At 37.2% G+C, this 144,179-nt stretch overlaps 2 long non-coding RNA genes across 2 annotated transcripts; one reads left to right on the forward strand and one right to left on the reverse strand.

Annotated features, from left to right (window-relative positions):
* Positions 1-29,065: 29,065 nt before the first annotated feature.
* On the reverse strand, positions 29,066-75,721 carry LOC115281253. The gene is made up of 3 exons (XR_003904193.1): positions 75,626-75,721; positions 51,584-51,665; positions 29,066-29,185 (listed from the first exon to the last, which is right to left on the reverse strand). It is a non-coding gene; the product is annotated as an uncharacterized LOC115281253 (long non-coding RNA).
* Positions 75,722-75,864: 143 nt separating this feature from the next.
* On the forward strand, positions 75,865-85,049 carry LOC115280999. The gene is made up of 4 exons (XR_003904027.1): positions 75,865-75,901; positions 80,794-81,028; positions 82,620-82,883; positions 84,955-85,049. It is a non-coding gene; the product is annotated as an uncharacterized LOC115280999 (long non-coding RNA).
* Positions 85,050-144,179: the final 59,130 nt, after the last annotated feature.

Raw genomic sequence — 144,179 nt, forward strand, 5'->3', positions numbered from 1 at the left:
TTCATGTTATTTTTTTTTCTTTAATATTTTTTAATGTTTATTTATGTTTGAGAGACAGAGAGACAGAGAGAGAAAGAAACAGTGTGAGCCAGGGAGGGGCAGAGAGAGGAGGAGACACAGAATCCGAGGCAGGCTTCAGGCTCTGAGCTGTCAGCACAGTGCTTGGCGCGGGGTCCCAACTCAGGAGCTCAGGAGTGGTGAGATCATGACCGGAGGGAAACTGAGCTTAATCAGCTGAGCCACCCAGGCGCCCTCAGGATTCATGTTCTTAATCACTCTGCTTCATAGCTATCAGTAGCTGTCAGTTAAGTAATACTAATAGTAACAATAGTTAAAATGTATTGAGTACTTATATGCAAATTTACTCTCAATTGTCACATTTTAATCCTCATTACAATTTTATGATGTGGGCATCACTTTAAATTTTCTTCTATAAACAACAAAAGATATGAAGAAAGATTAAATAATTTGCCCAAGGGTCACAGAACTAGAAGTAGCAGATCCAGGATCCCAGCCCCGTTCTGATTAACACTAGGAACTATGCTTTTAATCACAAGTTATATTATGCTGCTGGCATGTCACATAAGCCATTTCCCCTCAGTCTATGCCTCCTTCCCTCACACTGAGCATATGTTTGGTGGATATTTCAAATTCTGATTTCCAAATGAGCCAACATCTTTTTATGAAAATATTAGTTCACTTTAGAGTATGCAACATTATCTGTTATAAATTAATTATGCTATTTTATTTTTAAAACATTTTTTATGTGTTTATTTTATTTTGAGAGACAGAGACAGAGAGTAAGAGGGGGAGGGGTGGAGAGAGAGGGAAACAGAATGTGAAGCAGGCTCCAGGCTCTGACATGTCGGCACAGAGCCGGACGCAGGGCTTAAACCCACAGACTGTGAGATCATGACCTGAGCCAAAGTCAGACGCTTAACTGACTGAGCCACCTAGAAGCCCCAATTTGCTATTTTAATAAAAATACATTTTGTTTTGACTTGTTTTTTCAATAAGGCATTCTGTGAATGAGAACTTTACAAACTTAATGTATACACATGATTCCTTTTGGGTTGAGTCTAGACCATGAGAGGGATGACACAGGTCGCTATAAAGGGGTCAGGAGCAGGTAGGCTCCTATTCGTAAGCTGTAGTTGCCATTTATAAACCAGAAGACTGCCCCACACCCCCTTCTCCAGCCATCACTACTTTCCATCCCCAGAGAAGCCTAACATGCACCTTGGATCCTGCGGAACATCTCTCAAAGAAGACTGTCCTTATACTCATGGTTGCTCCCCAGTTTCCATCTGTCCGACCTAAGAATTCTATTAGTTCTATCTGCCTTGTTCCCAGCTGCATCTATAGCATTTAACGTACAATGTGGTATCTTAAAAAATACATTAAGTCCAACCTCGTCTTAACCTCTTTCACATGATTATTTCTCATCCAGTATCTAATTCTACTCTTACTCTTTAACAATCCCTATTCTACAGAGCATCCTGAGTAAATGTTTTTTTAAGTAGGCTCCACGCCCAACATGGGCCTTGAACTCATGACCCTGAGATCAAGAGTTGCATGCTCTACTGACTAAGCCAGCCAGGTGCCCCCAAAGTGGGTTTGTAAAAGCACAAAGCAGATCACAAAAATGCATTAAAAGCCTCTAGTGACTTCCATTTGCACTTGGCATAAATCCAAGCTCCACATAGTGGCATTAGGAGCATCTTCATTCCTCTTCAACTCCACGCCCTACATGGAAACCTTCCTTTATAAGGTCCCACCCATTTTGATTCCTCAAACAGACCAAAGGTATATCCTAATATCGAAACATTTGGCCCTGCTGTTTGCCTTGAAATAGTCTTCTCTCGGATTTCCACATGACTGGGTCCCACAAGTCATATGGGACATAGAGTGTATTTCACTTTTCCAGAGAGGCCTTCCCTGATAACCTTTTCTAGATTCTCTCTCTACTCAGTTGACCTCATTTCTATCATACATGTTTTATTAACTAAGCAAACAAGATGATTTTTGATAGGGGTATTTCATTTCACTAGAATAGATTCTCTGGACACAGAAAATGTGACTGTCATCTGTGCACTTGGAGTTAAGGATTAATAATGATTAGCAAATAGCAAATATTCAAATATTGTTTGAATTACTGATGAATTATGAATGTTAGTATATCCTAGAAGGCATGCCCACATGAAGTATCATCAGTAAAGAGGCCCAGGTGGGTAGGTGGTAATGGATATCAATAGTTTGTGGCTTCACCTGCCTAATGTCTTTTGGGGGAATGTGGGGTGTATTGTCCAGTTCATGTGGCTCTGTGTGGACCTCTAATTCCCGTTACTTTGGTCATATTTTATCCCCTAGAAATGTAGATTTGATGGAGACACACAATTCTAGAAAGCCTTTAAAAGCAATCATTTAATGGATGTGAAAGCAAATCATGGGCAGATTTCTTCAGGTAGCTAGTATCTTCCTTCAGAGGCTCTCTTTTTCAGTGCATGTCTTCTATTTCTAGAGGCTTATCAGAGTTATTTTGTGTTGCTCAGAACCAAAAGTCTGCCATATATATGGGGGCGGGTGGGTGAGAGGACATCAAGAGCTAGGGGTAAAGCAGAGGAATTGAAGTAGTAGGAAAGCTGATTTGGTGTAAGAGGTAGACTGTTGCAATTTTGTGGGTGGTGTTCCAATAACTCTAGCACAGGTTTAGATAGTTTAAGTAGGATCTGTGCTTTTATGAACCAATCAGATTTATTTTAAGGGGAGTAAAATGATGGGCAGTGAGAGGTATGGTAGTGGCCTGCCGTCAGTGTGTCAGAAATGCTATATTTTTTAAAGGAAAAGAAGATAAAAAATATGAAGAAATCACTTTGAAGTTTCTTGCAATCTCATATTGGTTTTTCTATCACTCTGGCACTTTAAGTGTTGCTTCTGAGTATTTTTCTCCTAAGGTATTCTATTTACTTTTATTTCTTTAAATTTTTTAATGTTTATTTACTTTTGAGCGAGAAAGAGAGACAGTGTGAGCAAGGAAGGGGCACAGAGAGAGAGGGAGACACAGAATCTAAAACAGGGTTCAGGCTCGGTGCTGTCAGCACAGACCCTGACATGGGGCTAGAACTCACAAGTCTTGAGATCATGACCTGAGCTGAAGTCGGATGCTTAACTGACTAAGCCCCCCAGTCACCCTTAATGTTTATTTATTTTTGAGAGAGAAAGAGAGAGTGTGAGTGGGGAGGGACAGAGAAAAGGAGACACAGAATCTGAGCTGTGAGCACAGAGTCTGAGTCAGGGCTCAAACTCACAAACCATGAGATCATGATCTGAGCTGAAGTCAGATGCTTAACTGACTGAGCTACTGAGTGACTAAGCCACTCAGGTGCCCCTTTATTTACATTTCAAATAGCCAAAGCATGCAAATATCTCCATTTTGCATGTCTAAGAATATATGCTACAAAATAAAAATTAAGTTCCTTGGGAAACATGTCAAACTTCTCTTCTCCTTGATGTGTGTATATTTCCCAAAAGTCTCCATGATTTGGGTTGATTGATTATTGACACTTAATATCTTCACTCTTGAGATGGGGATTTAATATAAGCAAAGCCCAGTTAGAACAAAGGCAGTTTCACTACAATGGATATTTATATTTTTGGATATAATCATCTCCATTGGGATCCCATGAAAACTTAAAGCAACAGAAATTTTAAAAGCCTATGGATACCCTTCCATTAATTGAGAATATGATTTTTAATAGAGAACATTTCTATAATAAAATAAAATGTTCCCTCATATTGTACAAGGAGCAGTTTTCCTATTTCTTTTATTTATTGCCTTACATTCTTATTCAGTATTTAATAATGGTCCAATTTAACCCATTAAAATTATTAATATTGTATGGACTTAAAATTCACTTAACAAAAACATTTTTAATAGATATATTTTCTTTTATACAAATGCTTCTCTCTGTAATTGCAATACTGGAGATTACTGACCTTCAACATCAATAATAATGAAAATTTGTATAGCGTTTTTTGGTTAACAAGGAGCACTCACTCCTATTCACTTTATTCCCTCCTATAATCTATGTTCAATATCAATGTGTTTATTTTACAGGTAATGAAATAGGGCTCAGGAATCAAAAGACCAACCCAGGATCACATGGGTAGCAAATGAAAAAGTAAGAATTTGAGGCTAAGCCTGCCCAATCTCAGCCTACATTCTTTTCCTAAAAATCATAGGAAAGCTATGGTCATGTGAAGCTAAAGAGTATTTCCTCCACTCTGGAAAAAACACATTGTTATTTTCCATTAAAACAGTTTACTCACTGTCCTTGTAGAATTCTGCTCTATCAGTTAAATACTCATCTACAAATAGATTCAAGATCTCCAATTTTTATCTCATCTTATTCTTGTTACTATTACTGTTATTTTTTTATGATAAGCAGGCACAATATTAAAAGGTGGTGTTTTCTAACAATAACCAAACACAATGATAAGTGTTTTATACCTCCATGACTGACAGGCGGATGAAACCCAGGAAGTGAGTTACTACATTGTACTCAATCATACTATTTCAAATCTCCAACTGACTTTCAGCACCCAGTAGCTTCTAGTGGTTCTCCCGAACAGAACAGTAATCCTGAATGTTATAAATAGGTTGTTTGGTCAAAATATTGACAACCTAACTGAAAAATATATATCCTACTGTTTCACTATTTGCTAGCCGGTGAAATGAGACAGAAACCCCAAGGAATCACAGAAGGCTTCATATGACCTGCCACTTTGACTTATGTAACTGCATTACCCGGCGAATGAAAGACCTTGTTTATTTTTAGTTTCTTATTTTTTCTCATCAATTTGGTCTATGAGGCAACTGTAAACAACAAATGTTGAGAAGACAACATTTTTAGTTGTTAGAACTTTTTAGTTCTAACTACAACTTTTGTTCTAACAATAACTTTTTAGTTGATAGAAGTTTCACAGCTTAAACCTTCATCTGGGTCCTTTTTAAAGAGACAGAAAATGAAATTCTTGATGTCTCTTTACCTCACCCCAAGTCTACACAACAGACCAGTGGCATTCCTATAGTTGGCAATTAAATAGTGAACAAAATCCAGGCTGTTTAATAGGATGGGGGTTTGGGGAGTGACCTTCATATCTGCCGTCCTGACTGATTAATGACTGATTATCTACACTTTACATATATTACAAGTGGAAATTGTTGACTACTTGGTTTTGTCATCATAAAACATAAAAGGAGCACTCTTTTGGACAAAGTAGTGCAAAAGATTCAAAGATGAATGAAAATGAAAGACAGGATACTCACCAAGTGCCTACAAAACCTTGCATCTCAAAGGCAGCACAGGCACATTATTCAGTTTATCTAAGCTTTGGCTTCCTCCTGTTAACTAGGGACAAATTGTTTTACTCTGAATCTTGTCTTGAGAAAAACACAAATACAACACGTCTAATATAGCATCTAGCTCAGTATTTCTCAGTCATTAATTCATAGCTAACTGACCCTAAGCCTCATATTTTTCACCATACCACATGGTATCTTAAATTAATAACCTAAGTTCCTTTTGGGTATGGCTTGCAATTCTCCCCCCAAAACTTCTTGCACATTTTATCTTGTAAGAGAGATTACTAAACTATCCATTCTTCATTTAATTAACATTATCTGAGTTTGCAGAGGCAAGTAATGTGTATAATTAAAACAAAACAAAATAAAGTCAAACGAAAAAATACATTTAAGATTTCCTGCAAGTCTCTTCCGGTCACTCTTGTTTGCATCACACTGTCCACAAATTAGTCACATGCTCCTGCCTAACTGAAAAACGGGAAATATGTGACAGCAGACAGAATATCTGGTGGTCACCACCATTTTTTTCCCACAGGGATAAAAATGGTTTCTATTTTTTCTTGAATACATAAAAAAACGCTACGGGCATTTTACTACAGTAAAAAAAAATGAGTAAAATATTGAAACTTCAGATCCTCTAAAGAGACACTGTATTCTCTTAAGAGAAAGAGAAGGCAAGGCTTTCTGAAAGACATCATTCGCTCTTTCTCTTTCATTGTGTAAGAATGTGTATACGATGCCTGGAAACACATCATCTTTTGATTTTTACCATGAGTCAAATAAAAGGAGGAAATTTTCAATTATGTTGCAGATATGTTGATCCTGACCTCAGTGGTCACTGAACCACTGATGTCAGCCACCCCTTCAGAATTCATGTTGTAAAAGCAATAAGCTTCTATTTATTGAAGCTACCACTTTTTGAAGTTGAAACTGTTCCTAATGAATACACTTAGTCATTAGTGCTGTACTGGATCTCAAACAAACTTCCAGTTCCAGACACAAGTTCAGGTCTCTATGATACTTCTTTTGTCATTTACTCTTTTCTACTTCTTCTTCTTCTTCTTTTTTTTTTTTGGAAGTCTCCCAGTCAAGAGGCCTATCTCCTTTCCCTGTTATTAAATTTTAAAAACCCAAATAAGAACACTGATATGATTCTTTGTCCCTTGGAAGCAAACGAATCATAAATGTCTTTAACAGAAGATATCTTCAAAATTGGCCCAGTGTCATAGGAGAGTGTTGAATAGGCTGCCAGATCTCAGAGCCTGATCTAAAGAAGCTCTATGTGGTTATTTAATTTGGTGTTTCTCAAACCTGGTAACTTACATACAAAGCATGCTAAAGAGGAAGAGGGAGAAAGAGACACCCACACAGACATTTCCTAGCTTCTTTCCAAAGCAACAGAATTTGTGGTAGGAGGAGACAGTTGATGGTAGGCGGCCTGAAAGTATAAGATATACATTTATTTTTTACATAAATGTCTCCAGCTGGATCAGTGATTTCCAAGGTCAGTTTCAGAGCTGAAGGAATTTAGGCATAATTAAGGGAATGGACTCCTTAGGGGTCAGAGTGACTGACCCAACTGATGGCAGAATCAACATTACAAGCCTATCTCCAGGCTGCCTATTCCAAATTCATTCCATGGAGCACCTGCCTAGGGAGGTCCTTGGAGATATTTCTCTTTCTGGTTCTGTGCCTATGAGGCAAATGAAAACTGGATAATGGGAAACCTCTTTGCACATCCCTATGTGTTTCTCATATGCACAAACTGAGACTCTTTTTTCTACCTACCTATAAATAGAAAGCAAAGGGAGGAGGAAAATATAGGGAAAAATATTAAGATATACTATGTGAGCTATAGATCTTATTCATTCATTTGTAGGTGAAGATGTAAGGCTTCATAAGTTTAAGAAAATTATTTACATTCACAAAGCTCAAGCATAACAGACATAGGATTACAAGTATTCTGAACACCTTCAACCTCCATGTTACTTTGTCAATATCATGCAGCTACTAATGATGGACATGGGTTGGTGCATGTTTGCTTAAAGAAATAAAAGTCCATAAAAGCAGAAGTTCCATACTGATGTTGTTTTCAAGGTCTCTAATTAAACTTTTACCTCAAATTATACCCTCCACTGTGGCCTATAGTCCTCCCAACTGCAGAGAATTTATATACAAGCAAGAAGATGAAAAAAGACACTATACCTTCAGTACTGATTCCAGATTCTTCCCAAATGAAAATGGTCAGATATGAATTTCTATACAGAACAAGTATGCCAGGGGCAGGAATAAGACGGGACAATCAATTAAGAGAAATATCTTCTTAAGCCTCATTCTGCCAGTGTTACACAGTTGTCAATCCCCTCTAAATCCTGCACAGAATCATGGAATTATTTGATGAATGAGTCTCAATTTTCCAATTCCCAGAGAGTCAACTTCTGTGATCTTAGAGGCTCTGTGCGGGGGGTGATATGACTTTCCCAACTCATATGAGGACCGCTTTCTCTAGCTTTCGATGATAAAACAGAACCAAACTAGAGTCTCTGGCTTTGCTCTTGGTGTCCTGAAACTCTTTCCACAGCAGCAAGAGTTTAGGAAAGTAAGTCAGACCAGATTCTTCTTCTCATTTGGCCGTTGAAACTTCCCCCGGCCTTGCATCTGTTGTCCCACAAGCTTCCCTGTGCCCCGGCTCACGGATCTCTGTTATTCAACACACCAGGGTGGCCCTATCTCAGAATGCTTCACCTGCTACTCTCCCTTCCAGGAAAGTTCTTCCCGGATCTCTCAGTGGTTGATTCCTCATGCTCAGGTCTCTGCTCCCAAGTTCCTGCCTCAGGGGGATCATTCCTGTCCACTTCATATCTCCCCTTTAAAAAAATGCTGATCAAAAATACATGAAGCCTAAAAGTGTTATCTGATCCATATTAAGAATATAGTTTATTAGTAAGTATATTGACATTACTGTGGAACTAATCTCCAGAATATTCTCATCTTGCAAAACGAACCTCTATACTCATTAAACAACACTTCCCCATACCCCTCTCTCCTTAGCCCCTGGTAACCACCAGTCTACTTTTTGTTTCTGTGCATTTGACTATTCTAGATACCTCATATAAGTAGAATCATGTAGTTATTTGCCTTTTTGTGACTGGCTTATTTCACTTAGTGTTAGTCCTCAAGGTTCATCCTTTGTGTAGCATATGTGAGAATTTCCTTCCTTTTTAAGGCTGAATAAAATTCAATTGTCTGTATATGTCAGATTTTGCTCAACCATTTCATCTGTCAATAGATATTTGGGCTATTTCCACCTTCTGCATGTTACGAACAGTGCTGATAAAAACATGGGTACTGGGTGGCTTAGTCGGTTAAGTGTCCGGCTTCAGCTCAGGTCATGATCTCATGGTTCGTGGGTTCAAGTCAAGCCCCGTGTTGGGCTCTGTGCTGACAGCTAGCTCAGAGCCTGGAGCCTGCTTCTGTATCTCCCTCTCTCTCTGACTCCCCCCTGCTCACATTATCTCTCTCTCTCTCAAAAATAAATAAAAAAACATTAACTCCCCCCCAAAAAACCAACATGGGTATACAAATATTTATTGGAAAACTTGCTTTCAATTCCTTATGCCCAGAAGTGAGTTGCTCAATGGTACCATCATCCCAATTTTTTGAGGAACTATCATACCATTTTACATTCCCACCAACAGCACACAAGGTTTCCATTTATCCATATCCTTCCCAACACTTGTTATTTTCTGCTTTTGTGAGAGTAGTCATTTTAGTGGATGTGAGGTGATATCTCTTTATGATTTTGGTTTTCACTTTATTAGTGATTAGTGATGTTGAGCATCTTTCCTAAACTTGTTCATCATGCATATACCTTCTTTGGAAAAATGTCTAACCAAGTTTTTTTAAAAATAATTTCTTAATATTCTATATCTAAACTACATTTGGTGAATGGTAAATGTTTACAATGTTCTTTTATTATAATTATTGAGGTAAAAATACCATTGTGTATAAATATTGATTGGCAATTCTGATTTTCCTTTCAGGAAAAATTTTAGGAACAGAACTACAATTACTACATTAAGATACATGAACATTTTATAGGTTTTTGATTCATATTTCTGCAGCTTCCAAAAATGATGCACCAATTTACACTCCTACTAACAGGGCATAAAAGAAATACCTCCACTTTAAGGACACAATAGTAAGGGTGTTATGTAGAAAACTGTAAAAATAAAAATAAAGTTACTAATTTGAGGACTACATGTCCTCCTACTTTGCGTTGACTCACTAGAATGTTTGCCTTTTACTCTATTAACTCTGATAATGGAGAAAATGTAGAGCTAAAATTCACACATCAGTCTGTACTGTGCTTATTTGTCATAATTATTTAGACACGGTTTCTAAGAAAATACTGGGATTCAATTATATCATCACTTGGGAGATAGTAATGATTGATACCTTCTTAAATGAACCTGAGATCTCTCTGGTCTTAGGGCAGGACAAAGCCAAAGAGTAACTGATTATGAGACAATTCAGAGAATTTACAGAGCATCGGAATATTACTGATTAATATTCTTCAGCAATTTAGTATTTGACTTTTGTGTTTGTAGCACCCTTTCAAATATTGTTCTAGAATTTCCCATGGCATTAAGGGAGTGATTAAAAACCAACCATAGACAAGTTAGTGATATTATAAGTTATCTCATAATGTCTATAAAAATAATTCATGGCTACTTCACTACTCTCTTGGTTGTCATAATGCCTTATGCAGCAGTTAGTTTTTAGCCAAGGCAATAAAGAGCTCTACTATTCTATTTCTCTATCTGTAAAATATGATATTGAACTTCACTCATGATTTTCCAACTGAGTTCCCTGAAATCAAAGGGGTGCTGTAGTTACAATAGTGCATAATATTTTGGGGTGGGGTGGGGGTTATCTATATAAGATTCCATAAACCATATAATTTTTTAAAAACAGCAAGAATTTTGGACTAGACTAGGTATCTTTCTAATTCTGAGACCATGGCTCTACATTTTCCTTTCAACACCTCATTACACTTTCCAGCTAATGTTCATGATAGTTACAGGCAATAGAGAAAAGATTAATTTCTGGTTAGTTACTGTTTTTTATTCCATTTGAACTCTAATAGGCATTTTCATGATACTGTTATTTGTATAATTCATGTGTCACGTGCAGTTTTCTGGCCCCTTTCAGAATGATATATAGTCTAAAGACCCTCTTTTAATCCCTAGAGAATACAAAGTTCTCTAGTAGGTAGATTTCAGTAAATAAATGTTGGGTAGAGAATGGGAAAGGGTAGAGAGATGCCCTCCCTATATCACTCTCTTTTTGTACCAGCATCTGGTGTGTGCTCTCTGTTCCAAAAAGTTTCAAATGAAACTGTTCCTCACATCCCTTAAAAATCCTTTTTCACAGAAGACATTGTATAGTGTAATATACTTATGGAATGTAGAAGAATGGGCTTCTGCTGGGATTGTGGGAGTTAAGACAAAATAGGAAATTGGCTTACATCACAACCATAACAATTTCAAAATTCACATTAAGTATATGGCCTTTAAAATAGACTTTGGTTATCCCACCATGAAAAACTTAAACTATTTTCCAGTCATAATTGCCCACTTCATAACCTCTCAAGATGTCATTCTTTTACACTGGTTTCCTATTTCTCTTTTTCCTCACTCCCACATGGACTGCCAAGGAGTGGGTGAAATCTTGTTACTGAATAAGGAGGGATCATTTGTTTCTCTGGCACTCTTTCTGCTGCAATCTGCTCCAGAACTACCTTCATACACCCGAACACAAAGAGACGCTGCATGTAACAGGATCCATGCTCCTACAAAACATTTTGGTTGAAAATAGTTATGTTGTCTTTGTTTTTTGTTTTTTTCCTGTAAGAAGTTCTTTGAGGAAGATCCATCTATGATGATGCCCATAATCACCTGGGCTACAGCTACATGGGTATTATTTCATATGTGCCATGTTTTCAGTATGTAGAATTTTGTGCTACTCATGATTTAAATGTTTTGTTTCAAATAGTTTTCCAAAGGTATTTTGCCCTTCAGTGACCCAATGTTTCTTTTAATAACCCTCTTCCCTGATTTCAAATGATTCAATGACTTAAATGGGCATTCAAACGCTATGTCAAATCCATTTGTAAAACCTTTATTAAGTTTAACAGCAAAGTCTCCTAAGTTTGGCTTGGCTAATCTATCAATTTGAAGCTCATTAAGATAAGGAATGACAAAGCTGGAAGAGAATGCCTCTCTTTTCTTTGAAAATACTTATAATAAAATCAAGCACTCAGCTGTTTCTTCATTGTATTCTGCTTTGGAAATGTCAGGCGAGTTTGAACTGTCAAAGCCATCAAAAATACTGCTGAATTGCAAAGGAAACAATGACTACCTAGGGAAAACAGTAAACTGTAGGACCCAGGAGTCTGCTTTCCCCCTAAGAAGGAAAGAAAATTTTGAAAGGGCAAAGTTGGAGCCAACTTATTCCATCTGATGTCTACAGAAGATTTCTCAGTTATGGGGCCATGTGGTGAGAAACAAGGCATTGCTGGAGCACAACTGTCTTCAAATGACTTCCCTTGCTTCTAGCAGATTTGTTTTTTCCATGTTATTCTGTCCAGCTTTGCCAGTTGTATTTTTCCTAATGAATCAGAAAACATCTCCTTGCCTTTTCCCCAAACTTACAATTGCCTTTGGATGGAGAGTTTCTCTGATACAGTGATCTGGTACAAAGAAGATGGGCACCTGAGTGAAATAATATTAAGTGCTAAAGTATGGATGCAATTCTATACAGTTATCCTTAGAAAAACTACCCAGATGCTCTGGGTATCTAGAGTTTTTCTGAAAGCAGAGCCTGATATAAGAACTTAGTTCTCATTGTAGGCAACTGGCTGCTTTTGAGGTATCAAGTGGAGTGTGTCACTGTGAAGGATGAGATATAAAAGTATTCATGATTCCCATTCTCCATTGTTAGAGGCTGACCACTAGGCACACCAATTTCCTTATACGTTTGGACTGTCCAATGCATCAGTTGAGCTGGTTGCCAAGAACTGGGAAAAAGCTTCAAAGTAGAAAAACAAGAGATATAAATCAGAAGCTTTAGATGTAGCACTCTTGTAATATATAGAATCTGTCTGCAATGGCTACAGCTTGAAATCAGAGGTTGGTCTGAAACAGGTGATATAGATGATCAAATATGACTGCTAGAGTAAATCTTAATATTATATCTATTGTAAAGATGATGAGAAGCCATCTATTACCATGAGATTTAGAAGTGGTTTGTGTCAAATATTCACACAGTGAATTATACTTGAAGGTTGATCAGTAAAAACTTGTTAACATGATAAAGTTGAAGTTTTGAACATAACATTCAAATTCCTCTGCTAACAGCAGTTGCATTTCCTTTCTCATCTCTTTCTAGTCTCCATAATGTCATTTTTGCTCTAGCCACATTAATCAATTAAAAGCCCAGGGTCTTTCTCTTTGACCAAATCTGTGGGTCAAGTCTCTTTCTAATGAAAAAAACTCTCCATACCATTGGACCTAATGGAGAAAGGAGAGTAGAAAGTTCATAAAGTGAGGTTCATAATTTCCATTTATTTTATAATCTTATTTATGGCATAATTTCAGTTTGTTAATATAAAACTCCTAATACAAATACCATAATGACTGATAGACTCAATGGTTATATTTTATTTGCTTTCATGAATAGTTGGTTGAATATGATGCAATGGGTTACATCTTTTTCTTAAAATGTTCTCATCGCCACTCTGCGAGTCTCTTTGTTTTCACCTTACTACTATCTTTGTTTTCTTCCAGACTTCTCTCTTTTGCCTACTTCTTAACACTAGTGTTGGCCAATTTTCCATCCTTGGCGCTCTACTTCTCGGAAAGTCCTTTCTTAGATAACATGGAGAAAGATGAGTCTTCTGGGGCTGCAGATTATTTATACATTTCACTGTATACTGAACCAGACTAACAGTAATGCACTAAGGGCTTGAACTAGTCACTTATAAGCTGAATCCACCAAGAAAAAATGTTTTATTTGACTCATGTATGTTTCTAGGGAAAGTAGAATATATCACAAAACAATCCAGATTTTTTGCTTCTTAGGAAAAATTAGATAACTTGGCAAAATTAGGCCAACATCTCTGTACACAACAACTGGCTGAAACTGAGCAACATATTTCTACCTTTAGCGAGCTCCTAAAACACCTACATATATCCAGTTCCAGTTTTGCCCCCACATATGCACTTATCCTGCTCTACACTACCTACCCCAACTTTAAAGAAGATGGGAAAGAGTAGAAAATAAGAGAAACTTCTACATAACACATCTTCAGTTTATCAGCTTCTCTTCATTTCTTTCACTCTCAAAGTCAATACTGTTAATTAGCACTTAAGTTCTTCTTACCCTTAGATTCCTTCTCTTCATTGTTTTCCTTCCCAAGTTTCCATATAACACTGAAATTCTTTCTTCATGGTCTACTTCCCTTGCTTCCATCCTGATAGTATATCCTTAAAGGCTGGCATTCCCTGAAGTTTCAATTTTGGAAAATCTATCATCTATAGGTCTATCTATCTATCTGTCTGTCTATCCCATTTGTGACTAACATTTGCATACTCTATGGCTTAGTGAAAAGAGTACTGGATTTGGAGTGATATACTGGGTGTCCTAATCTCTCCTGAGCCAGTAAATAAGACCTTTGGAAATCACTTCACTTCATTGGCTCTTTACAAATGTAGAACTTAATGATAAACTGGATTATTATTAAGGAATGTTTTGGCTAAACTGTTCTAATTTGTCTGCCTTTCTAACCTAGAGAAGCTAAATTCTCAGGTCAGAAGATCTCCTAAGTAAATTCTGACCAGATTTATAGTGCAATTTATTGTGCTTTTGACAACCATATATAATTTTACATTTTAATTCTTAAAAGCCCTCTTTTAGTATGTACTGATAGTTCAATTACTTTTGACAAATACTTACACTCCAGTAAATATAACTGTATGATATGCTTTTTCAAAAACTCCTTTCACCTTGCGTATGTCTAAGGAAAATTTTCCTACAAGTGAAATAGTGGGTCTCCCAGGAATTGGAGCTAAATCCTAAATGTTGAACTGTAACAAACATTTTTTTTTTAAACAGAGTTATAGTAAGCAACAACTGCTTGTTTCTTCCTGGTTTCCCCAGAAGCCAATTCCAGCCTCTGAACCTGGATCCAATGTCACTTGCCCTGTTGACTTTCAATTCTCATTTTAGAATACATTGATTATTCTGGAAAAAAGGTAATAAAAATGGCCCTCCAATGGTTAAAAAAAAAAACAGATGGAATATGCCTATTGCAATGCTAGGCACAAACTAAGAACTGGGTACATGTATATTTTATCACTGAATCTTCACCAATCTTGCCACTACTCTTGAGGTTCAGATCTTTAGTCCTATTTTACTCAAAGACTACTGAGCTGCAATGCCAAGGTATATAACTTACGTTCCCAGAGTCTTATAATGTTCATCTCCATGTTTTGTGAAGATTCAATCCTAGGCATGGCATGGGTTGAATAACATAAGACAACTGTGGACTTCGTAGCTTAGTTAATTTATTTGGGGCTCAGTTTCTCCAGAAGACACAATAAGACATTTGGGAAAGAAGATCTTTCATTCTCTTCCTGTTTCTCTTTAGTGTCCTATGATTTTAGCAAATTATTTCAGGGGGTTCTCTCCTGCCAAGTAAGGAAGATTCACGCCTTTATTTCCTATTAATCCTGAAGTTCTGTGATTTATTCCCTCAAGTTTTATGAAGTAATTACTTGCAAGAGCTCTTCCTTGTATGAACTGTAATAAAAATGACTTAAGAAAAACGGTTAGTCCTTGCATAAAATTATGCAGAAATTAAATTAAAAGGCAGGACATCTGTTCATTTCACATCAAGCCTTTGAGGATCTTTCCAAAGTGCTGTAGATACTGTGATAATAAGGTAAACTGGGGCACATTCTGATTTCTATAATCGACCTTTTCCTGCTCCCATGCTACGGTCTCTCCATTCCCAATTTTCTGCCTAATCTGGGCCAAAAGTTCTAATTGTGACACAGAAGTTTCTATCATCTGATGAATCAACTGGCTCAAGAGGAATCTTTGGCTCTATGAACAGATTTATCCAGGAGAACAGACAGAAATGTGTGACTATGTAATGTAAAGATAATAATAAAAAAATAATAACTTTCATTTATTGAGACCTTAATGTATGACAGGGGCTATATATATATTCACATTTATTATTTCAGGAAGTCCTCAAAACAAACTGGAACATAATAATATAATTCCTAAGTGTTGGTTTAAGTCATAGGGACATCCTTTACAGAAACATTTCTAAAGACTACAAATATGGGCAATCAGATCTAAAGCTTACTGAGTACCTATTTTAGGTTAAATAGTGTATGGAGTGTCTTTTTTGACCTAATTTACCTTTCTAAATTTCAGGCATCCACTGTTTTCTAGACTAGAAATATAAGACTCAGAAGGTAGGTCATTAGCTTAAGGTTACATGATAATTAAGCTCCACTGGGATTAAAGTGTGGTAAATAATTATAGCTCTTGCCTCTTCAACTTCAGAAACAGATACAGGTTCCCAGCGCTTTCCATCTAGGGGATGAATACCCTTCTGGAGACATAGGGACATAGGGAGAGTTTTCTCTAATAAGCTGAACCTAGAAACACTTGCTCCTCTGATCATATTATATAACAAAAAAGGAAGAAGAATAATCAGAAGCTAGCTGTGGAAATGATATAATTCAGAAGGAAGGAATATAAATTCCATACTGCTATTGTATCTTAATATAATTAAACTGACATGATAGAGCTATATAAAGCAGTTGAGTTTCCTTATAGGTTTCTTTGTTTTCTCCCAGAATGGAAGGGAAAATCGGGCTTATATGTTTTTGTCAAATAATTTCCCTCCATGTCAGAAAACCAATCACCAAGGAAAAGCCAGTATTTCTTGGGGACATATAAACCAATTTAAAAAGGATTTTAGAATCATTTCCCATCCATGAATGTAGTCTGCAGAAGGAAACATGGATATACCAAGATAACTAAAATGGCAGAGGAGATAGAGAAAAGGAGGGAGGGAGGGAAAGAAAGAAGTTCACCTGCTAGGAACCCTGAGAGTTCAGGGAATGATCTGGCAATGGTCACTGTCAAAGGATTAATAAAGAAGGCATCTGCTGGGGACAGGTGGCAGCTCAGCAGAAAGGGAAACAGAGGCTTTTGGTGTCAGAAAAAGAAAACACAAATAAAAATCTCTTAATTCCACTCTTCCATTAAAAAAAACCCTCTTTGATGTCTATTATTATTAATACACATCAATATTAATATTAAGTGACAATATCCTCATGTTTGGTGAGGATAGGGATTGTTTAAGGCTGTAGCCTTCATGGGATATCTTCATATGAAATTTTGTTAAAGAAAAAGATGTCATCCAAAGTGTAGATTCATAATCTGATGCTATATATAGGATCCATTCCCAGAAGTGTCAGGAAAAGAAATGTCACATTAGGTAGAGATTTTTAGAAATTGGGACTAGAAGCTGAACAAAGTATTCTGGAAGAGGTTTCCCCTCATCACTGAACCATGAGAGAGAAAAGGGCTTTCCTTTCCAGAAGCACGCGTCCCTTGAGACTTTTAAGGCCAAGAGTATCCCTGCTCTTTACCAGCATAGAGAGGAACACTACTCATTCTTTCACTAGCAGGAGAAACGTAAAAAGGGACCATGGGAAAGGGAAGTGGGCAAAAAAAAAAGTCAGGGAAAAGGAGGGAGGCAAATCATGAGAGACCCTTGAATACTGAAAACAAACTGAGGGCTGGAGAGGGAGGAGGAAAGGGGATGGGGCTGATGGTCATGGAGGAGGGCACTTGTGGGGAAGAGCACTGGGTGTTATATGGAAACCGACTTGTCCCTTAGGCTTCACCATTGCTGAAAGGAAGTTCTTCAGGATTCTCTCAGTCTCTTTTTCCTGATGATACCCTCTTGAAGTAAAATTTTGATGATGAGTATATCTATCACTTTAGTTACTTTATACAGGAAGTGTAACACATAAATAATTTTAAAAAATAGATATGTAAACAAATAGAAATCAATGAAATATAATGATGGGGGAAGGGGCACAGACAACACAAATTCCATTTTTACTTGGCACTGAGTGTATGACAGTGTTACAAAGGGTCGAATGAGATCTCCTTTAAAGTGAGTATCTATAGTTTCATAAATTTTCTTTCACTAATACTTGCCTCTATTTTAAGGCTGGGACAACGTAAGCATGTCCTAGCTCTAAATATTGCTGGGAAATCTCAGGAGTCCTTCTTTTCCTTCCTTCCTTCCTGTCTCCTCTTTCCTTTCCTTTTCCTTTCTTTCCTTTTCCTTTCCTTCTTTCTTTCTTAGTTTCCTTTTCTTTTTCTTTTCTTTTCCTTCCTTCTTCTCTCTCTTTCTTTCTTTCTCTCACTTTCCCTCTTTCCTTCCATTTTCTCTTTTCTATTATCTGCTTGAACCTAGATTTCACAGACTAACAGTAGACACCAAATGGAAGCCAAACAGACACATTCACAGTGTCTACTGAGACATCTGTGCTTCCGATACTGTTGCTGCTTCCACAGGAAAATTTCTCACATGCACTGGGGATCTTGCACATGGTCATGATACCCTTAGACTCAAGTGTGGGTTTTTACAGTTGAATTCCTCTCTAGATAAATATAAAATACCTCTCTGTGGAAGGAGGATGTCTGGCAGGGGCCAGAAACTGCATTCCGGCTACTGAAACCTGTATGGAGGCACTGGAGTGGGGGCTGGGCACATGGGAGGGAATAGGAGCTTCTGGCTTCAGAGGATGGTGTCCTGGGGCTCTCATGCTCTGTTTGAGTGCTACTTCTGCTTGTGAGCAGAGAGTTCATTCCTCTTTGAAATGGATATATACATATATAGCCCAAAGGAACTTTACAAGTTTGTAGGAACCAATGTGAGAGGAGTTCTAACCCCCAATGAGGTATAATTAAAATCTTTGACCGTTCTTGAGCCTCTGCTGGCCCAGCTTCTCTAAACACTGAATGAAAGAGGGGCCTATTTGTCTGGGTCAGGGAGGGCACTTTTACCTTCAGAGAGTCTGATTTAAGCTATTGTGTCCAAGAGGTTATTATCTTAGCAGATAATTAATGGATTATAATAAAAAAAAGGTGTCCCCAACTTTGTCACAGAGCATCTTAAAGCTTTGGTATACAGAATGATATGAATACTTTCTTCTTCTGAGAATCCTCTGGCATCTGAAAGCCAAGATGTTGTTCTTAGGTTAACCTTGACTTATTTCTTTGCTTGGGATGATAGTTTTTATCTCGAAAAGTAGTGTGGTTCCATATGCAAGTAAAGAACACAGGTCCATAACTCTGTCCCATTCAGGTTCTTTTTGGGATTTGAAAATATCTAGGCACTGTGACAGTACACATTATCACATTTTTTCTAGATTCTAGCTAAAGATGTAAGACTCAAATAAATAGGGATAGAAATGTGTAGGGGTTAGAACCAGAGTTTCCAGATTATACACATGTATCACTGCTTCCAGCATTACCTATGGAAGATGCATGCATATGGACTCAAAGATACATTACCGCTTGACAGATGTAACTCCACAGAGGAGATGGAAAGTCAAGGTTCACGAGCCATGATAATTCCAAAGAGTGATGTCCTGAACTAATGCCCTTTTTTCAGATTTCATCATTGCCAAACGTCTCCCTTATTACTGTTTACTATCCCACCCCAATCCTTCCCCCTGCCAATCATACATTAAACAGGATACAGCAGTGAATGAAACAACCCATAAAGATTCTGCCTCCATAGAATTCCCATTCTTGTGAATAGAACAACCAACAAATAACTCTATGACACATTGTATTGTGACCCACATAATGGAGAACAAGGAAATAGTGATGGAGGATAAAAGATGCTGAAGGACAGGGGGTTGAAATCCTGTGTGAGGTCATCAAGGACGTTCTCATGAACAGGGAAGGCATTGTAACAGTCATCCGAAGAGGCGAGGAAGAAATCTTCCTTGCTATTTGGAGGAAGAATATCTCAAGTAGAGGGAACAGCAAATACAGAGACCCTGACATGGAAAAAAGGCAGACCATTTCTCACAACTGAAGAAAAAGAAACACAGTTGGCAGTGAGAAGTGAACACGAGAGTGGAAGAAAGGGTGGAAGGTAAGGTCAGAAAGCAGCTGGAGGCCAAGTCCTGTGGGGCATTTGACCCACTGTAAAAAGGCTGCTTTTCCCCCAAATGAGATGAGATTTTGGGGAGTCCTAAACAATGAAGTTACTTGATCTAATTTACATTTTACCAAGATCATTATTTCCAGGATTTGACACAAAGGCCACAAATAAATGAAGTAGGAGATACGAATGGAGAGAGCAATAGAAGTTTTTGTTGTGGGGAAATTAAAAGCATTTTTATGTGAGCTTGAAGAAAACCCACTAGAGAAGGGTACTGGGTTTTAGAAAGCACCAAAGAAAAATAGAACAATCGCTCCAATGATGAAAATTGAGAAGGGACAGGATATAGTACATTGGTAGGAGGATTGGCTTACATGAGAAGCAGGACAATTAATCCAAATTAACAGGGGAGAATACAAACTTACATAGGGAACCACACATCAGAGGTGGATACACATGGGCATTCTCCTATTTTCTTGGTAAAATAAGAAGCAAGGTTATTAGCTGGAAATGAGGACAAGGGAGATAATTTTTTTTTTTGATCAATGACTTTTTTTCTTCCAAACACCTTCTTTGTCTATTTCACCTTCATGGGATGCACAACAGACTCCACCTGTTCTATTCCTGTTGCAACTCTGGGGCATCTGTATTGTCCACAGCCTTGCAAGTATTGCACAAGTTTGCTCAGGAAAAGTCAGTGGGACTTATATTGCAGTCATGCTATAAAACTTTACCACACACAAAGTGGTGTTTTTTTTTTTCGAGTCAGAGATGCCTAACCCTCTTTAAATGTTCTTCACAGAGGCAATCGGATCCAGAATTCATGTCTTTAGAAAAGCAGCCATCTTCTTTCTCAAAGCAAACCAGGCACGTAAGAGGCATTCTTGGGATAGCTGGCCCGCTAAGCCACATAGAACTGGGCCATTATTACTTGTGTCCTTGTAGGTATTTAGGCCTTCGAATAGTGATACTATCATTTTAATTAAAGCTGGGGTTTCTTCGGCATTCAATTCAAAGGGAGACCACAAGGTGCGATTCTACAATAGAAAGTAAATCCCCAGTCCACAAGTAAAACAAAGTATATGAATGAAGTTAGGCAGAGATGGGAAGGTCTCAAAAAATGATGGTGGGAGATCATGTTACACAGACATAACACTGAGGAGAGCACAGAACTATAAAAGTCATACTCATGAAATCCCTTTTAAGAGGTGTAAGATGAAATAAAATAAAAGCTAAAACCTGAGGGCTGTGCGGGGAGTAAAACAGACCATGGAGAAAAATCTTAGCTTACCTTTTTAAAATCTCTGATATGGGTAATTTAATTAAAATGCCAATTTTACACATGGAATATGGAGACACTTAGATCTTCAATCTACACTGTACTAGAAAACAATATAGACTAGTGTTTTGCAAGATCATCACTGGTAATATTCTGAGCTGGGAAATGTATTGTTGCTGGCTATTGTGTTCATTGTAATATGTCTAGTGGTATCACTGGCCTGGCATCACACGGATGACACAACCGTGTCCTCATAATTAACAAAACGAAATGTCACCAGACATTGACAAATGTCCCTTGGAGGACATCAACATCCTTCCTTGTTGGAAACCACTGCAATGGCCAAAGAACCCAGCATAGTGCCTGGCTCATACATCTTACCCTTACACACAAAAATAGTTTTACAAAAATAATAAGTCAGACCTTTGCCTTTTCCCATTTGCAGCACAATATAGGAAGGACTTCTTTCTCACCAAAGTTTCTGTTTCAATACGTTTTGTTTTTGTTTTGTGAGACAGAGATAGAGCCAGCGCAAACAGGGGAGGGACAGAGAGGGGGATAGAGGATCCAAAGCGAGTTCTACACTGACAGCAGAGAGCTCAATGCGGGGCTGGAACTGGCAAACTGTGAGATCATGACCTGAGCTGAACTCAGATCCCTAACTGACTGAGCCATCCAGGAGCCCCTCAATAAGTTTTTAAACTCTATTGAGAAATAATTGATAGATATAATTGTATATATTTAAAGTATACAGGGGCGCCTGGGTGGCTCAGTCGGTTAAGCCTCCGGCTTCGGCTCAGGTCATGATCTCACAGTTCATGGGTTCAAGCCCCACGTCGGGCTCTGTGCTGACAGCTAGCTCAGAGCCTGGAGCCTGCTTCACATTCTGTGTCTCCCTCTCTCTCTGACCCTCCCCTATTCCCACTGTCTCTCCCTGTCTCTCAAAAATAAATAAAAGAACATAAAAAAAATAAAGTATATAATGTAATAATATGATATACATATATTGTGGAATGATTACCAAAAATCAAGATAATTTACACATCCATTATCTCACATAGCTAACTAACTCTTTTCTATGTGTGGTAAGAATGCTTAAGGTCTGCTCTCAGCAACTTCCATGTATATAGTCCTGTATTATTAACCAAAATCACCACAGTGTGCATTAGAACATCAGAACTTATTCATTTTATAACTGATAATTTATACACTTTGACTTACATCACATCATGTCCCCATCCTCAGAGCCCCTGGCAAACCCCAATCTAGTTTCAGTTTCTATGAAATTGAAGTTCTATACAATATGTTAATATTTACATAGATTATTTAGTATAAATTCTTTTAGAGACTCATCAATTCTTGGATACAGTATATCCTTGGAACTGCCAGGTGAGGTCCATATTTGGGGCTTTCTGCCACAGGGGCCTCCATGCTGGAGAGTACCTTTTGAAATTTTCTAAATCCCATCCAGTGTCTAGGGGCCACAAGGCTAGCAATGACAAACGGCGCCATGAGCCTGGACCAGAACACACATTGAGCCTAGTGCTCAAGGTCTTGTACGTATCAGGGAAGGCCTTGTTTGGGCACATAAAAAAAAATTTAGTATAGGATCCTTCAACTTGCTTGTCCCCACTTCTCTCGTGAATCCTCTTAGGGGTTGTGGTGGTGCAGATATACTGTAGACAGGCCAATTACTGATAGAAACTTTGTTAACAGATGAACACAAGTACTAAACTTATCAGATACTTTAAAAACCAGAGGTTATTTATCTAAGTGACATTGTGACCTTCAAGGTATCTCTGATGCCCCTGAATAAATTTGTGTATGTGTTCAAATACACATCATATAAATTATTCTTAGGAAAGTATCTATGGATTTCCTCTCATTCTGAATTTGTCAGTAATGCAATTTCCATTATAGTCTTGAAAAAATAATTTAAATTTGGAAAATGTGAGTCCACTTTGAGCATCCAGAGATGCTACCTTTAGAAAGGTGCTTATCTCTCAGGATTTTTAGTGATTTCCGAAGTTCTCTGCAAAGGCTTTTAAATTTTATGGGTAATTTATGAAACACACAAAGACTTTGACATGTTTAAAGATAAGTTAGTGAGTTTAAAGCTGCAATAATCTATTTTTCATCTTGTTTAGATCTCAGGAAAAGCATTAGTCTGATATCTTTTTCAAAAACATCTTTACTTTCCTATCCCTTTATGAAAAAGTCTCTCTTTGATATAGGTGGTTTATAGAGAGAGACTTGGTGGCATATTTTCCTGTAACTTGCAGTTTGCATATCAGATCTACTCTGCAGAGTTACTAAAGGTCTTCACTGGGCCAGAATATCTTTGCTTTCTTGAATGTTAAATGTTAATACTTCATTAAAGGAGGTTTAATTAAAGTTCTCATGCTAAACACTTTATGACAGTTGGACATTTGTAGTATTTAATCCATGACATTCTCTTTCAGTATATGTACTCATTGCATGAACAATGTGTCATATAGCTTTTATATGATACCTTTCAGATTCTACTATCATTCCATTACTAAATCTAAGTTTTTATTAACCCATTTTCAATAGATCGCTTTTTTTTTTAGTCTTATGGTGCCTACAGGTCCTGCAAGACTCCTGACATACTACAGTCAACAAAGAAATGATATGACGAAAAAGTTTGAAGCTAGAAGGAAAAGATAACACTTAATAAAACATCATCAACAGGCCCAACAAAAATATCATTTATACTCTACAACAATCCTATTCAGTAGTATCGGCAATCCCATTTTAAAGGTGGTGAAACTAAGGTTCAAAAGAACACCCAAATGGTAATCTCTAAGCATAGAAGCAAAACTGCAATCTGCAGGTCACCAAGCACATGCTTTTCCTCAGGTTATTTAAAATACTTCAAAAAGAGGGAAGAAAATAATAAAAGAGTCCTTGTTGGGGAAATAAAGGTCAGGAACCACAGGACTATCAGGGTGTGATCTTCCAAACCCACGGAGTTTATTAAATAATAATTGCTACTTATTTATTATTAATCAAAAACATACACAACACAAAAATCGTAACCTTTTTTGTTTACATGAGAAGGCCAAAGTTACCAGGCGTAGTGCAAATAAGAGCACTCATATTAAGAAAACATGAGGAAGCTTTTGCTCAAGCAGGGATTTCCCCAGTTTTATCTATGATTCATACTAGATTTCTTAAACCTTTTTTTAAAAATAGGGTAAAGAACCTCACAGTGACCTCCAAAGACTTAAAAAAAATTTTTTTAGAAATTTAGGAACTTAATTTGGAACCAGTGGTTGGTTGACCTTCTACTTATTTGAGCAAATGAACCTTATTTTCACTAAATATCACAGACAAATTATATACAGAGCCAAAATTAAAACCCATATACTCTGTCCTCCTGACCATTATTCTCACGATTGCTTTCTCCCTTTGCCATATCTTTTATGACCTAAACACTATCTAACATTGCATCTATTTTATTCCTTTAATCTCACTTCCATATATACTTTTCCCCCCATAAAAGTTTTAGTATAAAATCGAAGAGATCAGAGTACAAGAGAAAGGGTATAAATAGCAAAGGGAATTCTAGATATTTATTTTTAGACACACTGCTTAAGACAGTCTGAATAAGATATCCTTCTCTAATGAACTAAAAAGTCTACTAATTTAATAAAATCATTATAAAAATAAAATAGAAGAGGGGGTGAGAGACATATTGGCTTATATAACTCAACAGGTACAGGGTAGTTGTTTCTGGGTCAGCTGGATTCAGGGGCTCTACACATGTTTCTAGAGCCGTGCATCTCCTACATTCCTTGGTGCTGCTTTCCTCCATGCAGACTTCATTCTTGAAAAGACCTTACTGATGCAGTTTGAAAGATGATTGAGAGTGGGACCAGGTTTTTGGAACTCACTTTCCCAGATTGACACAATTGTATACTTCGAAATGAATCTGAAGAGTAGTGTTGTGGTCACGTTTACCATGTTCAGACCAGTATTTATGGACACAGGGGATACCATGTTTACCCAAGCCAAGTCCCTCCATGATACCTACAACCACTGTGATTGGGAGTCTCAAAAAAATATGTGAGGCAGGCAAGCGGTCATTCCTTAAGCTAAGGGAACACGGGCAGACGTCTTCCATTACAGCTTTCTGTAGAAGGGACCACGGTAGTATAAAACTTTCTTTGACAAAAGTCATTTCCATAGCAGAGTATCTCTATTCAGTCAGTAACCAACATTTTGCTTAAGGTTAAACTGTTCCTAAAAATAAAGGAACCATATTTTACATCATTGATCAGGGGGAACTTACAGCATATGTCCTTTTCTAATGCAGTGAATCGGAAATTCCTTGGCCTGTTCTTTCATGTAGTGATAATCATACCAATGATAGCTATAATATCAGTATCAATGCACCTGTCTCAAGAGCAGCATCAGAAAGTCTTGTTTCTGCTCTCAGATATTTTATATATTTCTTATTGTAATATGTAGTTTAAGGCATGGAAAGGCCAATTATCTGGATGAAAATCAGCCTCTACATGTGATTTCTGAACTACTTGCTCCAGATTCTCTTGGAGTGATAAGTAACAAGGAGATTATAACCTTCTGTCCATAAATTCCTGGAGGCAAAGGGGGAAATGATTTGCATTTTAACAAGTACCACTGTGTACTAAGCATCTGGGATAAGAAATAGCAAAACTCAGATGAATAAGGTACAGGTTAGCTGTCTTCCTCAACTTTTAATCTTTTCCATATGTTCATTTATCTGTATTTATTCATCCCCAAATCACTAAGCATCTAAAATAGCTCCAGGCATTTGATAGGAGTTCAATAAGATGTACTCACTTTTCTAAAGGAAGGAGAGATTGACAAGAAAATCAATGATTATAATGCAAAATATCAAGTGCTTTGATGGAAGAAGTAGAACAGAGAAGGAGAACCTAATCAAGCCTCAAGAGGTACCATGGAGAATTTACATAAGAAGATATGGGAGACAATTTACACTGGCCTTCTTATACTCCTGCCCATCTTTCTGGGTATGATAAAATTGCAAGGCCCAATTCTGATGTTTTTTTTTCACTCAGACCACTTCTCAGTATTGATTATATAGTTGTAAATTCTGAAAATGAGAAAACCAAGTACAACAATGCTCTGTGAAGCCTACACTACATCTGGTCTTCCTCTGGTAACATGCTTGCTTACACTTGCTATAAAAGAAGAAATTTACCCTAAAATGATACTCAACCATACATATATGCACAAAGTAATTAATTGTAGGATTGTTTATAATTGTTTATAATCTCCTATCTATCCTTATGCTGAGGAGTTGATAACATTATGTTACATCCACACAAGGGATGACTATATATCTATAAATAAAAATATGAAATTCCATGAATCAGTAAAAGAGATTTCTAGGATATATTGTTAAGCACAAAAGCATAGCATATTAATATCTTTATAATGCTGTGTGTAAGAACAAGAGGAAATAGGACAATATGAAACTATCTACCTCTTTTTTTTAAAAATGAAGAAAAAAATCCAGACTATTGAGACTGCTGATCTACAGGGAGTGGATGAGAACAAAGTGAAAACAACAAAAGCAATGTGGGGAGGGGTGAAGACATTTCTTAATATGTTCTGGCTTCTGCAACCGTGTAAATGTGCAGCATACTTTTGAATAATAAGTCTTTTACAAATTAAAAAGACCCTAAAATCACAAAAACAAATGGATCAAGTCATATTTCAAATGAATAACATAATCTCACCAAAAGGGGAAAACAGAAAATAGCTTTTGAACATAATATTTATAGGTCTGTAAATAAATACTGAGTTCTAATTAAGAAGTTTTTATTTCACACTACATACTGTATACTTTAGGAGTAACCAAATTAGTAAATATACGATAGATAAGTATCTGCCATTCACTTTAAAATGACTCAGAATTAAATTTACATTTATATATGTGTGTGTGTGTGTGTGTGTGTGTGTGTGTGTGTGTACATGCATGCATACATTTGTATATGCATGAGGGTGTGTGCCTTGTAAGGGCATATGCAAATTAAAAATAAGAGGCTTAATTCTCCTACTTGAAAATAAGGGAGGGACCCTCTCCCTTTATCTTAGAGCATTTACTTAAAAAAACTTGTCATTGTAAGTTGTTTCTCTGTCTTTTTGAAATGCATATAGATCTTTCAAAAAGCTAAATATGTCTCCTGCTAGCTTTATAACTCAGGAATGCCTTTCTTAAGAACCTGAGAACAATTTCTTTGAAATGTAATCATGAGGGAGGATAGATGGCATCCTTTTCTCCCAGTTTCTGTGGTAAGGTAGGAGCCTAATTTTGGTGGTCTCCTTCATCCCAGCTGCAAAACTACCTCTTCTTAAACATGGGAGGAATTTATCTTTCCTCTGGTTAAAGCCAATTAGCCAATAAAGATGGTCATCCCAATTACCAAACAAATTTAGTAAGAACTATGTGTGATTAATGGTGCTGTCAAGACTTCTGTGGACAAGGTATTGCGTATGAGAACATGTATACAATGGGTTGTATCGCCTTGGCTACATGAGAGGGTGAGATTTCTATCTGCTGAAACAATCTTTTTGCATATTGCCTGCAATGCACATCACAGTCTGGTTGAACGCTTATTTAATAATACAATTGTTTTCTTCCTGAGGACCGAAATCAGCAAGATGGCCAAAACAGACATCCCTCACCTGTAATCTCCACTCAACAACAACAATTTGGCATTCATCCATGGACAAAAGTGTCTTTGGGGGAGCAATGGAATCCAGCACATATGTCAAGGGCCCAGGAGGAGTTTCACCTACGTGTACAATAGGTAACAGACAAATGGAGTTCGATCCTGGCTGTGGACCCTGCAGTGGCCTGTACATTAACTCTAGCCTGTCTGTAGCAGTCTGGGAGTCCCTGAAACATGCTGTCTTAGACGATTTCACATAGACGAGAGAGACTTTGTGGAAGTCCAGGTGTACAGTGGAGAAGTTCTAGCAAACTGTTAGAGAAGCAAAACAAAACAGCCCCCTCAAACAAAAACAAAGTGAGGAAAAAATCCAAGAATTATGCCCATGTCACCTCTTCTCTAAGGAGGCACAAGTCAGTGCCAAGGACGATCTTCTCCAGCTCACGATTTTTCTCCCAAAGAGAAGTGAGAGCATGAGAGCAGGAGCATATGCACACGCTTCTGTACCCACATGGGATGCGGCCAAAGAGGCCCATTTCTCCCTAGCTGCAACCAGAGTACTGGGTCTGGAGGTGACTGTAGGGACCACAGAGGCAGGGAGAGTAGCGATAGGAATTTCAGAGGGCACTGAAGGGATGTATTTAATTCTACACTGGAGACACCTCATCTGTGGATCCTTCCAACTGGCCCTCAGGTACTAGCAAATAGGAGACGAGTACTGGTGAGAATGTAAACAAAAGGGAACCCCCATGCACTGTTGTTAGGAATGTAAATTGGTGCATGATGGAAAACAGGGTTGAGGTTCCTCAAAAAACCAAAACTAGAATTACCATATGACTCAGCAAGGCTACTTCTGGGTATATATCCAAAGGAAATAAAGTCAGGATACCAAAGAGATAACGTCATCCCCATCCTCATCGCAGCTTTCTTCACAATAGCCACGATATAGAAACAACCTATCTGTAGGCGAGTGAATGGATAAATAAGATGTATTATATCTATATAAATATCTATATCTCCAATATTATACTATACATTTGAAAGTGCCTAAGAGAGTTGATCTTACATGCCCTCACTATGAAAAAGAAATAGTGATTATGTGAATCGAAAAGATGTTCACTAACCCTATTGCGGTAATCATTTTGCTCTATGTAAGCATATCAAATCATAACATCACACACCTTAAGTGTTATATGTCAGTTATACCTCAGTAAAGCCAAAAAAGTTGTTTCCTTTCTCTTTAAAAAAAAAAAAAAAAGGATTTCTTATGCTACCTGTACTACAGGTTCCTCTCCATCGCTCACCCCTCTGCGTGTGTAGGATTCACCTGGCCCTTCAGATCAACCTCTAAGGTGTGGGTTTGGGGTAATCAGCATGAATGGATAGCCATTAGGAAGATTATTTTACTAATAAAGTGTGACAAAGTAGGTACAGTGAGTGAGAGAATGCTATCTTGGTAAAGTACATTGATGAGGGAGCATGAAGCAAGCTGGCAGGACACAGTCTCCAAACCCCCAGGCGGGATATGTGTGATATTCCTCAGGTACTCCAGGCTGCCGGGGAACAAAGGAAAGGGGAAAAACAGAGGTTAACTGATAGAGATCCTAGTCCCACAGAACTTCAGTTTCCATCACCCTCCATAATGATGTGGGAAACAAAGGCAGAAGGAAATGACAGATAGAACTAAATATCCTTATAACCTGCAGTCAGTCCATTGACAAATACTTGAGGCAGGCAGAGTAAAATGTTTCTCTTAGAACTCCTTACAGGCTTAATGCCAATGATTTGCTAGGGAGGAAAACAACCTTAGTTTGAAGATAGCTAGGCTTCCAATGTCCTGTGAGTCTTCTTTAGCATATCAAAACCTCACTGCAAACTTTGTGCCCTCAACGCCATAGTATAAAACCAGTCTTTCCTCAAGGTCCCAGACAGCTCTTCCTGCCCTTGGAACCTGTCCTCATGCTTCAATAAAATCACCTTTTTTGCACCAAAGGCATCTTCAAGAATTCTTTCTTGGTCATCAGCTCCAGACTCCAAAAAATCCTCATCAGAAATGATCAGAAAGAAAATGAGAAAGTAGGATTCTTGTAATTCTAAGTAAGCTTAGAAGACTGTAAATGTTAGTTATTAGAATGCAGGCAACGTGAGTGCCTGGGTGGCTCCGGTGGTTTTGGCCTTGGACTCTTGGTTTTGGCTCAGGTCATGCATGACCTCACAGTTTGTGAGTTTGAGCCCCACATCAGGCACTGCACAGAGCACAGATCCTGCTTGGGATTCTCTCTCTGCCCTCTCTTTCTGAGCTTCCCCTTCACTCACACACACATTGTCTCTCTCAAAAAAAAGTTTAAAAAAAATTGCAGGAAACCATATTCTTCTAGTAGGGACTGGTATCTGTGATTGCTTCATCAAGAAGATGAATCAAGCACACTTTGTCAGGTGGCACAATAGTTACTGAATAGCCAAGTGGTTACTAAAATCGTAAGTCACTCAGACCTTATTTTGAATTTTAGCTTTAGCCACATACAATATCTCATACCATCCTCACATGAAAGCATATTACAGAAAAGAAAACTATGTGAAGGTTAAGTATTTGAATGAAGTCCAAAATATTTAGTACTCAGCTTGGTGTGTAACAAATATTAATTTCAATATATAGCTAATTGTTACAATGGAGAGGAAGAGAATGATTCTATGATTACCTATGTAAAAGCAAAATATCCCTAATCCTCTCAAAGTTCCCACACAATGGTAAGAAAAAACACATATGCTATAGATTCGGAATCTGACTCAGAAATGTTAATTGACTTGCCCGTGGTTATACACTAATGGTCAATGGACCTAGAATGGAAGTTCATATCTGTCTCAATACAAAGGCAATATTTGAATGACATACCACATGTCTATACTGAGCGCCATCATTATTCAAGTGTTTTATGCAGTCTGTGCAAAAGCCCCTCCTCCCTCCCAAATAGCTAACCAAAAGAGCCTCAGAATATTTGATTTCCACACATTAGTGCCCTTTCCTTAAAGCAGAATTGTTGCCTTTGTATATGAAATGAGCATACTTTCTGGTCTCACAAGTGTATCTGTGAGAGACATAGTATAGTTCTGAGATCTGTTACTAATTTGTGACTTTAGGGCTCAAAATGCTTTAAAATAAATGAAGCTCAATCAGATGTGTTTAGATGAGGAAGCTGAGGAAAAATAGTTCCTTTTCTTCTTCGCATTAAGAGCCTAATATTTGATAAAAAGCCATTATATCTCAGACACTGACAAAGGCTTTAAACATCGTATCTCAGTTAATGTTTTAAAAATAACTTCTGGCTCAGTTACTGTAACATAATGTTAACTACTTTTTTAATGTTTATTTATTTTTGAGAGAGACAGAGAGAGATAGAGGAAGTGAGGGATGGGCAGAGAGAAAGGGAGAGAGAGAATCCCAAGCAGGTTACACACTGTCAGTGCAGAGGTCAGACTTGGGGCTCAAACCCACAAACCATGAGATCATGACCTGAGCAGAAACCAAGAGTCAGATGCCTAACCACGCAGGTGCCCCTGATGTCAACTATTTTAAGTGCAACATCAGCATTACACTTTACACTTTTACTCGTGGGAGTCAGAATCTTACTTTCAGTATTTGAGTATGTGAGGGAAGAAGAACAAAAGTTGCCATTGTAATTTTCAACTGATCCTCATGTTCTCAAAAGACACGTGTCCTTTTGCAGAGATATCAGGTCACTCAGACCAGTCTTTATTATTAGTGGATTGAGACAAAATAACATTTCCTTGAACCAAAGGAAACTAATCCCTCTAGTCTTCTAATTCTACTTTTTCTCCTTTCTCTATTGAGCTTCGTTCCATTGGGCATCCCTCTGGTTGAATGGGTGCAATATGTCAATAGAAAGTTGATTAGGTATTTGTTAATATTTTAACCAAACAAAGATGGACGTTTCTAATTAGGGATCACAACAACAGTCATGTTAAAAAATCACTAATAATGAAACTAGAAGATGAAATGACACTTTTTTTTTTTTTTACCTTTATTAGTCTGGCTTGTTATATGCACCCATGAAGTTTGGGTGGAGATATTAGGGGAGGGAGGAAATGCTATCTGCCTGCACACAGGGAGGAACATTAACTTCTTGGTATTTTTCCCTTAGAGTGTGGGCTATCTCCATTTTCTCTTCATCCAAACCTTGTTCTGTGCCTCAAAAGGCTGTCTTTCTGCAGTGTCTCAGTGGATTCTCCCTGTTCTAGAACGTGGTTGAGTTAGACCAGTGGGAGACACGGGAAGGAAATCTGAGTACAGTAGGAGAGTGGGTTGAGACTGCTGCATAGTCCATAGTGGTCTGCCTGCTCTGTTTCCTTGGTCTGGTGACTTCATGGCTCTAACTCCCTAGGGAGCCCCCTCTCTCTCTAGTGTTCTCAGCATTCTGGTATTGACTCCCTATCCTGACTCCTTCAAGCTTAGAGACTGTACTATCTTCCCAATGTTATGAGCCCTGTAGTATTATAGCTTCCATTATTTCTTTTTCTGAATGCCACTGGTAGTCTTCCCAAGAAGCATGTTTTAGCATTCTCCTCAAATTACTCTATTGAAGGGTGCCAGTTTTCATGTCAAGAGCATGGCTAGTGGACTCAAAGTCCTTCAAACAAATCCAAAAGCCAGAAGTCCTTCTTGGGGAAATCACAGTCCAATGATATAAGTGTTAATAAGTCTGTTTGATTTCTTATCTTTTCTTTTTTTTTTTTTTGAAGCAATTAGCACAGTGCCAGGTACCACAGGGGATATTAAATAACTATTTAAGGAATAAATTAATCATGAATGAATGAATGAATGAATGAGTAGATGAGTGAATGAAGACATAGATGAATGAATAATAAATGAGAGCCTTTATTCAACTTCTAAAGGCAAAGACATAGCTCTTCTGATATTTCTCATAATTTATAAACTTAACTGGCTGTGAAAGGTATAGATCTTATACAATTAGTGTCTGTATCTATTCAGTTTTGGGGCACACGGGGACCTCGGATGAGCATCTAACTTTAGATTTCAGTTCAGGTGATAATCCTAGGGTCATGATATTGAGTCCCATATTGGGTGCTGTGCTGAGCATGAAGCCTGCTTGGGATTTTCTATCTGTCTCCCTCTGTCCCTCTCCCCTGCTCATGCATGCTCTCTCTAGAAAAAAAAGTTAAAATTAATAAAAATATGTATCTCTGCAGATTTTACCCTTCTGTCTCCATTGGTGAAGTGGCATTTTTCTCCTTCAGGCTTCTGACATCACTTGCTTTGTCATCTTCAGTTACTTATTGTTACACATTAAAACCTTTCAATATAATTAAAATTAGGTTGGTTTTGATTAATGTTGAAAACTTCCAAGGGGATGAGAGCTATTTTTCCTTTGTTTTTATTTATTTCTGATATTTATGTATTATTTTAAGTTTGTTTATTCTGAAAGACAGAGACAGAGAGAGAAAGAGAGAGAGAGAGAGAGAGAGAGAGAGAGAGAGAGACAGAGAGAGAGAGAGAGAGAGAGAGAGAGAGAGAAAGTGCTAGTGGGAAGGGGCAGAGAGAAAGAGGGAGAGAGACAACCACCATGCTGCCCAACGGAGTGCTCCATATCATGAACCGTGAGAATATAACCTGAGCTGAAATCAAGAGTTGGGTGTGTAACCAACTGAGCCACCAAGGTGCCTCAACATTTATGTATTCTAAGAATTGAAGTTTGGGGTTGATGTTTGATCAATTATTTATTGTCATTAATATTGTTATGATTGGTTACATAAATATGAGTTTATTCTTGGTCTGTAGGTCACACTGAAATAAAAAGTTATAATTCTTACTTATGAAAGATGTCCTAGCATATGGATTTATACATACAATAACTTTCTGTACTAATATTCAGAGTCATCAAACTGGAATAAATCACTAAGGTAAGAAAATTGTTGGCAAAATAAGTAAAGTTCTGTACCATGAAATGGCCGACAGGGCTAAAACAACTTCTAGTTCCTAGCTGAGAGATTCCTCTTCTGGGTTCTTCCTGCCTTGTTTGCCGCAGGCGCAAAACCCCCCATGAATGCAGAAGATGATGCTAAAATTACCCTTCCCATTTGAATTCAGGGCTCAGACCTCTGGAGAATGATCTTCTTTGAGCCCACCAGCTAAAATAAGCCTCCTGCCTTCCAAGATCTCCAAGTGCCGCTTGGTTCTTCTGCTGGATGATCCAGACCAGATTCCATAACAAAACCACTGGAAATCTCTACAGATTTACAACTAAAGTAAACAAAACCTTGGGGTGTCTGGCTGATTCAGTCAGTAGAATGTGTGACTCTTGACCTTGAGGTGGTAAGTTCAAGCTCTACCTTGGGTGTAAAGATTACTTTAAAAAAATAAAATATTTAAAACATATGAAGCTTAGATTACTTCTGCATGTATATACTTATAGTTGCATGACTTAGTAGTGTCTCAGCCTGTATTTCTCATAAATAAAATATAGGGATTGAATGAAGATACTTCAGTTAATACGTGTTGAGAAGTTTCCTAGTTACAAGTGCCATGTCATTATTATTATTGATATTGTTTGTCATTTTGTTAAATTCAAAATGTCTAGCGTTCTTTGTAAAGTTTCAGTTTTGTTTACCTAGATGCCTTCAGAATCTGTAATTTTAACTTATTTTTTGAAAGCCATGAACAATTTTCATTTTGGCTTCATGCACTGAATAGGTAGAGGGACCCAATATATTTACCAAAAAAGTAAGACGTTCTTTATCTCAAAGGAAAAGATCTGGTCTGAGCCTTAAACTTAGGATCCTCAGAACTAAAGGCAAACCTTGAAACATGGAATTTATGTAATGTTTCAGACTTTAAAATATGTTTCAGGAGTCACCTGTGTAGCTCAGTCAGTTGAGCATCTGACTTTGGCTCAGGTCAGGATCTCACAGTTCATGAGTTCAAGCCCCGCATCAGGCTCTGTGTTGAGGGCTCAGAGCCTGGGGTCTGCTTCAGTTTCTGTGTCTCCCTCTCAGCCCCTCCTCCCCTGCTTATACTCTCACTAACTCTTTTCTTTCTCTCAAAATTCAATAAACATTAAAAAATTTTGAAAAATGAAATATGGTTCAGAATTCAATCATTAACTCATCAAATTTCACTTTATAATAACTGATGCCTGCTGCAGAAATTTCCTTTTACAAGTTTTGTTTTAAATATTAAACATAGTCTTAAAATCTGTAAAAATTAATTTTAACATTTTAATGACCATATAATTAAAAAGTAAATTTCCTTTCATCAACCCATCCCATTCCCCAAAATTCATTCTTTTAATTTATGAGAAATTTCCTTAATGTGACCATTATGAGAGTTATATTAACAAAGGAAAATCTGATGGTCAAAGATACTGGGTAACTTGTATGTAATTACTCACTTACTACAGGGAATCAGACATTAAACTCAAAGAATTTAATTCATTGGACTGCTCTCGTAGACATCACTCTATACTAATTCTTTTCTCATGAGTTTTATGCAAATGCAATTGTCTTTACCTGTCAGTGCATATAGATACATTTAATTTTTGTAGTCCATATATTAACTATTTTAATGTACTATATTTTATTTAGATGATGAAAAACTTACAAATAACCTAAATTTTCATCAATAGATGACAATTACATACAATTTCACAAGGAATGTCCTTATATGTTGCCATTGGAAAGGGGCAAAGATGTCTGTAGAATAAAATTACATTTGTAGATTTACTAACACAAACGCCGTGTGTATTTCAAGTTTGGCAAACAGTCCAAAACTGCCCTCTGGAAAACTTGAATAAATATATATTATCAGCAATGATGTATAAAAATTTATATTTCAGCACATCTGCTTCAATACTAGATATTAAACATCAACCACTTTCCACCTATCATATTAGTTGGCTTAATCTTAAATATAGGGTACTGTAGTTTCTAGGAAAAAAAAATCCCATTGAAATACTGATTTAACAGTATCATCAATAAGTAACTCTTCTCAGCAGGAAAAAATAAATGCCTTACAATTTTTTTTTTTTTTACCATCACACTTGAAACTCTTTCAAAATCTTTGAGACCTTCTGCTGACATGTTTGTCTCCAGAATGTGATTTTTCTCGCCAGCAGAGCAAGAAGCAAGCAAATATCACTTAAACACCCCTTTTCAAATAAAATAGCATAAAGTGGAAACAAATGAAGTTGCCTTTTAGACAGATGCTAGCTGTCCGCCCAGAATACAACCTTTTCTCTGAACTTTCTTCTCAAGCTACCCCAGAGGGTGGCATATAAAATAGTAAGGATTCTGCAGAAACTTAGTGAGAATTGGGGGTCGTGTTCACATCTAAGCCAGAAAGACATCAGACAGCCTCTTGACAACTAGAAAATACCAGCCTCTAGCCATACATTTAAAGTGCAAGCAGGAAAAATCAGGGCCTGGAGGCCACTCTGATATCAAGCCATATCACATAGCTCTCTCTGTCTTATGCCATATATATACACACACATACACACACATATAGACACAATGATATATATATATATATATACACACATACACACACATATAGACACAATGATATATATACACACACACATATGTACACAATGATATATACACACATATATACACAATGATATATATATACACACATACACACATTGATATATTTACATGTGTGTGTATATATAATCATACATATGGGGATACATAAGATTGGAGAAGTCAACTATCACATATTAAATTTGCTTAGGAGATGCCTTGATTATACTGATGCCTTGAATTATCTCAGACTACCTGCTGAATCCTATTATGTATATATTTTTGAAGAAGAGGAAAAACATATCAAATAAAGTAGAATATCACTATCAGCCATAATTAATAATGTTGTTTCTAATGTACTTTAAACTTCTCCAAATTTGGGGAAAAATATAGATTTGTTTTAGGCTTCCGAGTGAGTGTGTGTGTGTGTGTGTGTGTGTGTGTGTGTGTGTTGTAAGATAAACAATTCCTGGTTGAGTGTAAAACTATGAGACATTTATCAAACCAAGTTACAAATAAAAATAAAGACAGAATTTTGAATTCTGTACACTGGCTCTGGGGTAGGACCTAGAAAAATCAAAACCCGTCACCTGCTATGGGCTGATACTATAGAAGCAGTAGCTGAAATGCTCTTTTATCTTGGAGTGACTCTGTCAGGTCTTGAATTTCCCTTTGCCCCTCAACACACTTAGCTATCAGAATGGAATAATTTCAAGAGCTGAAGTGCGATAAGCAGCAGGGGTCAGAGTCAAGAACAAGAGCTAAAATTTAGCACAAAGGAAAAGTCTTACATTTCTCCACGATGAAACCAAACCACCAGTGAGACAAATGATCATAAGCCAGATTTAAAGCAAGAGAATCACCTCACAGATCTGTTGTCTAGCATGGCTTCTTCAGCTTTAACATCCCTGATAGCATTGAAATGAGAGTTCCAAATATTACCACATCCCAGCCACTAGGTATAAATACTCTGTCTGTAGAAGTGCCGGCTCCATTGATATCTTTACTTGACTAGTCTTATTGGTGACCTCATATATAGTCTGACACAACCACTTCAAAAGGGAAGAGTCATAAGAGCAAAAGACACATGTTGAAGAAATCAAAATATTGATGCTTTTTTTATTGTTGTTGAAGTTGCTGTGTGTTTATTCTGTCAGGGACTCTGTGGAGCACCTACTAGAATATGACAACTTCACGTGTTGATTCTCTTTGAAATCCAACCTCACTTATTGCCTGTATATATACATGGGCCAAATTCAGTTCACTTGTCCCACAAAATGGAGATAATTTTACCCCACTGGAGATTACTGTGAGTAATCTTTACTTTAAGACATAATAATACTATAAAAATTGATATTTATTAAGAACTTCCAATATTCCAAGAAATGTGCTAAGCCTTAAAATGGGGTTTATAATTCTCAGAGTTATTCTATGAGGTACATGATATCATCTGGATTTTATAAGAAATGAAATTAACTGTGTTTCATGTGGCTTAACCTGGGTCACAATGAAAATAAATTATTAAGATGGTATACAGACCCAACTCAAATGTGGATCTCCAGATATAACCCTAATCTTGGATAAGATGGTTTATCAGCTCAACTTCCAGGGTATTTCCTTGATTGTGCAGACAACCAGTATAATGTATCTGTATGGTGGTAGTTCTTTGTTAATACTTTTTATTGTCATTGGGCAGGAAAAATAAGAAAAAAAATACTGTGTCAATTCTCAGAGATATTCCTTTTAAATTTTTATTTTTTAAGTCTTCAAAAATATTGAATGCTTTCCATATTATCACTAATTATATTAATAGAAATGTGAAAACAGGGTATTAATAGATATGTTGAAACAATATAATGGCTTCATGTAGTATTAATGCACTAATGGATATACCACGCTATTATTGTCATTCAAATTGATAGCGCATTTTGTCTTTAATGGCTTTGAGTGTTCATCTCCTTGAGAAGTTTTGGAGTCCATGTTAGTGTTTTAATATAAACCCTTCCAACTGATTTGATACTTCACAATTAAAAAGAAAATGTTCTGAGACTAATGTGTTTAAAAAGTAGTGATCAGTATTTTATTGAAAATAAGTTACAATTTTGAAGCCTCTGTGTTTGCTAACTTTCAGTTGTCAAAGTAAATTAGTACTTAATTAGGGGGTGCATCTTGATCTGTGATGTGGAAACACCAAGAGGAGACTTAATTTCAGGAGGAATGAAGAAACTACAATAATTGTTGAAGTTAATTATCAAGTTTTTGCTTTTTAGGTGAACCAATTACTTCAGAAGTGTTGGAAGAAGAGACAGAAACAGAAAACAAAAGCAGAGAGACACAGAGTTATTACTAAATTGTTTTGATTTGTTCTCATTTCCTATTATTTAATGGCTAATCCTAGATGTATGAGAATGTTGTCATGAAAAAGCAACTCTTTATCAAAATATGTCAGTGGATTTGTTTTTATTATTTTGAGTCTATCAGTCATATCATATACTGACAATTAAAGACACATTGGTTAGGTACAATATAAGCCATAACAATTAGATACCTATAGGATCTTCCTCCCATCCTGCTCTCTCTCTTTCATTCTCTTTCTTATTTGAAGTTTATATTCCAGAAAGAATCATATCTATTTTTGAAGGAAAGATCTTCATCTGGGCTTGTTTTATAAAACCAAAATTCCTTTTAAAAATTTATACAACCACCAACTATGGTACTGTTTTATAATTCAAATATAGAATAGTTATAGAGCTTGAAATAATGTTTGGCTAAAATAAATCTAAGTTTAATATGTACATGATTTTCAAAAATGAGAATTGAATCTGTTGGAAATAAGTCTCTCTAAACTATCTATAACTTACATACAAAGTAATTCCCTATTTTAGTTGACTTTCAAAATTTTTCTCATGGGATGGAAAAGGTTATAAAATATTGTGGTTTGCAGCACCTGGGTGGCCCAGTTGGTGGAGTGTCTGACTGTTGATTTTGGCTCAGGTTCTGATTCCAGAGTTGTGGGATCCAGCCCCACGACAAACTCCACACTGAGTGTGAAGCCTACTGAGGATCCTCTCTCTTTCTCCCTTTGCCCTTCTCCCCCGCTCATGCTGTTTTTCTCTGTCTCTAAACATAAAAAGTAAGTTATATTGTGGTTTGAAAAGTCAATAAGCACATGAGTATTAAGATTCCCTTTAGTGCATAATACTTTTTTTTAAAAAAGTCAATAAATATGAAATCTTTTTTCTCCAGCATGTGGCCAATGTTTAAATTAATGTTATCATGATCAAAGATGCTTAAAACACTCTCCGTGCACATAAAAGCACTGTCTTGCTCTGTCCGTTCAGATCTATCATCATGGTTGACCATTTTGGTATTAACAATTTAACCTTAATGAAAGATTTCAAAATATGACAATGTGTCCAAACTAAATTTTAGGGTACCATTCAATATTATCTTGGATTCAATAGATATGTGAATTCCAACAACAAGAGAATGAAGAGGTTTAATATGTTGAAGATATAGCATACAGGCAATGGGTCCCTAGAAAGTCTGTAGCAAGAAAGTCTAAAGTAGCAGGACACCAGCTACGGAGTTGAGGATGAGGAAGAGGGCTTCTGTGTCTGAGTCTGATGTAAGCAAACACTTGCAAAGGGCTGTCTTACCAGGACTAATTTAGAAATTAGGTTACTAGATCAGACAGGTGGTCCTATAACCAGGAATTCTTATGTATCACAAAGTGAAAAGTAGTTTATTGATGTCTATTAAGTGACAGTTAGGTGTCAAGAACGTACAGATAAATATCTAAAGCTGGGCTCTTAGAAATCTTAACATTTGGTTGAGGAAAATATCAAGGAAATCAACAATCTATAAACACCATGGTCACAAAACTAATAGTACATTAAAAGCAAGGGATCCAGAAGTATGCTCCAGACTCTTCCTGACTCTGCCACATGCTAAGCTGCCTTGATCTTGAACAATGAACCAGTTAGGAAAGAAACTTCATGCTAGATCAACAGTGGAAATTTATTACACATGATTCATTACAAAAGTGTTAGAAAAGATGATAGGACAAAAGTGACCAATGAGACAACCGAGAGATTAAGATCAATGGGAAGTCATTATTACCTTTCTAACTTGGGAGATAAAAAAAAAATTAGAGTTACAAGAGCTGAGTAGTTGAGGCCATTTGGCTTCAATGGAACTATGGGGGTGGAGGGGTTCAGCAGGTACTAAAACCATTGAAGGATTGCAGTCATTTCTGAAGATTCTGTGCCATATCGAGAGGAGAGTGGGGATATGTTTTTACCATGCCCCACTCTCCCAACTCCTGCGCAGTGCCTTTTACTGTACAGAACAAATTGGAAGCAGTTCATAAGGGAGACTAGGAAATACATATTTCAAGATACTCTCCTATCTCCTAAACAAAGAAAGTATAATGAGAGTATATATTAAAAAAAAAAAGAATTACTCTGACTAGTGCAGACAAACTCAAGATCTTTGAGTTCTGAAAAAGTCATCCAGTGGCTTCCCATGGAAGTTAGAACAAATATGGAACCCTTACTTTGACCAAAACAAAGCAACCCCCTAGCCCTCAGCCTCAAAACTCTATGTATTGCATTTTGCAAAGATTTTTCCAATATCTCTGTATTCTCCCCACACCTGCTAGACTCCAGAATTCATTCTTATGTCAGCTTCCTCATGTTCAAGGACTGCTCTTCCCTCTACCTGGACTGGAATTCTAAGCCCTGTTTCGTTGGTTTCATCTTGTCATGATCTGTTCCCTTTCCACTCAACCACAATCACCTCAGCAAATTTCCATTCTTCACAAAGCTCTTTTACTATCTGATAGCAAGTACCAAATTATGAAGCTATATTTAAAATTTATACCACCTCCTGAAAAAAAACCACATCTGCTTATTCCTATCTAATATAAATCCTATGTGAACAGGATTTATTCAGTATCTAAAGAATGCCTCTCACATAGTTGCTCTTCAAAATATATATTTTTAGTAATTTGGATGAACAAATGGTGCTATGAGCATATCAGCCCCACTTCACATATGGAGAAATTGATGTTTAGAAGATTTGAATACAATGAGATATGTGAACTTACATAGTGGATGCTTTTTAAGTACCTAATCTGAAGTAAATAGTTAAGAAATCAGAATAATTTCTTTCCTTTTCATGCTAAAAATAAGAGAAAGATAGACTCATACGTATAAATCTGTCTTGCTTTCCAGAAGGGAAGTGGAAAAACACATCACAAAGACTTTGACAAATTCTTCAATAAATGATATTTTATAACAATACTTTGAGGAGAATTCCACTGTTTAATTATAACTTTATTAATGAGAGAAATTTATTTGATTCATTGTATTATTAATACTTATTATGATCATGGTGATCATTATGATTTATTAATAATAGAGATTTATTTATGTTGGGTGATTTTATTATAAACTGATGTAGAGCATGATGCATGAATTCTCTAATACCTTCTACCAGCTACCAGGTTGAAAAAAGGTCTTGTGGTAACCTGGAGATGAAGTCCCATTTTTCTTTTATGTCTTCACTTTTTATCTTTGGCATTCCTTCTTCACTGGTCTCCTCAGGTTTTCTCATAGACCAGGTTTATTTTGGTTTGATTTTGGATGACAGTATATATTCATTTCACTTCAAAAGTAATATACTGTATATGTAATAGAAATTATGAATAACAATAGAATACTGTTATAAAGAATTTGGGGAGATGAATTTGGTTGTAATCCCATCTCTAACATTTTTGGGTTAGGACCTAAAAAGAATACATAACCTTTCTAAGATTAATTTTTTCATCTCACTTTTTAGTGCTGACATGAGGATTAACTGAGAAAAAGGGCAGTTAAAACTCTGAAAAGAACCTACCACATGACAACGCCACCAGCAGATAGTAATTACTATCTTGATTTCTAAAAAATTTTGGTAAAAAACACATAATAGGAGATTGACTCTCAACAAAAGTTTAAACGTACAGTACAGTGTTATTAACTATAAACACAATGTTATACAACAGCCCCCTACAACTTTTTAAAACCTGAAACACTACACACATTGAATAGCAACTCCCTATTTTTCTCTCCTTCTAGCTCCTGGGAATCACCATTTTATTTTCTGTTTCCACAAGCTTGACTACTTTAGAAGTAGAACCATGCAGTATTTGTATTACTCTGACTGCCTTATTTCATTTAGCATAATGTTCTCATGGTTCGTCTGTGTTGTAGTATATGACAAGATTTCCTTACTTTCTATGTCTAAATAACATTCCATTGTATGTATATGCCATATCTTCTTTATCCATTCATCCATGAATAAGAATTTAGGTTGTTTTCACCACTTAGCTACTGTGAATAAAGCTGCAATAAACATGGTAGTGCAAATACCGTTTTGAGATTCTGATTTCAATTCCTTTGGATAAATACCCAGAAGTAGGATTGCTGAATCATATGGAAATTCTATTTTTAATTTTTTGAAGAACTGTCATACTGTTTTCCATAGCATTTACACCATTTCACATTTTTACCAATTATAAAGAGGTTCTAATTTCTGCACATCCTAACCAACACTTGTTATTTTCTATTCATTGTTTGTTTTTTGATTTAACAGACCTGAGGTGATCCTTCCAAAGATTAACACCAACGATCGTACAATCTTCCCACCCATATATGAGTACATCATTCCTCTCTTCAATGAGTGGAGTCTATTTCTGCCCTTATAACTTGTTTGACCAATAGAGGGTGGCCAAAGTGACACTGTGCCAGTTCTAGGTTTTGCCCATATGGGTTGGGGAGCTTCTGATTTTGCTCTATTGGAAACTAGCCACCATTTAAAAAAATACAAAACTCAGGCTAGTCTACTGAATGAGAAGAGGCCATCTGGAGAGAGAGTGAGAGAGGTCACATGGACAAAAGCCACAGCTCCTCACCTGGTTGCTAGCACCAGGGTCTCAGACCTGTGAGTAAGGCCATCTTGGATATCACTGCCCTGGCCAAGTTCACAGTTGAATGAAACCACATGAGTGACTCCAGGTGGAGTACAAGAGAAACAGGAAGTGCTTAGCTAAAATCAGCCAACCTACAGAATTATGAGAAACGATAAAGCATTATTATGATAGGTTACCAGTGTAATTTGTTGTTAATATTATGAATTACTATTAATCAATAATTGTGATGCTGGGACTGTTCCCATTCTCAGGGTGCAGCTGTGTCAGACACAACGAGAATGGGGGTGTTGGGGTGAGGATGGAGTAGAGGCATTGCACACACGGTAGCTGAAAACCTGTCTGCCAATCGTCTCCTTAGAACTCCCTCTTTTCACGGGGAATAATCCTCAGACGTGGTGTAATATAGAGAATATTCACCAAATTCATCGTGGAAGTTCAACTAATATAATTCATGGTGTCATCTTTTTTTTTCAAAATGTACATGTTATTAAGTAGGCTTTATTTGACATCTGCATTATGAAAATTAATTGATAAAATCTGAGTGACCTTTATTACTTTGCATGGGGCTGCTCTCATCTGCTTATCTCAGTTTTCGAAAAGGTCACCACCAGTTGTACTATGGGATCAGTTAATAGCGTATTAATATTTGCTTTGTAGGCCAAGGATTATCCACAAATCAAAACACACAAACATTATGAAAATAGAGCTTACAAATAATTGTTGAAGTAAGTCATGTGGAATGGGTGTGTTATTTTTATTTAAATTTGTTGCCAGGCAGTAATTACAAGAGATTAATGATACAGGTATAAAACACTATCTCTTTCAATACACAAGCCATACTGAATAGTGCATTGGCGGGAAAGGGAGATAGTGGTGCTGGATTAAAGTTTCGATTGAGCAGAACAAGTTCTAACAATGATTGTATGAGTGAAAACAAACTCCTCTTCAACTGCCTCATCTACAACTGGGGATAAAGCTCTTTTTCAGGCCGAACAACAGTACGGCTGTGAAAAACCAACTGCAATGCTGTTCAAAGTGTCTGTGAATCACAAAGTGGTTTATTTCAAAACTTACCCTAAACTAATCAATGTTTCTGATTCAAGAGAAATTATTCCAATCTTTTCTTCCTTTTTTTTTTTTTAAACAGAAACTGTGGGAGCAGTTGGTAGTGGTAGTGGTGGGCAGAGCTGGGTTCAGACCCAAGTTGAACATGGGTTGACCATCTACCCCTCTGGCTCCTGATTTCCTTAACTAAAAGATGGGCTATTTTTAGGGGCGTGCTGGGATTTAACTGAGGTAGACCATCATGCAGGTCTTTCTCCACTTCCCTTGAATTCTCATAGATCCTTCGCCACACTTTTTCTTCACTGATCCATGGTCCCACAGACTGATCTTTGTAGACTGCATAGTCTGGTATCCCATGCTCTTGGCTTGTTTTTGGGTACAGCTAATGGGGACCACTTACAAGAGATTGTAGAGCAGGAAGAAGAAGAGAGCAGATTTTCTACGACTGGCTACGGCTGAGTTCCTCCAAGGCTAAGGACCCTGCTGAGAGCTTCTGTTCTACTTCTTTAGCTCTCTTTGGCCTCTAATAACTGCCTCCTTTTGCTTCTTCAGGCTTTGGGGTGTCAAGGACTTCTCCCCGTGTCTTCTCTTAGTGCCTCACCATCCCTTCTTGGTTCTTTCAACTCTTTGCATTGCCTTAATTTGGAAATGGTTTCTCTACAAACTCTTTTTTACTATTCCATCTGTTTTCCTGACAAGACCTTACAGCTGTGAAATGCCAGTCACATAATAATCTCTAGAAGCTGTAAGCATACATTATCCTAATTGTTATACATGAGGTAGGGAAAAAAAGTCAGATCATCACAAAGCTTCACTTCTATTTCATTCTTTCTTTTATATTGTGTGCTGGAGTGGGGGGGTGTGTACATCATATACCTGAAATCATTAGAGAGAGAAACACTGCCCAAATTTGTGGGACACAACTGGGTTAGGGAGAAGTCAGGGGAGAGTATTAGTCAAGGAACCAGACAGAGATGTTGACCCAGACATCTTGGCAGGTTGTTGTGAATGATTTGTGAATATTTATGACTTTATTAAAAATGCACTTTTATAATAGTTTGACCCCAAATCAAAGTTGCCGTTTTATCCATATCAACACTAGATTGGAGATCAGAGCAGAGGCATATCAGGAGCCAAACTCTGTCTACTCACACACAGACACAGTGCACATGGTGGCAAGGGTGAACTACTCTGTTGCTCTTTAGTTCTACAGCTATATCAAAATGGCTTGTATTTCTTTGAGTCTTTTAAAAATCCCCAAAGCCACTCCAAAGATTTATTAAAAATAGTAACTGTCTTCATAATGTGCCCTTTCATCAAAGAGAAATAGCAATTTATATAACAGATATACAAACAAATAAATACAATTATATTTAGCTAACAAGCTTATTAGATAGTAAGATAGGTAGGTAGGTAGGTAGGTAGGTAGGTAGGTAGATAGATAGATAGATAGATAGATAGATAGATAGATACATATAGATATTAGACAGCTAACTAGGTAAGATTATAGTTTTAACATGTCTTCTCTATGAATATTTAAAACTTTATTTTGATTCAAATGGCTTTCTATTACAATCCTATTGAGTAAGAAACAAACCTCCTATCACTGTTCAAAAATTTTCTAGGCCACTATGCTGTTATCTCTGTGGGTTATTCAGTCAATATTTCCTTGAGGGAATATAATTTTCTGTCTCTCTGCCCCCACCCTTCTCCAAAGTACCCATTAAATATTATCCAAAACATTTTATTTTGATCTACCCCTATCTTGGTTCCTTTCTTTTTGTTTGCATCTGAAATGAAGCAGACATCTTGTTTACCAGAGACCATAGGAAAGTGAATTCACTTATTGATTGACATTATCAAGCAGTCAGACAGACACTATAGCAGGTAAAATTGCTTTTTTTGTGTGTTGTTGTCTGCCAAACTTTAACAGAGAAAGTGATGTGTTTTTGCCAGGCAGGGCTACTATACAAGCAGGTAATGGGTCTTAAAAATGCTGCAAACGTTAATGGTGTTAGATCAATAATATTACTACCACAGGTAAAATACCACATGTATTATTAAGACACTGTTCAAAATGGAGTGACTCAAAGGACTTTGAGAATGTATGAGTAATTGCTGTACCATTGGTACCATAAAATGCTAATGGAAGTTTTGTCATACAACATGATGTGTGTATTTTTTCACAGATTTCATAAAGAGTGGTTTTGCATTAATACATTACAAACTAATTGCTCATATGCAAACTCAATCGCTCCATCATAGCTTCATCTTCCTCCTAAATATGAGCCAACTGAGAAGACAGAGAGGTTATACATTTTCTACTCATTCATTAATTTTTCCAAAATCTCTCATAAAGTGCAAGGCAAACAATGGTATGAGCACTCCTTATTATTCTTAATTTTTCTAAATATTTAATATGTTGATTAAACAAAATGGACCTTAATACCTTCATCTGAGCAGAGTATAATATCAAAGGTTAGCTCCAGAAAACATTGTTGACTGCCACAAAATATTTCTATTGACTAAATGATTCCAAAGATAAGTGAACATTTTCCTTCAGTGAAGTTAGCAAATCATGAGGTTGACTACTTTACCATTTTAAAAAGAATTCCTTCAGTTAACTTAGTCTTTATATGTTTTATTTAGAGAATGTATATACATAAAATATGAAAAGCTGGGCAGATGAATGGAGGACTCAATAGATAGGAGAAGATCCCAAATTCAAATAGTGTAGCCCTCTTTCCCAAATCTTTATATTCCTTGTGTACTTATTTTTATTGTCTTAAATATGTACCAATGGACTTTTTCCACTGAAATTCTTTCTTGTTGAATAAAAGATAAAGAAAGGAAAGAAGGATGGAGGTTGGGAAGGAAGAAAGAGAGGAAGAAAGAGAGAAAAGAAGGAAGGAAGGAAGAAAGAAAAGAAAGAGAAAGACAGAAAAAGAGAAGGTCAGATAAGCAGTTCAGATAAGAAGAAAAAAAAATCACTTAGCCAGGAAATATTGGAAACATGGGCCACATAAGGGTGAATAGGCTTATGGGCCTTTCAGGCAGAATTTATTCCCCATAACTTATATTCAGTTCTATTTCTAGCTCAAGAAACTTGAGCACTGTATTCCTGGCATCAATTTTAGCTTGTGCAAAATACAGCTGTCTAATTGCTAACCGAGAAGGGGAAAATATATTTTTCCTCAAATTTCTGATGATCTCTATTGGTTTCTAATCTTGTCACATCTTTATTTAAAAAGTGCATCCCTTTTGTCTTTCTTAATAACTGGATGAATTTGTTATTGGAATAGATTTCCTATTATTTGTGTACTCTAAATTATGGAGCTTATAATACAAAAAGTACACTGCTAGTTGGTAGAAATGGGAAATGATTTTTCAACTTGTCAGAACTCTCATTCTATAAAATATTAACGTAGATGTGTGTTTGTCCTGACTATGAGTCAGGAAAGAGGAAGAAGAGACAAATTGTTCTATGGGGCAGGTGGTAGCCAGCCCCTGAGGTTGAGTAGGATCTTTGTCAGGATTCAATTTTTAGAGCTAACTGATGCTCCACCCAACCTATGTAAGGTAACCATATACCCCAGCAGTAAGCCCAGGTTAACTAGAGAGATGTCCAACCTGAAAAGGTGGAAACAAGTAGTTTCAGGTACAAACAGATGCGACAAATCAAAATCAAAGTGACCAAGGGACAGTGATTATAGGTGTGTAAATGCAGAGAGAAAGAGATGGAGAGATGATCAATTAAACTACAAGTAAAAGTAGGCCAGCTGACCACCTGAAATGAAGGGGACCACCAAGGTATCACAAATATTGAGAGATTCATCGTCGCTGATGTTGTAGGTCATCCCTGGGGCCTTTAAAGATGAGGCCATCTGTCCAGTCTGTGGGTATTTATACTTGCAGCCATATTTATGTTTCCATATGATTTTGGGGGGGTATAGAAAAAATATATAACCTAAATGAGAATCATCTGTAGACTGTAGGCATTATCAAAGCTGGGAAAAGGAGGATTAATCAACTAGAAGGGAAATGACTAGAAATGGTGCTTGGCTTTGACAGACATTAACTTGACACCACTGGCCAGCAAGACCCAAAGGGAGACATGATGATACCCAGGGAAACATAGGGAATAGATGAGGATGGATTTTAAAATTTGAATTATGTTATAAAATTGATTCAAGGGTGAAAAATACTCTATCAAACAATATACTATCAAAACTGTTTAAAAACCTTTCTTGAGCATTGGGAAGTAAGTGAATAATTAATGATAATGATTTTTATGGTCTAGGCTCTCTGTGTGAATTATTCCATTTAATTCTCAAATAAGGTCTATGATACAAATGTGAATGATAGTCCCATTTCTAATGGTGAGGTAAAGCATTTTACCTAAGATCACCTTGTACCTGAGTCTGCAGAGCTGAAATTGGAATCTAAGCAAGGCTAATAGCAAAGCACATGGGATTTACACTTCATTTCATATGTTCAGTTAAAAAATATATATATCCATCTTTGCTAATATGGAAAATGATGGCTGGAAATGCTGGGGATTTTTAAACCAATCCAATGGAGAGATGCAGAATAGTTTATGAATCAGTTCAAAGGTCACGAAAAAAACTGTCTTTGTTTTAAAACCACAACAGTGGTTTTATGTTTAAAAATAATAATAATTTTGTTTGCTGGGCACTTGGGTGGCTCAATCGGTTTAAGCATCTGACTTTGGCTCAGGTCATGATCTCACAGCTTGTGGGTTCAAGCCCTGCATCAGGCTCTGTGCTGATGGCTCAGGGCCTGGAACCAGCTTGGGATTCTGTATCTCCCTCTTTCTCTGCCCCCCACCCCCCCATTCATGCACTGTTTTTCTCTCTCTCTCTCTCTCCCTCCCTCAAAAATAAACATTAAAAAATAATTTTATTTTCATGATCCAACCTTAATATATATTTATAAATTAATACATTAGCTTCTAGAGAGAAATTCAGGATAGTATGTGGAGAATGAATCTTTACACCACACGGGGCCATTTTGGGACCAATAATGCATTTAAGTGTTTGTAATTATTAAGTGTGTCCAGGGACAATTGCCATTTCACACAATTGCTCTCTTTATACTATCTTCTAAATGTTGCTAGTCTCATTACTTTAATTATTTCTGTAATTGATTCCTAAATTTTACCATTAGGTAATTTAATTAATGATTCCACTGATAACTCCATGTTGTTAAAGTATTTTTAATGCAACCTTTGAGTTTGGGTAAACTAACTCTGGGTCTGAACTTTTTTGTTGTTAATAATTATGAAATTTGTACCCAGAGTACAAGAGTGACCCTTGGGGGATTTTCTGTTATTGTAAAGTAGATAGCATTAAAAGAACACTGAGCATTGATCAAGTGGAACAGTTCTCCAGTGATTAAAACATCAATGAAGATAATTCTCTATTCTTCCTCTGATGGGTAAAAAGAAGAGCAAAGATAATTACAGTCCAAGAGTTATCCTAACCATTAATTAGCTTCCTTTTCTAAGTAGGTTTATATCTGGGAGGAGGGGACTGACAGCCCTTGTTTTCTTTTTAAAGCATGTATCTGATAGCGTCACCCTTTTGATTAAACCATTTGAATGAAGTGCCATTACACCAAAGAAGAGGCTCACAGTGCTTAGTTACTTTCTAAGGCTCTGCTTAATCTAGCCCCGGCTGACCTCTCTACCCTGACGCCCTCTTGTACTTCTTGCCATGAGGCATTTGTATCAATGTTACCTCCACCTGGAAATCCCTGTCTTCCTCTTCTGAGTGACTTTATTCTTTCAAAGTGAAGTCATCCTTGACCACTCATATAATGCCAGATTTTCTTTTTATTAACCTTCGAGCACTATGCATCCTTCACTCATAACAATCAGAATTTTAACTTTAAATTTATGTCTGTAAATTGAATAGGATATGTCTCCCTCATTAGACGGTGAGCTTCATGGGAACAAAGACCATGTCTGCTTCTCTTCACCAATGATTCCATTTATGTATCATAAAACACGGCCCACTGTGACCATTCAACAGATTCACACAAATGAGTGAATTAATACTAAAGCTTGGGATAGTCCAAAAAAGAGTAAGGTATAAGGAATATAATCTGGTTGAATCAAAGATTAACATAACATGCTTTACAGACAAATTTCATGTTCAAATGATGCCTCTTCAATTTGACAACTGTCTCATTTGTATAGTGAGAATACTAAATGGATAGTTTCAAGGATTAAATGAGTTAATTTTCTCCTTGTGCTTTACCCAAATTTAGCTAATTAATGAAGGGCTGTGAAGCGAGCAACTTAATGATTGATTGATTCAATAAATATTGAACATATACACATATAGGACTCTTTAAAGCACAACTCTTGGGGACTTTCCCCTGCCTTCACAAAGCTTTCCTGATCCTATAGTAACTGTTGTATCACCATAGCCACAAAAAGACTAAAAAAGGAAATCACAAGAGCCACCTTGAAATCATATAAAACTGTAATACTTTAGATTCATATGCATTATGTAATTAATATTGCCTAGTATGCACTTATTTCTATGATGAAATAATGGTCACATTTTAACTTGAAATCCTAGGACACTTTAACTGAGATCCACAAACTCTAGTATGTCATTATGATCCCACAATTTTAATGTCTGTGTGACTTAATTAGAAATTGACCCAGCAAATTTTAGTGTTTTGTTTTCCCAAATTTCTCTTGACTGAATGACTACCCCTTGATTCACTGACCACTCACTAAATAGAATAGGAAAGTGATCAGTAATGTGAATCATCTCTATAGTTACTAAAAAATGAGTGACCCATATTGAAAGGACAACACTAGCAAACTGCACATTACTGGCAAAAGTTCAGCACTGAGTATGGGGTAGTTGATCTGCTTATAAAATGGTCTGAGGAATAGAAGAGAGAAAGTTTATATGGTGAGAGAGTCATGGAATTTGCAGCCCATTTTACAAGGAGAACTTGAGAACTCTAGAAAGGGAATCTTTACATAGCTGATTTTTATTTTAGTCCTTGAATCATAAAATAATTTTGCACATGAATCCTGAGCTATATTTTTGGGATTCTGCACTATTATTCATACAAATATTCAGGCAAAGTACAAAGCAATATCTGAAAATAACATTTAAAATGAGACCAAGAAAGTGAAATACTAGCTACTCAATTAATTGTACCAGACATTTAGTAGGTGCAGAACTCCCAATTTTATCCCAACAGCTACTTTCCTCCATTTTATGGATAGGAAAACTAAGGCTTACTGATCATAAGTAAATTGTACAAATAACATAACTAATTGATCATATAATTAATTACTTACTCTTAGTTTCTCTGAACCAGAATGTCACCTCCATGAGAGCAGAAGCACTTTCAAGTTCACATTTCTGACAAATTCTCAGAACCTAAAACATGTCAAAATCAAAATACATATTTAATACTATTTTCTTGGATTAATGAGATATTTTATATATTGTAAATAGTCATGGAAGATTATGATTATAAAATAAGATTAAAATAAAATGGTTGCATAGCTTTACCAACTCAATAGTTTTATTTTTATTAATTTTACTCTTTTAAAACTGTTAGCTCAATAAACTGATTTCTAATGTAATTATTTTTTCAATTTTTAAACATTGCTTAAACTTGATGATTTAAAAAAATTAAATGCTCTATCAAAACCTTTTTCTCCCCTAACTTGAAAACAGGTTAATCACCATAATACCTCCTCATGTTTTCATTTCCTTCCATCCATGGGCCTCACTATATTTGTGTTACATCACATTAAGATATTATCTAGAAAATGGACCAACTCTGAGCCTTCAGCAGTGTTTAGATCATTTAATGTGGGGCAGGTTACTTCCTACCTCCTAAATAGGTCTTTTCAGGATCAGAAATTACAGTAATCCGTTCTGCAGCATGTTGTGTGGTCAGCCCAATGTCTCATCTCTAGACATACATCCGTTGTGGATTTTTATAGGCGAACAGTTCAATAACAGAAGGGAGTTAATCTGGATCAGGAAAGCAGTCCAAAGGAAACACCATTAGGACCAAATCAACCTAAAGGGCCTGGGGTAGCTGGAGAGAATTCCAAGGCAACTGGGTTCTATCTACTTAAAATAGGTCATCGTAACCGTTAAAAAGCAACATAGTTCACAAAGTGAAAGTCACTTCATACTAATTTTCTTAAGCAGTTTTGTATAGTCCTTTCCTAATTAGTTGCACTAAGGGCATCACTAGATATTTTAAGTAAATCAGCCTATTAGTCATGGAAACAAAGGTAACATGAAAGCTGGATATATGTTATAACTGACAGAGCTTGACTGATATTCTGAGGGGTGGAGAGCATTCAGTCTGTCAATAGGGAAGAAGGTCTTCTTTGAAAGGCTGTTGGGGTTTATTGTTTAATTGCCCATTTTAATCCTGTGAATAGCTGCTTTTATCTAGATCCTTTCACGTTTCAGGCACTGTACTAGGCAGAGAAAGAATGCAGGAGTTCAAAATAATGGAAGTAATAGATCCACCTAACTAGTGATATTTTCATGGTGTGCTTCCAGATCTTTATGGCTTCCTGGGCAATGTCTTAGCTCTCGTGGTGGTCAAAAGTGAGGCCTAGCAGCAGGCCCCCCAATCTGACACTGTACTCCTTCCCAGGGATTTAGTTTTTATTGATTTCATATATCAAATGGCATACATTTGCAGTTATTTAAGTTCAGTGCCTCCAAAATGTGAGAAAGCCACTGTCAGAATCATGAGATAAGAATCAAGAATCAATGAAAGTTGTAACATGTGAATAAAGTGAAACCAAGAAGTATATCTCATAATGTGGCAACTTGGATAAAGAAAGCCGTGTCCTCACAGGTGCTTATGAAGGTACATATTTTCAGCTTTTCAGATGGGAAATGGAAGACCAGAGGCAGATGGTGACCTGTCCAAGGGAAAAGGTTGTGTAATGACACCGGAGGTCCCAGCCCTCTTCATATCTGTCAAGGTTATTTGGGAAACATTAAACAATCTTTCCACCTGGTGATCTGAGAGGACAATGATTCCAGGACGATGTGAAGAATGATGTATCACTAAAGCAAATAAAGCTACTTTAGTTTTGGCAGAACACTTGGAACCAACCTCTGAATATTTAGTAGCACAAGATTTGAATCAAAGGAAGAGATCTGAATCTTGATCTTACTGTTTATTAATTGCAAGAATGTAAAGTTCCCTCCTTTAAGCCTCCATTTCCTCATCTATAATGTACAAACGCTGACCTTACAGGACCACTGCTTGTGCTAACAGTTAGTAGTCTAGAACGGTCACTAAAAAACCAGATGCCAGTTGCAGGGTACCCGCTTCAATGTTCACTACTCCATCTATAGATTTAAATCCCAGTATGTAAGTTCAAAAACATATTTCATGGGCGCCTGGGTGGCTCAGTCGGTTAAGCATCTGACTTTGGCTCTCAGATCATGATTTCGCTGTTTGTGAGTTCAAGCCTCACGTGGGACTCGGTGCTGACAGCTCAAAGCCTGCGGCCTGCTTTGGATTCTGTGTCTCCACCTCTCTCTGCCCCTAACCTATTCACGCTATGTCTCTCTCTATCTCTCAAAAACAAACATAAAAAAAATTTTTAATGTATTTCCTAATCCATAAGCATGCTCAAAATGTTCTTTGACCATTTACAATACTGTTAAGGTGGGAGTAGTTTAGGTTCGAACAATACAGAAAAACATTTATATACGCCATTATTTATATTGCATATCCTCAGTATATATCCTGTTATTAAATTAGATATTTTCCATATCAAGAGAAATATTTCAAAACCCATAGTTTTATATTTATTATATTGAAAATATAGTAAAATCAACCTCAAAATTTACCTATGACTTACAGATTCCAGTGGTATCATTCTGAGGTGGCTCAGACTTAAAAATCTACCCAGACAATGACTCACTGGCCAAAACAAGTACAGGACGAAGGCCGGAATCTGCATAGGAAAGGACTATACAAGACTATAGGTGCACCGAAGAATTAGGGAAGGGACTTATTGTAATCATATTTGCAAGCAATGTACCACTCAGAGGGTTAACAATAATAACACCTACTTTATATATTGTTGATGATTAAGCAAAATAAAGCATAAAAAGATGCTGAGCACATTGGGGCTAATGTGTATTAAACCCTTTTATTTGAACTAATATCGAAAATGAGACATTGGAAATATTTAAGCTAGAAAAGAAAAGACAAATAGAAAGTAAGAACTGCCTCGTTATGTTTAAATAATCACTGTTAAATGTGCTAACCCTCCAGATTTCTGATTTTGGCATCTGGAAGCATACAAAGGAATAAGAAAATTAAATCACTATCATAGATACCTAAAATACTGCAACTAATATCAATAAAACAACACACATGCTGGCTTTAACATGAATTACTTTATTTTTAATACAATGACCAAGATCCCATGCTGGAGACTGAGCTTGTACTTACATGGCTGCTCTACCTATCTCCCCTCTTTAGATGAAATTATAATACAAATTAGAAGTTTAGCACTATAATTATTTTGAATACAAGAAAACCAGGTCCATTCAGGAGGATAGGAAAAGAACTCATGAAAGGAAAAACATTTAGGATAAGCTGAATCTGGCTCCTACAAATCTCTTGTCTATTTTATTTTTACTATCTATGACTAACCTCGTGAGCAGACGTTTGGAAGCACAAAGTTGGAGGTATATTGAGGACTAATTCCTTGCAATTACCACCCAAGTGAGTTGGGAAAACAAGGGGAATTTCCTGTGGAAATGGTAGGAAACAGGATTATGGTGTTGAAACCAATGCGCCTTTCTTTTGAAATTTGGATAAAGAACAATGGAAGGAGACATTTGCTGGGTACTAAACTATTTATGAATAAAGCCAATACCTTTCAATTTTCTCATGTAGAAACTTGACAGATGTGGTCAAAAGCCAATACGCAGTGCTCCTTTCTGAAGGTGAAGCATCAAAATAAATGGAAGCCTCTGGCTTGCAATAATAGAATATTAACATCTGACTCGGACCTACAAAGGTTGATCTGGTACCCAACCTCACTGAGTACTGCGGCACATGTGCTATGGGTGAATAGATCAGATTCTGAAGTTCTGGGGTGTATTTTTTAAAGAACCTTATGTGACCCATGCTATGTGTGGTCTTCTTTCTCCTGTCACTCCTACAAACACATCCTCCCTTAACTTATATTTACTGAAGATGAGCTGGGAATGTTTCTTACCTTTTTGAAAAAAAAAAATCAATAATCCCCTTCAATGTAACCTGAATGGGTTTTCCTTCATACCACAAACTGACTAATCATAAAGAACTCATTTGTAATCTCCTAAATAATGAATTCTTTTCATTATGCCCTTGGTCTTAAAAGTATTTTTTTTTAAAGACAAAAACAGCACATGGTTTCTATACTATGACAATTACATTGGAGCTGATAGCAAATCCCTTGATTAGGCGGAGAGGTTAATGTCAAATTACTAGCTAAAATCATAAATCAGAATTCTTTTTTAACACCTATATGAGGAATAATATTAGCAGTATTATTTAGGATTCATAGGCCTTACTCTACATTATACAATACCTGGAAAATATTTCCTTATGCAAAGCTCCATTAAAATTAATGACGCAAGGCAGCAGCCTCATAAAATTATGCACTCGTGTTCTCATAAAGAGCAATGGCAATTGTGATCATGTTTACCAGGTAGCTCTGGGGTATAACTTAAGATGCTGTATCTGTGGGGGATTTGCTCAGCGTAGGACTCTGTACCAGACCTGATGCTAAAACTCTCCTTCTATGTATTAATTTTGCTCCTGATAACATTAAGTCCCCTCCCTCTAACCACATGATCTTATAACAATCTGTAAATTCATTAAGTAATGACTCTAAATAGAATTTCAAACTGTTAATGAGTATTAGACCTTTAGTTAATGAATTAGTATAGTTGTAATCTTTCAGTGGGTAACAGCCATGGATAAGACACCTAAAGTTATACCCCAGCATGAGATACTTTACCTCTATATACAAAAATATGAAACAGTGGTGAATGTGTCTCTGACTAGTACTATAAGAATTCAAATCTAGACTCCCACTACTTATGAAATTTGTGATCATGGAGGTTGGAAGGATTAATTAATTGCTTTCCGTACAAAGAGTTTAGAGTTCCTAATTTTGGGCTTAGTGATTTGTAAATACTTGATGGAAAGTGGTCCTCTGGAAAAATCTGTAAGCCCAGCCCCAGGATAAAGTCAAAGTATTGGGGAGGAAGACCAATTAATGAAATGATCTCTCTTGATCATGTTACTTAAAAAAGAAAACGAAAAACAATACAGCAACAACAAAAAAGAGTACCTCACATACCTAAAAAGAAATGGTTTATTTGATTTCACCCATTTCCATCAGGTGCTCATAATTGGTTTTGATTAGAAAACTTCAAACCAGGATGCTACAGTTCTATTTACAACCCGGTATGTGCCAGGCCATGTGTTAGACAATGGCATGCCAACAAGTAGTTTTTGCATGTGTGTCATCACATAGCTCACATTCTCACTGTGAACCATGCACAGAGCAGTGTTCTCAAAAGCTTGTTCCACTATTTTTCTAGAAACCACATCTTGTATCTGGTGTCATCTGTCATAACTGTAACTCATGAGGGCTCTCAGATATTCCGCTTGCTCTTTATGAATTTTAAGTCTGGATGGTAGCTAAGAAAAACATTCAGATCAACAACTACTCATCAATTTATAGTTATGCCAAAAACAAGTTCTAAATCTTTCTGGTCTACATTTGACTTATAACTAGCAATCATATAATATTGGTCATTTTGTTTTAATATATTAATATTTTGTACCTCCACCACAAAATGGAAATGATTGCTAACTTACAGTGTTGTTTATGTGAGATGTTATTAACACCTACTATGAGTTCAGGCACCATAGTCATTTCTAGTATGCATTGGTAATATAAAATTGATATTCCCTTCACTTGTGAAGTATAAACTCTAAACTATTTAAAAGCACAGCTCTTATATTTTGCTCCCTAACACAAACTTCTAGGAAGAAGAAAATGAGATAGATTATCTTCATAGGAGACTGACGTTTCCCATCGTACTTTAAGAATCCAGTCTTATGGTAGACACCACACGTCTGAAAATACATTCTTCAGATCCAAAAATCCTTGCTGCCTAGGCTCAGAAATCTTTTATTTAAAGTGACCTAAGGAATTCTAAGTATCAGTGGAGATTTCTTATTTCATTTTTAATTAAAGAAACTCAAGGGAATTATGCTGAGTGAAAAAAATGAATCTCTTGAAGTTATGTAGGATTCTATTTATACAGCTTTCTTGAAATAACAAAATTATAGATGGGGAAAAATTAGTAGCTGTCAAGTGTTAAGGATAGGGAAGGGGAGGGTGTGCCTACAAAAGGGGAGCACAAAGGGAATCTGGTAGTGATGAAATAGTTTTCTATCTGGATTGTCTTGAATCATGAATCAACATAATCAACACATGAAATAAAGTTGTATAGAAATACATACACATACATACACATGCCAGTAAAACTGCTGAAATCTGAATAAGCTCCCTGGACTGTAGTAATATTAATTTCCTGGTTTGGATAATGTACTTCAGTATTAAAATATGTTTCTATTGGGTTTACTCAGGTGGATTTACCTAGGTTTATTCAGGTATCCAATGTACCTGAGACCTCTTGTATATCTTCTCAAAAGTTCCCAGGAATCAATAATTATTTTATTTTTATTTTTTATTTTTTTAAATTTTTTTCTGTTTTTTATTTATTTTTGAGAGACAGAGACAGCACAAGCAGGGGAGGGTCAGAGAGAGAGGGAGACACAGAATCTGGCTCCAAGCCATCTGCCAGCACAGAGCCCGATGAGGGGCTTGAACCCACAAACCATGAGATCATGACCTGAGCCGAAGCTGGACGCTTAACCAACTGAGCCACCCAGGCACCCCAATAATTATTTTAAGAAAACACATTAAAATAAAAATATATACTTATTTCAAAAAGAACAATGGATAATAAAGCAAACATATTAAAAATAAAACCTTCTTGTTCTTCGTAATTCCTTTGCCTAGGCAACCAACTTAAATGATGACTACAGACAATGTCCAGATTGGACATAAATTAAACTATTAAATGTATACCTATTCATGCTATAATTTTGAAAGCCTGCAGTGCTGTTGACATCTCGCACAATTCATTTATTCAAGTCACAGTCTGCTAATAACTATTCAACACATACTAATGCTACAGATTAAAATTCTATGGAAAAAATATGCAATTTCTGACTCAGTCTCAGACAGATGGTCTGAATGATTATTCCCAAAAGGTTCAACTTTGTGACAAGATCAATTGCTCTAGCAAATATATATGGTGTTTCACATCTCACTCTGCTTGACGACGCAGAAATGAATATGGGAAAACCATCCAATACTGAATATATATCTCATGCTTGCCCCTGTTAAAAATGGATCTCAACATACAATGATGTAGGTCTCTTCCCTGAATTTGGGAGGATAAAGAGAGCTTAATTAATGGCACAAGTGGTGTGAAAATATTGCTGTATGACAGAAAGCACATGGAGTTTTTAACTGTGCAACCAAAGAATTGGCAGGGATGTCCCATGCCCATTGCCAGCAGTTCCTTTCCTCTGTTCCTCCAGATTTGCCAGCTGGAAAGCACAGGCTGTGCTGCCTTTCCGCTTCCCCCAAGCAGTGAAACTGGCTTTGCTATTAGAAACCCGTATAGATTCACACGAATGGACCTTGCCCGGGTTTCAAGAAATCAGTAATTCACTGCATTGAAAACGGTTTAAAGCAACATATAGAAATGAAGGAATAGGAATTTGTTACTAATTTATTTAAGCATCTTTCACTTGGTGGTTTGCTCATCAGGAAAGCAAATACACCTGAAGAATTCATGGTAATGAGTTTTACTACTTAATGTAAATTTTTATCAATAATTTCCCCACGGTATATGCATCTTTCTTTAGTATTTGACACATTTGCTTATTTTCTTCTTTAAATATTTTCTCTTCTGTACTTAGTGACAGAAAACTTCCTAGGAAACTTTTTTATCTAATTGTCTGTACTTTCCTACTCAGTATGCCCACCCCCTCTCTTTTGTTTTAAATTTTATAATAGTTTTAAATTTAGAGAAAAATAGAGAAGAGTAAGAGTTCCCATATGCCTGACATTCAGTTTATCCTGTGATCAGTATCTTGTATTAGTATGCTAATTTGTCATAATAAATCATCATTGATACATTATCATTAAATACAGTTCATTTTTTTTCAGATTCTTTTAGTTTGTACCTAATATTCTAGAGTCTTTTGACCTCCTAAGTGATCTTTTTTAAATTTGCAAACACGAAGTATCACTCTTTGTGCTGTAAAGCTTTACGCATTTTGGTTAAAATAAACAAACAAAAAACCCACACAGTGTGTCATGTTTTGACCGTTACAAAATCATAAAAATTTCCACATGCTAGCAATCCCCTGGGCATCACAAAATCAACTGCTTCCCTAAATCCCCTGCAACCAGTTGTTTGTTCGCTATCTCTAAAGTTCTAATTTTTTCTTTAAAAAGTTGTTTTACTGTTTATTTATCTTTGAGAGAGAGAGAGACACATAGAGAGAGTGTGTGAGTAGGGGAGGGACAAAGAGAGAAGGAGACACAAAATCCAAAGCAGGCTCCAGTCTCTGAGCTGCCAGCACAGAGCTCAACGCAGGACTTGAACTCACAGACCACGAGATCATGACCTGAACCAAAGTTGGACTCTCAATCAACTGAGCCACCCAGGCACACCCTGATTTTTCTTGAACATCACAAAAAAAATCTAATTATATAGTATGTAGCCTTTTGGACTGGCTTCTTTCACAACGGCAATATGCAATTGAGATTATCTATATCTTGGGGTGGCTTAATGGTTCCTTCCTTCTCATCAGTGAATAGTGTTCCATTATATGGATGTACCAAAAGCTGTTTATTAACTCACCTATTGAAATATATTGTATTGCTTACAGTTTTTGGTGTTAAAGGGGGAAAGCTGTCATAACTATTCACATGCAGATGTTGTGTGATCATAACTTTCCAAATAAGATGATCAAATACCTATGAGTGTGATTGCTGGGTTGTATTGAAAACCACATTTAGTTTTCAAGAGAACAGTCACATTGTGTCTTAAAGTTCCTGTCCCACTTTGCATGTCTACCACTGATGACAGAGAGTTGCTCTTTTTCACATCCTCAGCAATTGGTACTGCCATTTAAAAAATCTTTAGTCATTCCAGTAAGTTCAAACTGATATCTCATTTTTTTTAATTTTTAAAAAATTTTTACTTTTGAGAGAGAGAGAGACAATGTGTGAACAAGGGAGGGGCAGTGAGAGAGGGAGACACAATTTGAAGCAGGTTCTAGGTTCTGAGCCATCAGCCAGATGTGGGGCTTGAACCTATGAACCACAAGATCATGATCTGAGCTGAATTTGGAGGCTTAACTGACTGAGCCACCAAGGTGCCCCCTTTTTTTTAAAGTTTATTTATTTTTGAGAGAGAGAGAGAGAGAGCATGAGTAAGGTACAGGGACAGAGAGAGACAGAGAGACAGAGAATCCCAAGCAGGCTCTGCACTAACAGTACAGAGCCCAATGTGGAGCTCAAACTCATGAACTATGAGATCATGACTTGAGCCGAAATCAAGAGTAGGACACTTCACTAACTGAGCCACCCAGGTGCCCTGATATCCCATAGTTCCTTTACTTCGCATATCCCTGGAGAAATACGATGCTAAGCATCTTTTCATATGCTATTGTATGCCACTTTTATATTTGCTTTGGTAAGGTATATCTTCAGATTGTTCCAATATTTTAAATCGAAAGTTTTTCTTTTTTTAAAATTCTTTTAAAGTTTATTTATTTTTTAGAGAGAGATGAACACAAGCATGGGAAGGGCAGAGAGAGAGAGAGAGAGAGAGACAGACAGAGAGAGACAGAGAGAGAGAGAGAGAGAGAGAGAGAGAGAGAGACACAGAATCCAAAGCAGGCTCCAGGCTCTGAACTGTCAGCACAGAGCCTGACATGTGGATCAAACTCATGAACTGTGAGATCATGACCTGAGCCAAAGACGGACGCCCAACTTACTGAGCCATCCAGGTGCCCCATCAAATGTTTTTTTCTTAATGTGGCACTTTTAGAGTTCACTGCATTCATTGAAGCCCTTAATATTTAAGTAATTAATTAATCTATTATTTATTTATTTTTGAGAAAGAAAGAGAGAAAGAGAGAAGAGAGAAAGCATGCATGAGTAGGGGAAGGGTTCAGGGGGGAGAGGGAGAGAGAGAATAAGCAGACTCCATGCCCATCTGAGAACCTGATGCAGGGCTCAATCCCACATCTCTGAGATCATGACCTGAGCTGGAATCAAGAGGTGGACACTCAGCTGACTGAGCCACCCAGGCTCCCCATGAGCCCTTAATATTTCAAACAGATATTTTAAATGGTTTCTCTGATAACTTCAACAACTATGTTATATCTGAGCCTCATTCTGATGACTGCTTTGTCTCTTCACACTTCATTTTTTCTTGTCCTTGGACTGTCTCTGAATATTTTTTTTTGAAAACTGACATGTATGAGTAACTGGAGTTTTTATTTTTATGTCCACCTGGCTATAGAGGAGGTGAGTATAATGGTTTTTATAACTATAGCTTCCAGAACCCTTAAATTCCTCTAATAACTTGTTTTTCCATTTCTTCTGTTTCTTCTGGGCTTCCCTATGTGCTCCTCCTCACAGAAATTTTGTTGACTTTCTTATCCCTATTGATCATGTTTTCCTTTCCCTCTCACTCCATACAGGAGGAGTAACTATGGATGGAGAAAGGGAAAAACTCTTTCTAGTTTGGCTAAGGCTGCAGTGAAGGTTTGCTTGCTTGTTTTGTTTGTTTTCCCTGGGACAGTAGGTCTTTGATAGGAAGAAGGTTCTGGACATATTTCATAATAACTTCCTTTCCCATGCCCTCCTCCTTCCCAGTATCAGAGTCACCAGGGAATCTTTTTCAGGTCTTCACCAGTTGAACCTGGTAGGATTCCTGGAGAGAACGGCTATAGAGATGTGGAATCTCTAAGACAGTGGACCCAGGAGTCTCCTACTCTCAAGCTAGTCCACAGCCGCCTACAGAATTTCATCAAAAATTATCACTTAATTTTTACCTAGAGCTTATGGCTCCAATGGTTTCTGCCCACAGTAGGCAGATCTCCACTGTATTTCTTTGGATCTAAATGCCTTTCTGGGTTTGGGTTTGACAATTTGCCTCAAAACCTCAGTTCTCTGATGGGTGCTAGGAAAGATGTTGATTTTCGTCTTGTTCCTGCTATAAGAACAGGATGACAATTTCTAAATTCTTTACAGGTTGAAAATGAAACTAGGAACACTGTTTTTTTTTTTTAAATTTTTTCTGGCCTTTTTTACTTCTCATTTGATACATGGAAAATCAGATACACAATATGACTAGTCTCTTTATGATATATCCTATACAGTCCAATAGGTTTAACTTTATTACCTCATAAAGTGTCTCTTCTAGCTATCTATTTATTACTTTCCCATCAAGTCCTCTAGCTTCTGCTCTTAGTTACTTGATAAAAGGATGTACATGAATGAGCTCCTGAAGATATCTTTAAATCTAATGTTAAAAACCAGATTCATCTCTGCTACTTCTACTCTAAACCCAAAATTAGCACTTGTATTAAACAGAATATATTTATTCCTGTAATCCATGTTCTAATCCTCAACATCATTTTTGGATGTGTGTTACAAAAGGGAAAAGGTAGTTTTTACTGGTTTTACAAACCAGTCTTGTTGTGGCTTCCATACTTCTCTTTGTAATTTTCTATTTCAATCTCCTGTTATCTTTAGTTTTAACTCTTAGCCCTTTGTCACCTTCAGTTTCTCTGGTTTTCATGGTCTCTTTCTTTCATGCTGTTTTCAGACTGAGTGCATGGCAATAGAGACCACTGAGAGTTTAGAGTAGTAACGGGAGGAGTCAGAGCTTTGGAAACAAATGTATTGTTACATTCACTGCTCAGAATCTCAGTCTTTTATTTTTTAATCTCTCTTCCCTCTGCTATCCCTCAAGGATCACATGCTTCAAGACATTTAATTCACATAATATAAAAGGCTACCTTTTCCATATTTTTCATCCTCCTTACCTGTATTAGTACTATCCTATCACTTGAGACATATAACACTCCCTTCACACGTGCAAACTTTATCATTCTTAAGTATTTCCCTAAGTAGTAGCTCTCCTGAAGATCCATTCAAGAAAGAAGTTCTCTATGTGAAGATTTATGTATTTCCTAAAGCACATATGATTTTGTAACACATTTGTTACTAAGTTTTCTTTCTTCCACTCAGGGGAGCTCCTTGAAAGTAAGGATTGTGGTGTCACATCTGTATTATACATACATCTGTTTCAGACCTCTGTAGCATCTTCACTGCACATTGTACTCCTCAAAATAATTTCAAAGGCTAAATAAGTTATAGAAGAAAATTACACTTTTATTAATTGAAAACTAAATTTGAAATTATATCTGATGCCAAATATTAAGTGTGGCAGCTAGCATAAAGTGACAATGATGGTAACAAAAACAGAATAAAACAGAACCCAGATTTCCAGGCTATGAATGCCTCAGCCAAAATGTCTGTACTCAAGTTATATTTACAACTCAACTTTTAAAATATTTAGTCATTTTTAATCCTTTGATATGTGAGCAAAATAAGATGTCAAAATTCTGAAGGTGTTTATAGTGACCATTTGTCCTGAAACTGAATTAAGTGATTAGGGGTATAAAGAAGCAACTGTATTTTTAGGAATGATATTGCAGAGGAGAAAGAATATATATCTATAAACTGTGATGAAGTGTTTAAAAGTCTTCAAAGAATACCTCTCAATATTAAGAATAAATGCAACTCTAGGGAATTCTTGGAAAACAGCAGCAAGCTTATAAAAAAACCTACTGTGAATAAGATTATGGTCTGTGCTTTTCTCATTAACTATTCTAAATAACATAACTCTGGGAAGATATGTCAGTAGGTAAGGAGTCTTCCTTGCCCAGTCTTCAAAACAGAAGTAAGGAAACACTTTGGTAATAGTCTGAAAAAATTTTTTAAGATGTTCACCCTTGATTTGGAGTCAGTTTGAATTCTATTTCTTCAAGTCGTACTAATGAAACATGGAAGTATATGTTAGTTTATCAAATGTACACCTATAAATAGTGGCAACTGGTTAACACTAGTGAATCAGTCCATTGTTCTGATGTTAGCGCATGTCTGAAAACTTTTTATCATGGTTAAATAAAATGAAATAATTAAATATTCTTATGAAAAACTGAAATGGTGTCATCTGTAGAAACCATTCTCATGGCAATAGCATTCTGCACATATATCCTGGTCCTAAATTTGAATTTTATTGTTAACTTATCTTGAAAGACAAGGATTGTGAGCGGGGCAGGACAGAGAGAGAGAGAGAGAGAGAGAGAGAGAGGGAGGGAGTAAAAGAGAGTAAGGGTGGGGGAGAGGGAAGGAGGGAGGGAGGGAGGCAGAAAGAGAGAGAGAGAGAACCCCAGACAGGTTCTGTGCTGTCAGAGTGTCAGTGTCGAACCCCATGTAGGGCTCCATCTCACCATGAGTGAGACTGTGATCTGTTCCCAAATTAAGGGTCAGATGCTCAACCAAATGAGCCCCTCAGGTGCCCCAGCCCTAAATTTTAATTAAACGTAATTACTCTGTCTAAATAATTAATCTTTCAAGAGAACTACTTGTATATCAAAAATATTATATTTTTATAGTATTTCCAAATTATTACCTTAGAATTAAAAATTCAGGCAAAACTTTGTAGAACAGAGCCTTACACAAATGAAATATATGAAGTTTCTACAAATTATAATAAGTATAGTAGGGGCTCTCAAAGCACATCTGAAACCTCTGAGGTAGAAGGTTATGGGCAATGTGGTATAAACGCGTAGAAGAATAACAAACAAAGTTGAATATTCTTGTTCTCATGACTTAGGTATAAAAGATGACTTCTGCTCGATGCAGGGAGTGCTGAAGCCTGCCAAGGCGAATGCAGATATATGAGGCATTGTGAAATTGCACTCATATATTTTTCCATGCCTGTGATTATTTGCTGATTTACTGTTGTCAAACTCTGGTGCTCATTCATTTAATCACAAGTCCCTTCATGACATAATTTAAGGTGATCACTCATGAGAATCTGGGGTGTGCCAGGAGCATGAGGAACCACAGTGAGTTAGTGCTCTTGTGGATTCCTTGAGGAGCAATGAATTTCATGACTCAAATGGGCCCAACAAGAAAATGAGATTAGTAGCCATGCGTGCTTGCAGATTTTCAAGCACTGACATACATTTTGGCAGACGGGAAAAATTTTCTTCTGAAGAGACTTCTGGAACTAAAGTCAGCAGGCTGGTGAAGCCCAAGACTACAGAGTGTCTAAAGGCCTGTGGCCAGAGCCTTGGCCAAGGCTAATCCTCTGCCCCTATTTGTGGCTTCATGTTTTCCAGAAGGGTTTAAAATACATTCTTACTTCCAATTCTGAGCCCCCAAATACTTGTGAGAGTAAATAGATAAGTGACTTGTCTAACAAGTTAAACAAACAAACAAAAATGTATCAGGCAGATACCAGAGTTTTGTTTAAGACGTCTAAATTTCATGTTTATGGTTAGAAAATGATGGCATGCTTCTGAAATCTTGGAGAGCACTGAAAACATTTTAGTTGTACATTCAAGGGTCCATGGTGCTTATACTACTGTATTTTTTTTTACTAGTTTCAAAGATTTTCATCCAATATCCAATGTCTCACCATTGCCAGTCTTTTTATGAACCATGGATGATGCAGTTATATTCTACCCAACATTTCTGATAAGACATTTCTAGGAAATTTTACAAATTCCATAGCTCACCACTTAAGAAAAAGTATTTCACAGAATTTAAAACCCGTGGGATACTTGGGACACACTGGATTAGTAAAGTTAAAGCTTCACATAAACTTCTCAGAATTCTTAATATAGGAATATACCTTGTGAATATTCAAGAGGAAAAGAACGAAATATGCTTAGAAGACACCACACATTATTCAGTTTTGTAGGATTAAGTGTTCAAGTCTTATACCTCAAAGATACTAAGTCACAATTTCTTCTCTCCAGCCAATGAGTCATCAATCTATTAAATGGGATCATATATGCAAAATCACTTAATAGGTATTCAATAACTATCAGCCATTATTATATGGTAAAGCTCCATGTTTTTTTCCCAAAAACATCTCTAATCTTTCTGATTTCATTGTACACAACATAAAATATATAATCCCTTTCCAACCCCTTATGCCTCTCCTCCCTGTCTTCTTTCTATTCACATGTATTTCTTTTAGTCCTTACAATCCACCCAATCCTTCCTCAGTTAAGGTCTTCACACTCCTGCTTTTTCAACCTAGAGCATTGTATAACCTCACCTCCTCTCTCCCTTCTGAGTCCTTATTGCTGCCTCCAATCTCAACTCACTGGCTACCTTTATGAAGAAGCCTTTCAACCTCAGCACTTGACCACATGCCTCAGTCACGTCTTCATATGATCACACCAGTAATAGCTGAATAAGTAGTTATAGTAGTCATACATAGGTATGTATGTACATATGTATATATGTAGATGTATATTCACATATATAAATAAATACATATATTTTTTCTTACAAGCAATGGAAGACAAATTATGTTTTATCCATACTATATAATATGTATGACATATATCATATTTATATATATACATATATATGTTTATCTTATGAGAGAGAGAGAGAGGAAGAGAAAGAGAGAGACTGAGTAGAGGAAGGGCAGAGAGAGAAAGAGAGACATAAAACCTTAAGCAGCCTCCAGGCTCTGAGCTGTCAGCAGAGACCCCAACGCTGGGTCTGAACCCACAAATCGTGAGATCATGACCTGCGCTGAGCTCAGACACTCACCTGACAGAGCCACCCAGACGCTTCCCACCATATATTTTTAAACCAGCATAATAATTGATACAGAGTACCTGCTTTCAATACACTTGTTGAATTAATAAATTACTAGAAACAGAGGTACAATAACTGGTTACCAAGAATTACCTAAATTAATTCTGACCCCAGATTAGAGAGAGATAAATTCACAGATTCTCAAGTCTTAAGGGCTATGAAACCAGTATTCCAAACAAACTCTTATTGATAAAACAATTTTCTACTGTGACAATATTTAAGAGACATTTTTACACTGTGAATGCAATGCAAAGTTTTCATTTTAAATTCATTGAAAATCATCTTGGTTCCCTGATAGGTACTTTTCCCAGTGCATTCAATATTTGGCACCTTAACGGGCATCTGCCTATATGTTTTCAGCTCTGCTTGTCATTTGCAGGCCAATTTCTGATATATTCCATATATTTTACTTTTATTAACATTTTTCAAGTGAAATGTCTCCTTCTTATTTGTGATGACTTTGACTCCTCATTTACTCTTTCAATTTTCTTGCACAAATGCTCAGGGAAATCAATATTTTCTATTTGAAAATGTATTTTATCCATTTCGATAAAAATTCCTTTCCACATCTCCTACAGAAAGCACTACATATCCTTTTATTCTGCTTTTGAAGACTTTTTTGGGGGGGGTCTTGAATCCTTTTGCCAAAAGAAGTATAAAGATTCATTTTATCTTGCTTAGGGAGTGACAAAAGGCATTCTTCACTCTTCTGAGGTCGGTTTTTGCAAAAATTTACCAGGACACATTTTGCATCACAAATTAAAGGTATTATGCTTGTCCTATTATGGGCAAAATATCCTAAAGCATCTCAATACAATTCACAAAGTTTCAGATTCCATTTCCCCAGGGGGAGCTGACAGCCAAGATCTGCATATGGTATTTATAGCCATGAAAGGGGAAATGGCTGAAAATTTACCTGGGAGCCAGATTGTATGGACACAGCCTCAGGCTCATATAGCCTGTGTCTATTGTATAGACTAGATTATGCATGTAATTCTAGAAAAAAATTAACTGTGTTTCACATTAGCCATGTTCACTGGGAAACTTTAGTCCTTTGATGATTTTTGGTTCTTAGAATGAAGTATGTACAAGTTCTACTGACTGCTGGCTAGTATTTAAAAGCTTTATAGATAATTATTAAAATAAATACTTTGTATTTTAATAAAGAAATACCATCAGATAAAGTCTGTGTCTTGACTGTGGATAATGTAAAAAACCTACATTTACTTATACGTATAAATCATGAGGGGAGAATAGAAGCCACTTATAATCATCAATCTACCCTCATTGATTACATCAAAAAAGGACTCTTGAAAATTAAAAAAAAATTTTTTTTATTAATGAGAGAGAAAGAAACACAGAGCACAGGAAGAGGAGGGGCAGAGAGAAAGGGGGATACAGAATCCGGAGCAGCCTGTAAACTCCAAGCTCCAGGCCCCAAGCCCCACACGGGACTTCAAATCATGGAAAGAGCCTAACTGTCCATCACCTGATGAGTGGATCAAGAAGATCTGGTCTATATATACAATGGAGTACTACATGGCAATGAGAGGGAATGACATATGGCCATTTGTAGGAAAGTGGATGGACCCCGAGGGTGTCATGCTAAGCGAAATAAGTCAGGCGGAGAAGGACAGATACCATATGTTTGCACTCATAGCTCTAACAGGAGAAACCTAACAGAAGACCATAGGGAGGGGAAGGGGGAAAGAGAGTTGGGGAGAGTGAGGGACACAAATCATGAGAGACTATTGAATACTGAAAACGCACAGAGGGCTGAAGGGGGAGGGAGAGGCGGGGAAGGAGGTGATGGTCATGGTGGAGGGTACTTGTGGGGAGAAGCACTGGGTGTTATATGAAAACCAATTTGACAATAAACTATTATATTAAAAAAAAAGAAAGAAATTACAAGCCACGAGATCATGCCCTGAACCGGTCTTGAGACTTAACTGACTGAGCCACCCAGGTGCCTCATGACTTTTTCAAACACAAAAGCGCATCTCCCTACACTCTAGTCTTCTATATTCCCTCCAAAGGCCATCTTGTGTATATGGTTTTGCATTTTTTTTTGGAGAATTTTATCTTGTGAACCTTCCCTTATATCAAATGTCTCACAGAATTATGAAACAAAAACGTCAGCGGGCTTCCAAACATCTTAAAGTACAATGTCCCTATTCTTCAACTACTTCTGGCCCACTTTTAACCTAATTACTTATGAAACTGAGCAGACTTTTCTCATTCTCTTTGGTCTCTACTAAGATTCTATGAAAAAGAGAAAAATGGTACTTAAAAATTTTTTTAATGTTTATTTATTTTAGAGAGAGAGAGAGAGAGAGGCAGAGCATGAGCCAGGGAAGGGCAGAGAGAGAGAGACACACACAGAAGAAGAAGCAGGCTCCAGGCTCTGAGCTGTCAGCACAGAGCCTGATGCGGGGCTCGAACCCACAGACCGTGGGATCATGACCTGAGCTGAAGTTGGGTGCCTAGCTGACTGAGCGACCCAGAGAAAAATGGTACATTTTATGAGCATTTTTTCTCTAAAAACTGTTGAAATAAATGACATCTCAAAGATAAATTACACATATCACAGGATAAGTATTCCCAAGTGCAAAGTGGAGCTCAGCATTTAACATGTGTCAGGTGAAGAGGATTTTGGAACATGCAGTTACACCTTTGCAATTTCCAAATTCACTTCTAAAATATTTAAGCCAGCAATGTCATATGAGCCACCCAGGAATTTCTAAATCTCTTAGGGTCCATGTATAAAATGTAAAAAGTAACAAGTTAAATGACTATTAATAATATTTAACTCAATACACTAAAAAATCCAATATTTCAACATGGCATCAATAATAAAAAATATTGATGAGGTTGTTTTGCATTAAGTTTTTGAAAACCACTGTACGTTTTATTCTTCTAACATACAGCATTTTGAAGTAGCCACAATTCAATTGCTTAATAGCCACATGTGACTAGTAGCTCTCATATTGAACAGTGCACATACAAATATTTTTCTTTTATGTGGAAAAACACTTCATGGGGGAAATTAGCTTCTAATTCAGAAATAAAATTCAACATACAAGAGGGGTGCCTGGGTGGTTCAATCAGTTCAGTGTCCAACTTCACCTCAGGTCATGAACCTACAGCTTGTGGGTTCAAGCCCCACATTGAACTCTGTACCGACAGCTCAGAGCCTGGGGCCTGCTTCAGATTCTGCGTCTCCCTCTCCCTCTGCCCTTCCATAGCTCATGCTGTGACTTTCTCTCTCTCCTTCAAAAGTAAATAAACATTAAAAAAATTTTAATAATAAAAAATTTAAGATATGAGAAATAAAAGCTGATGCTTCCACAGTCTCCTTCTAAAGACCAGTCCTTTCTAATCTTTAAGTGTCTTGGGTGCCAAATGATAGTGGCTTCCAAGTCCAGTCTGATATTTGACGAACATAATCTGTCTTTAACACACACAAACCTGCCCTAGCTTTTTCTTTATAATATTGCTCTTTGGATACTTAAAGAGTTTATGATTATTAACCATACAGATCACTACTCAATCTGACAAATATTTGGTGTTATTAAAACTCTACAAGGACACCTGAGTGGCTCAGTAAGTTAATCACCTGACTCTTGATTTTGGCTCAGAACTTGATGCACAGTTCCTGAGATCCAGCCCTAGGGGCTCTACACTGACAGCCTGGAGCCTGCTGGGGATTCCCAGCTCTTCTCTCTCTGCTCCTCCCCCATTTGTGCTCTCCTTCTCTCTCAAAATAAATAAACTTAAAAAAAAAACATATTAAAAACTCTACAGCTCTGTGGGGGAAAAAAAGCCAAAATGTTAATTTCAAAGACAATCTAGAATTACCATGGAGTTATGGAAGGTACGTTTAGATCTTTACCAAAAAGTAACCTGTGAAAAATAAGCAAACTACACAAAATATCGTCAGCTGCCTGTGATTATTTTACTTCAATTTACAGGAACAAAGATTGAAAATGGAGGATGAAGAAAGGTTGTGCTTTCCTCCTGCCATTCCTCCATTAAGTGGGGGAAGAAAGAGAATATGAAAACAATGAAGATAACACTAAACCATTATTTAACTGATGTCTTAGTTGTTACATAAATAACTAATAACTGAAGCCTTATTTTTATCTGATTTTTAAGTTCAACAACTAACCATACCCTATCTAATCCTTAAAATTTCTGTGATCCTATTTTTTTTTCACTTACAAATTGTGTTTGCATTTGCCTGGCTGGCACGGTAGCTGGGGAACAGTGTGTATAATAAGATAATAGACTTAGGTAAGTATCTAATTTCTCTGGCTTTAGTTGTCTTCTCTGTAAAGGAGCATGATCATACTCTTGACTTACTCATTTACTTGATGCACGAAGCTTGAATCTTTATGTCAATGAACATCCTAAAGATTAACACTAAATTCAAAATGTCTTACACTGCTCCATTTTTTAACTTTTTATTCCCCTAAAATTCAGGATATTTTCCCCATTACCTTTATCCCTACTTGAAATTAATTAAAGGAAGAAGAAATGACACTTCATCTCCATACAGGGCTCAATGCTCTGTGCTATGAGGATTGAGGGAGAAGACACAATGGAAAACTCTGTTAGACATGCACAGTATTGAGCTCATGTGAGAATTATTTTTGTGGGAAATGTGTTCTGCCATTTGGAGATCAAGAAAATGTGTCTGCCCTTCTGTCTTTATCCTAAGTTTGCCTTCCATTGGGCATCATGAACTAGGATGCAATGTGTGTATTTCAGGCAAAGAGAACAGTGAGCAAGTGATTCCATCTTTCCTGTGTGAGTTTTACATTTCGCAGTAGCTGACACTACACAACTTGGCTGTACCACACGTCTGCTCAAGCTGATCAACACCAAGGTCTGATTATTCTAAAAATTTCTTGCTGCTGAAATATCATGTCAATTTCTGTCTTCCTGGGGATAAGATGTATGCAGGGAATTATAACATCACCTTTTAAAGCAAGTGTGAGATTCCTTTCTGGAAAGGAAAATCAGTCTGCTTAGAAGGGAGGGCTCAACAATGTTCTATATGGAAGTTGTGTCTCGGTACAAAGCTAGTTGTTAACACTGCCTCAGTGCGAGGAGATAGCAAGGGGAAGCCAGTATGCTCGTCTGTATATGTTTACTGTATTAAGTCAATTTGCATTAATAGAGATTTAAAACTAGCAAATTAATTTGTGAGGTGGTTTGTTTGAGTGAAGGCCTTTAAACACCCTCGGGAGAGCTATTTTGAAATCACTGAACACTTGGCACTATATTTAGAATGTGTGTTGTGTTTCTGAAATCTCAATAGCTTTATTGCGCCAGTTTCTGAAGTGAGGACTGCCTCCTTGTGGGATTCCTTTGTGAAGAGAAGCGAGAAGGTTCCCTGAGTGCTAATGACATATCCTTAGTAGACTGATTCTAACAGGGTCTACATATTCAGAACCAAAGACTCCTTCATTTATTCCTTCAATAAATATTTAACATGCATCAGATCTGTGCTGATCCATATGCTAGACTCTGGGAAGACAGCAGAACCAAAATATATCATTCCTTGCCCCACAGAATTTATATTCTAGCAGATATTTAAATGAATGAAATAATTTTTGATAGCAAGAATTTAAAGAAGGAATTCAACAGGTGATATGATAGAGTAATAAGGGACGTTTTACAGTTTATTATTGAATAATAACACTTAACATGAAACATCTTAAATATTTATAAGTATAGTGGCACAGTTGGTTGAGCATATGACTTTGGCTCAGGTTATGATCTCATGGTCTTTGAGTTCGAGCCCTGCATAGGGCTCTAGACTGACAGCTCGGAGTTTGGAGCCAGCTTCAGCTGGCAGCCCTTTCTCTCTGCCCCTCCCCTGCTCATTCATTCATTCATTCATTCTCTCTCTCTCTCTCTCTCTCTCTCTCTCTCTGTCTCAAAAATAAACAAATGTTAGAAATATTATAAGTATTAGAAATATTATAAGTATATAATATAGTATCCTTAATTGTAGGCACAATGTCGTACATCGAATCCCTAGAATACATTCATCTTGAGTAAGTGAAAATGCATGTCTTTTGAACAGTGACTCTTGATTTCCACCTCCCCCTAACTCCTGGAAATCACCATTCTACTCTCTGTTTCTATAAGTTTGACTTTTTGGATACCTCAGATAAGTGGAATAGTAAAATATTAGTTCCTTTGTGAGTGGCTTGTTTCACTAGTCTTTATATTTCTGATACGTTTATAGTCAAGGTTTTGCTGAAGAGATGTGAGTGTAATAAGAAACCAGGGAATCACATGAGAAGCCTGGGAAGAGATTTGCCGGTAGGGGAGCCACAAATGCACTGAAGTCGGAAAGACCGTTGTGTGTTGTGTACAGGCATACCTTGGAGGTATTGTGGATTTGGTTCCAGAGCACCCACAATAAAGCAAATATTGCAATAAAGTGAGTCAAGTGAGTTTTTTGGTTTCCCAGGGCATATAAAAATTATGTTTACACTATAATGTACTCTATTAAGTGTGTAATAGTGTTAAAACTGTGCAATATACTATAGTGTAGTCTATTAAGTGCAGTATTTTTCTTTCTCATAAAAATGATTCTCACATGTGCTCAATAACGTGCATGTCTAAAAGAGTTTTCTAGGGGTGCCTGGGTGGCTCAGTCGATTGAGCGCCTGGCTTCAGCTCAGGTCATGATCACACGGTTCGTGGGTTCAAGCCCCGTGTCGAGCTCTGTACTGACAGCTGGCTCAGAGACTGGAGCCTGTCTTCAGATTCTGTGTCTCCCTCTCTCTCTGACCCTCCCTGCTCACGCTGTCTCTCTCTGTCTCTCAACAATAAATAAAAAACATAAAAAATTAAAATAATAATAAAAGAATTTTCTATTTCATCTTCTCAGTAAATCCTCATATCGGTTAGCATCTAATCCTGCATCAGGACAGTGTAATTTTTTTTTAAGTATGATATCGATAGAACTCTCTTATGACCCAGCAATAGCACTGCTGGGGATTTACCCAAGAGAGATAGAAATGCTGATGCATAGGAGCACATGTACCCCAAGGTTCATAGCAGCAATGTCAACAATAGCCAAAACATGGAAGGAGCCTAAATGTCCATCACCTGACAAATGGATCAAGAAGATGTGGTATATATTCACGATGGAGTACTACATGGCAAGGAGAGGGAATGACATATGGCCCTTCGTAGGAAAGTGGATGGACCTTGAGGGTGTCATGCTGAGTGAAGTAAGCCAGGCAGAGAAGGACAGAAACCATATGTTTGCACGCATAGGTCTAGCAGGAAAACAAGAGAGACCTAATGGAGAACCAGGGGGAGCGGAGGAAGGAGAGAGAGTTGTGGAGAGAGAGGGATGCAAAACTTGAGAGACTATTAAATGCTGAGAATGAACTGAGGGTTGAGGGGGAAGGGGGAGGGGGGAAAAGAGGTGGTGGTGATGGTGGAGGGCACTTAAGGGGAAGAGCACTGGGTGTTGTATGGAAAACAATTTGACAATAAAATATTATGAAGGAAAAAAAAAAGAAGAAAAAAATAAAGTATGTACCTTAATTACAAAATATTGCATTGCTAAAAAGATGTTCAACTGTCATTTGAGCTTTCTATGACTGATAATTGATGAACACAGGTCACCATAACAAATATAAGAATAATGAAAAAGTCTGATATATTGTGAGAATTACTGACATGTGACAGAGAGGCGTGAAGTGAGCAAATGCTGTTAGGAAAAATGGTAACATTAGACTTGTTTGATGTAAGGTTACTACAAAACTTCAATTTGTAAAACAAAACAAAGAAAAACAAAAAACAGTATCTGTAAAGCACAATAAAATGAGGTATTCTTCTATTTGCTAATCAAATGAGAGATTGTTTTAGGCCATGTGTGAAGTTTAAAATTTAGGTATCCAATAAATAGTGATCAAATGAGTTTTTTTCAGAATGATTTGCTTTTGGTAGCATTTTCCATCTGTTATTGTTGAATGATATGTGGCCAAATAAGAGTGGGAGAGAAAAGATCAACAAGTTACGTATCATTGTGGTCCAGATGGGTGAGTGCAGTTTGGACTAGGGTGGTAGCAATGAAGGTAGACCAAAGCGGATGTTTTCAAAATGTGGTGAGAACACACAGATAAAGAACTCGATGTGGAGGTTCAGAAAGCAAGGGATTAGGATAACACTGGGGTCTTGTGATGAGCAACTGAGTAAGTGGTGAGGACATACCTTGGATGAAGACCATAGGAAAAAGATGCTTGGCGACTAGAAGAAACATGATTTTTGGACATATTAATTTTGAGACAACTATATTACATTCATCTTCCTACTGCATATCTAAGTCCTGAGTTCAGCAAAGACCATAGTCATCAGAGTTCTAGGACTTGGAGACAATTCATCTTCAATGGAGAAGAACAAGTGCCTTGGTAACTTGGTAGTCAGTGTCACCTGACCATTGTTACCCGTGTGGGTAGAATCCAGCACAATATGAGTCTTCTGTGCTTGGTAAGTACTGAACTATTTATGAGTAATGAGTTTTCTTAGTGTGGAATAAGTCTCACACTTTGCAAGGGACAGTGTTGGCAATGGACTGGCATCTCATTACTAGCAGTATATTTACTGTAATAATTATGTAGGAAAGAAACACATCTCTCCCAGGTCTGGCTCAGGAGTTAGAACATCATAATTGCTCAGCAGGTTTTCATGCAATCAACTACACGAAGGCAGACCAATCCCAGAGAGTAATATTTGAACTATCAACTTTCTCTTTTCCTGCCGAATAATTTAGGATTCAGGACTTTTGAAACTAACTTAGGTGTTTGTCATTCTCCTTTTCCTTCACTATCAAAGGTTATTTGAAGCAACACAAAAGGGTCTGTAAAAGAGACAAATAAGATGAATATGGCTGAGTGAAAATATCACCAAAGCCCTTCTACTGAGAAGTTTCCTGAACATCTGTAGGAAGAGAACAGTTAATTGGGTCTCTTTCTAGAAGGACACCTCTCAGATATTGTTGGTTGCTGCTGAGATTCTCGAGGAAGCTTTGGATTTCTCAATTTTATTAGTCTTTTCCCTCTTTTAGAGTAGATCCAGCAAATATCCAATGGAATCACTTAGACTCAGAGAATACTTGGGAATCTCTTGCTGTCATTCCAGTTTATGAGCTAGTTTTATGTATTTATAATCACATTGCATCTTTGAACAAAGACAAACCTCTTCAAATGGAATCATCTACACTATTCACCCACATGGTGGGTCTGGGTTTTGGTTATTTCTAAAGGTTAGTTTGGATCCTCTGTGAGGGTGTTTATTAAAACAGTGCAAGGGACTCAGAAGGCACTCTCACTGATCTCTATCGCACTCACTGTGCCCAGTGGACAGGTTTACAGTACAGAGATAGTCAGAAGTCTTTCAGTCCTTATGTTCTGAGTTTCCAGAGCTCCTTCAGACCATCCCCCACCAACCCACGTACCCATCAGGCCAGCAATCATCTGCCCTTAACAACTAATCTCATAGACGATACTAAATATTTTCCCAAAGGAACTTAAACATATTTTGAGAGAAATACTGGAGTAAATATACAACAACCAATGCGGTTACTTGAGAAAAAGTGCACACTCAGATATATTCATTCTGGAGTTTTATTTTTAAAGGCCCTTTTGTTACATTATTCATGTAATTTTTATTTAAAATATTTATTGGGCTCTTACTAAAGTCAGCAATAAGCAAGGAGAATCTTGAGGACCCCAATATTTACTGCAACTTCACTGCTGCAGTTCCTACTCTGAATGTAAGAATGTGCTTATAATTACTTCCCAACCCCTAAAAAGAAAACAGCAAGTCCTGTTTCCATTATTATTAGCATTAGAGGCTTATATAAGGGATGCATTAAAAAAAAATCACACCCAAATACAACAACTGACAGTCTGTGACAATCTAATTGCATTTGTGCCATCCCAGAGAAGCTATTTGTTGTCACTAATAATGATGCCATAAATTAACAATCAACAGGAAAGAGACAGTTTCAAATGCAGCCTCTTTATAATTTAAAGCAGGTCTCTGGTACTAAATACGTTACCAGCACAGCTAAGTGTTCTGAGAAAGTAAATGTGTCTCTCCTCCCCACTTTATACTACATGCTATGATCAAAAATGGGAATTGCAAGGCTGCAATCCTCTGGAGAGGCACTAAGTGTGGGGAAGTGTTGGGTGGCATTAACTCTATTCTTTCTGTGTGTCAGGGAGCCCAGAAGGAGTCAGAAACGCAAAAGCTCAAGAATGGCTCTTAGCATGTTTTAAATGAGGTACTGTAGGGCAGTAGTTAAGAACATGGACTTTTGAAGTTACATCAGTTGGATTCCAGTTGTTCACTTGCTAAGGCTATATAGCTCAATGGAGACAACAGTAGTGGTGTGTGTGTCTACTTAAATGTACATCACTTAAAATTAAATACAATTTAAGGAGTGAAACCCAATCATACTAGTCACATACCAAGGGCTCAGATGTAGACTATCATCACAGAAAGTTATACTGACCAGTGCTATTCTGTAGCAATCCGTTTTCACTTCCACTAACATTCAAACTCAACCCATCTCCATCAGCCACCGTGCTGGAGGAGTAGTCTCTCTTCTTTCACTTTTGCTCCTCTATAATTTCTTTTGCACTCAGAAGCCATTGATGTCATTTTATTTATTTATTTATTTATTTATTTTTCTTATAAATGTCTCTGCAATTCTAATTTACTCTTTTTTTAATTTTAGAATATAACACTATTTTTTAACATATGCAATTATTTTCCATCATTTACAATGTAGTAGTTACAATGACACTCCAAATAGATAAGCAAAGTAAAAAATCAGAACCCCAACTTCTATTTCATGTAATTAGACTTATAGAGAAATTAGAAGGTTATGTAACAACTAGTTAATCACCTAATTTCACAGCTATCTGAAGTGGCAATCATTATATAGCAGCGTATCTATGATACATTCAAGATAAATGATATAATTTATTACTTGCCCATAAGCTACAACACAGCCTGCTTAATACCTTTCCTTAAATTCCACCTCTATATTACAATATACTTGAGGTCCATGCAAAAAATTAGCTACCTTTTATATAGGAAATGGATGATTAAGTCTTTGGTGTTGTAAAAGCAACGTCATTTTAAAACTTAAGTCAGGCCATGCTCTCCTCTTCCAGAGCTTCTCTTTACATGAGAATAAAATCCAAGCTCATTACGATGGCCTACCCAAGTTTACCTAATGTGGCTCATATAGATCTTTCTTATCTTATTTCCTACCACTCCATAGTTTACATCTATAGCCCTTACTTTTTTCAAGCTACTGTGGCTTCCTTTTGGTCGTTGATTACTCTAACCTTTAAGGGTTTTTACTGGGGGCACCTGGGTGGCTCAGTAGGTTGAGCCTCCAACTTTGGCCCAGGTAATGATCTCATGTTAATGAGTTCGAGCACCGTGTTAGGCTCTGTGCTGACAGCTCAGAGCCTGGAACCTGTTTCCGACTCTGTGTCTCCCTTTCTCTGTGCCCCTGCCCACTCATGCTCGCTCTCTCTCTCTCTCTCTCTCTCTCTCTCTCTCTCTCTTTCTCTCTCAAAAATAAATAAAACATTAAAAAAATTTTTTTAAATGGGGGTTTTACTGAGAAGTTCCCATCATGAGAAATGCTCTTCCTCTTTACTGTCATAGGGTTTACTTTTCCTGTTTAACTAATCTCAAATTAAGATTGATATCTCCCAGAAGACCTTGCATGGATACTTCCTTATGTTTTATAACTTTAATTCCTTTATGTAGCCCTTGTCATTACTTATTAATTTATTTACATATTTTGTTTATTACTTGTTTTTATCCACTATAATACTATCTTCACGAAATAAGTATTCTTGTATCTTTTGTTCTCGTGCTAAACCCTCAGTGTCTAGCAAATTGCCTGGCATAGATGGGAGCTCAAAAAATAATTTCAGTGACAGAATTTTAAATGCAGAATACCTCTCTGAGCCACCAAAAATTTCAGTCGCATTAGATTATTTAATTCCCACAGTTTCCTCATAAAGGAGGTAATAATAATAATCCCTTTTCTTAGATGAGGAAAGTTCTTAGGCAATATTTAGCACCCTTCACATCTTTAATCAATGGCGGTGTATAGCAATTTTTTCAGACACCCTATCCAATGCAGCTTTTGAGCTGTGAAACAAAAAAATCTGGCAATGGCTAAGGAAGCAGAGGTAGAGTGGGGCACCTGGGTGGCTTAGTCAGTTAAGTGCCTGACTCTTGGTTTCTGCTCAGGTCATAATCTCCTCTTATAGTCATACGTATGTGTTTTCAATATCAAAAGTATCTTCCAAGTTTGACTATTGGCACATGTGAGACAGTGAGAGGACCCAAAATGTTTTTCTAAGGATAAAATGTAAATATGTTGAGGATTTGATTTATGGATCTAATTTTCATGTGCACAATACAAAGCTCCACCCATTCAAGCCCCTGAAAGCTCAGTTTTTTACTTTCTGCTGCTTTTATGCATGGAGGGAATTGATTTTGACACCCTTCGCTTGACTTACCAAATAAGCTATCCTTCCTCAAGGAGTGTACATCTTAAAGAGGAAATGACAAATCCATTGGTCCATCCAACTCTAACAAGAAATAGGATGGAATTGACCATATTCGGGAGAAGCTAAAGATGGTCTGGACTGCTCATTAGAAAAGAGATCAATTCTCTTATATTTTCTCTAAAAAGAGTATTAGCTTCATAAGATCACCAAGGCAATGCCTCAGACTTTGTCAAATATGTAAGGAGCAGGGTAGGACAGACACAGCAGAGGTGAGAAAACACACACAGGAGAAGAAATTAAGGGGTTGGTGGCTGGGTTGTTGCTGCTGTTATTGTTTTTAGGGGTCGTGCTATTTGTCACAAATTGCCCTCCCCACACTGTGTTTATCTTATGGTTCTATATTTAACCTAACTCCACCTGATATTCCCCACATCGCTAATCCCACAATCTGCTCATCATTTCTCAAATATATTATGCATTTTTCCACCTCCCTATTTCACTCAGGCAAAACCTTCTGCTTCAAGTTTTCATTTCGACATTTACGGTTAAGGACAGTCTGGAAGGTGCATCAGATTTTAATATCTAGAGAAGGGGAAGAAAGGTATTCTCTGTCTCACAATATGAAAATCAACAACCCTTCCTCTAGTTTCCTCAGTAGTATGCGGACAACTCTGTTCTAGTACCTCCTTAATTTACCAATAGTTACTGAGTGACTACTATGATATTAAACTCTCACAGTTACCAGTGGAACGAATCTGTTTTACCCATAGAAATTTATAAGCTTCCTAAGGTCATGGAGCACATCTAACCAATTTTTTTAATTGTCCACAGGTTCTAGAGTTATTCCATAAACATATTAGAAGGTCAATGTTTATTAAATAAACAGAAATATGATCCATCAGCTTCAAAGTCAATCCTAGCCAGAAGGAACCGAAGAAACCTCTTGACAGAAAATGAACAGCTCAAATACACTGCAAACTGTGGCCAAAACACATGCCTTAGTTTCAGAAATATTGAATCTGTGTCATACATTTGGACAAATCTCAGGCATCAAGAAAGACTCACGGTATGACATCTCCCTTGGAGGTTCAAGCAAAGGCAAATTGATTTGAGTACCTGGCCAAATAGGGGCATTCCTGTGGGGTAGGAGGGGCTGAGGACTTTGAGAAGATTTTGATCAGCACGAAATTCTCCTCAGGAAGGGAAACAGGGAGGAGACAGTGTTTGTTAGGGAGCTTACGGACGGATGGGCAGCCAAATGGCTTGATGGGATAAGAAGAAAGTTCTAAAGCCACTTCTCTCGCCCCCATCAAAAAAATTTCCCTTCCTTATGACAGGTCTGGGCTACTTTCCAGGGGTTCAGTTTACCAGACCGTATGTCTCTTTATTCTCAAATAGGAAAGGTATAAAAGCGAAGACTGGAATTATATGTATTAAGTTGATGTGGTTATAAATACAGTTGGAGATCGACAGAGCTATATCTGTTGGTATTATTGTCTGATTATCTGTAGACCAGTGATCAGTACAGACTGGAGTGCACCAGAATCATCTGTGGAGTTTTCAGTATAGGTAGCAACTGAGAACTGATACCTGGAATCCATAAATCAGAGCTCTGAAGAAGCATCTCATATAACTACCATGTAAATTCTTGGAAGTCCCTGTAACATGCATCTATTGAGATTGCTAAAGTTCTCTTTTTCCATTTCTCTCCTAAAATGATGTTTGCAACCAAATACGTCCCTTAAAAAGAATACCTCATTTTAAAATGTTCTATACCTTTTTAGAGAAAAAACACTGTACTGTAGGTTTAATATCACTATTTTGCATGAATAAAAGGAATTGTGCAGTGAGGTGAGGATTTATAGATTAAAACAAGAAACAGAGTCCAAAATCATCATTGTTAGGATAATCCTCATTCTCTAGGATCTTAAACCTTTCCATTAGGATATCAATGATTTTTTGCTTATAATCATTTAACATTAAAATAATATTTATTTTTTAATTTGGATGCAGAAAGTGAATGAGTTAATTCAGGCTGTTGGAAGAATCGCTGAATAGTCTAAAGGATATGATGGAGCAATATTTCAATACCTAGGAATACTTAGATTTAAGGGAGAAAGACAGAAAGACAGAAAAGAACTAATATTCATTAGTCACTGCAAAACAAGTTAACATAGAAAAACTTACAGAAACTAAAACAAAACTAAAAAAAATTACTACACCCATTTTACCTATCAGGACAAACCTTTAGAAAACCATTTTTAAAGGGTGTTTAGATTTATTGAATTAAAAAATTCAACTGAGTAAATATTAACCCATTCATGAATCAGATAGCATCCCATCTAGAAAATAAAGAGATGATCCACAAAGGTAAACAAACAAAACCACAACAACAATAAAAAGGTTTTTAACTGCAGAGAGAGGGCTTAAAAATAAAGACATTTATTAGCAAGGAATGTATTGTTTGGCAAGATGGCTGTCATCCTGAGGGAAGCAGGATTCTATTGGTAAATTTCCTAGTATTGACCAAGATATCTCCTACTGACCGGTTAAAGGTTACATTCTCAGAGAGTTGAAACTGCTGTTAGGTTAGGTATTCATTCCTGATTTGCCAGACTTGGCCTACCATTTTGGGCTTCTGGTTTTCTTTTTAACAGATTTCAACTGATATTTATTGAGTATGTCTTATGTGTTAAGTGGATTACATGCTCTGGCAAGCAGCCTCTAAAATGGACCTACAATCTCATCTCCAGGGAATTCATGCCACTGCATGATGTCCTCCCTTCAGGTGGGACCTGGACTTACTGACACTCACTTCCAATGAATAGAATTAATTGTGGTCATTCTGATGTTCACGCAACATCTACTTCCTTGCTTTTATTCCTGAGCATTTTCGGATCACTCTTCCACAGACAATTCAGGTAAGACTAGGTGCTAATATATTGTACAGCTGCTTCAAGCATCCTGCTGCTTTGGCTGCAGCTGGGAACAACTGACTTTCCCAGCAAGCTCTGATTAGCATTTTGATCTTGACAAGTACTTTTCTCTCTGAATGCCAATACAGAAGTGATTGTTGTCACTGCCACACTTTAGGCTTCTACTGTATGCATACACTGTGGTTTGCCCCTGCTTATTGAAAACACAGGATCTGCTACTGACGTGCTCCAGATGTGAGCCATTTCTCCTGATTTCCAGGCATCTGTGCCTTTTGAGGGGACATAATCTCACGCACTCTGTGCTCCCTATGAACTTGGAAAGTATCTGGGGCTGGAATGGGCATTTCTGAGTCGCTTAAATTTTTTTAAGTTTATTTATTTGGAGAAAATAAGAGAGTACAAGGCGGGGAGAGTCAAAGAGAAGTAGAGACAGAATCCCAAGCAGGCTCTGCAGCAACAGTGCAGGCCCCAATAAGGGGCTTGAATTCATGAACCATGAGATCATGACCTGAGTAGACACCAAGCGTCAGATGCTTAACTGAATGTGCCACCCAGGTGCCCCTCTGAGTCCCATTTTAAGTGCTTGATGCCTATGATATATTAACCATTTAAAACTTACCTAATAAAATTTGTGAGGACTGTTTTACTTTTTTGTCCCTCAGATTTTTATATGAAATGGACAGAATAGTTTGTATGTATAGAGTACTGATCTAAGTTTATTTGACTCCTTGTGGTATATATATATACACACACACACACACAATGGAGTATTACATGGCAATGAGAAAGAATGAAATCTGGCCATTTGTAGCAAAGTGGATGGACCTTGCGGGTGTCACCCTAAGCGAAATAAGTTAGGCAGAGAAGGATAGACACCATATGTTTGCACTCATAGGTCTAACAGGAGACCAGGAGAAACCTAAGGGAGGACCAGGGGGAGGGGAAGAGGGAAAGAGAGATGGGGAGAGAGAGAGACGCAAAACTTGAAAGACTATTGAATACTGAAAATGAACTGAGGGTTGAAGGGGAAGGAGGAAGGGGGAAAAGAGGTGGTGGTGATGGAGGAGGGCACTTGTGGGGAAGAGCACTGGGTGTGGTAGGGAAACCAATTTGACATAAACTATTTAAAAAAAAAGTTTATCTGACTCCTTTCTATGATGGGAAGAAATAACCTCATTAATTATTTTTCCCCTGACCTGTGAAATGTAGCAATGCATAGCACTGAGCCAACAATTTATGAGTACTCACTACGTATTTTATTTTCCTCTTTTCTATTAAGAAATGGTAAGAAGTGGTCAATGTATTTGTCCCAGGAATATGAAGATCTTTTATAATTTTCCTTCTTTGAAGAAGGATTTAAATCAAAATGCAGGTTTAAGGTAATTGTTTCTCTCTAGATTTCAATACCTTTTCATCAAATTCCATACCAATTTAGTCATCTGTATTGGTTAATGGCAATGGAGTGCAAATAGCATAAAGCCAGGATGGCAAAAGAAGAAAACAATGTAATGTGATCATGGCTTAGAGAGATCACATGGAGAGAAGGCCTGGTCTGAATCTTTATGATTGTCCTTTATTTGACACAGGTAGTATTGGTTAGGTAACTTGATCAATGGTGTGTACCTTGATGCTTATCTAAGTTATGGATATTGGGTTACGGCATAACCTGTGGCTGAGAACGGTGATGGCTTAGAGTCACCATTTGAAGCTGGCATGATATCGTAGAGAGTACGCTGGAGTTGAACTTAAGATAAGCTTTTGAATCTCATTAACTCTGCTTCAACTACGCATATGGTTGTCAGATACAATGAAGGATCCCAGTTAAATCTGAACCTCAAGTAAATATTATTTTTTGTTTACTTTAGTATAAGAATATCACAAATATGGGTAAAAAAACTTGTTAACACTAGAAATTACTCTTTATTTATCAGAAATTTAAATTTAAATGGGCATCCTCTGTTTTTAATTGCCAACTGTGAGTTTGAGAAAGTTCCTGGACTAAAATTTCTCTACTTACTATTGTGGATTAAATAATTATTTCTTGCCTACCTCACAGGCTTGCTGAGAGAATTAAGTAGTGAATCAACTTCCACCATTCATATCAGTGACCGTGTCAACAACTTTTAAACTTGTTTAAATAAAACTAATATTGCATTAAACAATCCTTGGGGTGCCTAAGTGGCTCAGTCAGTTGAGCGTCCAACTTTGGCTCAGGTCATGATCTCACATTGGTGGGTTCGAGCCTCACATCGGGCTCTGTGCTAAACACTTGCCCAATTCTGTGTCTCCTTCTCTCTCTGACCCTCTCTGCTCATGCTCTGTATCACTCTATCTCTCAAAAAATAAATAAATGTAAAAAAAATTTAAACAATCCTTGACCTTGAGTATGACATTCTTGTCCCAAAGATACAATGTAACCTTCCATTTAATATTTCTATATTGTTCCCTTGCATATTACTCTTAGATGCATGTAAGCGTACAAAAGGATAAAAATTGGAGTGGATGGATACTCCTACTTTATGAATAGCAAATGCCAAGAGATCTAAGCTGTGATGGTAGATCAAAGTATCTCTACCTTTGAACAACATTCCTTGCACAGAGAAAATGCTTCATAAGGCTTGTTTTGTGATATACACTTATATCAGTAAAAAATAAATATATCAGCTAAGAGAGATCTCAGGAGATCTCTGTTCAATGATGTGGATATTAGTTGTTACCTAGTTAATTCAGGCCTATAGACAGAGTGAAAAATAGTGGTTCCCAAACCAGAAATGCTGAATTAGCTTACTATTTCTATTAAAATATGGGCAAAAAAGAGTAAGTAGGAAGAAAAATCAGTCAACTGAGGTCTTGAATTATCTAAACGCAGAAGTGTTAGTAAACCCTAGCATATTGCTTATACATTTAGAGGAGAGGAAAAAGACAGATTCATTCAAGTTTGTGTTATGATCCAATTGGTCCATACTGATATAAATAGACCCAAAAGATGATGCAGATGTCAGCAAAATATTAAATGCTCTCTGACATGAATTTTATTTCCGTTATCATTGGAATCCTGGGTCTCTTTCCAATTCCTGTTTCTAGTGGTCACAATTATATCCTTTAAAATTCTATCAGTCTGAACTATTTTGCATGAAGTTTATATTTAATTTTAAAGATTTTTTGTGGAAAAATGCTGAAGTCAATAACATTTTGACTATCTCAGAACAGCAAGAGCCAGATTGATAATAAGAGTTTAAGTTAGTTTTCCAGTGGACCTTGCAAAAATTTAAATAATTGAATTTTATTGTTCTTTTGATGAGTGGCTTCTGTGTTTCAAACTTGCTTGTCAGCTGAAATTTATTTTCTGAGTAAGGCAAAAGACCAAAAAAGTGTTATTCATTGCTGTAACCATTTGAACATTTTTCAAGCATATTTGTAAAACTACAGAGCTAATTCAATAATTTATTGAAATTATCATAAAAGTTTAGCAAATCATGCATTGCATTCTGATCCTGATATATGCTAGATTTCCTGTTTTTACGAGTCAGCAGCTTTATAACTATAACCATTTGAATTTCAAATGACAAATTTATGTCTACCATAGCCCTAGAATGCATAAAAAATGATAAGAGGGCACCCTTTAAAGAAATTTAAAAAGAATTGTGCACTTCATAATTTGATATATGTAACATAATCCATTATACACCAGAGTTTACATTGTGCCAGCAAATGTAAAAGGGAATGCAGACTCTTCTCTGTGTCCAGCACAAGTCAACACAACAGAGACGTGTTTTCTGGAGTTATGAGCAACTAGCTCCCTCATACGCAATGTTCTCTATCCTCTGTCGAAAGGGGTGCATATGTAACACACCAAAGGGCTCTGTGGGCTTAATTACTACGTTAGACTTTGGCAGAATGAGAAAGAAGAGATGCCAAGCAAAGTGAGAAAAAGAACTCTGTAGTCAACTCCACAGAGCTAGAGCATCCATAGAAACATTATTCCCCAACCAGAAGTCTATACTTTCAGTACTTTGGATGCCTTCTTTTCAATACATCTTTCTTACCAAGTCCATTACTTTCATATATTCATCTTACCCAAAGTAATTACTATCTTATTTGAATTTTCATTGAACTTTCCCTGGCAAGGTCCAATAACAAAGGCATGTATAAACAGATACTGTGAACAGAATGATTTTTTTTAGCTCTGCTAAATATTAAAATTCTCAAGGGCAGGGATTCTTATTAGCATAGCACTCTAAATATTTTTCCAATGGCTAGAATAATGACAGGGGTCAATAATCACATGATAGCAGCTTATGGGGCCACAGATATGGGTCTTTGAATCCTAGGTACCTACAAACTTTGTGTGTGGTCAGGTTAACTTAAATTCCCTGAGTTTTACTAGGATTGTGTGTAACAAAAATATGAAATGGTAGACATTGTGAAGCTTAGAAATGATGAGAGCACATGGCACATTAATTGAATGTTAGTGCTGATAGGGTTTGCCCATCTCCTGCATCCCTACTTCCATAAATGGTATTGCTGTGATTGTTTACTTGGACTCTACCTACATAACACAACAAAGCAAAAATTCGTGCCTTGAGATTGTGGGGCTTTCGATTTTAGACTACTAATTTGTGAAGGGATCTTGAATTAAATTATATAAATCCTATTTTTTTTTTTCATGAACATGCAGCCCAGCTAGATTAAGAGCTCTATTCAAGGTCACACAGTTAAGTTAGGGACTAAGTAGAGTCTAGAGGTCTACGTGCAATGCAACATTTATGTTTTCTATATAGGTAAATGCTAAGGGAAAAGTCTCTAAAATCTATTCCAACCCTCAGACCAAATGACCATGAGGCCAAATGCCTGGCATCATGAGTAACAAATCTGTTCCACATAAATTTGTAAAATTATTTGTAAATAGGAAAATTAAAAATGCAAATATTTAATGAGGTTTACGCAAGCTTGTATATCTCCCATATTGTATTTTATAACCAACTCATCATATGAAACATTCTATATAACTCATCTGTAGAGTAGCAAAAACTAAAGTCAAACAAATTAGGTACCATGTACAAGCACCAAGCATATTGCTTAAAAGTTAGCAGCAGTTCAATAGTTTATTGTCAGATCGAGTGTTTACTTTCCATCCAGCCTTGGTTAAAAAAAAAGTAAATAAACAGCATAAACAAACAAAATGTACATTCCAAGAAAATTGAGACCATCAAGACAAAAATCTTCAGAAATGGCTGTGACTGTAATGAAACTGCATTGGACAGGAAGGGCAGAGGCTGACCTTTGTTTTGATTTTATCTGTGCATGCACCAGTCATTTCAAATCTGTGTGTGGCTGATGCATCACACAGCCCATTTCAGGATAAAGGCATTCTGTGTGAGGACGCATCCTCCTCTCTACTTCCGTTTTGTTCCGGTAGTTTCTTTATTTTTCTCACTTTGGAAATCCTGCCCTGACTCAGCCACAAAAGAAGCCTATTAATCATTAACACAGAAGGGACTATTTCCCTCAATTCTGGAGCATTCAAGTGAGGTGAATGAAAGGAATCGCAGTAGCTATGCTGGAGAAAAGGAAGAAAACGTTCTACATGGGTGCAAGCCCAAAGCTGATGGAGACAAACTGTCGAAGAGTAGACAAATGGAGACAGTTTGTCCTGATAGCATTCAAACAACAGTCACCATTTGCTGTCCCCAGAATGTGCCAAAAATTCCATGTCCTCCTCCACCAACATTTTTTTCTTTTTTCCCCTTTATAAATACCTTATGTTGTGGAAAGCTAGATGATCAGTATTTGAAACGACCAACGACCAACGAGGTTTTAAAATGCAGCTGAAAGACACTAGGTTTTCCTGTGAGGAGACTGGCTTCACAGTTTAGAAGTGTAAATAGGTCCAGCTAATTAGAGCACCCTACATCCCTCCTCCTACTTCTTAAAAACAAAAAAACAAAAAAACAAAAAAACCCCAAGCCTCTGACTTGACTGTGCTTATGCCCTCAGAGAGCGCACTGAGCTTACCTGGGAGTCGCAGCCAGGGACTCCCCATCTGCTGTAGCAGAGCCCGAAGCCTCCAGGCCTCTCGGGGGCTGTCCGCCGGAACTTTCGCTCTGGAACTGTCAGCTAGTGAGACACTCTGTGGCTACCTTTGACCTCCGTCCCTAATCTACTCTGACACATTCCAGGCTGTCGCACTGGATCATTCTATCTGGTTCATTGCACACCATCCGAGCCAAGTATCGGCATGTCCTTTTCCCCATCTGTGTGTTCTGGTTTAGCCTGGGTCAGGAGAGATGTCACTGTTTTTCTACCTCACTCCTGACAGCTCTCTGATCTTCAGCATTTAACTTTATAAACACTAACTTGCAAAGACCCGAAGCCAAGTGACAGATATATTGGTAAATTCAGCACTGTGAGTATTTTTGTTTATCAGCTTAGAAGGGCCCTGGAATGTCCGTTTACACATAGCCCATCTTCCTCTCATTTAACCACCTTTTCCATCTTCCTAAGCATTACAAATAATTGATGTTATTATGATTATCCATTCTTTAAGGCTCATTTCCAACGCTACCTGCTTTGAAAAGCTGTTCCCAGTTGCCCCACAGCAAATGAAAATCAATCATCTCTGTGTCAATTCTAAGTATTTTAACTCTATGTATATCTTATATAGAAGCCTTCCAAATAAATACAAGAACGGACCTGCTTAGTATATTCTCTATTCTAGGCATCTCATTAGTACCAGATTATTTGGTGGTGAAAAGTGCTCTGATTGAACTCTTAGGATGCGAGGGGACCCACATGATAACACATAGGTAAGACAGATGAGTATAAAGGATATAAAACAGGTATAAGGGGAGAATTATTAATTATTCCATAGAGAAACAGGAAAAAAAGCCACATAGAAGGAAGGCAGTTATAAGAAGAACAGACTTGAGTTTGAATTCTCATTTTAACAGCTACTAGATGCTCAGTCTCAAGAAAGGTGTTCGATATATTTGGCCTGATGTGTACCCCAAATGGTGACGATAACTATTCTTCATGCACATTTGAGGATAAAATGGCATAATTAAATAAAATAATGTGTGTCAAGCATTTAGCACCACAACTAAAACTTAAATACTAAGTTTAAGTTTCACTCATACTGAGAAGAAAAGGCTTCACCAAAGTACAAAATGAAGGCACTCTCAATAATTCTGGTGTAGCATGACAGCCCATAAAATATGTTGACAAAGTCAATGGCATTGGAATCAAAAGGTCCAAAATGGATGACATTAAGTGGCTATGGAACTTAATAATGATAGAAGACCTTTCCTGTCTAACTTCAGTATCTCTACTTCCATTCATTACTCTGAATGTTCCATACAACAAGGAATCCTTTGTGTGTGTGTGTGTGTGTGTGATAAAGAGTTAACACAATGAAGACAGTGGCCAAAATCCAAAGATGCTCCCTTGAGGGATATGTGTGTGCATGGTGGAGTAGTGATAGTGGTGGTGAGGGTGGTAGGGTAGAGTCCAGATGATGTTATTCTGATATCTAGCATGAGATATTTCTCCCCATTTTATTAGAGCTTTTTTTCCATATTCTGATATAGTTTTCCTGCTAAAGAGGTATATTTTTGTTTTAATTCTGTCTTCAGTTAAAGAAGGAGCTAAAGAAACTATTTCGCTGGTAAGAAAGACACTGTGTTGGGACGCCTGGGTGGCTCAGTTGGTTGAGTGTCAAACTTTGGCTCAGGTCATGATACCCTGTTCATGAGTTGAGCCCTGAATTGGATTCTATTCTGACATTTAAATAAAATGTTATAAAGATTAAAAAAAAGAAAGATGCAGTGTGGGAGGCCCCCATTTTCCCATGCCAGCTGGATTCACAACTGTGGGGTTGGGAGAAGTCAAAACAATTTTGACTTCATTGTGATCCAGGTTTTTGGTCAGATCATGGTGGCCAAAGAAAGGTGAATAAATATCTCGTTTACTTTTTAAATTAATTCTGACATAGGGACTCATCCCTTCTTCCAGATGATGGTTTGGGAAGGAGCAAAGATGGAATTCTCTTATTTGCAAAAATTTATTATTACTATTTTTGGAATTCTCTTCCTTTTTTATTCCATTCTGTAAAGCAAGGATTTAATCCTCTTTGTTTTCAGTCTAACTTGTGTAGTAGTACCTAATAGTATAAGGATTAACGAATATTTGAAAGATGCATTTTATATATCTAAAGATGAGATAACTAACTTTTCCTAGAAAGGAAGCAGTGGAGTCTTGTAACAATGTTCTGGCATCTGACCTTTGAAACCTTCAAAAGAGAGGTCAATCTCTCCTTCCCAGTGGACACTAACTTTTGGAACTAGTTATAGTACCCTTTGACAAGAGCTACGAGGAATATTTTTAGTATAAAATTTTGGCAGTAAGATGATGCCACCTCCCTTCCTCTGTTCTAGGGTATCTGAGTCTGTGAACTGGTGAAGATATTGAAACTATTTGAGAAGTTGTGATTCTTTATTGTAACTATTCATTTCAGACTTCTGCCACTCATCAGGCTCCCTACGTCTATCTACCTTGTATCAGGCAGGTCCGAGTCATCACTTGGTTCCTGCCATTCTGGAGTCTCATCACCTTCATTGGATTCACAAAGCAGTTAAGTGGCAGTATTACCCAATGTTTTTACTGACCTACAGAAATTCTGATCATATTTTTTACAGAATTTCTAAAGAATGTCATTGTTCTCTTTACTAATATATTCCTCAAAGACATAGTACTAGGAATATTCTCTGGAATCTCTCAAGGGACATGGTTGAAAAGTAGCTAAGCATGTAAATTCTCACCAGAACTTTTATTTCCCTAAGCCTTTTGATAATTTTCAGTAATATATTAAGAAAGTCTAAGAATCCCAGCTGAATTCAATATAAGCCATCTGGGGAGTCAGCTTTCAATCAATCAACCAAGCAAACTGTAAACCCAGAGCCATAAGAGATACAAACAAACAAACAAACGCAGTATCATTTGAAAAGAATTTCTCACTCTTTTTCCTAACATATACTATTAGATTCAAATGGGAAAATGGAAATGGTGCTGGCTCTGGAATCCGATGGACAGGAGTTCAATACTGGCTTCAGTATTTATTGGTTTTGTGACTTAACAGTGGGCTTCCTTTAGGTACAGTTGTAAGGGTTAACCACCTCCATTTTTTTTTTTCACAAGAGCAAACATATTAATGAGACAATGGATATAAAAATATGATCAGACAGTACTCTAGGAATATCCACGGAGCTAAAATGATGCCTCATCAGATGCCATTCCATGCCCCAGAAGTGACCTTAGTGGTCACACATTCCAATTCCCTATTTTAACAACAAAAAAAAGTTTATCCTAAAAAAGATGGTGCCAATTTCTAGAGCTGAAAACTTGGTATTGTATAGAAAAAAATGATTCCTTGACTCACAGAATTCCTTGTATTTCCTTGTGTTTCAAGCAACTGGTTAAATTGGAACTCTCCTAAATTAGAGAAACGATATGATGAAAAGTTTAAAAAAAACAGCAAGGTGATAGGGCTGTACCTTGTAATACTGGGGGAGACTGTGAACTTGACACAAAGATGATATATTTTAACCTGAATATGCATGAAGGGATATGTTAAAAATCCAAGAAAAAATATTAAAGGAAGAGCAATAGTCATTTCTAACAATGTAAAATGTTATATTGAAAAACACAAGCTTTGAAAAGTATACAAATTGGGATTGTTATAGCCAAATGGAACCTTCTAGTATGGTATAGATGCTGTTGTCAACAGAGCATTTGTCGAGCATTTGCACTGTGGCAGGCACCATGAGATACTGAAGAGAACGCACATGAATCCTTGGTCTTGTGGACTTTCTACTAGAGTGGGGTAAGGGGTGACAGATATGTGACAAGTATGTGAAATTTGTAGTATGTCTTATGGTAGGAGTGAAACAGGTAAGTTAAGGTGATAGGGAGTGGTAGGAAGGAAATCACTCTTTCATGAAGAGTGATTAGGGAAGAAGCCCTCACTGATAAGGTAACACTTGTGCAGAGATATGAAGGAAGGAGTGAGATAAAACAGTAAGTACAAAATCCCATGATGTTGCACATGGGCAGAATGATCCGTAAGCAACAAAAATGTCAGTGCCAGGGCCAGAGCGAAGAGAGAGGGGAGTTGTAGGAGGTGAGGTCAAATTGGTCATGGACGTGAGGTCAGGGGAAAGGTGAACAGAGGACAGAGGACACACCATGCAGAGCCTTGAAGATTAGAGCATATACTCTTCATGGTATGGCAAGTCACTGGGGAGTTTTGACTAGAGAGTGATGAAAATGGAATTTACATCAAGATCATTACGGTTGCTTTGTAAAAGACAGAGGATATTTAGCAATAATACAATAATAAAGCATGTACCATTTCCTTGCTGAGTGATGGGCAAATTAACATGGTCACAATGGCTGTACCTATAAATGGGGATATTGATAACTCAACAAAACTGACCACACTGTTGTGATGATTTGTTTGGATACAGTATGTGATCTCCCAGTCCAAACTCTAACATAACTTTGGTGGGAGAGGTGAGAGCAAAGTCCAATTGGGAAAAAAGACAACTGTCATATGGATGTAGCATATAGACCCCACTGGAAGTCTCTGTGTATTTTTATTTCTTGGAATTAACTACAATGGCTTGAAAGTTAAAGAGAAAGAGAGAAAAAGAAAGAGGAAAAAAAAAAAACCTCAAGAGAAAACAGATGTCTAGTTAGGGCCATATTCTCAGCCTGGTCTCAAGTGTTTATACATTTAATATTTATTTAACAGGCAATCTATAGCTAGTTAATTAGATAGCATGCTTAATATCTCATTTTCTTTAGTTGTATGGGTAAATGCTAATTAAATTCCTCAGCATTCCTCACAAGTGTAATGTAATAATAGGAACATCGTCACACACTTATTGGTTCTGCAGTTTTGAATTAATTACATTCCAAGTAGATTTATCTTTCATATATTTATACCTCAATAGGTGCTCTTCCTCGACAATCATGGGGGATTTAATTTCCATACCACCACCTTATTAATTCTAAATTAAATATGTTTAGTAGGAGTTTAATACTTGCTGAAGCTCTAGTTAGTGATACTTCATCCACACATCTGGATTTTGAAATTCATTTTGCGTGATGCTGCTAAACAGGAATAGAGACAATTGTAGGCAATAAAAGAGGCTACAAAATGTAATTTGGAAACAAGTCAAGTAATTTGCTCTTGGACTGTGCTTTACCAGTATCTTGGGGGACATTTCTTGGTTTGGTCAAACTCTTCTCTACATCTAGGCATAGGATAATACCTTTATGAAAAACAAAATATATATTTTTTTGTGTCTTCCACTCTTGCATTTTCTCCCTATTCTCACTGATGCTGCTGCCTTAATTCCGAGCTCTGTCATCTTTCACATAAGCCGACTTAATGGTCACCTCCTGGTGTTCTACCAGTCACGTCTAGCCTTCTTCCATTCATTCTGCCATACAGCTAGCTACCAGAGCGATCTTTCACTCATCAAAATGATGAGTCTGCTGTTCCTCTCTTGGAATGCTTTATCTCCAGAATATAGTCCAGATTTTTTAACAATGACATGGAACATCTTCCCATTCACCTCTGCAATCTCATTCTTTACCTTTGGTCCCATCAGTTCCCAAAATGGAATGTCACATGACATTCTCAAAGCATGAATGCTTCCAAGTGTCTGCTTGGAATGTCTCCTCTCTTTCCTAGTTTCCTCCTACCCCATTGCTGAAAACTCAGATGTATGCTATTGAGTGAAGAATCAGATATTTGTGTTGGATCTGAAGTATCTAATGCCAAATCTGTTTTATTTTTCTGAGGTCATGACTGCAGGGGAATGTGGACTTATTCTTCCTCTCAAAACTAGTTTTCTCTTTAATGTGTTCCTAGATTACTTCCCTCTTTCACAGGAATGATGACCTATTTCCTGTTTCCTAGTCTGTCACTCACCTGGAACTTAAGAACTGTCTTACAAGTGTTTAATAGATTTATCCAAAATTAATTTAGTGAGTCCCTTCTGAATACCAGGAACTATGCATGTAAAATGCTGCAGAAAACATGTATCACACTATAGAAAGGAAACAATGAGCAGATTGATAAAACAGTCTTGATAAGATTAATTCCATATAGAGCATGAGGTAGTGGTTAGAGTAAAGGCTCTGGAACCTTTTGCAGAGTGAGTTCCTTACCAGTACAAAGTCTAAACTCATCATCAAAGGGGGTGCCTGGGTGGCTCAGTTGATTAAACACCTGACTTTTGCTTGGGTCATGATCTCACAATTTGTGGGTTCAAGCCCCACGTCAGGCTTTGTGCTGACAGCTCAGAACCTGGAGCCTGCTTTGGATTTTGTGTATCCCTCTCTCTCTGCCTATCTTTGCTCCCTATCCTCTGTCAAAAATAAACAACCATTAAAATATTTTTTTAAATAAATGTAAGAGTTTAGTGATGCTATGAGGAATAAATAAAACGTAATTCAGATAAGGCACCTGGATGATTTACTCACCCAATTTATTCGGAAAAGGTCTATATCAGCCATCTGATAACTTTGGGAACTACTGTATTTTAATAAATGTAAATAAGTACATATAGTAGGCATTCATATATATTACTTCTCATAACGATAAACAATGTCCTTACACTGTAAATGAGGAAACAAAGGTTCAGTTTCTTGTTATAAGGACAATGATATATAACAAAGATAATAATGACTGTCCTTTTATTTGCTTATCACTAAATAATAAATGCACAGAACATGTAAACAATAAAAAATAAATAATATATAGTCTGCAGTTTCATCAATAAATTATACATTTCTCCTGGTTGACAGAGAATTTGCATTTTATTTGATGGTATTGATGATTGTGATGGCCTGACAATTTTGAAGAAAATTACAGTTGGATATTTCAAAGAGAGTAACTGCAAAGAGTTGATAATAATTTATAAGTATATATATCTGTATGGCTAAATTATGAATTGTTAGCAAAAATTCAGAGGATCAGAAAGCTGAGGAGCCAGGAGAGGAGGAAGAATGGTAAGATTGGCTTCAGACTAGTGTTCTCAATCAAACTGTAACTAGCCCTTTGCAGTCTTAAAATAACTTTCTCAAGGGTTTTTGTATTTAACATGGAGACTTGGCAGAAAGATAAGAGAGTGTATGGTAACAAATAAGGAAATGGAAGCTTAAAGAGAGAAAAGAAACTCACTAAAATCACAGACATGGTTAGTAGCAGAACTGGGGCTGCAACTTTACACTTCCTCCCTCTTTCCTTGCAAGCTCTGTTGGAAGTGTCCATTTTAGGGGGCGCCCTGGTGGCTCAGTTGGTTAAGTGTCCAGCTTCGGCTCAGGTCATGATCTCATGGTTGGTGGGTTCGAGCCTCACGTCGGGCTCTGTGCTGGTGGCTAGCTCAGAGCCTGGAGCCTGTTTCAGACTCTGTGTCTCCCTCTCTCTCTGACCCTCCCATGCTTGCACTGTCTCTCTGTGTCTCTCAAAAATAAATAAAAGCATTAAAAAATTAAAAAAAAAGGAAGTGTCCATCTTAGCTCTCTGGTAACTGTGGGAATCATTTTATTTATATGAATTAAAATAATTTAAATAATAAGATTCTCTTATCTTAGCTTTTATTAAAGACATTATTCATAATTTAACAACAAAAAGCCCCTGTGTATATTTAATAAGAAGATAACAGCACTTTAGTGGCCATTAATAAAGGATGGATTCTTCGTGTTCTTTGCTGACTGATTTGTCATCCAGAAAATCTTGGAATTTGAGCATGGAATTCTGGCGCTTACTATGCCAAAATTTAAGGTGTCTCTAAGATCCGCTATTTCATATTACTGGTTGTCCTCAGCCCTTCCCTGATTTTTCTTCTATGTTGCAGTAGTTGGTTAATTCAGCCTTTGCCCACCTCTAAATCATGACGACTTCACAGTATTTCACCTGAACCTGTCCTTGCCTCTACTTAGCTTCCCTTTCTGTTCTCCTTGGTCTTCATTAGGTGTCTTTATTCCTGTGAATCAGTGATGAGGTAAAAGTGATCTGTGTAGGAGCCATTCATAGCTTCAAGGATTGAGAATGAAGGGAGGGGAGATATCAAATCTTTTGTTCTGTCGGCCTATGATTAGAACTAACAGAATACAGGAGATATCAATCATGTCCTTGTCATTGTAATTCCATTTAGACCTTTCATTTACTTTTTTATATACTCTAAAATGTAGATAATCTGAACTGGTATCCGTTTTGGAAGCTAGTAATTCTCAGACTTTAACAAGCATCAGAATCAACTGGAGGGCTTGTAAAAACAGATTCCTAAGCTCTACCCTCAGGGATTCTCATTCAGTAGGTTTTCATTGGACCAAAAATATTGTATATCTAACATGTTTTCATATGATGCAATGTTGCTCATCTAGTGAATTATGTTTTGGGAACTACTTCTAAACATGTGTTGACCTCTTTCACATCTATGATGTACGGTCCTCATCTGAAACATCTTTGAATTCCATTGCTACAATCCCAAACCATCCTATCCACTAAAACTCACTTACATGCTGTCTTCACTCACCTCTTTATTCACTGAACATATATTAAGGCTTTACTATATTCCAGGCACTAAATGTGGTCTGTGGCTGCAGAAGATTTGATTTCAAAGCCAATCTTATTTTCTCTGCCTAGAAAGAAATGATAGCTTCTTCCTCATAGCATGACTTCTGCCCTCTACCAAACAGCTGACCTTAAACCACCATCATTAGCATCATCTGGAACTTGATAGAAATGCAACTTCAGATCCTACTGCAGATCTACAAACTCAGAATCTGCATTCTACTAGGATCCTGGTTGATTCATATGCAAAATTTGGTTAGAGAAGTACTGTTTTACCAAACCCTGAACTCTGCAAGATAAAAATCTAGGTTTTATTCAGCTGTGAATCCCCTAAAACACCTAGTAAAATGTCTTGTCCTGTGATGGAAGGGTAAGGAGAGAAGGAGGTGAAAGACCACTGCCATTTTGTTAAGATTTACTTACTGTAGGTTAAGCTTTAGCACAGTGACTGACACAAGCTCATTTAATCTTTACAACACAAAGTAACTTGTATACTGGATTAAATTGACTTTGCTTGAGTTTATTCTGGAATGAAGGCAACTTGCAAGATCCTATCAAAACTGTAGAAGACGTAGAAGATATCTAAAATCCTTCTACAAAAGACAATTGCTTTCGAAATTATATTTTGTTCTCTCCAGAAGCCTAGTGATTATTATTGACAATAGTCTTACTTCTGAAAGCAGAGGGTTTATCAGAGAGTTGTTTTATTTGATAGGGTTTTATGATGATTAATTGAGAAAGTGTTATTTTCCTTCTGGTTTACTAAAGCAAGTGAAATGACAGACTAAAGATCATGCAGCTTTAGGTGGGGAAACTAAAAAAACAAAATGGTCAAGATTTGAATGAATCAAAGAAAAGTTCATTTTCTTGGCTAATCTATATTTAGTGTAAGAAACATCTGGAGAGCCATTTAACTTTTACTATTTTATGAGATTAAATTTTATCCAAAACTGGTTGTAGACCACTTTCAAAAAAGAATAAACAAAGACTATACCCATTTTCTTGAGAACAAGCTTCATGAGACAAATATAAGTTATAGCTGTGTCTTGAGTATCACCCAGATCAATGATTAGCAGTTCTTAATAAGGAAGAGAGAATGGCGTTTGCCCGCTAGTGACATAAGGCAATGTCTAGAGATGCTTATGTTTGTTACAACGGAAGCTGAGGGTTTGGCTGACATCTAGTAGAGACCAGAGATGTTGTTCAACCTTTGACAATGCACAAGACAGCTCCACCCACACAATCATCTGGCCCAAAATGTCAGTAGGTCTGAGATGGAAAACCATGATCTAATTAATATGTTATATACAACAAAGACAGTATTTATCAAATCAAACAATCTGAGAGACGGAAAGGCTTACAAATGAACAGAATCTAAGAAACCTCCTGTATTCTGGCTCTTGAGCTGACAGTTCTGAGGCATATTCTCAGTTCCACAGAGGTTACCCTTCAGAATTGAGCCCTAGCTGCAAACAGTGTGGTCCAACTTAAAAACATCTTTGAATTAGATTTCTCTTCTTCACTATCTGCTCATTCTTTATGGAAAAAGAAAAACAGACTAAGAAAGCAAGACTCCACCTTCTTCTTTTAGCATATTAGAATTCATATCTGATGAATTAAGCTTATTGAATATCTTACAAAGCCAACTAACAGAAAAATGCTAGAATGAGGCTGATGACAATGGTACTGGTCCTTATAGTATGAAGTCTGTTTTGCTTTCCTAAAGGAAGAAAACTTGGAGAAATTCTGAGTGTGGATATTGGTGAAGGCCCCTATATTAAGTGTCACACAAAACTATGAAAATACACACACACACATATAGAAACATGTTGTTTCTCCACCTGTTTAGCAAAAAGGAAATAAAAAATATTCATTCCTAAGAATAGAAGAAGGAATTGTATGAAAACAATATCATTTATATACAATCAACAAGCAAGTGTTAAAACCCAAATTTCCCATGTTTACATCATGTTGGTGTGACTGTGAACATATATTTTTCTATTTTCCTTTTTTATTTTAAAAATTTTTAATGTTTATTTGTTTTTGAGAGAGAGAGAGATAGAGAGAGAGAGAGACAGAGCACAAGCAAGGGAGGGGCAAAGAGAGAGAGAGACACACACAGAATCTGAAGCAGGCTCCAAGCTTTGAGCTGTCAACACAAAGCCCGATGCGGGGCTCAAACTCATAAACTGTGGGATTATGACCTGAGCCGAAGTCGCAAGTTTAACCGACTGAGTCACTCCGGCAGCCTTCTATTTTCCTTCTTAAAAGCACGATTGGGGAGCCATATCTGTCCATATGCTGAGACTTTGAAACTAACAATACAAGTTGCTGTTTAGGTAATTAAAAAGAAGCCTCAATAAATGATGAAGGAACTCAGCTTTATGTTCACTAATTTTCTAGAAGTTCTCATGTCACTGGGGACAAACATCTGTTTATACTCAGTCATACATTCAGAAAACAATGTGGCGAAGACCATGCACCCCACTTTTTAGAAAACTGCTGACTTTTGCAGAAATGAAGAAGACTTACAAGATAAAGTCAGTTCCTAAGTGCCTGAATTTGAAGAAATCTTAGAATTATCTTGACTGTCTCCTGTCATTTTACAGGTAAGAAAACTACAGCAAACAAACAAGAGCATCACTTTCTTCAAATTGGTAACAATTAGATTGGGACTAGAACTCAGGTCTTCAGAGTCTCATTTTACGGTCCTTTTAGTTTCACCAAATAGTTTGGATTAACCAAGGACACTACGTAGGCACCTGTCCATCACCTCCTGCTTCTCCACTCACCACCCACTTCATCTACACTCTTCCAGATTTCCATCCAGGTCTTCTTTATTACTCCTATTGCCCTCCACTGCTCTGTGGAGCACTTGCTTAAAGCCCAAGCACAAACCTGCTTACAGGAAACTGCAGGACTGAATGTTTCAGAGATGCCTGGGGGATATATTTGGTTATTGATGCTCTGAGAAGGATGAGCTATATTCTTCTGAAATGGACTCATAATGACAACAAGCTTTTACTAAAGTGGCATTTTCTTCCCGGAGGGCTTAGGTGCAGAAGGTATGTGAAATACGAAAAGGATTACTTCATTTTGTTTCTTTATTCGGTGTTTATTTTATTATTATTTTTTTATTTTACAATCTGTGGTCTTGCCTCCTCTCATCAAACTCTGACCCACAGATTCAATTAGAGAGCTTTCCTGGAAGTTTGCTCTTTCTTGAGGTTCACCTGCAGGGTAGGAAAGAATATATTTTGGCCAGGAATCAAAGACACTGCAAACATCCTCTGCTCAAATTACTCTGAGTCCATATTTCTATTAAATTTCCAGTAAAGTATGCTCAATAAATCATTGCATTTGAAATTAATTGTTTCAATGAGGCATTTAATTTTGCACAATCCATTGCTCTGGGTGTATATTAGCTAAATATTTATGAGTTGATTATTTCCAAAGCAGTCAGATTTGTTAAGGACAGAAGATAACTATCTTCCCGTATGATTTGCCTAAGATTTTTTTTCTAAGTGATTACTGAAATGTCAAAGTGGTAAAAAACATTTGTACATTTTACACAAAATGAAGTATAATGTGTTAGATTTTCAGTTAATGTCCCAGACTGTTCTACAAAGCGTGACAGTGTAAAGCTATCTCACACATCTCTATCCATCAAGTTCCTAGAACTGAATACTAAAGGTGTCTTCCTGAAACCAAACTTGATCATTAGGACACAAGCAAACCAACTTAAACCTAAAGCAGAAAGTACACTCAAGATTTAGAACAGGCAACCAGGTGTACTTCCTACAGAGTATTTTAAAAAATAAAAGAAGCAAAAGAAATTATTACATTCAAGCGTATTATTTCCAGCCATTGATTACTGGTAGATATATAATTTAAAAACACAGGGAAAATTACATAGTTTCTGATAAATATTCTGGTATAAACTCCTATTGTTAGTTACTTCATGAAATTTTGGAGGTCATAACCCTTTCCCCATCCTTTCTCCTTTATTGCAAATTCTTCAGAGGTGATCAAAGTGCTATCTAATTTATGTTGACCAATATTTATTTAATATCTGGACTTGAATATGTTTTTAGGAACTGGTAAAAGGTGGGGGTGTTTTAAAAGTTTGGATGGGCTAATTCATGGAGAAAAAAAAGTAAAGATGGCCAGTGGATTACAAGTTGATGGCACAGTCACCAGAGCAATCTCAGAAGGAAAAAGAAAAGCATCTCTTGTGTGCATAGTTCAGATGATCAATTCATAAAGTTGGAACATACAAACTGGCTTAGAGAAACAAAATTCAAAGGCCTACAATGTTACGTTTTGGAATAAAAAATTTGAGAAGAGCCAGAAAGATTTCTAATTTCTTCTCTCTCTTCTGTAGAGTCAGAGATATCTGATCACCATTGACAAAATGGTTTGAAATATCTCATACATCTTTAAAACTAAAAGATGAATGTGCACTTGTAAGCACGAACAGGATACTAGGACATTTTATCTTTTGACATACGTATGTCTTTCTGATAGTGAGGGTTCCTACTATCACCCAAGTGGAAACTCCGAGGACATCCTAAATTTCTCCTTCCTTTTCTCAACCACATAAAAGAGATGATAAATTCACATCTAATTTGCCTCCTAAAGCTGCTTCCTATGTGACCTCTCTTTATCCCACAAGTACTGCTGGAGTTCAGATCTTCATTGTTTTCTCCTGCCAGTGTTTTCAGCTGGCCTTGTAGTGTCCCCTCCCTACGAATCACTCAACACCCAATTCACCACCATTCACCCACCTAGGATACCAGACGAGCTTCCTAAAACACCAATATGATTTGCTCAAACCTTTCACTGATATCTCACAGAGTACAATGTGACAATTTTAGCATGGTATAAAAGACCCCCTGAGACCCAGCCCTACCTCTCCAGCCCCAACGTCCATCTTTTATTGGCCTACTCTATGTTAAGGTAACAACGCTTACAAAGTTTCTTAGCTCTCTTTTATTCCTGTGCATAGATAATATTGCACTGGGTAATTCCTCTGCTTTGAATTCCTTCTCATTCTTGTTTTTCTAGGAAATCCTTCTTACCTTTTTGGATTCATCCCATGGATACTGTTTGTCTACAATGAAGTATTTCCTGATCCTGAACATAGTCATAATCTTCTCTCCCCCCCACCCCCATCTCTCCTTTGCCTCTGTTGGTACCCATTTTTATTGTCATTATTATATCTACATGGGCCTTTATCTAACTTACTGAGTCACAAGCAAGATGCTAAATTTGTCTGAAATTGTTTGTTCCTCCAACTGTGTTACAGAGCATGATGTAAGTTGGTTACCTTATTTAAGGACCAAAATTCACATTTTCAAGTACCTAGTCAGTGATCACTATGAGACAGTTAACTTGGTGAATGAAAGATCAACCATTATTATTAAATTCCTCTTAGTCTCCCTTAAAACTCATTTTTTCTGTAAAGTGATACAAACATTTAACTATTCACATTTCCTAAAAAATTTTCCAATTAAGGAAAAATTTGGTTTTACTATTTTGCATACCAGAAAAGAAATATGGCAATATCCTTATTATAAATAGTAATGCATATGTTAAATAGTATTTAATGTAGGAGGTCCTGGGTGGCTCACTTGGTTAAAAGTCTGACTCTTGATTTCAGCTCAGGTCACGATCTCACAGTTCATGGATTCAAGCCCCACGTTGGGCTCTGTGCTGACAGCTTGGAGCCTGCTTCGGATCTTCTGTCCCTCTCTCTTTCTGCCCTATATCCTCTTGCTCTCTCTCTCTCTCTCAAAAAAAAGTATTTAATCTATCTTGACCTTTATATATTATTCTATTTTTAAAGGAAAAACTGATGTCTCTTGTGTAATAAGTGTGATATTTGCAGTGATTAGAGCTAAGCTATATACCTCATTCTTGATAATAAATCAACTCATTTATTAATTCATTCATCTCTCCATACCATGACTTATATATTCATCAAAATGGATTCATATATTTGTGTAGGACACATATTTTGACTTCTGGATATGTTAGAAAACACCTAAAATGTCCCTTTTCCTAAGCTACAAAATGGGCACTATGAATGAAGGACTAACGCACTTGAGCTTATTGCCTACAACAATTTACAAATTGACATTTCTTTTTGATTATGAATGTATTGTCTTCCTTACCTAGCTAAATATATTGATATATAAATATATTTATATCAGAGATGTAACAGATACTATAACATTATAAATTTAGTGTATATCCATTGATCAATTAATTAATTAAGAAAAGATTAAAGTAATGACTGTGTGCCAGGCATCTAACTGTGTGCTGGGTACTGAAGATTCAAAGTTCAGTAATATATGGTTACTTCCCTGGAGTATTTTCCAGGAGGCTGGGGAAGACAAGTAGATTGTCATACAATTATTTACATTAATGTATGTTACAAAAGGGATGTATATGTGTGGTGAGTGTGGAGTGAGGCAGCATTCAGTTCTTCCTGTAGGAGTTAGGCAGTTCAGTTCAGAAGGGATATGTTTGGTCTGGGTCTTGACATCTGGGTCTTGAATGCAGGATACATTTCCATAAAAGCCAAATATTCTTGAAAAAGAGATTATACATATATGTTTGTGGGCTTCGCAATTTTGCAGGGCATGTGTGGTACCATGAATAAAACATTATTATTTTTTTAAATTGTTAAAACTTATTTTAAAAATCACTTAAAAATCCATTGAAATCTTTATGCATCATCTAGTTTGACATAATAGAAAAAACATGAGCTAGGGATCAGATGTTATCTACTTCTAATAATGGCAACATTTATAAGATCTTGGGAAATTTTCATGACTTACGTGAGTCACATTTTCCCCATCTGAGTCTCATTTTTAAAAATCTGATAAAAAGCTTTATAGTGACACCTAATTTGCTTGGCTTTCATCAGAATTAAATGAGGCACTCCATTGAAACTAGTCATAAAGTGCAATGTCAAAATGAGCATTAAATAAATGTCAACCTCCTTCTCCATTTGCTTACAAGAAATACTCAGTGGAATTCATCTCTATACAACCATTGAAAAATATCCCCAAGAATGTTATGTGAAAACATCTATTTTTCTTATTTCAATATATTTCATATCTTTTATATCCCAGATTAAGACTGCATTCAAAATTTCACATTTTTGCAAGTTAAAGAATCTGGGTGGCTCAGTCGGTTGAGCATCAGACTCTTGATTTCAGCTCAGGTCATGATCTCATGATTCATGGGATTGAGCCCCATGTTGGACTCTGAGTAACATCATGGAGTCTGCTTAGGATTCTCTCTCTCCCTCTCTCTCTGCCCCTTTGTTGCTCACTCCCACTCTCCTTGAAAAGAAATATGTAAACTTAAAAAGATTTCACATTTGGTTAAGGTCAGATTTTAATGGACAAATGCATCACCAAGGATTTTGTTATATGTTTATTTATTCTTTGAGAGAGAAGGAGAGAGCTTGTAAGTAGGGGAGGGGCAGAGAGAGAGAGAGAGAGAGAGTGAGCGAGCAAGCGAGAGAGAGAGAGAGAGAGAGAGAGAGAGAGAGAGAGAGAGAGAGGGGGGGGGGGGGGGGGGGGGGGGGGGGGGGGGGGGAGAGAGAGAGAGAGAGGGAGAGAGGGGGGGGGAGAGGGAGAGGGAGAGGGAGAGGGAGAGGGAGGGAGAGGGAGGGAGAGGATTTGAAGCAGGCTCCGGACTGACAGCAGAGAGTCCGAGATGGGGCTTAAACCCACAAACCGTGAAATCATAACCTGAGCCCATGTCAGATGCTCAAGTGACTGAGCACCCAGGTGCCACCACCACCAATGATTTTAAGGAAGAGAGTAACTGTACAAGTGATTTCAGATGCAAATTTCATCAGTGTTTAACAATATGAAGTATGAATTCATAGGCACTTAATAAAGTTAGATTTCTGGACACAAATTATAGGGTAGATATCCCCAGTGAAATTTTTTGAATCCTCAGTCAGAGAAAAATTAGTTTTATTGTCATCGTTATGTAAAAAGTCAACTTTGGCCTCCCACGATCACAGCAGTCTCAGGAGCAGCTGACAGTTGTTTATCTCACAAACACACAGAGCTCACCCTGCCTTTCACCTTTCCACACTTTTTCTGTCAACAGCAGACATTTATTACCTGCAGGAAGAAAGAGATTACCTTGCACATTGCTTTTACTATGATTAATGTGAAGAATAATCATTGAAGGGTATGGTTTCACAAAGGAAACAAATGTCTGTCTTTATGGATTATTGAAAATCATAATGTTTCATCTTCCGTAGGAAAATGAAATGATCAAATACCAGTTTTCAGTATTCAAAGGAAATGTAGATACCACTTAGATATAGTCAGTGTTCATCCATAAAGCAGGCAAAGCATTATATGGTATTCATGTAGGCATTAAGGCTACTGAACAAGATGCAATTGTGCTATAGAGGACAGAGTTGAAACACAGTCAAGCAAAACTGCTTTGAGCTCTTGATATGTCACTAGACATGAAATGGCATGATAATTTAAAAGAAGCTTTATATTTATAGGGCACTTACACAACAATTATTTCATTTGACCTTCTTAAGATTCACTCAGATAAAAATGGGAACTTTTCTATGCCAGCCATCCATTTCACCATCAAGTCCTGGCTGCTGTCATGACCTCCAAAGAACATCCTGAGTCATTCATTCTCTATTTCCATTAATACCACCTTAGTCAAAGGCTCCATCTCGGCTCACATAGACTATCTCAGTAGTCTCCTAGCTGGTCTATGTCAGTTTAAATCAATGGCGTCTATTCTCTGTTGAAAGCCAGAGTGACCCTTCTGGAGTATATATTATGCCATATGCCACTTCAATGTTTAAACCAGTTAGTGGCTTTGCATTCCTAATTAAGTCTTATCTATTTATCTATCAGCTCTGGAGTCAATGGGCACAGGCCTTGGCACCTCATTTGCAGCTTTGATCTAATTGAGGCCCCAGTCTCCATTGCTAGGACTTCTAAGGGACCTTCAGTATTCCACTGATAGTCATTTTTAAGCCTTTTACATATTGAAGAGTTCCTTAAGATCCTTCTAGCTTACACTTGCCATCAGCCCCCAATCCACATGTTTTAGGCCTTCTTAAGGTGACATTCTACCTCCAGGCATCAAAATGTATTCCTGTTGTCTGATGTTACATACTATGTCACCACAAGATGCGGTGGCTTGGAACAGAAACAGGGTTTAGTTTGTTAAAGGATCTCTAATCTGGACTGAAGCTGGGAGGGACAGTTAATCTCTGTCCACAAGATACCAGCTGGGGCAGCTCAGACTGGGGCGAGAGTCATCAGAATCTCACTTCTGTATGTTGCTGGTCCAGGAAGACTCAAATGACTGATACTTGAACAGATGGGATTCCCTGGGCACATCCCTCTATCTCTAAGACAAATCTTCTGATTTCTCCAACATTATAGCTTCAATACAGCTGGATTTCTTTCATGATACTTCAGGACTCCCAAGGTGTATGATTCTAGCCTTAGTCTTTGAGCTGAGAAGATACATCTTGTTATTTTCAGCACCTAATTTTAGGGTAATTTTCTAGGTAGTAATAGATAGCTAAAACAAGTTGTAATAAAATATAGATCATAACATGCAAAATGCCTTTGTTGAGACAGCAATAAGAGCTCAAAAATAGCTTGAAAATATCATAACTCGAATGGGTACATAGCTTATTTTAATGGGTCTTTGCCTATATTTTTGTCTTTTAGTATTTTATGCATGTTTCTGAGGTAAAAGTGAAATACCATAAGCTCCACATATTTGAGATGTAAAATCTGATCAGTTGCGGCATTTGATTATATCCATGAAATAATCACCATAATTGATAATGAATAAATCTCTCATCTTTCCAGCTTCCTCACTGTAATCCCTCTGCTTCCCTTCTTGCCGTACTCAATACATAGGAAACCAGCACTGTGCTGATCCTTCATATTAACTTGCATTTTCTGGAGTTTTATGTAAGGGGAAGGATACAGTATGTACTGTCAGTGGTCTTTCACTCAGCATTATTTTGAAGTTCATGGATAATGTGGTATGCACCAAAATGGTTTACTTTTGTTGTTGAGGAGCATTCCTTTGTAGGGAGATGGCACAATTTTTTTTATCCATTCATCTGTTGAGGGAAATTTGTGTTGCATCAAGTTTTTGGCCATTACAAATAGAGCTGTTTTGAACATTTGTAAACTGAGTCTTTCTGTGGGCATTTATTTTTGTTTCTCTTGGGTAAATATCAAGGATTAAAACAGCTAGGCCATATAGTAGACAAATATTTAACAGTTTGAGAAACTGCCAGAATGTTCTCCAAAGTAGTTGTGCCATTTTACATTCCAAGCAGCACTGCATGAGCGTTTCAGTTCTGCATCTCATCAACAGCTAGTACAGTCAGTTGTTTTAATTTTAGCCGTTTCATAAAGTGCATAGTGGTTTTAATTTGCATTTCTCTAATGGCTAATTATTTTGTGTATAATTTCTTGTGCATTTCTATTCACTTGTTTAATTTCTCATATCCATTTATCTATTCAAATATTTTAACCATTTTTCACTGGGATATTGGTCTTACTGATTTGTTAGTATTGTTTATACATTCCAAGTATAACTTTTTTGTATATAACTATCTTTCTAGTGTTCTTTTTTTCAGTCACCATATCAAAAATGGAGAAAAAGTAAAAAAGGACTCTGGCATTTTCTAAAATCCTGTGCTCAAGTATCATACTCATCACTTTATATATTTTAATCTCAATTGTTTTTATTTCTGATGACAATTCAATGCAAAAAATACAGATACTCAGTTCCCCTTCAGTTCAATTAAGTCAGAATCTCCGGAGATTGGACATAGGCCTAAGTTTTGTGTTTGTGTTTTCTTTAATTATCCAGGCATTGTTTTAATGTACACTAATGGCTAAGAACCCTACCTAGCCTTCCCAAGGTTGCTGATAGGATGGAGGATATAAGCTTTCTTATTTCTGTTTTACAGATGAGGAAACAGAAGTTCAGAGATGATAAGGAAATTAACAGAGGTAACATAGATAATGGGAGAAAAGGCTAGGATTCATGTCACAGTCTATTTACAAAGATTTTGCTTTGATTCATTCTTGCTGTGCTGGAAGAGTAATGAAAGGGAGTTCTCAGGACAGTCAGTAAGAAGAATAGCAAGGGATGTTCAGATGCAGCTAAAGAAAGATGTCCAAATTTGGCACACAGTAGTCACTTAATAAGTGTCTGTTAAATACTGAAAGACTGTGGGAAGTGAGAAGACCATGGCAGGCAGCCGCATAAACAGCTTATCCCCACTTTAATGACATCTTTCCCTTGACGAGTTCCAGTCTGATGCCTTTCTTGAGTTTAACAAAGACAGACCTTTCACTGGTGTCTCTTCTAACCTGCCCGTCACTTGTTCAGTCTGTGGAACCCCCTGACAGCTAGGGAAGTCCCATTTGTAAGACTGGCTGCATAATTTATCTGAGAGAGACCCTCACTGTATACTCGATATCATTTATCATCTGTTTAAAAAGGGAATTTTCAGCATACAGACCCACCTACCAAGAATTTCCCTCTTCTCTCTGTCCACTTTGATTCTGCCTGTATTTTCAGACCCAGCTCCAATCCCATCTCTTTTTCAAAGCCTTTTCTGACCCCTCTTCCAATCTTATTGTAATTATTGTCGCCGTCACTCACACTGTAATCTATCAGGAGCTGCCTAAAGGTATCCACTCTACTATTCCCTTCACAGTTATTTTATATTCTGCATTACTTTTTAACTATCATGATGCATATATCTCTCCCGTCCCTCAGTCATCAGATGGAATCTATCTCTGTGGGCTGACAAGAGCTGGGCCACATACTTATGTGTGAATGGAAAAGTTACGCATGCAAAAAGGGCTCACTCTAGCCTGTATCAGATCACACGTAACAGGGACATTTTTAAAGGAAAACCTCCTCATGAAATGGGTGATTTTAAACATTTTTAAGGTAATTTTAGTTAAATGGGTTTGATAAATACTGCTTTAGCATAAATTATATCACCATATCTAAGGAGACAATGGGCCAACAGATGAATCAGGGAGTTCCAGAGGCTTAAATTGTGTAGTACAAGTTGCAGGCCTGTCTCCACAGGGGAGATTGAGGGACTCGTTCTGTGAGCCTGACACAACCAACATCTCGTGCTCTGACGCCAGGCATGCCAAAGAGGCTTCTGACGGTGCTAGGACTTCTCTTGGAGTTGGTCTATAGACATGGAGCGTTCATCTATATAAATCATTCCAATGGTCACACTGCCTTATTCCCTATCCCTTGATTATGATTTCGAGAACAATTTGTCATCTATCTCATTTATGTCTCTGGATTTATTCCTTATAACATTTATCATTATATTATAGCACCACAAAGTCCCTTCTTTTTTCTTTTGAAAAAAATGTTTTAAATGTTTATTTATGTTTGACACACACATACACACACAGAATCCAAAGCAGACTTCAGGCTCCAAGCCGTCAGCATAGAGCCTGACATGGAGCTTGAACTCATGACTGTGGAATCATGACCCTAGCTGAAGTCAGATGCTTAACCAACTGAGCCACCTAGGCACCTCTACAAAGTCCCTTCTTGATGCCTGATGATGTTCTGCCCTTTAGAAATCCAAGCGGTTCCCTCAGCCTGAAACAGATCTCTAAATGATGAGATTCCAGAAAAATATGTTCTTGATTTTGTCGTAAGCAGTGATGTTCTGCTGGTCAATAAATTCGGAACAGGCAATGACAGGGTGAGAATGGAATGGAGGGTAGGGGGTCACAGAGGCCACTGTGTACCTAGAAAAGACTCCAATTTCCCCCAGTAAAAATGAAAAGCCCTTCAAGGTCTCTAGGCAAAAATTCAAGTTAGAAGTTCTTTGATTTCTGTAGAGAATGCTTAGTGTGAGACTGGAGATGAGCAGTTCATTATAAAGTCATTAGCACAGTTGGATGAAAAGTTATGGTGGGCTGAAGGAAGACAGTGGCAACAGAGATGGAGGACTATCATGGATCCAAAATATATTTACTAAGTGAAATCAGTTGGACTCAGTCACTGAAAATATTCAGATGAGCTGGGTTGGAGTTGATGCAAAACAGGACAAAACAGAAAGACCCATCCTCTGACCCTTATCTTGAAAATGGAAAGAGTACTATTTGAGTATTTGTGGGTCCTCATTGCATACAAGCTCAAACAGTTCTTCTTGGTTTCCTCAAAGTGCCATGATAACAATTTATGGTACCTCTCTCCTTTTCTAACTGTTAAATGAAGAAGATGCCTTACGCCATGCACCATGTAATCATTCTCACAGATCCTAATGTTAACATCCTTGAGATTTTCTAAGCATTGGTTAAATGCTTTAACTGTCTAAAGCAATTGGCTTCAAGAACTTGAACACATCAATATTAATAGAGAAATTAGGCTTTGACGTTCCTTTACAAAAAGAATAATGATAAAAATAAATGTAAAGGGTATAGTGTAATGTGTGCTAACTGGAGAGAGAGAGAGAGAGAGAGAGAGAGAGAGAGAGAGAGAGAGAGGGAGGGATGGTCTGAGCTCTGTGCTCACTCTCCTGTGATGGCTGATTAATGGATGTGTGTGTGCTTCCAATTGAAATGCAGATCCAGGCGTGTCCAGAAAATGAGACGTATGATAAAGAAAGCTGACACCCACATGCTGTAACAGCTTTGGGTTCCTCGAGATCTAAAGATATCGTGGTCTCTCTCCAGTGCTCAGTGACCAGGGAGATCAGGGACCTTCAATCACACTATAAAACACACACGAGAGCTGCAAGCACATGGTTAATTATTCTGACACGTAATTATACTAGGTCAACAATCAGAAGCCGACCACAGGATTTTGAAGGAAAATTGGCAAGAGGTTTAAGAAAGAACAGAATTTCAGAAGTAGTAACAGGCTAGGTATTATTTTATTTTACTCCTTGCCCAATAAAGAAATTCAGACTCAGAGAAAATAAGATACTTATATAAGATCAAATAATTAAATTCTGTGATTAGCCATGATTCTGTCATAAATGTCAAAACATTTTTATGTCTCTATGTAAAGGGCCTCTTTTTCTTCTCATTTGTTGTATGTATACAAGAATGTCTCTGTATGGAAATTAAAAATGAAAGACATTTCAAGTACATATGGAGGGTTAGAATCTCAGTAAGTGATTATTGCTTTGTTATTCAACTTGGTACTGAGGAAAAAATAAGCATTAAAAATGTCTATTTCATAATGTCTTTCAAAACCTCTAGGGGATTGTCAGGGCAGACCACCTAAAATCCTGCATTCACTCTCCCTCTTCATGATTTTACCTAGTACACGTCTCTACTCCAGATAATTTTCTCTGTATCAATTTCCACTCTCCTGCTCAGAACCACTGTCACTGTGACAAGATGAGCATGGGCTCTTTGCATCCCCTCTTGCCCTACTCCAGTATTGCCTCCAAAGAGCCCCCAAATAGTTGAAATGCTAATGTAAGCATGACATGGCTACAAGGATTGAAGTCAATCCTTGTAGACAATACCCTGCCCATGTATTCCAGCATACCCCCAAATCTTGCTGAATGTGCCCCTTGACTAGTATCCTGCACTCCTCTTGTGGTTTTCTTTGTGGTTCATCCACTTTCATCTTTTGTCATGCTCCTTCCTGCCACTGAACCTTTGCAAATGTATTCCCTCTGCCAGAAAGTACGGCTGCCCTTACTCCTTTTCCAGTTACCTCCTGAGCTTCCTCCCAGATTTTGTGCTGTGGCATTTCTTCAGTGCTCTGTAGCTTGGGGCAGGTCATTTTGTCACAGACTCCCATAGATCTAATGTCTTTCCATTTCAGTAGTTTTCCTCACTTATTATATTGCAGTTTATTGCTGGTTTCCCATGTAGACCCTAAACTCCATGGAGGTATGGACAATGCATGTGATCGAAAGCACCACAATATCAGACACATATTAACCACCTAACACTCGTTCATCTACCAAGTTCTAAAGTCATTTACATACAAGGAACCTAAGATTCTCTTAATTTGTACCCTCATTGGAAGGGGAAGAGAATCAAAAAGCACAGAGACATTAAACAGACTTCTCAGAAAGCCAGACCTGGGGACTCCATCTAGGCTTCCTCATCCAATGATGCTTTTCTAGTTTGTCTACGTAGTTCAAGTCCTTATACTTCTTGTGTACTGTGCATAAGCTATTCATTCCTAAGAAATTCTTATTACTTTCTGTCTCCCTCTGTGAACATTTAAAGATTATAGAAACAGGGATTGTGGGTGTCCAATAGTTCTTAATATAAAGAGAGGTTCTTATTCATATCTGCCAGCTTTCTATTAAAGCTCCCCAAGTAGAAGCCTGCCAGGGAAAATTTCAAATAAAATATTAAATAATACAGGAATGATTTTTAATTTGCAGAGTTTTTTTGTGTGTGACTTAGCATTCACTTTAGGTAGGTATCACTATCCTGTCCTGATTCTTTCACACAGGATTTTAAATAGGAAAAGTGTAAATCACAATACTCCAGAGACAGCTGGGCACATTGGAAGGAAGTTAGGCTCCTTCTATCCTTCAGTTCTTCTTGGCCAGACTCTGACTAATTTCCCTAGCATCTCCATTTATATGTACACGAAGGACTGGAAAGGTTCACATCTTTCCAATCAGAAGTGCTGCATGGATCACTGACTTTGAAAGGGAAGTCAGGTACTCAACCTCTCTGCTCTGTCAGGGGAAGGAAAGCCTTTCAATTCAATCTGGAGTTATCTGCAAACTCTTCTCTGCAGCATGTTAATTGACTGTTTTAAAGGACACTGCTTTAGAAAAAAAATAAGAATAAATGTTCTAGCCGCTGACAATCCACACATTATCACCTTAAGCTTAACCTAATTAGACTGAGTCACTAGTCAGAAGTTTTGACCTTCAGAGAGAATATTGTTACTGACTTCGGTCAACCATAGATATTTCTTACTGAATATTAGATCTCGAGGAAGAAAAGCAAATTGTTCATACACAGCATGTGGCCTGAGAATATTGTTGACTCACTGCCTATTTGTACAATGAAAGAATGGGGAAAACAGTAGTAATCTTTATAATAGTATTTGAATATAAATGGGTATATTTCTGGTTTTTAAAAATTTGCAGAGTAATTTCACAAATATTATGAGGTCTAGTGAATTAGTAAAACCCTAAGTCTCAAATTTCTCATCTTTAAAAAGGAGAGTCTTGAGTTACGGAAAAATATATCTACTCAAATGCTGTAATAGCACAGAAAAGTCAAGGAAAAGAAGAAATGTGTACAAGATACAACCCAAAATAGACAGAGACATGTTAAAGTTCTTTGGTGTTACTCCCACTGATGTCATGGAGAAAATGGCACTATTTTTCCACAACAGTGGATACAATGTTGGGCTGGTCGAGCAGCAGTTGGGCAAGTCCATGACAGGTTCTTGGGGAAGGAGAATTACAATACTTCATGTAGATAGGGTTACTTCTAAAAACCGGGCACACCTTGGGAAGAAAATTCCTCAACAATACCTGCTGAGGATGAAACATTCATTCCCAACCTTAAGATGACTTCAGATCAACCAACTCTTCTTCCTAAAAGTGAGCCTCCTTTAATCTACGCTTTCTCCAAGAACTCTGTGTTTAGAAAACACTAAGTGAAAAGAAAGACTTAAGAGAATGAAAAACACTGGCATCTACTGAGCATGATGTCATGTTTTATGCCAAGTGCAGAGTAGATTAGTGTACAGTGCCCTGCACATAGCACACAATGAATGGTAATTATGTTATTATTGTTGTTATTGTAATTATTATATCCTTCAGTGCCAGTATTTCTCAAGGCAGGGCACTGCTTAGCCTGCATTAGCATTACCTAGAATGCCTGATAGAGATGTAGATTCCTGGGCTCCAGGTGAGATGTTTTAAATCAGAATCTCACTAGGCAAGGCCCAAGAATCTGCATTTTGAAGGCATAAAATGCTGATTCAAACTAACAGTTGATAAGCAATTTTATATGCCAAATATTTTACAAATTTTGTTTTATCTAATACTTGCAAAGAAAATCTGAGAGAAAATGGGGGCTCAAACAGTTTTTGTAAGTCCACACAGAGCTGATATTGCAGTAAAGTTCTGCTTGACTTCAAACTGTGTCCTTTCAACTATCTGAAGCAGTGAGTTGTGAAAAAAAAAAAATCCATGCTCCTGGGAATTACTGCTCTAGGATGGTCTTGAGTATTACTTCAGCCCAGCAACAAGGAGAGGAGGAAAGAAATTAACAACATGGAGACTGCCCACTGCATTGGTGGTGAGGAAGACACTAATTTAGTGCTCATCAAGGATGAAAATAATAGCAGGCCCCCTCAATTCCCCACATTTCTATGGTTAGTCTTACTTCAAAGTCACCCTGGTAAATTACATGACATTTTTATCACAGTAATTTTCAGACTGGGTCATTATCTTTAACCAAACATTTGTGCCACATTTTGAACAGACACATATATCAGGCAGGCAGTAGACTGCACTAGCAAAGTCAAGTGCAGACTTTTCCACAATCTTTTCTGGGTTGTCAGTCAAGAGATGATGGTGATAAAGGAAGGAAGGAAAGAAATGCCACAGGAAAAAGTGTAACCAACTGACAAGTCCAGTTATCAACCCAAAGGACTGAGACTGGGGACTGGGGTTTCAGTCAAATGGGCTGTCCCTCTTGGTATGAATGGCTAGTGCTTAAGAGACCATTCTAATGTGTCTATCCCAAGCTGGAATCCCAGGCCTCCTATGTATTAGGGGTATAACCTTGGGCAATCCACTGAACCTCTTGGGATACCAGCTGCTTACGACATATCTTAGATTATCTTTGTGTTGTATATAAATTCTGCTAGCTGGATTTTTACGTTTTATCATTGTTGCAGAATTTGTTGATCTACTACCTAGAGATGTCAAATGTTTGGTCTTCTTGAGCTGAGCTCCACCTAGCCCTGTAAATATCTATCAAGTTTTTATGGCTAGATTAACACCCAGGATCCACCTGTAAATTCAGTATATATTGTTGTATTCATCAGAAAAGTTTAAAGCAAAAATACTGTGGTGAGAGATAGAATTTCTAAGTTCAAAACTTGCTTTATTTCTCCTTATTCTCTGTGTTACATGAGGCTGGTTATATACCCTCTCTGAGGCTTAGTTTTCTCAACATAAAATAGAGCTAATAATATTTAATTAGCAGAGTTTTTGTGTAGTAAATTACAGGATACTGTAGAAACATTGCCAAGTATAGCACCTGAAATATAACACGTGCTCAGATTGTCATTGGAATATATATCTGGCAATCCTACTTATAAAAAACATAATAATCTGTAGTTACTCTGTAGAAGCAAAGGCATTTTAGGTTTATTAATGTAGGTGAAAACAAACCTCTTCTTGCCTGCCTGGTTTCACCTAGAAGAGGTTCATAGATATGGTAGTTTCAGCCCTTCACTCTTTTCCCCCACTCCAGAGGCTATTGCCACAACTTACTGCAGGGTGGTGACATTGTACAAATGATATCAAGGTCATAATTTATGCTGCACTAGGCACAATTTATTTTTAGATGTCCAGTGAAGCAAGGTGTCAACAGTTTATCAATATCAAACAAAAGGATATACAGACCAAGCCTTTAGTAAATAGAGCTGTGTATCCTTAAAGTGGACTTAGGTATTACCACAAGTTTAAGGGGTGCAGAGGAAGCCCTCTGGTTGAACGGCAGAAGCCTAGAGAAGTTCTGGGACTCTACACTGGGCTCCAATATTTCATACACAGCATGCTATTTGTTCATCAAGCATTTATTGATGTCTACTTGGATCTGAGCATAAAGCCTAACAGTAGAAGTTGGAGTGACAGAGGGGCACATGACAGGACCCAAACACCAATTAAGTCATGTTTTAATAAAGCACAATGACCTCTAAGCTGACCACTGATGAGGACAACATAGAGGAATGTGTGAGGTAAAGAAGATGCAAAGGAAAAGGGACAGATGCCCACTAGGCTTTGTTCTCAGGGCAATGATGGACATGCGAGTTTTATCAGTCCAGCTTGATGCTCTTGTCAGGTTTATAACTGGAAGTGAGGTCTGAATCAAATAAGCAAGTATACAGTTAAATGACATGGTTTAAAAAATGTTTATTTATTTATTTATTTTGAGAAGAGAAGAGAGAGAAAGAGGGAGAGAGAGAGGATCAGAGAGAGATAATCTGCACTAATAGCACAGAGCCCGACGTGGGGCTGGATCTCATGAACCATCAAATCATGACCATCAAATCATGAACCATGAAATCCTGAAAGTCATACACTTAACAGACGAGGCCTTCCTATTGCCCCAAATGACATGATTTTGAAACGCTTAAAGTATATAAAGAAAATACACATGTTTGGAAAGATTAAATAGTTTATATAGGGTGGTCATGGAAGGCTTTGAGAAAGTGGAGATTATAAGAGGGCACACCATAAGGAGCTTTTATTCAATATTCACATAGATTCAAAAATGTCATTTTCTTTCCTCACTCACTGTGGTAAACAGATGAATGGATATGGCCTGATTTTTTTTTTCCTTTCCTCAAAGAAAAAGGCTAGAATAAGCAATTCTGGGTCAAGGTAGTTAAGTATAAGAATAAGGAAGTACCACTTAATTAAACTGTCCACCTACACTCAACATTTTATTTCATTGAGATTTATTAAAACAGATATTTGTCATTAATCAAAAGTCAATTGATTTCCTAAAAAACATTTATCGAGACTTAACAACTCAGTTATGTGTGTTGTGTGGTTGTTAAAGTCTCAATAAATCTGTTTTTCCAAATCAATGTGAATTTAATTAAAATGCAAAAAAACACCTCTATCTGGTTTGCTTCAAATCCTTATTTTATACAATTAATAGGATGTTATTAAGAACCTGATTTAGTGACTAGAGGGCAAGGAGAATTAAATGTCCATTAAAGCAACCAGTGAGTACCAGAGCAGCTGGAAGGGAGCTGGGGAGAGGGAAACAGCAAAGAGTTTGCTGAGGTGACCATTAGACAGCAGTCAGGGGTTAAGATGAAATATCACAAAGTTTTGACAGACTCTAAATTTCCATTAGTCACGACAGAAACATCCCAATGCATACAAGTCACAAGGAATGCAGATTACACCGACTTCATTCATATCCTCGCTTTACTAGCATCCCAATAGCCATAGCCTCTGTACTGATTTGAATAGAGGCCCTCTTCCTCAAATTCTTGTTCACCTGGAAGCTGTGAATGTAACTTTATTTCGAAATAGAATCTTTGTAGATGTAATCAAATTAAAATTAAGTCATGCTGGACAAGGGTAGGCCTAATCCAATGACTAGGGTCCTTATAAGAAGAAGGAAATTTGGATGTGGACACTTAGGGGAGAAGGCGATGTGAAGATGGAGACAGACAATAGCACAGTACATATACAAGTTAAGGAAGGCCGAGGATTATTGTCAGCCCACGGGAGCTGGGTAGAGGAAACAAAGGATTCTCCCCTAGACAACATGCCCTCCCAACACCTTCATTTCAGATGTCTAGCCTCCAGAGCTATAAGAGAATACATTTCTGTTGTTTCAAGCCACCTGGTGTGTACTAATTTGTAATAAAAGACCCAGGAAACTAACACAGGGGTGAAGAGAACTCGTGGAACAGAACTAGCCTTTGCCATACATCTGCAATGCCAGTCACATGAGAAGTACTTAAGAAAGGGGAGCTTTTCAGCGCTTCTCTGAATACTGCCTGCAAGACCTTTCCCATCAAACCTTTCTCTCTGCTGGGTGAATGTTTATCTTTCAAAACCAGTTCATTTTCCACCTACTCCATATATGATTCCCTATAGATTCATCCAGAATGGATTTCTCCCTGTGAACTCCTGATTCACACTGATTTTTTTTCTTTCAAATGAGAAATCCTTATTAACACTCTAAGTTATGGCATCACTGTCTTTTTAGAAAATAAATACTAAAGGCTTGTTTGCTACCATTATGAATTCATTCAACAAAATTGCATCAATTGTCCATTATATGGCAGATACTATGCTACATACAGAAGGTACCATGAGAAACGGAAGATACCATGATGATTAAAATAGTCACAAAAGGCCTCATCGCTTATATGCTTATTTGTATGTATAGCCACCAACCACAGTTACATGCATCTAGGAGGTATTAAATCATTTTTGTTTTAGTGCACAAGCCTTTCTACTTCCCATCTGCAAGGAGGTTTAACACAGAGTCAACAGACCTGGTCAAAATCACATTCTGCCAGATTACATTTTGTAGCTGAAGCATCATTCTTAACATTTCTGAGTCTCATATTCCTGATTTCTAAAATGGAGCTCATAAAACCTAATTTGGGAGGTTGATGTGAGGATTTACTAATTAAATAATTGTAATGTGATTCAACAAATATTAACTGCCCTGCCAAGTTCCTAGGCGCAGTCACCCCTTGATCATCGAATGATTTTTTTTTCCTGCTTCAATCTGCTCTTGAGCAAACATGACAAAACAAAGAAACAAACAAACAAACAAATAAATAAAAAACCTGAGATACCAAATGATTCCATTTCACTCTGTTCCAACAACAGAATCCTCTCTTATGAGAACATCCTAGAAAGCTGCTATCAGATACCAACTTAAAAATAAGCAGATAAGACAGGTGAAAGGGAAGAATGATCTTTTGAGCAAAGCCAGCTGGAGACATTAGTTCGGTCACAGAAAAGCATTTAACTTAGACTTGTTCTTAAGTGTATTGATTCCCCCCACCCTGGAGCCCCTGTGCCAGGCCCAACGGGCAGCCGACCTCCAGTGCCCTCCTGTAGCAGTCTCTTCTGCAGTTTAATAACTGTCAATTTCTCACACGTTGCTCCAAGTATGAGCTTTGGGGATGGAGAATGAACACTGAAACCCCCCCAACTCTTTCTGCTTAATAACCTTGCAGTGCTTCTGCCGATTTAGCTCATGTGCACGGGAATTAATGAAAGCAGAGATATAGCATCATAAATACTCCAGAGGGTCTAATAGGGTGGGACTACCTGGCATTGTGTCTAATTAAGCTTCACCATGAAGGGAATTGCAACCATTACACCCATGCCCTCTTCCACAAACACACACTCAATTTATTAGTCTCCCCAAGGCTTACTTTGCTTCTCTGTAGTTCACATACTAGTTTCCTATTTCCTGGCATCCATATAACTTATTAAGTTATTTTACTTCTTCTTGTCTTTGCCTTCATGTTCAGTTCATTCTTTTGACAGACAAAATAGGAAGAAAAAGCACTTGGAATCTCCCTGACTGTGGTTGTAATTCTGCTTAGACTGACTGAAAATTCTGGGGACAGTTTGTTCAACCGTCCACTCTGTCATTCAACTAGTGCTTAGTGCTGATTCTATTTCAAACACAGAGAGCAAAGTCTCTACCCTCAAGGAGCCACAAATCTAATGAGAAACTATTTAAAAAGTCACTTTTGGAAAGTAGCATAAGAACTCCGCAGTAAAAATTACATTTATTAAGTTTTTCATGATGTGCAAGCATCCCATTTTTCTCCAATGATCCCCTGACACAGATGACTATTCCATTTTACAGATAAGGCACTCAAGGTTCAGAGACGTTAATAACACAGGCAGAGCACTGCTTCACTGAAGAACGCGCACTTCCAGGGGTGTGTGGTGGTTCGGTTGGTTGAGTAACTGATTCATGATTTCGGCTCAGGTCATGATCTCATGACGATGCGATCAAGGCCCGTTGGGCTCTGCTCGCAGGGCAGAACTGCCTGGAATTTTCTCTCTGCTTCAACCAGTGATTCTGTTCACAGGCTTTCTCTCTCTCTCTTCCAAATAATAAACAGCAAAAGAAAAAAAAAACAATGTGGACTTCCAGTAATATAAGTCTGAGTGGATTCAAATCCAATTCTATCCTTTATGTTTTAAGACACTGACAAATTAATTCCCACTTATTTCCAGAGAGAAGTTAATTTTTGTTAAGTGATGACATCAGTCAAAAAATGTAAAGTCAGTCCTTAATCTCTCAATTTCCCCCTGCATGTGTTTTTTGCTTCTTAGTTAGAACATCATTCTCATTCCTCTCTCACCTAAGAGTTGATTCCTGTGTGGTCCTCATGCTGAGAACACCTACTAGTGGACTAAAGAGTTTGCAATGCTAAGCAGAATCATCCGCATAGGCTTTCAGGCTCCATTCCTGCTCTTTCCTCTGGAAGGGATGTAATAGGCCATCTATAATTTTCTATATATACAAGTGTGTGCGTGGTCATGTCACGGATGGGTGGAACTGTGTCCCTCAAAAGATACACTGAAGTCCTTACCACTGGTACCTGAGAAAGTGATTTTCATTTGGAGACAGGGTCTTTGGAGATGTATTTGAAAAAGAATGATGTCATCAATTTGAGCCCTAATCCAATGTGACTGGTAGTCTTATAATAAGAAAAAGGCCATATGAAAACAGACACACAGGGAAAGTGCTATGTGATAACACAGGCAAGACTGGGGTGATGTAGGTACAAGTCAAGGAATGTCACAGATCCATGGCCACCATGAGAGGTTGGGAAGAGGCCAGCAAGGATGGGACCCAGAATCTCAGAGGGACAATAACCCTGCTGACACCTGAATTTTGGACATGCCACCTCTGGAACTTCAGGAGAAGGAATCTGTGTTGTTTGCAACTACCCAGTTCATGGTACTTCATTATAGTAGACCCAGGAAATGAGAATTAGAGGTTTCAAAAATGTCTTAAGAAAGTAATCACTTGGGCATAGATTCTAGGAGTGTGACCACTTCAGGCAATTGTCATATTTGTCTGATGTCTCCTCAAGCCTTTTTCCACTGCACATAATTTGCCAAAAAACCCCACTGTCATTATTGAACCCTAAAATGTTTGAACTGGAAGGGCACTGGTCATTATCATGATAAATTTGTTCTAGCTATGTGAGAATTTTGGTCCCACGAAAAGAAGTGACGCTCAAGGAATAAGACAGGAAAAATTCCAATTCCTCCTTCTCCCACGCCTGAGCTCTTTCCCTCATCAGATGGTTTCTTTAGTTCTTCTAATCCCCTCAGTACTTAAAACAGAAATATGTGGGCAAAATCCAAACAGCATCAAACTGCCTCACTTGCCAAATATATAAAGTGATTCCTAGTTATAATAATTATGATTCCAGGAAGGATAAATTTGGTAATTTGGCTTTAAATTAGAATACTTCTGTACAAAAGAGATTTTCAAATTTTTAGAAGTGGTGAAACATATAGATAAACAAGAACCATGAGAAGGGCACTTGTGATGAGCACAGGGTGATGGCTGGAACTGCTGAACCACTGTATTGCACACCTGAAACTAATTTAACACTGTATGTTCACTGGAATTAAAATAAAAACTTAAAAAAAGAATCTTTATTAAAAATTAAAAAAAGAAACTTTAGTCACTAACGCTATTTATAAACTCCTAAAACTACAATTCCATATGCAATAAATATTCTTAATGTTTGTATTAATGACTTTCACAAACAACCTACTGAATATATTTGAAATGATAACTGACCTATACAATTTAGAGGATAAGAAATGAGCCCTTCACAAATATATGGAAAACCATTTAAGAGGATAAATAAATGTAAGTTAAATAACATGATACTCATTTTTCTGTTACCAGATCATGGCTTAAAACAATAATACAAAATGCTAATAAGTCTATGGCAAAACAATTACATTTATATATTATGATGGTTCATTAGAAAATAAGTCAATATGAGTTAAGAACATTCAAATGTGCATATATTTGGACCCTGTGATTCTAGCTCTAGAAATTCATGTTCAGGGAAAAACCTAAATACTGTAATTCTTTAACCCCAAAATGTTTACTCAGTATTTTAAAAATGTAATTAAATAAAAATAAATTTCTAACAACAAGAGATTCTTTAATTACACTATTTGATGTGATGCTATATAGCCAATAAAAATTATTCACAAAACACTTTGATAGCATAGAATACTTAAGTTATGGCACCAAGTGAAATAAAGAAAGGTAAAAGTAAAAACATAATAGCTAAAGTATGCCTATTTAAACCCATTTCAAAAAGCTACAAAAATTAAACTTCCTCAACTCACACTGCTGTGAGGTTGGCCCTCCAAACCACCAAACATCATACATGTTCAGAGAATATTCTCAGTAATATTTCTAGCTCTATAATACATACAGCTATATAAGAATTTAAAAAAGAAATACTATAATGCAGTTACTTTTTCTGTATTCATTCTGAAAAATCATTTTATTGCTAGAAAACAGGAGTTATCAAGCAGTGACAAAAGAGAAAATTATCAGTGTCTACCAAACTCCTTTTCTATACAGATATCGCCTATCGAGGCTAGCGTGAAGGGCTAAGAGAATGTATCTCTTTGGAGTATAAACCCTTTCTCTCCCTCACTGCTCAGCCCTTCCTGATTTGGGTAAACTGCTCCTCTCTCATTTTGACCAAAAGTTTTCAGCTTGATTGCTCATATTTTAATAAGATCTTGCCTTCTCCATCTCTACAAATAATTAATCCAGAAGTTAATAGATCGCCAATTCAAATGGGTCAATTCAAGTACTTTCTGGGGTTTTAAAAATAGAACTGAAAGAGAGAGTCACCATTTCTAGTGACAGAAGCTTAAGACCGTGATGTTCTGCATGTGTTGGCAGCGCTGCTTCTCAACACACCACAGGGGAGAAGGCAGTGTTCAGTGAGAGAGGATGATGCCAGCCGACGGTGCGAGGCAGAGACTCTTGCCAGAAAGCAATCTGGCAGGATTCTCTTCTCTGGATAAAGCAGGGCTTTTGCCCTTGGCATGGTTCACTGAGTGAACCTTCAGTTCAGTCAGAAGCTCTAGCATCTTTGTGAGGAGAACCTCCATTTCCTAGGCTGACTTGATTAGTTTTCTCTAGGATATAACATAAGAGGTAGGTACCAAGAAAATTTGCAGAAGATAATTTGGGCCCCGGACAGGACAAGAATATACATACTGGCTATAAAGCAAGAGATGACGTTAGGAGACAAAACTAGAGATGGCCCAGCACCAGATGTTAAAGGAGTCTCGTTGCCGTTCTTAAAGATGCCAAATGTAGCATGGAACCACACAGAAATTCTGATAGACTTTCAGGAAAGGATTGGCATAATCCAATTTGTGTTTTTAAAAGCACCACTTCAGTAGAGGTGTGGAAAATGTTTGGAAGCCATCTTAATAGTTATTGCAAAAGACATCGAAGGCCGGAAGTAGTGAAGGGACATAAGAAATGTAAAAGAGGCAAGTGCGGATAGTAAGTAATGTTGGCAGGCCATGTAGACCACATTATACAGATTTTCCTGAGTCTGATCCATATATTCCCACTGCCATATCTTAAGGAAACAATCCAGAGAAAAGTCATTCCCTTTAAGGTGGATTTTCATTGCCATGTTTTAAAAACTCTGCATTTTCCGGTTAGTAGGCATAGAACAGCAATGTCTCTTCCCTTGTGGACTTATATAAGTCTGCACAAAGGATGCTGGGATTGATACACCTGAAATAAATAATCATTTTTATTGTTGTACTGATAATCAAGGAGCGATGTTACCTCAGACACAAAGGAACATTATGAAAACTGTGAAGTGTTCTTAAAAGATGGCTCTAAAGCAAATTAAAAATTAATGACAAGCAAAATCAAATTCCTTTGGTGGCCCATCTTCCTCCACCTGCAGCTAGCTCTAAATAACACTGCTGAAGGAATCACATTAGTTTCTAATTTAAAGGGACTTAGTCTAGCAAAGTAATCACTAAACCTCCAATAACACCTGCCTTCTACAACCTCCTAATTTTTCCAACAGAGTAGGAGGGGTTACGGCAGCCAACATGCACTGGCTCTTGCCTGGCAATTCAGAGAATTGCATGACCTTCGTTCTTGGAGAGGAAATTGCAGTTTTTAAAAGCACATCTAGAGAAAGAGCTTGCTATTCAGAGTGCAATCATACCTGCCAGGTCACTGCTGTCATCCATCTCCAATAGCATTGATTTCTTGGAAGAAATGACAATAACCACGCAAAATGGTTGAGAAGATATTTTGTCATAACATAATGTGCCCAGCTGCAAACACAACCTCTAGTACTTGTTATTAGTAACTTACTTCCTGTCACTTTACGATGATATACTCAAGACCATAAATGCTACAGTGATATGTATGTGGATTTCATTTTGTTCTGATCTCTTTCAAACAGACAAAATGGGATTTGTATCTTAAGTAGTTATTCAACACAAACAAAGAACAACAACAAAACCTCTCTGATCTGGAGTTTCCCTTCACAAAGTACTCATGTTTCAGAAAAAATGGCAACTGGAGGAGGAATCTGCAGACATGCATTTTTAATAGCAGTTGTGAGCAGTGTGATTTGGAATGGCCTTTTGTATGCCTCAGTTTTCTGATCTGCAGTGGTAGCATAATAAGTGCGCCCAGATCATAATATTCTTGCAAGTATGTAATAATAAGGTGGTAAATGTAAACCATAAACATTTCCCCTGCATCTTGGGATTGAAAGTACAGTAGTACCACTTCCCATTAACTACATAATTGGCCCACAGGAGATTCTCATTACATCTGCTATAGAGGCCAGAGTGGGGAGTTTGGATTTCATCTAGTGGGCAATAAAAAGCTGTCTCATATCCGACACATAGATATTTACGCCCAAATGTCCATGATTGGATCTAACTATAGCAGGGAAATCTGTCAGCTGGAGGCATAAAGGCCAGTCAAAGAGCTGTTGCAATAATCCAAATGAACAGAGTCAAGGACCTGGTTAAAGCTAAACAATTAGTGAAAGAAACGTAGATTTAAGGGATTATTTGATAGAATTTGATAGATGATTTCATAAAATAGATGGGGCCTGAAAATTGACTTCAGTGTATCATTATATCTCTAGGATTTCCCCTGGTCCGCAGTACATGGCACCTGGAAGTGAAACGGAGGATACACTGTGAAAGGAGTCACCAGACGTTGGGTCAGGTAAGTGTTTCTGCGGGAGAACTTCCAATTCCTTTCCAGTATGTGTGGATTTCAGCAAGATGACATTTCTATCTGCCTTCACTACTTTTTGTGAGGGAAACTATAAAAACAGAAAGAATATCTGCCTTCAGATCAGGTGATCACATGTTATCCAAGTTTTAATCATATTAGTTTTCCTTTTTTTTAGACTGTAAAATTGATGTCAGTCACAGTAGATCTCAGCAAAGGAAGGAGGGGAAGAGAAATGATACCATATAAGAAGCAATTCAGGGAGGATTTTCTAGAGATAAATATTTGTAATGTAATTATAGATCTGTCATCAACACCACTATAATTTCCTGTCAGTCACCACACTGATGATAGGATCTTATCTTTCAAGGTATAACTCTCGTTCACTGCAATTATCACAAGGATGAATCTTCATGCGCAAAACCCCCACTTAGAATTATTTTGAAGTAAGGTTCAAAACTGATATTTTCAATATCAATGCCTACTGGTGGTGATCATCCAAATGTCTTTAAACCTATCCCTGTGTGGCTGAGAGTTAGGTGTAAACTGTCAGAAACAGATGTTTGCGTATCCACCACATTCTGCCTTTTTCCGACACAATTCACCTGAATGATCAATTTGGAACAGAGGTGAGGCACTTCAATTAAAAGAGCCCAAAGAAGCAAAACTTTAAATGGTTTCTTTAAGTGAATTTTTAACGTAAACATGCTGGACGCAGGATTTAAACCCCAGTTCCTTCAATTTTCTCAACCTAATTTCTCTGTAAACTCTTCCTTTTTTTTTTTTTATCCCAATGCTGTGACTCATTATCTATCACCTGGACTACTTAGCAACTTCCTAATTTATTTTTCTGCCTCTAATATGTACCAATCAATTTACTACCTTTTTTATGCTACAATTCAAAATGTTGTCATGTCATTCGTTTGTATAAGAAGCACATATAACACCTTGTTTCCTCAGGATCTTGTTTCAACTATCCATCTTTTTAATGGGTTAAAAAAAATGATTAAGATACAGTGTCTGTTTTCAAGTTAGTAGGCCCTAGTGGTAAGACTCCACAGTTTGACGCATTTTTTCTGTTTATTTGTTTACAGGTTTTTATAGCTACCTGTCCATATTTCTTTTTCTTTAAGATTCCTGAGGAGAGAATGTCAGTTTCTATCACTGTAAGTTAAGAAATGCATTGATGCAGGAAGAGATCTCTGAACCAAGTCTTGAATTAGTAGGAATTTAAAATTCTGTTAATAAGGAAGACGACAGCACGAGCAAAGCACAGAGATTATGGAAGCACCAGCATGTTTGAGAAAGAGTGAACATTTTAATTAAACCTTGGAGGGTACCCTTTAGAGCCTGGTGTAGTTGGGGGTTAGGTAGGAGCCATTTATTAAGGTCATATGAGAAACGATGTTGCAAGCCAACCTAATGGGTACAACTCAAATGGAACTAAAAGGGCTGACAACTTTATTCATGTTGTATAAAACTCACACTGACTAGGGCATGGAGAATTCATGAGGAAGAGAGAAAAAGCAGAATGATGAAAGAGACCATGAAAGCAGATGCCCTTTTCTATTTAAGCTGTTTGGTATCCAAAATTCCCTCCCACTCTCATTTTAGAGAAATTCCCATTTTGTGAATATTTCAGAGATGTAGAACCTTCCTTTCTGTTCAAGAAACTGAAAGAAATCTTCCTCCTTTTTATCTTATGACAGTTAGAGCTTAATTTTAACATAAGCTGGGATGCTCCCACCTGGACTCTGCATCTGAAATGCGCAAGGCACATAAAGTTAAAGGGGCAATTAAGACCCACTTTCAACTAATAGGAAACCATGGAGGCAGCGTGGTGGGACTGTGCCATGGAGGTGCTGCCTGCGGCACTGCAGGACTCTTGGAGGCCTCCTGACTTTGCGAGATCCTTGTTCTGCCCTCTGACTTACCCAGGCTTTCAACATCTTAACAGTTTGGAGCAACAGACACCACTTGTCTAAATTTTTTTCATAATGAAGATGATATTGCTTTGTGCTGTTTGTACCCATGAGGCCAGAGCAAGTGAACGTACAGAGGGCAGAGCAGTGGCCATACAGAACAAGGGGCATTTTTGAGGAACAGTTTGAAGTAAAGTAGACCAGATGACATGACCACCTGTGGACATTATAAGCACAAGATGCAATGCTTATATCATTCTGAAAACTACATGGAGCTTTATTAATCTTTATTCGTTCTCATTCTTTTATATTTAGTAGGACCATATTTAAAGGATACCATTACATCAGAGGCTATTCCGTCCTCAGGGTGCTCCATGGGCATTTCCTCAACACAGATTCTGGCTACCTATGTCTGTTTCCTGGTAGTAAGAGTGGTGGTTGGCTCGCCATGAAATGCTAAGAGCTATGTGAATGTACGTGAATATACAATGAGAAAGCTAGAAGGCAACTATGTGAGAAAGGAATCTTAGAGACTGGTCAGCTATGCATTGCAAGGTTTACACTGCACAGGAGTGAAAGAAGGACAAATGAGTAAATAGAGAACCACCCATACCAGACTGTGATTACTGACAGCTTTAAATGCCAGACCATTGGAAAGCAACTCTGGAACTTTGTCTAGCCTGTGCAGTTGAGCACTTTGCTTTTCCTCCACCCCAACCACTGAAAAACTAGTTCAATTAGTCCTCATAGGTTTGAGAGGCAGATTCTCAATAAAATCTTATCTATTCTCCAGGCAATGATGATTTGGGGAGGAGACAAGAGAAGCTCTTAGCGTAAGCACTAAAGAAGTGACTTTATTCCCAATGACTTGGCAGAAACCTAAAAAAAAAAAAAAAAGCTCAGACCTTTGTAACTCTGCACACAGCAGAGCATGAGTGGGCACTAGCCTAGGTAGCACACTGGCACAAGCCAAGAGCTATAAGAAATATATTACAAATTTTGCTGATTCCTCACTCATCTTCAACATCATCCTTTGCATTTAATTAACACTTAACTAAGTTCCAAGAAATATACTAAGCTGTTTATATGCATTATCTTTTCAAACCCTCAAACTATTCCTAGGAGTTGATATTACTGTCTCTATTTTATGCATGAGTGCACTAGAGCCAAGTTTGACTCCATAGGCTCTCTGTTTTTTCTAATTTTATGACATGGTCATCTAAAGCAATGTATAATTAAATTGTCCTGGGAAAAGTCAGCTCATTACTTCTGAGAGTATCTGTTACACAAATCTAAAACCAAGTTTCTCTTTCAGTTTTGCGATTTGCTGATCAATCATATACTTACAGAGAAGTGAGAAAATAGAAAACTATTATTGTTTGAAGAAGAATCTTTGAATTTAAACTTTAGAGCCTTCTTTCCAGTCAGTATTCTCAGACAAAATCATCAGCAAACAACATATCATTTAAGAAACTTGTGGGACCTAACAGAATTTACTATCATGAATATGATCTCCCTTCAAAATAAAAACTTAATTTGAACCTGGCCTCAAAGCTGTTTTTAGTCTGACAGATATAGTGACTTTGTTTTAACATATGTTCTTATCTTCTTCCCAGGGAATGATTCACATCTTCTACACTCTACCGTATCAGTGAGGACAAGAAAATACAGAACCTAACGGAGGAAATCTAACACTAGAGAGAGATGCAGAGCAGAGCTCAAATCCTGTTACTCTAATATTATTAACATCACTATTCTTAAACAAAATAAATGTATTCGGCTACAGGCTCAGGCAAACATAATAAATAGCTCGAGACTGCTTTTGTATTGCACATCGACAAAAGTAATGTACTCTGTAATGGTGATGGAGCGCATCGCCATCAGTCATGTGGGGTGTGCATGAAGGACATCCAAATTTTAATTAGCCTATGCTAAACGGCTTTAGTATCAATTTAGGCGAAATGCGACACTTGGTAAAATTGTTTGGATGGCTGCTAGGAATAATAACTCATAGAGCAGAATCACCAAGAGAATACTGTTCATCAAAGGACACTGATTCTGATAGAACTCAGGAAAACATCTGGAAACGGGACAGGGGAAAGAATAAAGAAAGAAATCATTTGCGAATACAGAGGTAACAATTTGCTGTCTCTTCAGTGTGAGCAAATTAAAGGCATCAATCTCCCATGTGAAGATAATAATTACCATTCTCACTAATCGCACACATACCAGACACACATACATTCATCATATTTGCAATAAGCATGGTTGTATACAGACATACTACACTGTGAGCTGCACAAGAAGAAGCACTGTATTCTATTTCTATTAATCATGATGCACTGGATAATAATATGCTTCCCACTGATAATTTCATGTGTGCAAAACACCTAGGCTTTGCACTCAGAGAGGGTAAAATGCAAATTGTGGCTCTACCCTACCTACGAGAAATATGGCTCCGGGCAAGTCCCTTCGCTCCTCTGGTCTTAATTTGTATCACAGCTGTTGGGAAAAATCAAAAAGAAGAAACTGAACGTTATTTTATTCACTTTAATAAGTTCTATATAAATTAAAATAGTACCTGGAAAACAGTTATGCTTAACAATGAGAAGTTTATACATGTGAGTGTGCATGGTGTTCTGAATCAGCCTGACTGGGTTGTTTTTACTAGGCACAGATGTGTGAATAGAGCAACCCAGATTATTTCTCTACAGGCTGATTTCTCCAACTGTAAAATGAGATAATAATATTATAGACCTAATTTTGCATGTGTATGTGGAGTGATTGATGTATGTGCCATTTGTATTTTAAATATCTCTATTTGGGGAAGCACTATAGTAATTCTTCCTGAGTTCAAGGAAGATTTTAAACTTGCCTATAGGTGAATTTATGGGTGTGGAATCCACCTCTTGAACACTGTGTATGCTTAATAAATAGATCCTAGGAGGGAAAAAAGTTGTCTTAAAAAGCTCAGAGTTACTGAAAGATCCGGTATAACACAGTGCAACAATTCGAAAAATATTCCTGACCAAAGTGCTATAGGGGCACACAGCAGAGGACCTTTGAGTGGCTTGATTAAATATTAGGTATTTTCAGGGCAGAGAGTAAAATTCAGAAATTGTTCTCCAGACGAGAAGATTCTGGTATTCTTAAGAGAGGGGAAACTTGGGTGTGACTAGATAGGTATATGTCAGATAAGGCTGAAAATAAGGTGGAACAGATTTTAAAGGGTTATTCTTTTTATTGTACTACAAGCACCTAACATTTGATCTACGTCTTAAATTAAGGATATGTGTGATGCAGTATTAACTTTAGGGATAATGCTGTAGAGCAGGTCTTTAGAATTTATTCATCTTGCCGAACTGAACATTTATACCCAACATCTCCCCATTCCTCACTCACCCCACAACCCCTGACAACCGCCATTCTGCTCTTGGTATCTGTTAGTTGGACTACTTCAGGCATCTCACATAAGTGCAATCATGCAGTATTTGGCCTTTTGTGACTGGCTTATTTCACTTAGCAGCAAGTTCTCAAGGTTCACCAATGCTATTGCATATGACAAGATTTCCTCCTTTACAAGGCTGAATAATATTCAATTGTATGTCTATACCACATTTTCTTCATTCATCACTTAAAGGACATTTAGGTTGTTTCCATATCTTCATTATAGTGAATAGAATGTAAAATGGTGCAGGCACTAAGGAAAATAGTGTGGAAGGTCTTCAAAAATATTTAAACAACGAAGTCATTGTTACAGAGCGTTTGGGTGTGATGTTCTCTGTGGCTTCTTCATCTGATGGCTGAGAGCAAGAGAGAAGAGAGAGAGAGAGAATATGACAGGGATAGGGAGAAGGAGAGGCAGGAAATTAATGAAGGATACCTAATTAATATGTGAATCAGCACTGCACTAAGCATATCAGGTTTCTGAGTGTAAGTTTCGGGTGACCTTCTTATTAGCCTTGGGAACACAGACATGTCTCACATTCTCTGTGCTTCAGTTTACCCATCCCTGATGAGGGTCTAACAATTGTACTTCTATATACCCTTTGGATGATCACATGAGATAAACTCAGTCCCTTATCTCCTTGATGCAACTTCATCTTTACAAGGTCTTTTCTCATGTCATTATTATTCTACACCTGCTTGGGCATATATTTTGTAATGGCAGAGACCAGCCAAAATATGTATCAAAGGTTTTCTTTTGCCTGCATGAGGAGTTAAAATATGACCACTGAGATTGCCTGCTGAGACAATCAAAACGAATATTTACTTAGGCTAGTAATGATCAATGTCTTCTGAGTAATATGGAAATTGAGTTCAACACTCAGAATAAAGCCAAGGCTCTGAAACTAAGCAAAACAGTATTAGCTAATGTACTCCCCCACATAATTGCTTGTCTTCTGCTGCAATTTTCACAATGCAGGGATCATTTATGTGCACTTATACATTTTACTGTTGACTGCATGACTGTACAACTCGTCTGGGGGAGAAAGGAAGCCACAGTAATAAGAATTCATCAAACATCCACAATTGCTCCTTTTAAAAAAAAAGCCTCTAAGGAGAGTCTTAACACCAAACCCATTTGTGAGCTGTCAGAAACTGTCAAAGACAAAGCCTGGAAACTGGAATTGGGGCTGAGGTCCGCTCCTGCCTCAACTACCAACCATTCAGGGCTCTTAGGCAAATTACCTCCTCAAATGTCAAGGGGGAAGAAAGGGACAAGGAGATGAGAGCCATACTCACTGTTGCACACAGGAGTTAAAGAGGTCATGGCCTCTTACTGTGAAACAGTGCACCCGAGTAGGTAGAAGACAGACTTGGCAGATTTGCTTCAAACCTGCATCTGGGGAACATGATCCTTCATGAGGGCCCCAAACCAGTCCCAGTAAGATTCTGAGGATGGGCTGATGTCACATACACAAGGGGGCTGGAGTACAGTTGATGACTGCTCTCTGTGCCCCTTCCCCAACTTATTCAAATGGAATCAGTTATTTATTATTGGGCATTAATGGTTATAAATCACATAACAAAGATATCAAAATATCTCCTACCTACAACCTATTAAATTATATGTGCCCAGAAAGGCTGACCAAAAATTCAGTCCTGAGTCACTTTAGGACAGAAAGTTTCAAGGCACAGTAAGGGCAATGGAGGTTTTACTTCTGTTGATGCTTTCATATGACAGGATTCTTTCACAAGCAGGACACCACGGAGTTACTCATCCTGACAAAATACATTCTGTATCAGAGCATTGCTAATGCCACAGGGTAAGTGAAACAGCAAAGGACAAAAAAAACCCCTGTAAGAATGGGTGCTTTTCACTTTTTTGCGTTTTTGTTTATCCTGGGCCTGCTTCTCTAGGAACAAATTAACCCATTAGTGTAGGCATCATGCTTATTCTTTACAGGGAACAGTACATACATTAAAAAATTATTTTAGATGTCAGGCAATCCTTAGCAATAAAACTAATTTTAAAATATTTTTTCTTGACTATTATATTTGAAAACAATTAGGTAACATACAAAAGACACAAGGACTGTGACTCCTGAAAGAGAGAATACAAATGCAATGAGTACTAATATTGTCCCTGTTTGATTCCTAGAGAGAGTTTCTAGGCTGCGGTACAGTATGGGGAAACTCCATCAAAGCCCAGAAGATTCTGTGACTTGAGACATAGCTGAGAAACAGGAGGCTAAGATAGGTAGGGCATGTACAAAACAGAATATTAAAGAGAAGAGGTTACAAAGACCAAGAACCCCAGAGTTCACAGAGGGCACCCCTCAAGAATTCAGCAGGGGTTGGGGTGCCTGGGTGGCAGCCCCGCATCTGGCTCTGTGCTGACAACTCAGAGCCTGGAGCCTGTTTCAGGTTCTGTGTCTCCCTCTCTCTCTCTCTCTGCCCCTCCTTTGTTTGCACTCTGTTTGTCTCTATCTCAAAAATAAATAAACATTAAAAAAAAAGAATTTAGGAGGAGCTGAGCTGATCAGAAAATGTGTGGGGATTTTACTCAATCTACAGGCCAGTATCTGACAAGATTGGAAGAAACTGTATGCAATGGACACACAGAGGCAGGAATAGCACCTGCTAGAAAACTAGAAAAAAACCTTATAATTCACTGGGTATTGGTAGAAAGGCCGTGCTTCAGTCATGGGGATTTTTTCTAGTTTCAGCAAACATAGCAAGAAAAGGTAAGTGCACATACTAACCCAGGCATTTACAAATATCCATCAACATTTCTATATGGGACAATTAAAATCTATATAGTAAGCTAAAAATGAGCCCATATTGTTTCCCTTCCACTCCAATGGTGAGATCTGGCTGGCAGCATGTCACACCGAATTTATTTAAACAGTCTATGCCACTCTATGTGCAAGTTTCCCAACTGTTAATTGTACCCCCATGGGGGGAAACTTACCATCTAGAGGACAATGCTTCTGTAGAGTTCCTACAATGATGAGTATCACAGACTTTATTCATCTCCACAGTGACTTAGCTCAGCACCTTTTCTCACACCCACTTCAGTGAGATTGTTTCACACATTGTAATACATTTAGAATCAGTTGTAAATTCTGCATTTCATCCTGTTTCCTAAATGATAGTTTTTAATTTGCTTTCATTAAGGTTTAATCTTTATGCGGTAAATTTCAATGAGTTTTGACAAATGTATAGCATCTCATGACAGTATCATTACAGAATAGTTTTCTTGTACTAAAAACTGATACCTTTATAATATTGTAATACCTTATTTAAAAAAATCCCTAGTAGCTTTCCTTGTTCTGAGGTCTGCTTTGTCTGAAGTTAATATAGCTACTTAAGCTTTTTTAATGCATAGAGTGATGTTTGGAAATGTTGAATTACTATATATACTACATAGATATATTACTGTAGTGTACAAATATAGCACTGTATGTTAACTAACTGGAATTAAAATGAGACTTAAAAATTAATTTCATGTCATGTTAGCATGGTATATGCTAATCTATTTCTGTACCTTTAACAATCTTAGTCTTCATATTTAAAGTGCATGTTTTATAGACACATATGTTCAAGAAATTTAAAAAAATCTATTTTGACAATCTCTGACTTTCAGTTCAAATACTTGGACCATTCACATTTAAAGAGATTGCTAAGAGACCAGAATCAATATCTACCATGTTTGTAACTAGTTTACTAATTGTGCTCCCTCTTTGTTTATCTTTCTCCTTTTTTTCTTTCATTTCTGCTAACGGAGAATTTTATATGACTCCATTTTATCTTTTTTAGCATATCAATTATACTTTTTTTTAAAAAAAAAATTAGTGGTTTCATTGGAGTTACAATATACATTTTTAACTAATCTAAGTCCAACTTCAAATAATACAACACTAACCAAGTTTTCTCATTTCTCCTGATAGTCCACCATGAATTTGATATCATTTATTTATCTATGTACTGTAATTACCCAAAACACTGTTAGTCTCTTATCTTTAAGCAATTATATTTTAGATCCATCGAAAATAGAAATTACTTTATTTCACCTTTATTAACTCTTTCTCCAATACTCTCCTTTTATTTATGTAGGTCTGAGTTTCAGGTCTGTATAATTCTCATTTGCCTGACAAACTTCCTCTAACATTTATTGCAGGTAAATTCTGCAGGCAATGATTCACGCAGTTTATGTTTGTCTGAGAGTCTTTACTTCTATAAGATAACTGTGCGGCATGTAGAATTTTATTTTGTTGGTTTTCTTCTTTCTACATTCTAGTATGTTATTTTCTATCCTCTCCTTAGTTGCATAATGTCTAAAATCCATGACCTTGGCCCTTGCTGTTTCACCCATTCACCTATCCACTCTCAGTTTCCTAAAGGTTTTCTCTGTTTGTCTGCAGTCTGAATGTGATATGTTTATGCATGGGTTCTCCTCTCCTCTCCTTTCCCAATCTTTTCTTTTCTTTTCTACTTGAGTTTGGGAAGGTTTTATTGACTTATCTTCTAGTTCACTGATTCCTTCCTGGTAATGCTGAGTTTACTGATAAGCACACTAAAAGCATTCTTCTGAAGTTGGGCCACTTTCTTACACCATACACAGAAATCAACTCAAAATGGATGAAAGACCTAAATGTAAGACAGGAAACTTTCAAATCCTAGAAGAGAAAACAGACAACAATCTCTTTGACCTTAGCTGCAGCAAGTTCTTACTTGAAATGTCTTCAGAGACAAGGGAACAAAAGCAAAGATGAATTATTGAGACCTCATGAAGCTAAAAAGCTTCTGCACAGCAAAGGAAACAATCAACAAAACTAAAAGGCAACCAACGGAATGGGAGAAGATATTTGAAGATATCTGCAAATGACATATCAGATAATGGGTTAGTATCCAAAATCTATAAAGAATTTATCAAACTCAACACACCAAATACAAATAATCTAGCGAAGAAAAGGGCAAAAGACCTGCATATACAGTTTCCTAAAGAAGACATCCAGATGGCTAGCAGACACATGAAAAAAAAACGCTCAACATATTCATCATCAAGGAAATACTACTCAAAACCACAACAAGATACCACCTCACACCTGTCAGAATGGCTAAAATTAACAATTTAGGCAAAGACAGATGTTGGCGAGGATGTGGAGAGAGAGGAACCTTTTGCACTGCTGGTGGGAACATAAACTGGTGCAGCCACTCTGGTAAACAGTATGGAGGTTCCTCAAAATAGAGGACTCCTCTGCAATGAAAAAGAATGAAATCTTGTAATTTGCAACAACCTGTATGGAAATAGAGTATATTATGCTAAGTGAAGTAAGTCAGAGAAAGACAAATAACATGATTACATTCATATGTGGAATTTGAGAAATTCATCAGATGAACATAGGTGAAGGAAAGTAAAAATAAGATTAAAAACAGAGAGATATGAAAATCCTTAAATACAGATAACAAACTGAGGATTGCTGGAGGGATGTTGGGTGTGGGAGATGGGCTAAATGGGTAATGGGCATTAAAGAAGCACTTATTGGGATAAGCATTGGGTGTTATATGTAAGTGATGAATCACTAAACTCTACTCCTGAAACCATTATTACACTATATGTTAACTAACCTGGATTTAAATAAATAAATAAATAAATAAATAAATAAATAAAAACATTCTTCATTTCTGCCAGTGCTTTTGATTTTTAAATTTCTTTTATTCTTTTATTTCTTTTTTTTCACATCTCGCCTCATGTTTTCCATCTATTCTTGAATATTTTCTACTTTTACTGTTACATTGGTTACCTTATTACTTCCACCTACCTTAACTCCCTGGGCTGATTATTTCAACATGGTCATATCCAAGTCTGCTGCTGAGGCTTGCTTACTGTAGATCTAGGTGGCAGATGCTTATAAGACTATGTTTTCCTTGCCTTTTGGTTTTTTTTTTTAAACCAGATCTATTGTATTAGGAAATAGGAACTCAAGTAAATAGGCCTTTAATGTGAGGATTTCTAAGATTTATGTTAATGTGGCTACAAGTTTACACGTTGGGCAGTCTGCCATAGCTGTATGTCACAGATGCTCAAAGTCCTCTGATTTCCTTGTTTTTGGCCCTGTTCTTGACCTTGGAGTTTCCTAAGAGAGATTATGTGCTTTGCCCCTCTCTCAGCTGTAATTCCTGTGTTTGGAACCAGGTTGGTGTGGTGGTAAAGTGTAGATTCTACAATCCTTCAATTTAATCTCACTTCTTCATGTGCCTCTGCTTTGGGGTATGACCTTCACAAATGTTTCTGTGATATTATTGGTTTTTCTTTGTTTCCCTCATTTCTTCCTCTCTTCCTTGGTGGCAGTATTTTGAATGTATTTTCTTGAAAACCTGATACTAGTTGACCAGTTTTTCCTGTTAAATGAGACAGGAAAGCCAAGGGGGTGAGACTGAAAGGAAGGTCTTTCTCCCAGCTGGTTTACAGTTCTGGCAAAGTCTTTCAGCTGAAGAGTAAGCCTTTGTTGTGAAGAAGGCTCTGAGTAGATCTTAGAAAGAGTATACTTCCCACTATGGTGCATGAGCCACAAAGAAATCATTCTTGGTTTTTCACTATGAGAATCTGGAGATAAAATCCAGAAAAGTGTGGAAGTCCTTCCAAAAGTGTGCCCTGCAGGGGTTTATCACTACCATCCTATTCCACATTTTGCTCCCAGCAATTGGTAAACATTACCATTTTTTCTAAGTTTATTTATTTATTTTGATAAAGACACAGAGTGAGTCAGGGACGAGTCATGGTGGGGGGGGGGAGAGGGAAGGAGGGAAAGGGAGGGAGAATCCCAAGCATGCTCTGTGCAGCCAACACAGAGTTGGTCATGGGGGTAGAACTCATGAAAATGCCAGATCATGACCTGAGCAGAAACTAAAAGTCAGAAGCTTCACCAACTGAGCCACCCAGGTATCCCAGTCAATGTCACCATTTAAATGGTCCTACCACTTTGGGGCACTTGAGCCGCTCAGTCGGTGAAGCATTCAACTCAGTTTTCAGCTCAGGTCATGATCTCACCGTTGGCAGGATGGAGCTCAACACTGGGTTCCTCACTGATAGTGTGGAGGCTGCTTGGGATTCTCTCTCTCTCTCTCTCTCTCTCTCTCTCTCTGCCCTGCCCATTCTCTCTCTAAAAAAACAAACTTGGAAAAAAAAACTTAAATTATCCTATCACGTTGATGGCTCCAGGAACTTCTGTTCCAGTTAGGCAGATATCAGCCACTGCCTCTCTCTAGATAGTCTATCCCTCCATATTTCAGGGTAATGGTTTCCTCTGTGGCTTCAGTTGTCCTATGGGTCCAGTAAAGTCATAACATTTCATTTTGTCCAGATTTTCTTGTTAAAAGAATGGAAGTGAAGACATTTGAGTTCTTTACGTGCTGGAGCTAAATAGAACACCGTTCTTTTTTTCTGAAGATAGTTATTTTTGTGTAAAGTTCGACATTGACAAGTTTTTTTTCTTCCTCACAACTTCATAAATATACTCTTATAAAAACATTGATCTAAAAAATTGATTGCTTGTTTATTTCCCAAATCAATAACTACACTGTGGAAAGAAGACGAGAACAAGGAAATGCTTCTTCAACACTTATGACTAATGTATATACTCTTGAATCATCTATCCTTGCAACTCCATATAGAGACATTTAATGAATTGAAGGCCTGAAATACCATTTTCAGAGACTTAAGGAAAACCAGAAAAAAATGTTTTTCTGGAACAAAATTTGTAAAAAGGTAAAAATTTTCTTTTGCTCTTCTTTTTTGCTTGTTTTATTTATTTATTTATTTATTTATTTATTTATTTATTTATTTATTTATTTTTATTTTATTTTTTGGGAGAAGTAGGTGAGAGGTAGGGGCAAAGAGAGGGTGACCAAAGATTTGAAATAGGCTCTGCACTGACAGGCTGACAGCAGTGAGCTTGATGTGGGGCTCAAACTCACAAACCACGAGATCATGACCTGAGCCAAAGTCAGATGCTCAACTGATTGAGCCACCTATGTGCCCCTGTTTGTTTTATTTTTAAAAGACTCTATATAACCACTTCCTTCCCTTATTAATTACGTGTAGTAAGGGATACTCCATTGAAAGGAATATATGGTGACCCACATGGAAGGAACCTATAACTGCCAGTATGTCTTTTAGTAAAAAGTAGGAATGCTGTGATTGTGGTAGTTTGTTTTGTATTCATTCAGATGTGCTAAGCCAACAGCTCTTGATTCTTTTGTACTAGGAAACACAACACAACTTGTGCCTTTTTGATATTTTTAGCACCCTTTTTATTTTTTGGTCAGTGGTTCACCAAATAGTCATAAATCTAGGAAAGTTACACATTAACATGCTCAATTAAATGTGAAAAAAATACAACAATGTACACGTATGTGTGTGTGAATGTACTTGAGTGTGTGCTTTAGATTACACCTCGTAAGATAGCACTGAAATTTTTCTGACCATGTTGCATAGATGTTAGACTGGTTACAGCTATACTGATATTTTTTTAGAAAATGTATAAAATTAATGAAATGCATGACCAAGAAATTAGGAGATGATTTAACTTTTGACCCTCTTATTAATATTGTGGTATGGTTTTTAAAACTTTGGCCTTGTTTCATCTATACAATACAGAAAGAAAATAAAAATGAGTTCAATGAACTGCAGTCTTAATAACACATGTGATTTTGAGGTCTCACTTAAAACTGGCAATTTGGCTTGCAAGTCTCTTCTTGCCACTGTGTCAAATTCACATAATGTCTGAGTCCATGCTTTATTTTCTGGAGGGCTTATCTAATAAAAAAAATGAAGAACTTCATCCAAAACCACAATACAGGAAAATTATAGAACTCCTAGACATGCTGGTTAATGTAAGTAAATGATGGACACCTTGGTTGCTTTAGATAATAATTCAGGTAAATGATAAAATTTCCAAAATTGCTTACAGAATTCCCAAACTCATCCTCTTTCCACATTATAATATTATCTCCCTCTTTGTGAGCATACATTTAGATTATTCAGTGTTTGCTGCTATTGATACGGCATACTACTAAAACCTATGGGCCTCCCTCAAATCTCTACTTCAATTTTTCAATTCAATTCATACATTTAAAAAGTGTCAAAAGTCATTCAATTTGGAATTTGGAGTCTTCATATGAAATGGAACTGACTTGGAAATCTACATAAGAAACAAGGGGTTTTCTTATAATTTGCCCATTAAATTATAAATCAAGTAGTGATTTCTTAAGAAATACAAATCCTATTAATATTATTTCTGGAAGCTAATAAGTTCATTAAATTAGTTTGGAATACATCCTAAAATTTAAGTTGTAATTTATTTTGAATCAAGCTGTTTGAACTCTGTATTTTTTAAAATATTTTTTAATGTTTATTTATTTTTGAGAGGGAGACTGAGTGCAAGTGGGGAAAGGTAGAGAGAGAGGGAGACACAGAATCCAAAGCAGACTCCAGGCTCTGAGCTGTCAGCACAGAGCCTGACATGGGGCCTGAACCCATGGATGATGCGATCATGACCCGAGTCAAAATCAGATGCTAAACCAACTGAGTCATCCAGATGCCCCTGTTTGAACTCTTAAATAGCAAGATTCACCAGGTAAGGGGATCTATTAGACAATGATCATGTTCTTGCCAATCTGGATAACTTTCTCAAAATGTCAATAAACTATTTAAGTAAACAACCCAAACTCTTTTACTATTTACCTCCAAATAAAAAAGAAAAGACTAAACATTTAAGTCAGTTTCATTCTGGATTTAACAAAGGAATAATTGTAATGTCATATTGGAAGAACAGAATGTAGAATTGAATATTAGGCATAATATATTTTAAGTTTCAGCTTTTCCGTTTAAAACTTTTTTAAATGTTCATTTATTTTTAAGAGTGGGGGAGAAGGAGAGGGAGACAGGGAGAGAATATGAGTAGGGGAGTGGCAGAGAGAGAGGGAGACACAGAATCTGAAGCACACTTCCGGCTCTGAGCTGTCAGCACAAAGCTGATGTGGGGCTCAAAATCATGAACCATGAGATCATGACCTGAGCTGAAGTTGAATGCTTAACCAACTGAGCCACCCAGGCACACCTTTTGCATTTCAATTGAAGGGAAAAATTTAAAAATCTTTGAAACTCAGGATTCTAAATCTAAAAACAGAAATGTAATAGTTTCTATCTCAAAAAGTAGTTGCAGGAATGAAATGTGATCATGTATGTCACTTTATTTAGTGCCTTGCCTGAAATGGGCATCCCATAAGTTTATGTATGTTTATGTAATCACTTGACCATTCACTCATTCAAGACTTGTCAAGTCTACAACTAGCAAGCGTGACTCTAGGCACTAGGGATAAATAGTAATCAGCTAAAGTAATCCTACTTTCAAAGAGCTTCCACTCCAGATGGGAAGCAAATGATAAATAACATAAATATGTGAAATGTATAGTGTGTTACGTAGTGGTAAGGACTAGGAAGAAAATACGAAGCACAGGCACGTGCAAGCTCTCTCTCTTGCTCAAAATAAATAAGCAAACTTTTAAAAAATGAGGGGAGGGTGAAGTAAAATTAAAAAAACCCAATTGAATTTGAGTTTCCAATAGACAACATGTTTTTAAAAGTACAAGTATGTCTTGTGCAATATTTATGCAATGTTGGGACATTTATGCTAAAACTTTATTTGTGTTCACCTGAAATTACAATTTAATTGTGAATCTTGTCTTTATGGACTAAATCTAGAAACCCTACTAGGAATAGAAACTTTAAATGAGATAGCAAGAGAAGGTGACTTTTGGGTGAATCACTGGAAGAAATGAGTAAGCCAGGTAAGCATATCAGAGAAGAACAGTCTGAAAAGAGGCAAAGCAAGTGCCAAAGCCCAGAGTTGGGAGTATACTGGGTTGCAACATGGTGGCCAACATGGTTGGAGTTAGGAGAACAACTCCAGGAGAAGAAAAGGTCACAGATAACAGTATCTGAAGCAATATGGCTTTGTAGGTCAGACAAAAGATTTTGGCTTTTATTTGGAGATGAAAAGCCATTGAAGGATTCTGAGCAGAGAACTGGTACAATATCTCTTATGGTTTAATGGGATTACTCTGGCTGCTATTTCAGAATGCTCTTTCAGGGAGACAAAGACAGAAATGGAAAAGTCAGGTAGGAGGATTTTACAGTAATTCAGGCAGGAGATAGTGGTGGCTTGAACCAGACTGATGGAAGTGGGGTAATGACAAGTGGCCAAAATCTGTATATATATTGAAGATAGATATGACAATATTTGTAAGAGACTGAGTACTGAAAGTGTGAGAAAGAGAGTAATACAGAAGGACTCCAAAATTTTGGGCTAAAGCAACTAATATTTATCTCATCTACCTTTTGTTATATTTGGTAAAGGGCCAATAATATACATTATTTGATAGAGAAAAAAACTAGTTAATGGCTTTGTGTTTTTGTCTTTTTTTATTGGGATAGGATTATTTTTCTTCATAAGGAAATAAAAAAAAGAGATGGAAAAATGAAATAATTGAAAGGCATTTTTAAGGCTTTGTCACAAAATTGCTTTCAAAAAGGGAAACCACTTCCCAGTGCATATAAATCTACAAACTCAATCTTATGGTCAAAATTATAGTGAAGAGAGAAAAATAGCTAAGTCTGTGTTGTTACAAAATTTTTTTCTACTTTCATTCCAAGTACAGGTTACTGACTTCTTTGAAAAATACTCTTTGGTATATGTGACTAATGTCTCCAAAACAAAGGTGAAAACTAGCATCTTTAGAACTAGGTTTTACAGGGGCACCTGGGTGACTCAGTTGGTTAAGCATCTGGCTTCAGCTCAGGTCATGATCTCACAGTTCATGGGTTTGGGCCCCACATCGAGCTCTGTGCTGACAGCTAGCTCAGAGCCTGGAACCCGCTTTGGATTCTGTCTCCCTCTCTGACCCTCCTCTGCTCGCGCTGTCTCTGTCTCTCAAAAATAAATAAAAAAACATCAAAAAAAATTAGAACTAGATTTTTCAGACTAATAATATTTCTAACTAATATAATAGTAATTTAAATAATAATTATTATTATATTAGCTAGAACTGGTCTTTTGCCTTTCAGAAGGTAAAATAAATATGTCAAAGAGTAGATTGTTTTCCTGACAGATCTACTGTTTCAGGGGACCAGTATGATAATGGATTGACACAGATTTTGAAGAAATACTAACAACATCATTGATGAGATTTTTGTTTTCTCTGAGTCTCAGAATCATCATCTATAAAGTGGACATGATACCACCTCCACTGGAGAGTTTCTTTGAGAATGATAAATGATAAAGTGCTTACATTTTATATCACAAAGATTGGTATGTAATTTTCAGGAAATAACAGATTTTTAAAAAAAATATTTGTTTCTTCCTTTTGTGACATAAAGATTGCAGTGGATATTTGCCATTGTTTCACTACTCAATAAATCAAATCTATCTTATGTTTATAAAACTTTAGATTCTGTAACTGTCAGCGAAGGCAGGGCTCACCTATCACAACTGAAGCTAAAAACTCAAGACCAACAATTTTGCAACTTCATTGCAGTTATTAGCACATAAGCTCAAAATCTAAGTTCAGTCATTCAGCTTTATTTGTCCAGACACTAGGAAAGCTTGCTATCAAAGAGCAAAGAGCTTCCTTTATTTGATATCTTTTTGTGTTGCTTTAAAAATTTTTATTTTCATATTATCATTTTTCTTCCCTCAAAATGACAAAATGAAGGAATTCACCCCAAAATAAATAACAGCAAGAAATGACAGCCAGGGACTTAATCAACAGAGATATAAGCAAGATGTCTGAACTAGAATTAATTTAATTTAATTTAATTTTTTTAATGTTTATTTTTGAGAGAAAGAAAGAGAGTGAGCAGGGGAGGGGCACAGAGCCTGGCATGGGCTCAAACTCACAAACCATGAGATTATGACCTGAGCTGAAGTCGAACTCTTAACTGACTGAGCTACCAAGGCTCCCCTGAACTAGAATTTAGAATCACAAAGAAAAGAATACCACCTGGGGTTTAAAGAAAGCATAGAATCCCTTTGTGCAGAGATACAAGAAGTAAAATCTAGTCAGAATGAAATTAAAAACACTATGACTGAAATGCAATCTCAAATGGATGCCATGGTGG

The sequence above is a fragment of the Suricata suricatta genome, chromosome 16, assembly GCF_006229205.1.
Source record: "Suricata suricatta isolate VVHF042 chromosome 16, meerkat_22Aug2017_6uvM2_HiC, whole genome shotgun sequence".
NCBI lineage: Eukaryota > Metazoa > Chordata > Mammalia > Carnivora > Herpestidae > Suricata > Suricata suricatta.